At 39.7% G+C, this 144,179-nt stretch overlaps 8 protein-coding genes across 9 annotated transcripts; 4 read left to right on the top strand and 4 right to left on the bottom strand.

The window, feature by feature from the left end:
• Positions 1-24,253: 24,253 nt before the first annotated feature.
• LOC134000812 (perforin-1-like) lies at positions 24,254-26,411 on the bottom strand. The gene is made up of 3 exons (XM_062440301.1): positions 26,359-26,411; positions 25,640-26,169; positions 24,254-25,436 (listed from the first exon to the last, which is right to left on the bottom strand). Exons 2-3 carry the CDS (start codon positions 26,167-26,169, stop codon positions 24,254-24,256), a joined length of 1,713 nt encoding a protein of 570 aa, XP_062296285.1. The 5' UTR covers positions 26,359-26,411.
• A 25,526-nt stretch (positions 26,412-51,937) lies between these two features.
• Positions 51,938-54,056, bottom strand: LOC133997086 (perforin-1-like). Its single transcript, XM_062436644.1, has 2 exons — positions 53,521-54,056; positions 51,938-53,307 (listed from the first exon to the last, which is right to left on the bottom strand). The coding sequence occupies exons 1-2, from the start codon at positions 54,054-54,056 to the stop codon at positions 52,119-52,121; spliced, it is 1,725 nt and encodes a 574-aa protein (XP_062292628.1). The 3' UTR covers positions 51,938-52,118.
• Positions 54,057-61,571: 7,515 nt separating this feature from the next.
• Positions 61,572-63,654, bottom strand: LOC133992532 (perforin-1-like). The gene is made up of 2 exons (XM_062431182.1): positions 63,119-63,654; positions 61,572-62,899 (listed from the first exon to the last, which is right to left on the bottom strand). The coding sequence occupies exons 1-2, from the start codon at positions 63,652-63,654 to the stop codon at positions 61,729-61,731; spliced, it is 1,707 nt and encodes a 568-aa protein (XP_062287166.1). The 3' UTR covers positions 61,572-61,728.
• Positions 63,655-66,926: 3,272 nt separating this feature from the next.
• Positions 66,927-69,083, bottom strand: LOC133996032 (perforin-1-like). Its single transcript, XM_062435568.1, has 2 exons — positions 68,548-69,083; positions 66,927-68,328 (listed from the first exon to the last, which is right to left on the bottom strand). The coding sequence occupies exons 1-2, from the start codon at positions 69,081-69,083 to the stop codon at positions 67,137-67,139; spliced, it is 1,728 nt and encodes a 575-aa protein (XP_062291552.1). The 3' UTR covers positions 66,927-67,136.
• A 6,810-nt stretch (positions 69,084-75,893) lies between these two features.
• LOC134000944 (myeloid-associated differentiation marker homolog) lies at positions 75,894-77,023 on the top strand. The gene has a single exon (XM_062440473.1). It carries the CDS (start codon positions 76,124-76,126, stop codon positions 77,021-77,023), a length of 900 nt encoding a protein of 299 aa, XP_062296457.1. The 5' UTR covers positions 75,894-76,123.
• A 1,152-nt stretch (positions 77,024-78,175) lies between these two features.
• On the top strand, positions 78,176-108,214 carry LOC133989674 (testis-expressed protein 2-like). 2 transcript variants are annotated; one of them, XM_062428160.1, is made up of 13 exons: positions 78,176-78,315; positions 78,890-78,979; positions 93,372-94,920; positions 96,243-96,443; positions 96,739-97,069; positions 97,298-97,533; positions 97,809-97,991; positions 98,708-98,807; positions 103,787-103,913; positions 104,608-104,721; positions 105,132-105,341; positions 105,819-105,939; positions 106,063-108,214. In XM_062428160.1, exons 3-13 carry the CDS (start codon positions 93,397-93,399, stop codon positions 106,210-106,212), a joined length of 3,297 nt encoding a protein of 1,098 aa, XP_062284144.1. In that variant the 5' UTR covers positions 78,176-78,315; positions 78,890-78,979; positions 93,372-93,396; the 3' UTR covers positions 106,213-108,214. The 2 variants fall into 2 exon arrangements, with proteins under 2 accessions (XP_062284144.1, XP_062284145.1); XM_062428161.1 differs by lacking the exons at positions 78,176-78,315; positions 78,890-78,979 and adding an exon at positions 88,402-88,528.
• A 1,521-nt stretch (positions 108,215-109,735) lies between these two features.
• On the top strand, positions 109,736-118,062 carry ccdc40 (coiled-coil domain 40 molecular ruler complex subunit). Its single transcript, XM_062440231.1, has 18 exons — positions 109,736-109,864; positions 110,121-110,226; positions 110,658-110,794; positions 110,899-110,982; positions 111,347-111,566; positions 112,855-113,012; positions 113,108-113,230; positions 113,485-113,606; positions 113,920-114,163; positions 114,282-114,464; positions 114,629-114,874; positions 114,985-115,198; positions 115,307-115,476; positions 115,578-115,669; positions 115,990-116,104; positions 116,903-117,091; positions 117,178-117,336; positions 117,749-118,062. Exons 1-18 carry the CDS (start codon positions 109,736-109,738, stop codon positions 117,998-118,000), a joined length of 2,943 nt encoding a protein of 980 aa, XP_062296215.1. The 3' UTR covers positions 118,001-118,062.
• Positions 118,063-121,686: 3,624 nt separating this feature from the next.
• Positions 121,687-135,226, top strand: card14 (caspase recruitment domain family, member 14). The gene is made up of 20 exons (XM_062432146.1): positions 121,687-122,416; positions 124,102-124,239; positions 124,326-124,651; positions 125,417-125,575; positions 125,693-125,812; positions 126,384-126,509; positions 127,460-127,609; positions 127,706-127,822; positions 128,271-128,371; positions 129,030-129,085; positions 129,313-129,373; positions 130,246-130,453; positions 130,540-130,666; positions 131,446-131,686; positions 131,792-131,855; positions 131,950-132,070; positions 132,185-132,349; positions 133,048-133,163; positions 133,408-133,523; positions 134,537-135,226. The coding sequence occupies exons 1-20, from the start codon at positions 122,203-122,205 to the stop codon at positions 134,742-134,744; spliced, it is 2,934 nt and encodes a 977-aa protein (XP_062288130.1). The 5' UTR covers positions 121,687-122,202; the 3' UTR covers positions 134,745-135,226.
• Positions 135,227-144,179: the final 8,953 nt, after the last annotated feature.

Here is a 144,179-nt window from a genome sequence, read left to right as displayed (position 1 = left end):
TTTATTAGGTAAATTATTCCTGAGAGGGCTGAAGGGACACACCAATCAGAGCTAATCTCGTTTGATTCCAAACATGAACGCTGCTCCCTTTAACCTTAACCACTCAGCTGTGCAATTGTTCACTCAGTAGAGAGAGCAACTCTGTGTGTAATTAGCGGAAGACCCCTTTATGAATGGAATTAGCATCATCTTTGTCCTCTCACCAGGAGTATAGGCCTAATTATCCATCTGCATGTTCCGAGGGAGGCCATACACAAGGCAGAGGAGGACAATTGCATTCTGGCCCTTCTGCTGGGCCTCATTTGCCGAGCTGAAAAAAAGATTTAGAAAAAAGCACAGACTTTTGTCCAGCGAAATGAGGGCAAACTCTCAAGTGCTAATTGAAGTCTGACTGCAGATGGGTCTCGTTAATTTTCCACCACCAGGTCACACTGTAACCCCTGGCAAAGCCCTTTATAACAGTGAATGTGTGTTTGTCTAAATGTGTGTGTATGTGTGTGTGTGTTTTAAGGGGAGAGTTGGGGTGCCCAGAGATTAAAGTAACAATCCAGCGTTGGGTGCCTGCACAGCGCCCAGCCTCGCCTCTGATTAAAAATGCTAATGTGTCTCTTTTATGCTTTGATGTTGGAGGAACAATGGTGGCGGCGTTGGTGGGGGGCACGTTACCGTGAGACGATGTAATCCTTTATTTGTCGCCATGCAATGACACCCAGCTGAGCGCTGTGACAGTCCAAATCAATCATGTCACAGGGAGCCGCCATGAGTCTGCCAGCTAACTATCCCCCCTACTCCTTAACTTCCAAGGCTGCGCAACTCTAATTAGCCTAGCTTCCCTCTCGCAACATGGTTCAGAAGGAGGCTACCAAGAAAGATATGAAGAGAGAAAGTTCTCCAGCAACAGCATGAAGTGCAAGCGCTAAATACACTCTCAGGCACCAAACACATGAAACACGCCAACAAGTAGCCCATCACACTATCACACAATCACATTTTAAGAGAAAATGGAGCTTCAGTGAAAATCTTTTGTTTGGTGGAAATTTTTAGTTGGTGGCTAACATCTAATAAAACACAGGAAATGGGCTTCCCAGTAACTCCAAAATTCTCTTATTTACATGTTGTGTCTTGTTAGGTCTCTATCAGGGATGGAAATAGAGAACCGGTTCCAAATGGTCCATTCCATCGGGATCATATTCCTGCGATACCCACGTGTGTGGTGTTGACAGAACAGAAAACGCATTATATTCTCATATAACATAATTCAGTTAACTTTTGGTTGCTTTATCTACTGATCTACCAGCTATGTTTCAAATATTCCTCAGGTTGCAAGCTCATTGATAAACAGTGGAGATAATAAAACAGTTGCCATGTCACTGAAAACCTGTGCAGACCTACCTTTTTCAACACAAAGAATTGATCAGGAATTGATAAGGGAATTGATAAAGGATAAGATCAATAAACACAAGCAATAATGACATTGATATCAATCAAACCTTATCAATTCCCATCCCTAGACGCTATAGGTCCCCTGGAATGTATAGAGACTGTATATAGACAATAACTGATCAACTCAACTGATACAAATTTAAATGTAGTAAACTTCATTCAAAGTCCCATAATATTAACACTATTTTCCTTAATCACAGAAATAATGTAGCTGAAACATGACACACGTGGTCAGTTTAAAAAAAAATACTGGAAAAACTAAAAGAACTGAAACCAGTATGGAGTCAAAGACACATTTTTAAAGAGACTTCTGCCACACCCATATTTTCTAAAAGATGTAACTGTCACCTGACTGTGTGTTTCCAGATGTTGTTTTCCTCATGAGTGGCAGGAAACAATCCTTATTTTTTTGCAAGTAGCATGTTTGCATTTTTAAATATTACAGAAATGTTCAGTTTTTTTTTTACTTTGACTTCTCAATGTATCTACGTGCATGAGTGCTTTTTTGAACTTACCAGTTTATGTTTCTCACTTATTAAAGATTTTTTTTAAATCACTATACATCCCAATGGAATCTCACTCAAACTCACCCTCAGACTGCACCTTCGAAGACAGTGTACAGTTAGTCCACTGTCAACCCAACTGTGGATAGAGACTGTTTCAATTTTCAGACACTCGCATCCTTCTATTATATTGCTCACTTTCGGAGTTTTGACCAAAATTTTCTGGCATGTTTACCATGTTTACTCTACTTTCATCACGCCACGATCAGGATGTGACAATGCCGTGACTTCGTTTCAAGACATCTCCTCAGCTTGAAACCATCATCGTTGTCACACCCTGGCGATCTGTCGCTCAGCTGCACGCGCACAAAGCTTGAAGATATTCTCTTCAGAGAGCTGCGTGTATGTGTGTGTGTGTGTGTGTGTGTGTGTGTCTGAGAGACAGAAGTGGGGGTGCTGGGATAAGAAGTAGAGGGGCTTTTATCAGCTTCTGAGTTGGAAGTCTTTGAGGGCCTCCTCAGAAGCTCAGCATTTCTTCCATTGTTCTATTTCCATCCCTCGCTTCGCTCCTGTCACATGTAAAATTACAAAAGGCCTCCTATGCCCCCCCGCCCCACCACCCATACCCCTCCTCTTCACTCATATCCCACCCCTTTTCCCCATGTTCCAACATCAGAAAGGCATATAACCCACTTATTCTCAAAATACTTCACAACTTTACAGTGTTCCCGCCGCAAATTGGAGTTCAGGCAAAGAACTGGAAAGCTGAGGTTGTGAACTTTTGGTTAGAAGCATGAAGCAGATCGCCTAATTTAACCCCAGTCATTGCCTCATACACCAGTTCCTGTGTACTGTATTCATACTGTGTCACACACTGTGTACACATGGCAACAGCAACCTTTTCTTGTCTCACTCTTCATCTACAATCTCTCCCTTCCAGTCTGTAAATACGTAAAGATCTGTGCCGCTTTAACATGACAGATACACCTCACACTCACCATCTATCCTAAGGGATGGGTGGAGAGATCTACCTGGTGTCTGAGTGTCATCTTCCGGGAAGACGGCGTGTTTACTGTACACGGTAAAGTGAAATCCTATCACAACCAGGGCTGACTCTGTCTTTCTTTCATACACATACACACACACACACACACACACACACACACACACACACACACAGACATACGCTGACATCTGAGACCTTAAAAAGCCTGCCTGCAGGCCTGCACCCGTTTACAGGTGATGCCAATATTACATCTCAGCTACAAGAGACAGCCCCTTCCCTCACTTTCCTTTCTCTTCTTCTATTCTGTTCTGTTTTTCCCTTAATCTTGTCTCATCTCCACTGACTTTTCCCCCTCTTTTTCACTGTTTCACACTTTCCTTCCTCACTCTGTCCCATTTTTTCTTTCCCTTTTACTCCTGTTGTCAGCTTCCCCTCCCCCCTTTCTCCCCTAAGGTGCATGGTGACTTCAGGTTTCAGTGGTAGACATAGGAAAAGAGGATTGGTTGGCAATTTCCCTCAACATGAACTGCAGTAGGTGTATTGGAAATCCCCCAGTCCTGCTTTTTGTGAGGTGGAGATCACCTTTGATTTTTGAGAAGTATTGCCTGAGAGCATGCGAAACCAAAATATGAGCTGGAGAATGCAAATAGAGTTGCGTCTCTGTCACAGATGTGCGCTCAACATTAACCTTGGTGGTGTAATCGCTTGTGGTGTTAGAGTGCAACACTGCTCCTCCCTCCCTCCCTCCTCCTCTGTGCACCAGCCCAGCTGATCTTCTGTCCGATGTAATCAAATATGACACCAGCTTGTGCAAACAACAACTTAGTCATGTTATCTTTGCCTCCCCTTGTCTCTCTGCTCCTTCCTCCCTGAAGCGGTTACTTTTTTTCATAACGAGAGGTAGCATAAAATAACAAGAGGTGATTTCAAACCCTGAATGCTGCCTGAGAGCTCGTTTGTGCAGCACATCTTCATGATGAAATGACCACATAAGTCAATTGTACTTACTGCACTTGGAGTACTTTATTATTGAAGTTCCTTATTATCATGCTGCTCCAACAAGTCTCTAAACTCTCTCGCTGGTCCAGAATGCAGCTGCACATGTACTGTCACAAACTAGAAAAAGATGTCATATTTCTCCCATTTTAGCTTCTCTGCACCATCTCCCAGTAAAATCCAGAATAGAATTTAAAATCCTTTTCCTCACCTCCAAAGCCCTTAGTGGTCAGGCAGCATCATATCTTAAAGAACTCATAGTACCCTACCCCACTAGAACACTGCACTCCCAGAACGAGGCTTACTTGTGGTTCCTAGAGTCTCCAAAAGTAGAATGGGAGGCAGAGCCTTCAGTTATCAGGCTCCTCTGCTGTGGAACCATCTTCAAGAAGGTATGTGTTGCACTATTAAAAAGACAAGACTCCATCTTCCGTTTAGGCATCTTTATTTTCCCGGTTCTGCATAATTTTTTATAAGAGTTTTTCAAAGGACCGCAGCCGGAGCTCATACAGCAGTATCATACCCGTACAAAAACCAAACTAAAACTGAACAACTATCGCACACCTACGTGCCGACTCATGACGTATTCTGTCGTAAAACTGTGATACAAACTGTCATATTACCCACAATGAGCTAAAGCATAATAAGCACAAAATATCTGGATAATGGATAAACCAAACAAAATAAAAATGCATTTTCTTGTAACTGCTTCACCTGTTATACCTCTGTGAAGTTTATAGTGTCCCAGATATTTCTAGATCGCAACATATGCAGTTTGGAAGTATGCATTCAAGCGGCCAACGCATGAACGTTGCGACCAGCACCAGATTTAAAAACTCTGTCTATTGTACATAGAGATTTGCCTGGTGGTAGTTATAGGGTAAATCAGCATTGTGTGAACACATTTGACAAGGGCTTGAATGTAACAGACATTCATTTATATGTAAAAGTACCACACTGCGCATTTAAAGAGTATAGTCTAGACCTGCTCTATATAAACAGTGCCCAGAGATAACCTCTGTTGTGATTTGGCGCTATATAAATTACGGTATTTTTTGGGCTATAGTGCGCCTTATAATCCGGTGCGCCTTATGTATTAATTCTGGTTGTGCTTACTGACCTCGAACCGATTTTAGTATGACTTTGGTAAGCTACGGAGCCGCACCACTTGATGGATTAGCAGAGCATTACGGCCTCGCGGAGTAATACGTACTGTGCTTCAACATACCTGTAATATTACAGTATGTGTAAAAGGACCCCAAAATTGCACCTGTTAAGAGACATGCTTACGAAGCGGATTTCAAACTTAGGGGTTATCAGGTTATCAGTCACGAATTAGAACATGGGAATAGAGCAGCTGCGAGAGAATTCAACATTAATGAATCAATGGTACGGAATTGGAGGAAGCAAGAAGATGACCTGCGCCAAGTAAAGAAGATCAAAAAGACTTGACTCTTGATGACTTGATGTTTTATGGTGTAACAAAAATGTGGTTACGGTCTGGTTGGGTTTAGGCACAAAAAACACTTTGCCTAAACCTAACCAGACTTGGTTAGGGTTAGATAAAGATTATAGTTTGGGTTATCACTTGAGACATGGTTAAACATGGCAACCATTGTCATCATAGCAACATTAAACACCACGTTACGTTTTGTTTTTTGTTTTAAAAAATCGCCATCATGGCGACATGAAACAACATTAAAAACCATGAAACTAAGGTTTTTTTAAAAACTGTCCCGACTTGTGGATAGAAGTGGAAAGCTGCAGCTCAGTCCAATTTTTACCATCTATCTATCTAGCTATCTAGCCATCTACCTCCACCTAATATGAAAATTTGTCACCATATATTGACGTCATCTGAACTGCGCCACTTCCCCAAGTCATGATTACTACGTCCACTAGATGGCATCAGTCACTCAAACTTAACTATTGTTCGTTTTTGCCGACTGAATCTTCAACCAATACCGTTGTTTTGCTTATGAGGATGGGCTGTGAGAGTTCACGTGTATGTGTTTGTGTTCATGTGTGTGTAAGGTGAATAAAGGTATCATTGTTGTTTGCAGGTGTGTGCTTGTGCCAGGCAGGCTTCAGCAGAGGATCCGGAGAACAATGGCTCTCTGTTGGAGGACACACCTGAGTCAGAGAGGGGAGGTGAGAGGGCCCGATCGCAGGATGATTACACAAGAGCAGACTTCATTAAACCTGAGGGGGGCAATGGAGGGATGGAGAGAGGGAGAGATAAAAAGGTGCAGGAACGTGGAGGGAGGGATGGAAGGAGGAAGAGACAGAGTGGCTAAATACCAGGAGGAGTGGGGGGGGACTGAGGAAAGTGGAAACAGAGGGCGGAGGGTTATAGTCTGAGACAAGTGAGCTGAATGTTGAATGAAAACTAATGTAAGAGTATGAAGACAGAGGAGTAAAGGTTACTGTGTACACAGCAGGTGCAACTTCACATTTTGCCTCCATTTATTGCCCACAAGATGCAAGTAGCCCTATTTTTAAAGCATGATAGGATAGGTCAGTGTGATGACCAAAACTTCAGATATTCAAATGAAGGTGGAAGTCACATTTGCCGAATGGACCACAGCAATTTAGATAATAAATCATGATTATAACCTTCTTAGAAATTCCTGTTCATCAGCTTATTCTGTCTGCTTGTAAAGACAAAAAAATACATTCAAAAATACACTCAAGTAACTAACAAACAATTAGTAAAGGTTCATGGGTGGGATGCTGGTGAGAGATCATGTCATTGTCACTGCACTAGAGACTCATGATGACAACAGCACCACTGTATATAAAGTAAATTTAATCCACTTTGACCAGCTACAGCACTTAAATGCTGCTTACACGTGAATGCTTTGGTACAGTCACAGGGGCAACTGCAGAATGAGTGCTTATGCTTTTACTTTTCATACTTTAACTGCATTTTGCTGATGAGACATCTGTACTTTTACATAAGTGATATTAAATGCAGGACTTTTACTTGTAATTAAGTATTTTGACCATGTAATATGTCTTCCACCAGTGTTTAGTACATGTTGCAGTTAGCAGCCATAGTGCAGCAAAACCAATTTCTCAGTATTTTCTAGCATGAATGAATTTAAAGTGGAAGGAAACCAGAGCACCTGAAGGAAACCCATACAAATACACAAATGTTTTAAATCAGTGACTCTCAAAGTGGGGTCCGGGGACCCCCATGGGGGGTTCCAGAGGGTCCCCAGCAAGAAGGGGAATATTTTATTTCCACTATAATTCATTCCATTATTAATGACAGAATGTGTGATGGTTTTGTCCATGGATTTCATACACTTTCTGTTATAAAACATCTAAAAGAAAAAATCAAATAATGGTCCATGTTCTAATTTGTGTAAGGTTAAAGGTCCTAAACGAAGAACAATTTGAGAATCACTGTTTTAAATTGTTCAGTGGAATAATTATTTACATTTAATATGACATATTAGTAATTTTGGTAGATTAAAAAAAAAAACATTTTTCTTGGCATTGGTGTCAGTCTGTTATACTATAGACTTTTTATTATTTTGACTTGCGATAGCAGGAGAAGCACAGGTGTAATTCATAGCAACCATTCCACTTGGTTTCACTTGGCTCACTGGTGGGGCTTCCTAAAACTTCAGTGGAACTGAGCCATTGTTAAAGTTATTAGTTACACCAGTGCTTTTCATGCTACTACAACTCAAAATGTCTGGTGTGAAACCTGCACAAATATATTTTTTTAAATCTATAAATTTGTGATAGCTTTGGCTAGAGATGAGCTGTATATACATGATAAAATGCATCTTGCATATGGATAAAATGTAAATTGCAAAAGTTTGTCAATTGCATGATTTTTTTTTAACCACTGTCAAAAAAGATTAATCTTTCTTTAAATTGTGCCATTAACTAATCGAGTGTCTATTTAAAACATAGACTTAGAGCGGCTGTGGGTCAGAAGGTATAGAGCGTCCACTAATCGGAAAATCAACAGTTCGATTTCCAGCTCCTCCAATCTACATGTCGATGTGGCAAGATACTTAACCCCAAATTGCTCCTGATGGCTGCGCCAACAGTGAATGAATGTGTGAGTGAATGTTAGTCTGCTCCTGATGAGCAGGTTGGCACCCTGAATTGTAGTTCCTGCCAACAGTGTATGAATGTGTGTGAATGGGTGAATGTGACATGTAGTGTAAAAGTGCTTTGAGTGGTCAAAAAGACTAGAAAAGCTATATATAAGTACAGTCCATTTACTTAATATAATGGGATTAAACCCAAAATCCAACACCAAAGAGTTATGTGTTGCTTATCTAACAGAACAGCCTCTATAATCATGTACCTCTTTGAATCTGTATGTTCAGGATGCCTGTATGACAGCCTCACTTAAATCATACGAAACACACGTATGTAACAGGAGGAATCAAGACCACCACCTCATCGATCGAATGGAAGTTTAAAATACAGACATTGCGGCACCTCATATTCAAATGCTGTATTTATATAAGTTAAATGCAAGACTGAAGGGAACTCCTGTGCAACCGCCTGATTTCCATCCACAAACAGCTGGAGGGATGTAAACATAACGGTACGCTCCGTATGGAGAATGTTGAGCACCAGCTCATAAATGACAGACTTTGGAATAACACCAAGGCCGTTGGGGAGTAACACAGGGATAGAGTGTGATAGCATCACAGGAGACCACTCATATATGTAGCATACACCCGCACTGCGTACACTATAATGAAGCGGAAACTGATCTATGAGGAGACACAAATATCTCCTGCTGTAAGATGTGTAGTTGTATTTGATCATATGGAATCCTAGGAAGTGTTTCATGAGCAGCCAAACCATATTATGGGGTTATTTATGTGAAGTGGTAATGACGCCGAACAAGTTACACTGTAAAAGACGCATCACAAACACATGTTGAACTGAAGTACAGACTGAGAGGTGATAGGTAAGTGTGAGAGAGGTGTTAACCATCTAAAACAAACAAGAAGTGATCAATTGTGCATGTTGATCTCATACTGTAGGAGTCCTGTTCTCATTAATATGTTCTCATACATTAGTCAGGTAACTGCTAATGTGTCTTGTAACATTGTCAGGTACCATGAAGAAATGCGTAAAACAGACAACGATTACAGAAAAAGGGAAGGAATGTCATTCAAAGGCTTTTTGTCATTAATTTATGACAGAATGTTCACAAAAAAGTTGGATAAGAAGGAGGAGAAGTAGTGACAGGATGACAAAAGAAAATAGCATTGGAAGTGATTGAGAGTAATTTCACTCCTCGTGTCCCTCCCTCCCTCTCCACCCTTCAATCATCCCTCCCTCCTGTCTCTCTCTCTGTAAAAGTTCATAAAGTCAAAGCATCCCTACTTTCACACAAGATGAACGCTGTTTCTGTCTCAACTCCTCAAACATGAAACGCAAATGGTATGTAAATGTCGTCTTTGATTCCGTTTAATGTATCCGGGGTACAAGGTGCAAAGAATAAAAGAGTCTTCTCCTCTCTGCCAATAAAGCCTAACGGTACACCTTTACAGGACAGTAGACCCCCTGCTGTGAGGATAATAGGAAGAAATTGTTTTGCTATGAGATGAAGTGATAAAGGGAAAAGTATGATTTTTCAAAGACGTTGCCGCTCCTCTGCAACACGCTCCACGCGTTCCTTCTGGAGTGCATGAGAGAGAAATAGTTGAGCGCTAATTGAGTGATAGCTGATTGTTGAAGTGCTCATCTTTGATGTTTTTTTCCTTTTTTCAGCGCATGTAAATGAAACATCAAGGAAGTGGATGATGTTTTTGTGAGGATTTGGGATGAAGCTGGAGTTTGAAGGAGGATAGTCTGCATGTGGGTGTGTGGGTCTGTGTTTGGTTTATGTGTTACCATGGACGTGTGTGTATTAGTGAACAGCTGCTCCTGAAAGGTTGTGCCACATAAAAAGCCCTGTGTCTTGAACAGGGGGCAGCAGCTGGCTGACCATAGGCACCGCTGTTAAGAGGCTATGAGAAAGAAGCTTAGCTTCCACAAAATTTTTACTGGAAGAATTTAACCTTCAGCAAAATGATGATTTTTGGGGCAGTAACTACGGGCAACCAGGCTAAGCCTTCCCTAAATGTACGGCTTTGTACACCCCACACTGCATCCTGATGAAGTTAAAATAATGAAAACCTGTGTCAGCAGTTCAGCGGTTAAAAAGACAGCAACACAGGCTGTAGCCACAAAAATAGTGACAGTTAAGATGGACTGACCTTTAAGGCGGACTAGCTATTCTTATTTTAGTGAAAATCTCATCCACTGATCCAAGTTTTGCTCTGCAACCAATCAGTCGTGTCTATATGCCCCAAAAAAACATACGTTCAAGTAACAGTGCCTTCTAGTGGTCATATTAATTGTAAACGACTGGAGCAAACAAATAAATAAGATTAATATATTAAAAAAGCAAAAGTCTGTGGATGGAGGCGGTGAGGTGGATGGATGAGTCAACCGAACATTGGACTTCAACACGGGAGACTGCAGTTCATTTCCTGTTTCCTCTAACCTTCAAAAGGTAACCTTAAAGGAACATTCTGCACATTTTTAGGTCAATTTTTTTTTTTAATTCTGGGGCTCTACTTGTGTATCTTTGCATGATTTACAGTTCAAATCTCATTCGGTTAGTTCAGCCTTCCACACAAAGGTTCAACAGGTGCTAATTTGAGGTTAATAATCATCATAAGTGAGTAAAGACAGATTTTAAACAAACATTTTTTAATAAAATTAGATAACAGATGGAAGAAAGAAGATTCACTCAGCTGGAATCGAATAAGGGACATTTTGTTTGTATGGAATGTGTTTTTAACAATAGTCCACCAGGACACCAGTCTTTCAGGGTGCATACCAACGCCTAGTTCATGAGTTTTTTCTCACTAAAGCTGAACCAGATCCATATGAAGCTAGCTGTGGTATACGCTGCCTTCACAATCATACTTCTTGTGCCTTTTGCAACAAGTGTGACAGACCTCAGAAATAAATGTCCACAACTTTCATCAACTTAACTCAACAAACCATTTTAAAGAGGAAATTGCTTCACTATGTTAAAAGCTCATGATAATGATAACTGACTATTTAACATTGAATTGAAATCATGTAATCTAACATCAGCAAGATTATCAATGCCTTGCTTTTGTTTAGGATTTTTATATACAGGTACTGAGAACACGGGCTTGTTAAATATAAAGATAATACAGTATAAACAAATATGTAAGATGATCTAAGAGGTCTGACAGGAGAAAAATGTACATATAAATTCTTCAGCATGAACCACAGACAAGATGCCTCTTACTCTGGATATATTTTTAAGATGAAAAAATACCATGAAGATGTTTTTACCATGAAGACTGTCCATTCATAAACATAAAATATTACTGTAACTGCAATGAGAAAAAATAAATAAAACAATTTAAGTTACTTTGCACTTCTTAACATTATTTTAACAGAGTCTTACATACAAATAAAAGGCCTCGCAAAAACCCCCCACAAGTTTTACTGGTTTACCATCCCTGGTTTAGCACTGCTTGTTTCCACACCAACAAAGACTGCGTGTGACTAGATTGGCAGGCCTGATCCAGCTGGGCTTGACAGCAGAGCACACATGAAAGAAAGGGATGGAGGGATGGAGTGGTGAGAGCAGGGAGAAAAGCGAGGGATGAACAGAAACACACACTGGGATCCTGCTGTTCACAGCAGCAGGTGCAAGGGAGAGGAGGAGGGGGGTGGGGGGGTGATGGAGGAGGAGGAGGGGGGGTGTACGGACGGTTTTGTGGAAAGGAGAAAAAGAGCATGTGAGCGGGGGAGTGAGGAGGGGGCAACATATGGGTAGCATTCAGTGAATCAAACTCAGTGCCTATAAGCCAATGAGGTGGAGTCCCCGCATGGGTTCCAATAAAAGGAATCCCCGTTTGATTTTGCGCTACCATGAGGCTTTTCATTATGATCCACTGAACTTATGCGCTCTGATGACGCCCTGGACTCCGAGAGGCAGCAAAGCCAACACTGACAGCAGCAGGAAGGCTCACACTTAACGGTCTGCTGCCCGCTGTGTGATGGTAAACAGAGGAGATAGCAGCGAGTGGATGTCGATCGCAAAGACAAATCAAGAAATACTTTTTAGCCAGGTGAAGATTGTGAAGTGTTGCCTATTACAACCTTTTCATGCAATTCTCAATGTGTGAATGTGGCCACAGCACTCCTCTTTCCCACCTGCTGTCTCCTTTTTGATGGCACACCCACTTCTGCAATCATGAAATTCAACAATTAAAAAAAAAAAAACCCTTTAAATGCCACCAAATATAAAGAAAGCTGTACATCCTGCAATCAATAGTGTTCATGTGTTTTCAAGACAATTTGATATATTTTTATGAGAATAGGCTGCAGGTAAAGTTACCAAGAGCAACCTTTTTCATTGGTTATTGTGTTTTTTATTATGGTGTAAAATAGGATAACTAACTGACTGAACCAGTGCTAACATCTTCTCCTGCACTCCCCTGAGTTAGCTTGTGCCTTAACAAAGATTTTTCAAAAACCCCAGAGTAGGAGAGATGGAGCGGGGGATATATCAAATTACAGTACATCAGTCTTGAGGAAAAGCATCTTTCTTGAAGACTGGGCGTTGACAGACAGAGAGAGAACAGGCAAGGGAGGATAGCTGCAGATCTCTGCCTTTGATGAGACATAACAATATCCAAATCCCCGACCGCCTCTTATTTAAGTTACTGAGGACTCTAAAAAAGGGAAGTTCTTCCAAAGTCGCTCAGAAGCTTGTGCGCTTTAGGTGAAGGGAGGGAATGGAGGGATCAAGAAGTAGAAGGGTGGGGGAAAGAAGATAATGTTTATGCATTAGATTTTCAAAGCGCTTTTTTCTGCAAGGAAATTCAGATTCAAAGGTGTACTTCTTGCAGGAAGATCTAAAGGATTCTTTCTCCCTCTCCCTGTTATTGCTTGAGTGACAAAGTCTCTGTAGCTTAGCCAGGACTTTGTATGCACATGGTAACTGTGCGTGAGTAGGCCCTACATAGCTACAGTATATCCACCAAGGGGACTGAGTGATGTATAACTGTATATATTATATATTATATTTTCTACGCTCAAACTACATATTTGACATCAAAGAGAACAGTAACGCTAAAGTAACAGCTCGGCTAGCCTATGAAATGTTACTGTTAATGCGAGTCAAGCACTCTGCCGCCCACAAGCAACGCCACTGTGCTCACAATGAAGTCTGAACTGTGTGCCTGCACTTATCACTCCATATTCAAACTCATCGGAGAAATATTAGCTGAGACTTTTTCTAAGTGGAAGTTTGAACTCCAAAACTTCAGAGGCAGAGCACTTTGAAAGAGCTGAAGGAGCGGAGATGAGAACGCGAGGGTGTGTGTGTGTGCACGCTTGCGTTGGATAGTTGCTGAGCACAGCACTCGTACATACGTGTGATTAAAAATTCAAATGAGCGCCTTTAGAATCGATGGAAGGCTTTGAGGCTCCGTAATGAGGCTGATATATGAAGTTTAAACATTCGGAGCCGCTGGAAGTGCCACCGTGGAAAAAGAGACAGAGAAAGGGAGGGAGGCAAAGAGAAAGGGGAAGATTTGTGGCTTTGATGCCGGGATATCACCGTGGGGCATGGCTGGTTGGCTGGCGTTGGCTGGTACTGGGATCCGGAGCGCTTTCAGAATGTTTGCAATGTTCCCCAAGACATCATTTCGAGCAATCCCTCGCCAACAGTCCAGGACAAACTGGGAGGAAGGACGGAGCAAAGCGGAAGAGAATAAGCAGAAGCGGAGAAATCACGGAGAAAGAGAGAGAGAGAGAGAGAAAGAGAAAAGTGAGTGGAACCAAAGAGAGTGGATAAGGAGAGGGGTTAAAAGAAGAGTGATCTCAGAGGTAGAGGAGGAGAGGAGAACAATGAGGGTGACAAAGAAGTGGCTTCTATCAGTTCTGCGTATACACCCTTCAATCAGATACACACATGCACACGCACACACACACACACACACACACACACACACACACACACACACACACACACACACACACACACACACACAATAGGGCAAACAGCAAGACGTTTTTTGGTGTGAGGAATTAGAGGTATTAGTTCACATGCTAGTGTGTGTTTGTGTGCACGTGTGTGTGTGTGTGTGTGTGTTATACTTCTATCTCTGGAAGCAGTGGGAGTCTAGTGCCACTTTGAACTTGCCTACCATTAAAAGCCTGACAGAGTTTTGAAGAGGCCTATTGAAAGGGAACCTGTGCATTTATGATGTAAATGTATTTTTTCCAACCCTTTCTTCTTCTCCCCTCTTTTTTTTTATTTTGACAGCCTTTGAAATTTGTCATATGCACATCCAATTTAACAGGCAGAAAAGACTTCTTTGGCCCCCTTTTTTCTCTTTCGCAACAATCCATTTTCATATCAACTTGAAAGGAATTGGCTGAATATTTTTGCTTGATTTTCTTTAATGTTATCATCACTGTTTCAGTCGCTCAACGTGTTGGAGTTATATTCTTTTAGTCGGGTAATTTTCTGTCAGATTTACTCTCATAACCAATTCTTCAAAGGGGAAAAAACAAGCAATTTCTCAAAAAAGGACAACAGTATCTTCAGTCCGCTTGTATTGCTGTGTCGGTTTTGTCTTAACCTTTCCTTTCATTTGTGGCACATGTCCCCTTTAACTGCTCTAAATTCATTGGTCAAACAGCATTTTCTGGTGTTTCTTTTAACCCACTTGCAGCTCCAGATCAGTGTTTTTATAGGGTCAAGGCAGCAAAGATGGTCTCCATTAAATTGCTATTCACAGGCAAGGTATGTTGAAATGATGACAGCGTGAAGAGGAATGTAAAGTCTTAGATGTGGTAAACCTAAAGCACATGCTGCCCAGCCCAGTATTCTCTAAGCTTTATGTTAACACACATTTACCCACATTTACATACCTACATACCTAACCGGTGCCCAACGCCAACTTTCTCTAACCTTAGTCATACCATTACTGCCATTAACAGATACTGAAGAAAGAATGCATTTTAAAATCACTGACAATGGACAGTAACAGAGTTGTCAAATGTCAGTCTTCTCTAGGGTTGTAGTTATGCTCATATATGAAATAGATTTTTTTTTAAACTGCTACAAACTCTTAAACTGATATTCATTCATATGGCTAATAGTGCTCAGAGACACAGGTCCAGGTCATATTCACTTCACATTGAATGGAATAGTTGAATAAGTCGTGAGAGGGTTGAAATGACTAGAAATGATGATATAATTTGGCTTATATGATTGATGAAGATCAGTGTATCTCCTGACTTGGTTATTGACTTTAAAGATCCTATACAGCAACCAATGTAGTCGATTTATGCCACCTTGTATAATGGTGCTTGTCCACTATACAGTTCTAGCAGTGCTCGACTCGACTTGACTCTACTCGTTTTTTTTTAGCTTATCCATTAGGGATAGTACCTGGTACCTGGTACTTTTTTAGTACCTGCTCTGGCTAGGTTCCAAGCTTCCAGGGAGTCGTCACTGGAAAAGTCATGACACAAGAATCAAAACCCGGCATTTTTAAATACCGGCAACAGCATTACAGCGATTCGTTTCTCTTCTCTTGCTTTGTGTGTGACAAAAGGCACAGATCGAGCAGCGAGTACACCACCGCCTCGATGTCCTCCATTGTATGTGTTTGTGTCACGTATAAAACAAAGTCATGGCAGTTTTGCACAGCCTTGCTATGACGACCCCACCCATGTTGAGGAGGTACTATGAAGTAATTGAAAAGGTTGTTCCTGATACCAAACCGAGTCGAGTCGAGCCGAGCCGAGTAGTGCTAGAACTGTATAGTTGAAAAGTGCCATAAAAGTATCAGCTACTGCAGAATTTCACAGTTCAATCATTGTGTGTTAAAGGTACAATGAGGAACTTTTGACCACAAGAAGCACTATAGAGCAATGTTTTTATGAGCGGGCCCCTGTTATTTTGCATAAGAAATCACATACAATACAAATACCAATACAATTCTGCAATGTGGTTCACATCCTTCTATTTGGATTCATGCTATTCCACTGATTGACATTTGGTGGCCTTAATGCAGCGATGAATGAATCAATGTGGCAACAAAGAAAATTAAGAAGAAGCGAGTTAGAAAATATGTATGTGTGATGGTGTAAATGTAATTGGCTTTGCAAATGTTTCATGAAGAAGGAAATGCACTCAACATGTTTATTGGATTTTAAGGATAGACACAATGGTAATAAAGCCTGGAAGTAACAAGAAAGGGGCTCAAGTCAAATATCCTGCTGACTCAGCATAGTATAAATAGCCAAAATCATGACTTCCTGTCCCTTGACTTTGGATTGAGTAGTAAATGCTACAGCAGATGAAAGACGTAATCAAAGTCATTTTCTACTTCAATTCAACTCGCTCCATCTCATGGACTTTGTGTGTGTGTGTGTGTGTGTGTGTGTGTGTGTGTGTGTGTGTGTGTGTGTGTGTGTGTGTGTGTGTGTGTGTGTGTGTGTGTGTGTGTGTGTGTCTGGGCTGGTACAAAGCTCCCAGCTGGACACAGCAGTGTGGATGAGAGATGATAGTTAAGGCATTAGAGTCGGGGGGAGGTGGGGTTGGCTGGTGGACTTGACGTGGTAGTGTTAAATAGTGTTCTGGAGGGGGTTCAAGACAGCTGGAAGCCGGCCATACTTCACTGGCTTTCCCACCTGTCAGTAACCCCCCCCATACACACATGCACACGCACACACACACACACAAGCAACACACAACTTAAATATGAAGATATATGCGAAGATGTGGACTCACTCACACACAGGCATTGATTAAAAGGTGCAAAGGGCAACTAAGATTCCCATGTTGCTTATTCAAAGCCTTACCATACAATAAATTATTGCAACTTCCACAACTTGTTCTGTCAGAAAATATCTACGTGTACATTCTTTTTCAGAGCTGTCAGCCTGTTTTGATGTAAATAATATATTGTGCAGCAATGCTAGTGGAGGCCAACATTTTCAATTCTGGACAAAAAAGTTTGATTTTATTTTCTTCTGGTACATAAAATATACTTTATCACTGATTCTATACTCAAAATAAAACAAAATCTAGATATATATCACAAACTTTAAAATTCTTATAATTATGCCGTCACTTCTTATTCCTTGTCATTATTCCTACCTACAAAAAGCATCAAGATATCCCCAGACTGCATTTGTACAACCAGAGCTATAGACTGTATACAATAGTATGGTGTGGTGACAAGTACAGCAACACTTTTAGACATGAGATACCTATTAGAGCTGATGTGTCTTACTTCACTGGGGGACCACCTATAGGTTGAGAAAGATACTTTGTGCTGTATCCTTCACTTATTTTCTCTCTCACACACACACACGCTGTGTTGTTGTGCCCATCCGTGGTGGCTGAGTCTTAATAAAGCCTAATCCCTGCCGTGCGTTCTCTCTCTGTTCTACGACTCCTGCTGGTCGTCTGTCTCAAGAGTGCCGTAATTTACTGTCACAGAACTCCTCAAACCGGCCACCACACAGTGCGCTGAGGGGGACTGCATAGGTAACACAGATCACCGTCAAAAAGAAGAGGAAAAAAAAACATTCCTACTCCCACCCCCCCCCCCCCCCCTCCTGGAAAGAAGAATAGTCTTAAAAAATAATGGGGAGGGGAGCTGTTTTTCACAGACTCAAACACAAACAGCAGTTCGCTCAGCTTTGTTTAGGTTCCCTCTTCTTTTTTTTCCAGAGAAGAGAAAAGAAAGGGGGGAAAAATTGCTAGGTGGTTGTCAACGGCTGAAGCTGCAGCTGCACCTGGCATCGTGCGACTGGTCTTTGATCACTTGTCGAGTGAAATTCCGCCACTGGATTAAAGTGAAGGAGGGGGCAACAGAGGGTGGGAGGACTAGAAAGAGTGACAAAGGAGGAAAATAGAGAGAGGACGACTTGTCTGAAACGTAGGCCTGTGTGTTTTGAGGCTTTAATGTTGCATGCACTGCCCTGTTGGCTGTAATTCAAATCAGCATGAATTGTTGAATATGTCTAAAGCAAACCTACTCTATATTACTTACTGCATAACCTTTGTGTTTGGACTTGCATGCAGAGTAATGAATGTCACCTTTGCCAGTCCAGAGACTCAACCATTTAAACACCTGTGGTTATGATTCTGTTATGAAGATAGCTTACACATAGCAAAAGTTTTGTGCTCACCAACAAATTGGATATAGTGTAGGCTACATATTAAGACGAGAGTAAAGGGAAAAAGAAGAAACTGAGACAGGGAGGGGATCAAATCCAGATGAGAACTTTCCCCTTGAAGAGGCCTGAGACTGTACTTCTTCATGAGTGATCCAGTGTTTATTGTGTTCATATTGATAAGGACACATGTTTAATAAGTAGACAACATACACACAACCTCAGCTCACTGTGTAATTAATTATTCATTCATTATTGAATTTTAAGTAATTTATTTCACTTAAAGGGTTATTTTCCCCCAATTAACAACCCTGCCTCCCATATTTTGTCAGTTATCTCATGCTGTGTAGTTGTTTTGGTTTTATTTATCCAGGTTGGGGATCTCTTAACCCTCCTGTTGTCTTCCTGTTGACTGTGTAACTTTTGTCCTCCCAGGTTTGTGTATAAAGCATGAGGTAAATTATCATCCAATTCTGTGCCAACTTCATTTCAACTTATTACTACAGGTTTTACACATATCTTTGGAAATGATGGTCAGTATGCCTCATTTAAATGAGGTTATACCTAATTTTTTAGTTAACGCCTGTCAAAATTCCCGGGTCCAAAATTGCCTTTTAACAACCAGACCTCACTGTACAACAGTTTTCATTGGAAATACTCTCTACTGAAGAAATTGTCCCTGTATAAACATTTGACAGTGTGTTCTGTCGAGTTTATGGGACTTTGAGCACCATCAACAAAATTCCATTCACATCCATTGTTTTGGGAAGGAGAAAAACTTATCATAGAAAAATATCTCAAAAATCTCGGCAAATTAAACAAAAACTGTGCGGCTGGATACCATGTAAGACGAAAATATGTTGTTTTTGTCGCGTCGGTAAACTTTTATTTTGGCCCTTCTCAAGACTCGTCATGGCACAATCACAATGAGGCCAGCTGTGCCGGAAAGGACATCTGTACTCTTAAACCAGTCTGATTGTATCTTTGAATAATAGATATTGTACTGATAGGATTGGTTGACTTCCCTGTGACCTCCTCATAAGAGAGGCTGTGTTGTGTGACAGGTGACGATCACAGACTGTAACCCTACTGTGTGAATGTAAAGCACCAGTTAAGACCCTCTTTCAAACATGCCAGGACATCCAAGCTAAACTGTTAGTGATACCGAGTTAACACCTAGCGTGGGAGCCATGACAGAGCACCATTGCTTTGAATGGTGGGAGCGACCTTGACTGAAGCACTAGGAATTCCCTCCACTTGACAGCTGGCTCTCACGTACGCCCTTGACTTAGCATGTGCTAATGCTGTCAGATATGTTTGGGAAGAGAACTGCTGGTATGCTAATCTGCGCTATGTTTGCCACAAGGCTAAGCTGAGCTGTCCATGCCATGTACAGGGAGGTGTTGACAGTAGTGCTACCAGTTGTTCTATCCTCCACTGGGGTGGTACTGGGAGATGAAAGGGACTAAAGATTTCCCAGGTTGCTGTGGACAGCCACAGCAACTGGGTAAGTTGATGATGGGAGGGGTGGTAGTCATGGCAGCTGCTTCGATGGCGATATCGCAATGGGGGTCCACTCGTATAGGACGTGCTAGCTACAGTAATACAGTCACATACCCACATATACAGTATTTCAAAGTATGAGGGGTTTTGTAAAACACAAGTCCTATTATTGTCTTCACAGCACTTTAATAAAGTTCATTCACACGTCAACTGTCACTAACATGAATACATTAAAGAAAGAAGTGACAGAATGTACCTTCATCAGGAAACCACAGATGATATAAAGGATAAATTCCTGCATTATTAAAGGAATAATGTTCTTGAATATATAGTGAGGCCAGAAAGACTTTAGCCTTTAAAGGTCTTTAAAAGGTTTTTTAAAACCTTTGATATGTATGACTATTTATGTTCACAAACATTTGGTTTTATCAAAATTATTTCACACATTAAGGAGACATGATTAAAAAACACAAACATGTTCCAAATATTAGATTAATTGTTTGTCTGTTATCAAGTACATCAGATACAAATGGTAGTTTTAATGTCGGAGTACCAGTTTTCAAACAACATTCTGACCTTGAATTAAACAAATATAACTTTATGAAAATTTGAGTCAATGTTTGAACTTTTTATTAACCATTAGATCTGAGTAAAAGAGGCCGACACACTGGGACACACCCTACAGTCACACATGAGGGGGGAAATATTCAGATTTGGCGATGAGTCTCTGGTTCCTGATGTGGTGACTTGCACAAAATCAACTTCCATGGATCATAAAAAGGACCAACTCTGAGCTGCAGAGGCAAGTTATTCATTGTGGAGAGAATTTGTTTATTGAGTTTGTTGTTTAGGTTTATAGTTTATTATATTGTTATTCTTGTTGTGTTTTATTATTTTGTTTTTATTTTTATTTTTGCATGTTTGAAATAAAACTATCTAACTTAATTAAACCAAGATCATTCAATTTTCAACAGGACATTTACCCTTAACGTGCACCATATGCCAGCACTGTTTTAGGTCCAAGGAAGAGCAAGGAGGGCTTCTGACTTCAAACCTACTAAATATCTTTTGGGATATTTGAGAAGGGAAACAGAAACAGAAACATGTCTACCATCAATAAAATAGTCAACATCGCTAATAGTATTTAAGTATTGAGAAATCTTTATTTTTATTTACCTTCTTTTAAATTTCAGCAAGACTACAGTAATATTCATCTCATGGTCAATGCTTAAACTTTGAAGTTAATCACCAAATTGCAATTCCTTGCCTGGACCAGCAGATGGCAGCAGCCACAACTCATATAAATAATCTTTTGTCTTGATCCTCTTTCTCTGAACAGGCTCTGAAAATGTTAAACTGTTAAAATTAGGCCCATTTCAGCAGAATTTCGTATTTATCAATGAGCCAAATGTTTCATTTTGATAATGGAAAGTCACACTGGCCTCTTGCATTAATGCAAGTGTATGTGCAAAGAACAGAGAAAAGAAAGTTCATTAAGAAAGTTACAGTGTAAATAGACAGCAAATTTTCACTATAGTGAGTCCTGGACCTAAAACTGTAGAATATTTAAAGCACATAAATAGTCTTGTTAATAGCTGTAGCTCATGCTGTAAACGTTATATTATGGAGATCATGATGACTTTATATAGTTGTAAATATGTAAAGAGACTTACAAAACATTGTTAATAAAAAATTACATAAGAGATTTTGACAAGTCAAAGGTGTCAATAATAAAATAAATGATGGCTGAATTGAAATACATTTAGCTGCTTCAGTTTTGAGGTCCTGGTGTTGTGCATGCTGGCTCACTGTCACATTGTCATGACTTACTGGGACATAAAGCCATCATTAATATTATTAGTAACACCTGTGCTTTTCCTACCATGACAGGTGAAAATGTCTTGCTGTGAAAATACCTATTAGTCCAATTCAGAATATGAAATATTTCTTGTAATGTTAACTATATTATCAGTCAACATATCTATCCTATTATATTGTTTTGATTTTGAAAACACTACATATTTCAGCCTTTAAAGAAGTAGTCAGGTGTTTGTTTCATCTGTGATACTTTATACCTTGGCTTCATTTAATACATTTAACTATCTATTAAGCATCATTGGTCAAATTAATAAATTTGATTGTGCAAACTAGCCAGTGCTATGCCGTACAGTAGTTTCTGTATTCAAGGAATTGTCCTTTTAGGCGCAAACTCTCATATGTGTGTGTTACGGTTATGTTTGTATTTTTGTGTCTGCATGCATGTGTAGTCATGCAAGGGTGTGGTAACCTCTAAAAACCCTCTCCACCTCGCCTTGGCTCCATGGGAACCTGCGCGCAGCTAATCCTCCTTTTGGCTGGAGAGGGCTTCTCCAAACAAATCCTCTAGCTCTAAGACCCACTGCCCCTCAAGTGGGCTCCTGGCTCTCTTTGCCAAGCCTCACCAAAAAACCTCTTTCCTTTCTTCTCTTTTCTCATATGCTTCACATAAAACAGCTACCTACCATGAGGCAAATCCCCTCGTCTCTGTCTCTTTTCTTCTAGGAGCGAGGGAAGGAGAAAGGAATGGGGTGTGGATAAGCCAGGCCAGCAGGAGATTGTCAAGTTGAAGAACTAAGATGACCTGTTTTGGAAGAGGGGGCGAGTCTGAATAATGTGTGGTGGTAAAGGGGTCATTGTTTGATATCAGGCAGGAGGAAAGTGAGGATAAAGGGGTGGATCTCAATGCTTTAATGTGACGCCTTCTGCTTTACTGTATTATGTATCGGGCTACATACAGTATAATATAAAGATTTACTTGTGTATCTTTACTGGCAATCCTGTCTCCTTGAAAATACATTTTTATTGGCTACACTACTAAACTGCAGAAACAGAAAATACATCTTGAAGGAAACATAATGCCACTGCAATAATGTTTTCTGTCAACATTATGATGAAATGTTAATCGATGTATCTGGCAAAATATAAGTAAATAATATATATAAGTAAAATAACGCATTTCATTTATTTTCTGTCAAACTATCAGATCTTACAGAATTATGTCCGCTGGTATTGAATATAGCATTATTACACAAGTTTATGTTTAGGCCCTGGCATTGCTCAGTTATGGTCAGGATAAATATGGGAAAAAAAGTCTTCAATAACTGGAAGCACAAGACACAATGTGTTTATTAAAATTTAACCATAACTATGATCTTTCATTTATCTTAACCAAAGTGCATTTTTTGGGACACAGCATGCAAACCCCAGTCTACCTTTAACGTCAGTGCCATATATGTAAAGTGTAATGTAAAGCTTCATTAACATTCATTATACAAGAAGGATTTAGATCAGATCCTTCAGATTTTACTAGATGACTTAAAGGGGATGCGGCTCGGAACATGATATGGAGCTGCCAGGTAACCTTTTGGGAAATACATCTGTTTATCTATTTGCTTTATTGCCAAAATGTAAATGTGAATATTAATATCATTGCCATGACTGCACAGTAAATATAAAGTTACCACAGACGGCTACAGGGGGGACAGTCTTTTCTACACATTTGATCTAATTTGTTTGAGCTGTAACAGGACAAAAATGTAAAAATGACACATTGCGGTGTGTGCGGATGATCATATAGCCTTTATAGCCTTTGTGCTCTTAATACGCCCTTGTGGCATTACACAGCTTCATACTTTCAACAGTGTTTGTTTTTAAGCCTGTCAACCCAAGGAAAACACAGTGTACGACAGATGCATGCTGATACTGTACACAGTGACAAAGCTTTGATGACTAGTGATGGTCACACACACACACATCCACAAACACTGTGTCTTCTTGTTCAAAATCCACAAGTTACTTGTTCCATGCAGATGATTTAATTAGTATTGTGGATGAAAAGATAGCCTTTCTTATGAAGATATATTGATTTCAATAGCTGGTACTTGTAGGTTTGACATCCTGAAGTCTTGCCTGCCAATATAATCTATTAGAATCTAACACGTTTTATATTTATGTAACTACATTCACAAATTTCTACTTTCTCCACATAAGATGAGATGAGATAAGATGAGTTTGATTGGGTTTTTGCAGAAATGTATTACCATTGTGCAGATAGGAAAAATTGAGAAATGTAGCTAACAAGGGATGGTTGATAACATGTGAAACATACATGTAACAATAAATATACCAATTTTTATATTGATTTACCTTTTGCATCTCCCTTTTCTATTTCTCAATACTCTACCAATCACATTACTTTCTCAAATAAATTAAGAGCGTTACATATACAATTAAAAAGTAAACAGTACCTTTTAAAATACAAAATCCCACAGACACTTGCATTGTCTTTGTTGATGCTTTATTGGCAGGTATAGTAACATACATGTTAAAAAGAAAGAAGCAAACAAACTGCATTATTAAAGTTTTTCAAAAACATATTTGGTATTCAATTTGAGTTATTACAAAGATATGGAATTATTTTTGCACACAAGTCAAAAAAAAAAGAGTAATTTCAAAAGCAAAAATAGATGCAAACAACTACTGCAAAATATTAATCATAAAACCAAATCTTAATATCATTCATTATTCCATGTCACTTCAGCTCAACAGCTGGCCTCAACTTGACTGATTTAGCATGCTGCTTCCCTGTCTCTCCGAGAAGGACCCCATTTCTGGTGTAGAAGACCGTGGCCAGGGTGGAATTCAGAGCAGTAGGTATGTACTCCTGACACTGGTTACCACCAAGACTTGGCGCACACTCTACTTTGTACGAAAAGAAGAGAGTGCCATGATTTAATGCGCAGCTGTCTTTCATCTTCCCCTTACGCAGATGAGATGAGCACCTGCCAAGCAGATCACTGTTCCAGTAAGAATCCGCATCATAAACAGCAAATCTAAGCTTGCTGTTCATGCTGATGTCGTGAAAAACAAACGTCTCTGACCAATGAGGATTATCATCGTTTGGAATAATGGCAGTGCGCTTTACCTGGTCACCACATTTAACCTCCACTGAAGCATCTGTCTGAGTTGTCTGATCACCATACAGTCCTTGTGCATGAAGACTGTAAACTGTTAATGTTGCAAGACCTTTCACAGCAGGACAGCAGTTTGACTTCACATTCTGATTACCGTTGCAAACACAAGCACAAGGATCGCCTTTGTTCGATCTTTTCCCAATTTGACATGACTCTGAGCATTTTTTCAACACCGCATTTTTCTTGATGTACTTCTCCACCTCATTCTTCAGTCCGGCACTGGCTGGATGACCACTTGGCAGTATGGTGTGCAGAGGCTTTATATTGTAGCGGACAATATCAGGTGTTTCTTTCAATGAGTTAACCCAGGTATTATAGACAGAGGGGTCTAACTTCCCTTGAAAGAGGACATCATCTCCAACAAGGTTTCCACCAATTACCTCTGTTGTACGTTCATTAAACATGCCGCTGAAACTTGGGATAGAGAGCTTCTTCTTCTTTGCCTCACAGTGTTGTATCATTGGCTTCTTGCTGTTAGGATGTGCAAATGCAGCCGAGGCTTCGACTGACAAACAATCTTTGACCTCTGTCTCCGACAGTCCATTCATGGTTGCCTGGCAGGTCCTAAGAGCAGTGACTGTCTTTATTTCCCCTCCCAGATACACTTGTGTGATGTAATGTGTGCCGAATCTATTAATTAGATTGCGGTATAATGGCTCTGTTTTACGTGAATGTGGAGGAAGGGAGCTGATGGCTGATTCAAACTCAGAACTCAGGGGAGGTTTTTCTGCCAGTCTGTAGCTGTAAAACACAGAGATCAAATAAATTGTTGTCAGTCACAATGAAATATCATTTAGATGTTACTGTCACTGTTGTTTTGTTTTAGGCACTATTGCTGTCTAAATGGATTGCTGTACTTACCATCTCACTCTTAATTAACTACAGTTTTGGGATGTAGGTTTATACAGAACTGTAAAGTTACCTGAACAAATTCACATACTCACCTGTAGAAGTTACAGTGGACAGAATGGCGCAGGAAGCTATAGTGGTCTTCTTTTGACTTTTCCATGGCAAAGGTTGATTCTTTGGAGTGGGAACCTCCATGGATCGGCTCAAAGACGTTGCTGGGTTTTACCTTAAAATTAAGGTCAGTTTCCCAATCATTGGACACAGCTGAGGTGGAATCATTGACGAGAGTTTCAGCGGAGTCATAATCAATACTGGAGACCATTAAACTGCACTGTGGGAGGCTTCTCCAGTCCTCTACAGCAATGGGGACCTTCTGGTTCTCTTTGTTCTTGTAGATGTTAGGGTAAAGCCTGCAAGCACCGTTGCTAAGCTTCCATGTTTCCATGTCGATGACAGAGGCACCTTTCCGTTCCATTGTGACGATGTCGAAGCCTTCTCCACCCAGATTGTAACCAGGGATGAATTGAGCCTTCTGACACTGTTGTGGTGTACCAATGAAGCTTGATGACAGACACAGAGGACTCCATGCCCACCACAGGAGCAAGAGCTGCCACATCACTGTCATCTGTATGAAAAATACAAAAAGTAGACAGAAAGACATGCACATAAAATCAGCTGAACAAATGCAAACATTTTGAAATTTACAGTTTCAGTACTAATTGACAATTTCTTTCCAACTGCTATGAAGATGATAACATTACTCAACATAAACTGCTGGTAAAAAAGAAGAAGTGTGCTGAAATGTCTTTCTTACCTTAACTGCAGACAGACAGCTTTTCTTCAGTGGCTTTCAAAGGACCTATATTATAGTCTTGCTGTCCTGGAGGTGGAGTCTTTACTGCCGACATTTTAACAAGTTTTATATTAACCAGCTGCAGTCACATTTTTTTTTACTTACTTCCCCACATATTAAGATGAGATATTAAAGGAAAGGTTCTTGCATTAAATGTTTATTATCACTACATGACTAAGACATTTCATTGTGATTGATCTATAGCACTGGTTAAAAACAAAAATAAAAATGAACATACCACAAAAAAGAGACTGCAGCAATGACAGGACAGCCTATATACTACCTATAATACAAAAATATGTAATTTATTGAATCTCCTCTCCCAAGCTCCACAGAAAATATCTTTTAAAATAATTTGTTCTTTCCTAAAACAAAACACATATTTTAAAAACATCCAACATGAAGGAAACTGCAACAACTGAGGTTTTACAAGAGTGAAGTCCAGTAAAACAATGTCCAACAACAGATTTATTCAGTCATGGAGAAACTGCATATTTCTCTTTTACATGGTATTCATCTCGTTTTAAGATGAATACTATGTAGAATAAAAATGTGTTTTTATTGAAATTTGTCAAAAATGAGTCGACATATAAATAACTTAAAGATTTCTGCATATATTTTTGAAGATATTAGAACTAGGATGCATTGCTTGTGACATTTCTCTAATTAATGTAATTTCAAAATGTCATTTATTGTCTCAAGTGTGACTTGAGACGAAGATTTTTTAACAGAAGTATTAATAATGTATTATTAATTAGGATGTGGAGTTTAAAAGAAATGGGCATTTACCTGGCAGAAAGGGTCTAATCAAAGATACTATCAAGTTGTATTATGGTAGGATTCAGCATTAAAAGTCAACCCTGACTTTTACTAAAAGTCAGGACATTTGAACTTCTAATTTAGATTTTTGTAATCTGTTCCCAGATATGATGTACCAAAAGAAAGAGGATCTCAAAATATGCATTCTCTTGGATTGACTTGCTTCTGGCACGGATGCCAGAAATCAAGTCAATCCCACCTTTTTGAAAACTGTGAACAGCATCAGAACATGTTTGAACATCATGTGAACCTCCTCTTTTGAAAAGATTTATCATTGTTTGGCTGAGCTAAAATATTGGGGAAATGAATGCCCCATTTTTAAGGGGGAGCATTAAGGATCAGCGTTTGTCATTCTGCATAACAACGAGAGTGAAAGTGCTCTGGTTTCTTTCCAAACTTCCAAAGGCATGCAGGTTGGTGGAATAGAAGTTGAAATTGTCCAAGTATTAACCCTTTAAATAGATAACCTGTCCAGGTTGTGTACCCCCAAACTCCTGTGACCCTGAAAAGAATAAGCAAATAAAGAAAAGGTATGTATAAATGAATTATGTCTAGAGCTATTGAGAAGCTTCAACTGATGGTCATGTGTGAAACAAAAAAAGTTTGTTTACAAATGAAAAGATACCCAAAAACAAAATGTACAAAAAATTAGGCGATGCATCAAGAGTGAGAGTTCACACCAGCATTTCTCACCTCACCCTTACAAGTTGAACAGGGTGTTCTTCTGCTCACCATTAGATTAAAATGCAGTACCGTGGCTGCCTGTGGCTCTACAAACTTGTTGCACATCTTACCATCTGTTGATAGAAAAAACATCTGTGGGAATTCACACATTGCAGGATGCCAATGGGCAGTAATGGGTGGTGCTAGTCACACGTACAAATTGCAAATAGCTGATGAAGGCAAGTGAGTCCAACTGATGATAATTGCAGCTTGATCTTTTTTAAAAAAAAGTAATTTTAGTTTTGTTTTGTTTTTTGGCGCTTATCAAAAGCAAAAAGAGTCGAAGTGAAAACACATCTCTACAAATGGATCTGAAACTAATTGTATAAGTATTCACCTTATGAATCTGATTTTTTTAAATTAGAGATTGCAATGAGTCTATATGAATATGTCTGTATTACCATTAACTATTATTTTGTTGCTGCAGAGCTGTGGAGAAGCATCCACAAAGCACTGCCAGGCTTCATGGAGGGGCTGGTGCATCTCTGCCAGCTCACAAGCAACAAAGTGTTTAGAATGATGTCCAAAAAGCTCCATTTTGGTCCCATCAGATCACAGAAGCATCTTCCTTGTTTCAGTCTACAGATGTTTGCTCTTTCCCACTCTACCACAAAGCTGCGACTAGTGTTGGCTGTACAGTGTCTTCCATCTCAGCCATGAAACCCTGTAGCTACTTCAAATATGCCATATGTCTCTTGGTGGCCTTAATCACAAGTGTACTCCTCTCACAGACTCAGTTTTGAGGCCTGTTTTGGACAGATTTACAACTTAGCAATACTCTTTTAATTTTCATTATGCCTGCTGCCAACATGATCCAAACGTGGTCCATAGTAGTAGTAGCATAGCATATCTCATCTTTCTTTTTGTTCTTTTTGATAATTTTGCCACCATTTTTTAAATACTCTTTTTTCATGCAGCCAGCCCAAACCAGCAACCTCCTAATTCCTTCATCCATTCAACCATAACAGTTAAATCCTACCTTCAATCCTTCATTTCGAACTCACTGGTGGGCTGTCCAGATCACTCATCATGTGAATGATAATGTGACTTTTGACTTTTGTGTTTTACATTTGTTCTTATTTGGCTGATTTTGTATGGATTTTTTTTTACTGGAATATTAAAAAGTATTTTGTGCATTCAAGAAACATCTAATTACATCCACTGAGATTCAGCTTATAAGAATTAACATGAGAAAAGTCCAAGACAGTAAATACTTATTTGTTATTTAACAACTGATGATACTTGTTTTTAGTTTATAGCACTTATACATACAGTACAAATTGTGAATTCAAATATGTTGTTATGGTTATTAAACTATAAGCCTTGTTTGTGTAGGCTTGTAGAAGCCAATAACGTAATAACGACCGATAACTTAAAAACAGACGATAACTTTATAAATTTGCCCATTTTTTAATGTAATAGGCCAATAACATAATAACTTGCCATTAACGTAATAAATGTCCTGAACCAATAACGTAATAACTTCTGGCCAATTATGTAATAAGTATTACGTTATCGCCTGGTTATTACGTTATTGGCGTAGTAAAAATGCAATAACGTTATAACAGCCAATAACGTAATACATTTGCCTGTTTTTTTAAATGTATAGGCCAATAACATAATAACTTTTCAAAATAATACTTATTATTTAAAACATCTAAATCTTTGGCAACACTGTATTCAAACAGTCATGCTAATAAAGCACTTTGAATTTGACAGACAGACAGCCAGAGAGAGAGAGAGAGAGAGAGAGAGAGAGAGAGAGAGAGAGAGAGAGAGAGAGAGAGAGAGAGAGAGAGACACTGCATTTTCACAGTTATATCCAATAAATTAAACTTCAATAAAGTGATATTAGTATATTATTAAGTTATCAGCTCCAACTTATTAGGTTAATGGTCTTATTACCTTATCGGGTTCAGGACTTTTATTACGTTATTGGAAAGTTATTACGTTATTGGAAAGTTATTACGTTATTGGCTTATTACATTAAAAAATTAGTAAATTTGTTACGTTATTGGTCGTTATTACATTATTGGCTTCTACAAGGCTGCCTTCAGAGGCATATTAAGAATTCAACTAAAGATATTTTGAAAGATGAACCTTTTTAACAAACTTCCAATTTTCTTTTCAGACTGCACATGACAACACACAAAAATGGAATTATGAATTATATAAATGATAGGAGCGCCAGCTTAGAAAATAAACGACTGTAAAGCTTCATGTATCATCGCACCTTGTATGTTATACATCCCACCATCATGCCCTTTTCAGTTAAAAGCGTATTCACACGTTCATTCATATACCCAATCTGCATGTTCTTCCTCTTTATTTGTATGTGTCTGCTGTACAGGATGTTCTCTTCAAGTAAAAATGAAAAGTTACGCAATAAATTGTATAGGCAGCACTGTAATGCCATGTGCAATTCAAATTCAAAATTCAATTCAAAATTACTTTATTTAACCCGAGGGGAAATTAACTAAAGTTACAACCTTAAAATCAACAAAACTGGATTTACACCATATTCAAGTACAAGCAATGAGATGTCCATATACAGTAAGTTATATCAGGTTACTAAGTACGTGAACTAGGCCTATTTATTGGGAGAAAAGTACATACATTGTAAGTGCCCTTCCAGTGAACATGCAATAGTATACCCTATAAGGTGCCCTGATGAGGGAGTAACCTGGCCATTACAGTAGAAATTAATGTATTCGGCGGAACATTAGGAAAATAAAGCTCCCTTGAAAACATTATTATTCAGTTGATGATAGTAGAGTATTACTCATTAGTTTGTACAATCAGACCCTATTTAAACAGTCTGGGCCATTGCAGTTTAAGCTGTAACCTTGATACTATGACAGTTTATGATATAAATCGCATTGCAAGGCTTTTTTGCAAATAAAACTATTACAGGTGCATTACTAATGTATGTAAACTGTATTTTCTAAGTTAGTTTTATGTTTAGACCTATACAAAGCTGTATAACATGCTAAAAAAACAGCCTAGCTTGATATGTACTTAGCTTTTTCTATACTCAATAGAAAAAGAAATCAACCTGGTGGTGTAGTCAAATCATTGAGGAAATCATTAGAGTACTCTTTATTCATAATGTGTTTACAACCTTTCAGCCTGGATTAATTTGTAGCCTAGTTGTTGAGCTAGAGAGTAGCATTGAGTTAGTTTATAATTAAGGAATGACAAGAAAAGAAAAAAAGACAACTCAAAGGGATCTGCAAATTGCAGATAAGTTAGAAGCAAGAGATAAGAAAGATAAAAGTACATTTGCATTAGCCATTAGCAATTAGAGGGATGCCGAGAAGAATTTAAACCCCTGCCTGGGCATATTTAAAAGTTTTAAAAAATGTATCATGTTGTGAAACTTGCGAAAATAGATGGGCCATTGATGACCTGTTAATGCTGTATGTTGTACAGAAAAATGATTGTGTGTTGATCAGAAGTATTTCAGACACTAGTTGCTGTGATGTTTCAGTATTTACAGACCAGACTGATGTTGAAGCGCGATGTGCAGTAGTCTACTTGCACAGCGACAGCTCTGATGAAGAGTTTTTTGGACTCAGTAAGCATAAAGCTACACACTGTATTAAATATGTAAAGTTACTTTGTTCTTTTAAAAGGTTTAATTCAAACTCATAGCCTAAACCAAACCCGGTCAGAGTTAATATACCGGTCCAGTTCAGTTAAGCAAATCATACTGTGTCAGGTGTAATATGTGTGTTTTGATTGTGTTTCAGTTAGAAGTAAATTTAGAAAGTTTTGTGAGTATAAACATATGTGTTTATAAATGAATAGTTACTGGTGCATTCAAATAAACCAGTCTTTAATAGAAAAGCATTCTTCCCAGCTTGACACCCCCCAAAATAGTCTGTGTCTTATACACCGGTGCGACTTATACACCAGTTTTTACGGTAAGTTAAAACAAACTTAGATTGGGGGAAAACACACACAACATAAGCAGAAGGGCTAGTGCCCTTCTAATGCTTTGTTGTGTACTGTAATAATTTCCTTCGCTTATTCTTTTATACTTTTATACTCTGAAAGGATTCTGCATGATGAGTACTTTCCACTGCTAACACCTTGTAATTCAATATGTGTAACTGTGGTGTTACAACTTTTACTTAAACAATTTGAATAGTTATTTCACAGCTACACATATTGCCTTAAAAACACATAATTGCTATGTCTACTATTGATATATTTACTGTAAGTTTCCTTTCATTGTATCTCTGTCCATAACATAACGATAAGTTCATCTTTCTATTCCAATATTGTGAGGCCTCTGAAAAGTTGCCCTTCATATTGTTACCACAGAGGGGCACTATATCTTCATGCAAAGATAACTTGAAATGTCACATATTCTTAACAGCTGTTTGAAATCAGCACTTCCTTGTACCTGAGTGCAGATCGGTGTCAGAAAACATTTGTAATGTTTCTCTGTTTACAAAATCATTGTTAATAATTCATGTTTTTAAAATTGCTTTGGAAAAATAATTTAAGGTCACATTGATCCAAAGAAAGAAAAAGTCCAAAGAAATCATTATGTTGAACTATGGGATGATGAAATATATACAAATCTGTAATACACACATCACAGCCATGATTCTGTAATAGCTGGTTACCATTGTTTATTAGCTATTGTCTGGCTTTGTGGAGTGTGTCTCTCCCATCTGTCAAAACAGACATTGTTGAACTTGAGCTGTGTGTCACAAGGGAATTGATGTATCCACGGTCTATTTAATATTTTTATATAACACAGAGAGCAGGTGTGCCCATACATAGATGCAAAGTGATTGGCTGTTTTTTCAGAGAACCCTTTTGCTTGTGTAAGTACACATACAGGGAACATACTTCTGCACTGTGAAAGCATGCATGCACACAAACATATGCATATGTATCCTCATAGGAAAACTTTATAGAGTGCAAGCACATGCATCCATTCTTTGTATATTGTATGCATAAAAACCAAATGCATCAACACACATGTGCATGGGTGCACATACATTCAGTGTGAATCTTATGTTCTTCAATAAACTATTGCAAAGTGTCTCGAACCCCGGTCTCCCAGACCACAGACTATGCTGAGCACTTATCTGAAGGCAGAGCGGTTCTTGCTGTTTGCAGCCACACAGATAGTCAAAACTTATTTCCTTTCAAGCAAGCAAACACATTTCCAAGTGTTGTCAGATGAAAAGAGACTCTTCACAATATCAGATTCTTCTCCACTGAGAGTAGAGCAGATTCACATCCCTCAGCCAGATCCTCTGAACAGCACTTCACTCAAATGATCTTCAGCCCTCAACAAATCAACAGCTCTTGCCCTATTACAAATGCCCCACAGACAGCTTCACACACCATGTAAATAACTAGTCAGATAACTACCTGTCATCATATTTTTGCTTCAACCAGTGAGGTCAAAGTGGTTGATAAGAGGCAGGCAGGTGATGGTATAGGCTGTTGAGTCAGTACAATATGTAGTGTATATGTAGTTTTTAGGCACCACAGAAAAAAAGGAACAGCATTTCATGAGAATCAAGGGTAGGAGGAAGATAGCAGTGTTTGCAAATGTTTTTTATGAGACTGAAAGTGCACTGCTGAAACCTCAAAAAGGAAGTAAACCTGCTTTGAGAGGTACAGCATGACAAAATCATGTACAAGTACAATTTTGACTTTTGTTTTCATGAAAAGGAAATGAAAATGTATTTACATTAAGGCAAGTATTTTAAAAAATCTAAACCACCACTTTTTATTTTTAATTTAATAAAACTGTGGCAGGATCTTTAGAAAGCATTACTCATCAAATAGCGTGACTTTCTCTTGAACATTAATCACGGTCCATCAGATCCCTAACCCAAAAAAACTTGTCCTTACACATCAATGCAGGACAGACTTTAAATTGATTTTTCATAGCAACAAGAGTCAAGTTTTGATACATGGTTAAAAGCTTGTGATATGCATGATTATAAGAAGGCCTTAGTCATCCTCTGTTCAAGGCAGGAGTCCTCAATCTTGTAGAAACATTAGCTTTTTTGGTGAAAAGAAACACAGCATGAGTCATTGAGGGAAATTACTGCTAATGGATAATGGGTAAACTTATTATATGTTGGAATATGAGATGGTTGAATACAAAGGGCACTTCAATTTTGTTTGAAAGGAGTCCCATCATGGTGATAGGAAAAAGTAGTACGTCAGAAGTGGTTAAAACATTTGTCTTATATCTCTGCATGTATTCAAGACCAGAGCATTGCTTTTGTGTCTGTGCTGCGACTATTCTTCAAAACAAATTTTATCTGTGGGTTACAAATGAATTCTTATCACTGACAGGCTTATAATTGGCAGGGATATGAATGTGGTGTATACTGTATGTAGTGTCAATGAAGAGCATGGTGTGTGACCAGCTTTTCATCAGTAAAACATGTAGACATATCCTGTATTTTACAAATGAGAATTATAATGACTTGTGTTTGTATTCATTTGTATCTCACAGTCAACTGAGATGAACTGTTGCATTTTTCACTCTTGAATGATGATGTGAATGTGTTTGCCTCATTTAACTGTGAACAAGATAAACAAAATACAGACAATGAATCAGTAAAGATAAGTGCACGTGATTATATTTAATAAGAAAAGAGAATCCAATACTGTTACAGTAAAAAAGGAAAAGCTGTATCTCTGTGCTTAGAAGTAGAAGAGGCACGGGGTCACACAGGACTTCACACTTCATCTTCACAAATTCACAAATACTTTATTTATGATCATGATCGTTGCTCTGCCAGCAATTTAGCAGAAACATAATCTTGTTGCGGTCTGTATGACTTTACAAACCTGTTGCACAGCTGACCAGTTGTTGCAAACACATTTCAATAGTGCAGCATAACTGTTGCAATTTGCAGATTGAAAATGAATAGAATTTAATTCAAATAGTGACAAATGACAAATGTGACAAAAGCTAAAAAGAACAAATTGGCATGTTTAGAAACAGAATGGTGTTGCATTATAATATATTAAATTACAAATATTGTAACTGTACTGCATGCTATATCAGTATATAAACTTTGTGTGACAGAAAGGCACAAACACTAGTAATTAGAATAATTAAGGGGCAGGCCTACACCTCAGCCAGAGTTCTAATCGCCTATTTACACCCGGTTAACCACTGTGCTGTTTGTATTTGTTTTCTCTATCTACCCTCCCATCCATCAAGCACCCATGTGTTTGAAAAGATCACACTTTAGGGACCACATCACAAAAGATAGCGTGGCAGTCAGCATTGCACAAGCTATGCATGTACTGTACACTGCACACTGTATATAGTAGAGTAAACCCATCCTGTTTCCTTTCTGAGGTCAGTTACAGTATATTGAGCTCAGTTGACCTTACTCTCAAGGCCATAACATCCCTACTGTTAACCTACTCGTACTCATTTTGCATTTGAAATCATTTGCTACTTTTGTTCCTTATTTAAATCATTGACACACAGTAAAATGATGTTTGCACACCTCAGATATTTCTGTTTAGTATATTTATTTATAGGAGGGAAATGTTAATTTTCATATTACAGTACCTAGTAATTAGTAGGAGGAGCAAACTAGCTACTGCATGTCAGTAACTGACATGATGATATGCCAATGTAAACAGTGCACCTTCATTGTTATAATCATGTATAATCAATATCATCTACAGACATAAAAGTGTCCCCACTGATATTTAAGTTGTTGTTGTCATTCCAACTATAACAAATACAGGGGAAATTAAGCTAGGTTTATTTTAGCACTGGGGTAGAAAAACTGATGAACATTAAAACATCTAAGTGTATTAGTGCATCAAACGTATGCATAGTTACATATGATTTTTATTCTTTTTGGAAAAACCTTCCAAATAAATGTATGTTTGAATGCATCCACATTTTGTTCCTCTGAAGAATTACTGAGGTATCTCAGTTTTTCAAGAAAAGATTGTACAACTTAATTTTTTCTCAAGATAGAGTGGGACTGCCATCTTTCAAACATACCTGTTTTGCGAGTGTTCTTGGGTTTTGGAATAAGTTCTGATTTAGTTCAGTACTGTTCTGCAACCAGGTTTTACTTTAATTCAAGATATCAGTGTACTCATTAATCTAACATGAGACAATACATAGGACAACACAATGTCAGTATTGATATATGTCGCTGATCTGAACAATGACGAAGCTTGATGACCTGTCTGATGGTAGCCTACACAACCACCCACAGTGTTGTCTTGTTGAAGATCAGCAGTACAGAAGTTACTGTCTGTCCATCAAACGAAAAGAAATTTGGCAGCCTTTGAAATTAAATTAAATTAAATATTTTGAGGCTGGGATGCTTTGTTGTTTATCATCTGCTAAATGTCTTTACAATTATGGAGGCCACTGGTTTTAGTATGAAGAGCAAGGTACACAAAAATACTTTATTATTTGTAGTTTTGACTTTTTGTCCCTTTCTCTTTACCCTCACTACTTTATTTAAATAGTTTTTCTCTTCCTTTATTTTGGGTTTCAGTTCCTCTGACTCACATTTCATGACTATACCAGGTTGTCATGTACATTTCCTTTTAGATGCAACACCATGACAATGTGCTCATTAGAGGAAACTAAGTGAGATTTAGCCCCGTTCTCTCATCTCTGAACAGTATTTGTAAAGTATCATAAATCGTTTGAGTAAAATGGAGCTCATTTGAAGTGATACATTGTATTTGAGCAGCAATCACAATTACTCTGTAAAATAGACGATATGTGTACAAATTCCTTCCACCCCTAAACCTCAGCCTACAGCAGGGGAAGCCCCTCCCAGTTGCAGTTGTAGCTGCAGAGTAGTACCAACGAGAATGCATCTAAGGATGATAAGGTACAAACAATATTTATACAATAGTATCTCATTTAATAGGTACGCTCTGACCAGGTCTCGCTTGCAAAAGAGGTTTTAATCTCAATGTGAGTAAGAGTTGCAATGTTACACATAAACCACAAAATCAGAGAATACTTTTTAACATAGAAAATCACATAGACGCCTCTGTTGTCTTTGTCATTGCCTTATTGGCAGAGAATAAGCATAAAATGTAGATTATCAAACTTTTTTTCTCACAAACACATTTAGAGAATTAGATTAATACATACATACACACACAAAAGTCAAAAATGAGAAACATGAAAAAGAATAACAGTGCCAAAGATGCAGATAATGAGTAATATAGCAATCATGAAATCAAATCTTATTATCATTCATCACTTCATGTCACATTAATAGCTGGCCTGAACTTGAGAGATTTAGCATGCTGCTTTCCTGTCTCTCCCAGAAGGACCCCATTTCTAGTGTAGAAGACCTTGGACAGAGAAGTACTCATTGGGGAGGGTATGTACTCTTCACATTGGTCAAGACTTGGTACACCTTGGACAAGGTACCATGATTTAACATGCACATATCTTTCACTCCCCACTACGCAGATCAAATGAGCACCCGCCAAGCCGGTCACTGTTCAGAAAATTGGGTAGGGACAGCCCACCATCACCCTTCTGTCTTTCCAAATATTCCTTCTGTATTCTGGGTACTTTTTTATTCCAAATAAAAGGAGATATGAGCTTATTTAAGTCCTTAAAAAAGGATTTAGGTATAAAGACTGGTATTGCTTGGAACAGAAATAAAAATCTGGGCATGATAGTCATTTTTACTGAGTTGATCCTTCCGGCAAGTGACAAAGGGAGGGTTGACCATCTCTCCATGTCCTGTTTGGCTTTGTTAAACACCGTTTTGAAATTGCTGTCAAACAGATCCCTATACTTGTGAGTGACACACACCCCCAGGTAAGTAAAACTATCCTACAGAGAAAGGGAAGTCCTGGAATGACATCTGGCGTGCTTTGTCATTTATGGGGAATAAAACGCTTTTAGTTATATTTAACTTATATCCTGAAATTTGACCAAATTTGGTGATAAGCTCAAGAGCAATAGGTATAGTAGTGCATGGGTCCGAGAGAAAGAGGATAAGGTCATCTGCATAAAGAGATACTTTATGTGAATGTCCTGACCTTTGTACTCCAACCAAGTTAGTGGTCTTCCTTAACATTATTGCTAGGGGCTCGATGGCCATATTAAATATCAGGGGGCTCAAGGGACACCCTTGTCTTGTCCCTCGGGAGAGAGGGAAATAATCTGACATTATCTTGTTCGTTCTCACAGAGGCTGAGGTGCTGTATAAAAAATTTTAATCCATGAACAGAAAGTAGGGCCAAAGCCAAACCTATCTAGTACGGTGAACAGGTAGTTATATTCAATCCTGTCAAACGCTTTTTGTGCATCTAAGGACAGTATTAGCTCTGGCTCAACATTATTAGGTTGGTATATAATGTTGAATACTCAGCGAAGGTTGCTTATAGTTGTCTGCCTGCGATAAAACCTGTCTGATTTGGGTGAATCAGTTTAGGCATAATTTTCTCAAGTCTACCAGCCAATACCTTGGTTAGAATTTTATAGTCGCAACACAATAGGCTGACAGGGCGATAGGACTCACATAACAGTGGATCTTTATTCTTTTTTAACAATAAAGAGATAGAAGCTTGGGTCATAGTTGGAGGAAGAGTTTTTTTTTAACCAGGACCTCTTTAAATAAAGATAGTAATGGTATTAATTTAAAGCCAAATTTAAAAAAAAATTCTATTGGAAACCCGTCAGGGCCGGGTGCCTTTCCGGGTTTCATTTTTTAAATTGCACTATTAATCTCCATTTGGGTTATACTCCTTTCCAATTTTGATTTGTCCGATTCATCCAAGGAGGGCATTCCCAGTTTACTGAAGAAATTCTCTACTAACTCCCCATCCCCTGCCTCTGAGGTATACAAATTTTCATAAAAAGACTTGAATTCTGTAATAATATTGCCTTCCCCGTCCTTTATCGCAAATATAAAACCAGCCGTTGCTGACTGTTTGAGTTGATGGCTCAACAGTTTACTGGCGTGCTCCCTGTATTCATTTATCCACAGCATTATCATTTGTCAGAGAATCGAATTCTGTCTGAAGTAAAATTCGCTCCCTGTAAAGGTTCTCAGAGGGTGATGTTGAATGTAATTGATCCACCACTTTAATCCTGTCGACCAACTCGGTAACCCTTTTAGATTTATTTTTATTTTCACCAGCAGTGTAGGATATCACTTGTCCCTTTACATACGCTTTCATAGTCTCCCAAAGTGTGCAATAGCTTATCTCGGGGGATTCATTAGTTTCTAGAAATAAGTCTATTTGTGTGTTTATGAAATCAACACATTTTTTATCAGCAAGTAGTCGTGAATTAAGACGCCATATACTTAGGAAGTATGTTTCCTGGAAACCAAAGCTTCAAAAGTACTGGACAATGGTCCGAAATGACTATACTGTCGTATTCTACTTGAGTAATAATAATAATAATAATGCATTTTACTTAAAGGCGCCTTTCAAAGCACTCAAGGACACCTTACAAGGCACATAAAACATGACAACAGTACATCAAACAATATAAATCAGGTAACATTTAGTGCAAAGATAAAGAATAAATATGAATGTGACTATAAAGTGCATCAGTACAATAAATAAACAAGAACGTGATTGCATAGTTAGTGTGAGACAGAGTATGCCACTCTGAATAAGTGCGTTTTCAGGCGGGATTTAAAGGTGGAAACAGAGTCAGAAGTGCCAATGTCTGGTGGGAGAGAGTTCCAAAGGTGGGGGGCAGATCGGCTGAAAGCTCTTGACCCCATGGTAGTTAAGTTGGCAGATGGGGCAAAGAGCTGGTTGGCAGAGGAGGATCGGAGAGTTCGGGAAGGTGTATAGATGGGAATCAGTTCTGAGAGATATGATGGTACCAGGTTGTGAAGGATCTTGTAAGTGAGGAGTAGAATCTTAAAGTCAATGTGGGATTTGATAGGGAGCCAGTGAAGTTGCTGCAGGTCAGGAGTGATGTGTTCAATAGAGGGAGTTCTGGTTATGATAGGAGCAGCTGCGTTCTGTACCAGCTGGAGTTTGTGAAGAGATTTCCGTGGAAGACCAAGGAGGAGAGAGTTACAGTAGTCCAGACGGGATGTGATCAGGGTGTTTACCAGGATAGCGGTGCAGGTTGGTGAAAGTGAGGGACAGAGACGGTTGATGTTCCGTAGATGGAAGTATGCAGTCCAAGTAACGTTATTGATGTGGGCTTCAAAATGTGCTGTCCAGGATAACACCCAGGCTCTTTACCTGAGGGGATGTAGGAACAGTGGAATTGTCGATGGACATGGAGAAAGTGTTGAGTGTTGCTAAGCTTGATCTGGTACCAATGAGGAGGACCTCAGTTTTTTCGCCGTTGAGTTTAAGAAAGTTGAGTGAGAGCCATGATTTAATTTCCAGTAAGCAGTCTGATAGGGCGATGGGTGGCAGAATGGAAGAAGGCTTAGTCGAAAGATAGAGTTGGGTATCATCAGCGTAACAGTGGAATTGAATGTCAAATTTCCTGATAATATGATCAAGAGGCAGAAGATAAATAATGAACAGGAGGGGGCCAAGGACAGAGATCTGGGGAACACCACTAGAGACTGGAGAGGAGCCAGATCTCAGGTTCTTGAATTGAACAAACTGTGTGCGGCCAGAGAGATATGATCTGAACCAAGCCAGAGGGATGTCAGTGATTCCAATGGAGGATAACCTGTCCAGGAGGATGTCATGGGAAACGATGTCAAAAGCTGCGCTCAGGTCGAGGAGAACCAGAATGGAGAGAAGTCCAGAGTCAGATGCCATCAGGAGGTCATTGGTGATTTTCACTAGTGCTGTCTCGGTGCTGTGAAGGGGACGGAAGCCAGACTGAAATTGTTCATAGAGATTATTGTCAGACAGATGGGTGTGGAGCTGGGCTGCAACAGTTCTTTCTAGTATTTTGGAGAGAAATGGCAGGTTTGAGATGGGTCGGAAGTTGTTCAAATCATTCAGATCAGCGCCAGGTTTCTTGAGTGTTGGTGTTATTGCAGCAGTCTTTAGTGATGATGGAACAACACCAGAAGTCAGTGAGAATGTATGATGTCAGTTATTAACACGGACAGGGCAGGTAGGCCGATCTTTACCAGGTGGGTAGGTAGGGGGTCTAACTGGCAGGTAGATTACTTGGATTTATGAATGAGACCAGTTATTTCAGAGACAGTTGGAAGTATGAAGCTGGCGAGGGGAGAGCTGAAGGACGATGTAGGCCAAGAGTGCGGAGAGGATGCAGAGTTATTTGAAGCAGTCAGTGTCTGGTGGATATTTTCAATTTTGGCATTGAAGAAGGTCATGAAGGTATCACACTGTGTAACTGAGTAAGTGAGGTGGTAGAGCGTCAAGTGGTTTCAGAATATTATTGAGAGTTGAAAATAAGGCTCTAGTGTTCCCATCAGCTGTCCTGATTAAGGTTGAGTAGTATGTGGTCTTGGCTGAAGAAAGAGCATCCTTGTATTGAAGTATGTGATTATAATACATTTCTTTGTGAACTGCAAGGCCAGTTTTTGCATAGAGGCGCTCCAATCGACGGCCTTTGGTTTTGAGCTGGTGTAAACCAAGGAGCAGAGTGGGTAAAAGAAACAGACCTATTTTTCAGAGGTGCAAGAGTATTTAGCAGTCCATGAAGTCCATCATTGTAGTGAGATACCAGTTCATCTGCGGTGGATACATTTTCTCTGCTAGGGAAGTCATCAATTCCATTGGAGAGGGCCGACAAGTCAATATTCTTCATATTTCGGAATGTGATAGAGCAATGTATATTAGTCTTGGATAATCTTAGATTGACATTGCAGGATATTAACTTGGTCTGAGATAGGCAGGTCTGAGGCACAACAGTTTTGCCACACAGCATCGCTTGTCTCTTGCATAGAGACTGCCTACTCTTCCAGTAACCCTCTCCTCCTAAACTGCTTCCCATGTGAGCTCCCCACAGGAACAAATATAGAATTCAATACATTTCTTAACTCTTTCAATGTATGTATTGCTGATAATGTAGTTGGTTGACAAAACAAAAGTCGACCCATTCATCTTAACACATATTGTACTTGGTGTAGCACAAAATTATTATTTTTCCACTCAAATTATCAAAATACTTCAAGTAGGAAGTTAAGCAGACCTAAACTTAAACTCAGGCCGTAGCGGACTCCCTCACAGCCCCCGCACCTCGGTGAAGGCTGCCTGCTGTTTACTCACGGTCAAGGTGAAATCCGGCATGACTCGGATGTGATCACCGTCTGCGGTAGTCACTGACTTCAACTCCATGGCTTTCTTCAGAAGCGACTCTTTTTCCGAGAAGTAATGGTATTTCACCACAAACGCCAGGGGTGGGATGTTATCTTGTGTCGGTTTGCTACGGAGGGTGCGGTGTGCCCGGTATATGGTCGGGGGCTTCTCGAGATTCAGAGCTTCTTTGAGCATGTCAGCTACAAACTGAGACGGGTGTTTCCCATGTTCACGGCCTTCCTTCACCCCCGTTATGCGTACATTGCAGCGCCGCGATCTCGCCTCCAAATCCTCGCAGCGGTCTCAGTGTGGCCAGTTCTTTTTTCATACCGCTGACATCTGCTTCCATAGCGGCAAACAAGTCTGAGCGCCCACTGACCTCCACCTCCAGCTCCGACACTCAGCTCTCGGCCGCCTCAACTCGTTTATCGACTTTTTCCAGCGCACATAGTAGTTCAGTCTGAATCCGTCAAATCTGGCTTTGGATTACTGCCAACTGAGCTGTCACCTTTTCCTCTATTTTCGCCATCAGATCTTGTTTTAAAGACTGAATAGCCAGCAGCACTGCCTGCTGGCTATCGTCATTTGCGTAATCTGCTTTGCTAGCGCCAGCATTAGCGTTAGCCTCCGACACCGACTTGTTTCGTTGTCGATTTCTTGCCATTTTCCTCTCTGCAGTTGAAAAATCTTGTCGACTTAGCTGGTTTATAGATGCACGTAGGGTCGTAGATAGTAGTTTAAAACAATTGATTTAAGGAGGAGCCCAACAAAACCACGTCTTTACATGGCGCTGCCCATACCGGAAGTCCATGTTTTGTTAAGTAAAGTCGCTGTCATTGTCAGCTATTACTATCCAAAATATAGAATAAAGCATTGCCCCATTAACTGGAACAATACATTTAGGGTGAAACAATAAACTCGCAGGTGGGCAGTGAGATGCCTTTCCTCGAGCACAGACTGTGCAAGCTGCAACGTAGGCTCGGGTATCAGTCCCCATTGTGGGCCTCCAGAAGTGTCGCTTCAGAAGGTTCAGGGTCCGACTCCTTCCAGGATGGCAAGCAAAACAGGAGGTATGTGCCCACTGAAGGACCTGGGAGGGGGGAATGATGGTATCTGGACTGGAACAGGACTCTTCAGAGACATGCTGACGGGAGAGAGCATCAGATTTGACATTACGAGAACCAGGGCGATATGTGATTGTGAAGTTAAACCTGCTGAAGAATAGGGCCCAACGGGCTTGGCGAGAGTTCAGTCGTTTGGCATTTTGGATGTAAACAAGGTTTTTATGGTCCATCCATACAATGAAGGGTAGCTCAGCTCCCTCCAATCAATGTCGCCACTCCTCTAGAGCTAACTTAACTGCAAGTAGCTCCCTTGTTGCCAACATCAAGCTGTCTGCGGGTTCCAGACGGCGGGAATAGAAGGCACAGGGGTGAAGTCTCAGATCTGAATCAGAGTTTTAAGAAAGCACTGCTCCCACCCCAATGTCAGAGGCATCTACCTCAACGATGTACTGGCAAGAGGGATCAGGCTGGACCAGGACAGGAGCTGCAGTGAAGAGACTCTTCAACTTTGAGAAGGCAGACTCAACCTCCGGTGTCCAGGCGAAGGGAACCTTGGGGGAGGTAAGTCAGGAAAGGGGTGCCGCGACCTTGCTGAAGTCTTTGACGAACTGCCGATAGAAGTTGGCAAAGCCCAGGAACCGCTCGACCTGTTTCCGGGTGGTGGGTTGAGGCCATTCTGCCACAGCTCTGACCTTGCCAGGATCCGCCCTCATCTGCCCGCTCTCAATAATGTAGCCCAGAAAACTCACAGAGCTGGCGTGAAATTCACATTTCTTGGCCTTCACATAGAGTTTGTTTTCCAGAAGCCTCTAGCGAACATGAAAAATGTGTTCAGTCATGTCTTTGAAGATAAGAATATCATCAAGGTACACAAACACAAATCGGTTGAGAAAGTCACGCAGCACATCATTGACTAGGGCTTGAAACACAGCAGGGGCATTGGTCAAGCCAAATGGCATGACTAGGTACTCAAAGTGACCCAATGGAGTGTTAAACGCCGTCTTCCATTCATCTCCCTCTCTTACCCGCACCAAATGATAGGCGTTGCAGAGATCTAACTTTAAAACAGTAGCTTCAAAAGCAGAGTCGATTAAAGGCAGGGGATACTTGTTCTTCACCGTAATAGTGTTTAAACCTCGAAAATCAATGCAGGGCCTTCTTCGAAGCAAAGAAGAACCCAGCACCGAGAGGAGAGGATGATGGCCGAATTATACATGCAGCCAAGGAGTCCCTGATATATTTCTCCATGGCTTCACGTTCAGGGTGAGACAGGTTGTAGAGTCCGATCTTGGGCAGAGGGGCCCCTGGAAGGAGATCAATGGCACATATCTGCGATGAGGAGGTAAAGAGAGCCAATTCCTTACTAAACACCTGTCCCAGATCATGATATTCAGAGGGAATGGAGGTCAGGTCAGGAAGTTCAGGTCTAGGATGATGAACAACACCCTCTGTAGGAGAGAAAGCAGATTGCAGGCAAGAAGCATGGCAATATGAACTCCACTCAGTTATCCTACCTGCCTTCCAGTCAATGTGGGGATTGTGTTTCTTAGGCCAAGAATGACCTAAAACCGGTGGAGTCTTGGGAGCAGAAATAATGTTAAACTGAATCCATTCACGGTGATTACCAGACAGAACCAAAGTGACTGCAGCAGTTTGATGTGTGATGTGTTATCCTCAGCACCAGAATCAATTAATGACAGAAGGGGTAAAGAGAGCTGATTAAAGCAAAGTCTAGCTTGAATCTGAAGTCTAGATGGGGCTGCAGGAACAGTCTGACTCACCAGTATCCCCACCTTTACTGATGAGTCCTTTCTTTTGGCCGCACAGGACAGGTAGCAAACAAATGGGCACGACCTAACTGCATAGGTTCCTCCTCAGAAGTTCCTGTAGGCTGAGAACTCTGAATGGCAGGCTTTGTGGATGGTGGATTCCTTAAGCTCTCGAAGGCCGGGATACGGGGCACTGGAGGCAATGGGTTTCGGCTGACTCTCTCGGTGGCGTTCACCCAGACGATTGTCTAGTCTGATAGCAAGGGAAACAAGAGAAGACAGGTTAGGGGGATCATCTCGGGAGGCCAATTCATCCTTTACTTGCTCACTTAACCCTTTACTAAACACTCCTCGTAGGGCCTCATCATTCCAGCCCGAATCTGCAGCGAGAATCCAGAACTCCACATAATCAGCCACACTTCTAGTGCCTTGGCGGAGATTAAGCAGGCGGTTAGAGGCATTTCCTAAGTGGTCAGGGTGATCGAAGACAGCTTTAAACCGGGACACAAAAACGTCATAGGTCAGAGTGCTTACAGGTTGACTAGAATTGATTGCCTAAGCCCATGCCAGCGCTCTGCCCCTAAGCAACCCCAAAATGTAATGTACCTTAGATTGATCTGAGGGGAAGGTTGATGGTCGCTGTTGGAAAACCATGGAGCACTGAAGAAGGAATCCCCGACAAATATTCAAATCTCCAGCAAAAGGTTGTGGGTCCGTAATGTAGGAATCTCTCTGGGCAGGTGGGTATGCAGGAGCGGGTGGAGGAGAAGATGGCATGGCCGCCTGGGACACTGAAGAGGTAAGTAAAGATGTTAATGCAGAAATTTGATTGGTTAGCTGAGCAATTTGTGTTACCATAGCCTGGTTATCATCTGAGAGGGAACATAAGAGTTGCTCATGTTGACCAAGAAGTATTCCTTGATTCAAGAGAACTTTCGGTATGTTGCCTGCATCCAGGTCTGAGTCTGCTTGGTCCATATTTGGCCAGATCGTACTGTTAGGGTTTTGCTCTTAGAACCAAATTAGCAGAACACAGCCACGGATAAGCCAACTCGTTGCAAACAGAGTTTGAGAGTTTGGGTTTGGCCGTAGATTCAGATTTATGCTGGAATGGATGTTGGAGGATGGGACCAGGAACCTTGAACAGCATTCGATGGCTGGCTGGCTGGGCGTAGCTGGGCTGGGCGACGGGGCAGGTAAGGTGGATCTGAAGCAGAGGCAAACAGAGGTCTTCCAAAACAACAGTAATACTAAGGCAAGTATATTTAGGTTCAGCCAAGCTGTGTACCACATGGGTAAACGGACAATCTGGCGATGAATGGGGTGAAGAATCGGCCTTAAATACTGCAGCAGCTTGTTAAGATGATGAGGTGATTGAGGCCAGGTGCGGAGAAAAACAGGCAAGGGAGGAACCAGGGAGGCCACACCCAGACACACACACACAGAGAGACAAAACACAAAGGGGAGGGGAGAGACAATGCAGATTCCCTAACACCCGGACCAGGGTATGGTCTTATGAGTGTGTGATGTTGCTGCAGACAACAGAGAGGAAGAAAGTGACCTGCAGCTGAGAATTGGCAGATATTATTTGTGTGTCTGAGCATTGATTGTCAGATTTCTATTAATTATAGTTTTACACTTCGGGAAATGTGCTCATTTACTTTCTGGGGGAGAGTTAGAAGAGAAGATCAATACCATACTATATTTTTGTCTGTTATACATAAGGCTACAGCCAGCATCTGGTCAGCTTAACTTATCACATAGACTAGAAACAGCTAGCTCTATCCAAAGCAAAGTTGTAGCTGTGTGTAAGCTACTGTATATTCAGGTATATGTAGATATTAAAAAGCTGAATCTGACTGACAAGAGCTGTGACACTGTTTAAATACTTTTTTTCAAGTAAAGATGTAGACTGCCAACCTATTGTAAAACCCTGCTAATACCCTGCCCAGGGGTGAAAATACCTACAGTATCTATATATTTTAGATGTACCTACCTAAATACTCTATATTATTGGAAAGACATCCCTGCTGTCATTCCAATAATATACAACTAAAAGCTAATAAACACACAACTACAAACAAGAAATGCACACTCAAAAGCACATTAAACATTATCAACAAGAAACAGATGTCTGACAACAATGACACTGATGACTATGTTTGATAATGACACTACACCAGCTCAGTTTTTCTTCTTCTTAAATGTGCAAAGATATGCAAGTTAAAAGAAGTAGGAGCTTTTTGAATTAATTGTCAGTATGAATGTGTTTGTCTGCAAATGTTAGCCCTGAGTCCAGGTGTGTACACCCCCTGCATGCTGGGTTAGGGTTCAGTCTCCTTCTGGCCTACAGTAGGATACTAGACATATGGTGAATTGTGCTTATGCCTAATTATAAGCTACAGTATAACACAGAGTTGTACTGCATCTGCAAAATTATAATTGATGGGGGGAAAGACAGTAAAGCTGTGAAATAAGAGCGGGAGTTCACACCAATACTCGACACCTCGCCCTCACAAGTTCATCAAGCGCTGTTCTGTTTACAGTTATTATGTGAGGCTGCCGTCGTCCATTTTCTCTACAAATTTGTTGCAGCCAATGTTAATATTGTCAAAGTACGTGATGGCGATCATGGCTATCACACATGCCAATCTAAACTTGGAAACTGGTTCCTCATCGAAGGGCCGCAAGATACAACCTAGATATACATAGCTAGAAATGAATTAAGTGGCTGTGATACAAATACTTAGAAAAGTAATCACCCCACTTGGAGTCTTATTTCACAAGATGGAATTACAAATAATGTAACTGAAGTTTTTGACACTGATCCATAACAAACTCACTTTCAGAGATTACAAATCTAATCATATAAATGAAATATAAATGTATGCCGAATAATTGATTATATCATACCCTCCTCAAGTCAAAATTAAGTAATGAACCTTTACAAGTAAGAGAACCTTGAGTCTGTATCAGTTTTGAACATGCTCCCCATTTTACTCTGTAAAACCTCTCAGGCTTTGTCACACACTGGTACCATGGGTGAACAGCAAGTTTGTGGTCCCAAAAATATTGGATTGGTTTCCTATCTCGAATTTGACTTGGCTACTTCAGGACAATAATGACGATAAGGCATTCTTGTAGGGCTCAGTGTCTTGCTGTAAAATAAATCTTCTTATACTCACGTTCCAGTTGTCATGCAGACTGCAGAGGGTTTTTAAAAAAAGATATGTATTCTTTGTTTTGCTGTGCTCATTTGACCTGCTAACTACACAGGGAATGTTGGGCCTGCTGCAAGCAAACAATCCCCTCAGCATGTTGCCACCACCAGGCATCATAGTGAGGATGGTGTGTTTCTTTGTGTATTAAACCAAACACAAACCACACTAATACAGTAGTTTAGTATGATGACTCAAAAGCTTGATTTTGATGTCATCAGACCATAGAATTTTTGTCCATGTTTTTCCGTCTTTCATATATGTGCTTGCAAACATTGGACCAGACATCATGATTTTTTCTCAATGGCCAGTTTGCTGAGACGAAGAAATACAACTCACTACTTGATTCAGTTGTATGTATACTGCTCAAATCTCTCCTCCCTTCTCCAGGTACCATCTGAAGCTCCAAGTAGATTTGTGCAGCCTATACTGAGCCTTCTCTCCTTCTCTGGCTCCTACTCATCAGGTACATATAGCCAGCCCAATCCAAAGCTTTCTAACCAATTTTGAACAATTTAATGCTTCTTTCACATCACCAGAACTATTGTTGGGCAATATCAACACAAGGATAAAACATGTTTTATTATATGCAAATTTGCAGCAGATTTTATGTGTGAATTGTATGCTATATATACTGCATATAGTGCATTCAAAGATTTGGAGTGAAAGATGTAATATCTATAGCATGTGCACTACTTTTTCTATCATAAAAGTCACTGCAATGCAATGCTTTCCTTTGCTAGGTGCGTAGATTGCAGTTATGTAACACATCTGTTAGTGATGGCTTTATCTTTGAATTACACATACACAACATGCATTTCAAGACACATAAAGGTAGAATATTTATGTCTTAATCTATATGGTCCCTATTTGTCCTGAAGATGGAGCCACTGACTTGAAAATAAATTTAACTCATCAACATTTGCAGACCTGACTAACAATTCAAACTTGAAATGGACAACTTCAATGCAAATTGGTTTATAAAGTACTAAACTGCGGCTCTCAAACTACTGACATGAAATTTTGATGTGAAACTACTAATATACACAGAAGGACTGAAGAAGGACTTATAGTATTGAATCTTGATTATCTATATAGTCTATCAGATTCTAAAAAGTTCTGTGCAGTCATGCAAGAGCATACTTTGCACTTCCTTCACACCATGGCACTGGAAAAACCCAATGGCCCAACGGGGGAAACCTATTAACAGGAAAGAGAAATTAAAGAACACAACTGAGAAATTAGCGAGTGATAAAACCCCCTTGAAATCCATAAAACTCCCTTGAGATCCAGGTGCAGATAGTTTAACCCTGAAAGTTCTGGAAAATCTGCTGAGAGACATTCACTGGTGTGTAAAATAAATCAGATCTCAACGAAACAGCGGGGCAATGTTCAAAGATCTATTACTCCTATCAGCTGTTACAAATCATAATGTTTGTTTTCTTCTAACATCAGTCCTAGCAAACATGTTTGATACATTTTGGAAAAATACACTTATTCACTTACTTGCAACAACTTAGATTGATGTCCATTAAAATGAAACAACAGCCAGGAGACACTTTGGAGACAAAAAGTGGAAGTAGTGCTAATCAGCTAGCATGATTCTGTTCAAAGAAATAGCAGTATGACAGAAACCACCATGTTTCACGGTTGGTTTGATGCACTGCGGTATCATTCTCTCTCCTATTTGTTTCCTTACGTACACCATTCTGTATAAACCTCAAACTTGTAATCATCTGTAAATAGCACTTTTTTCCAGTCATCCACTGCAAAATGGTGATATTTCCTTGTCCAGCCAAAGCGTTTGGCCTTGTTTCCCCTCCTTAGAAGTCGTTCAGACTGCTACTCGTCTTTTGAGACTTCACAATACACTCTTCATTTGACAGCACCTTTGCATGATTGGAGTTTTGTGTTTTTCATTTAGCAAATTCTGTATCTGTGTAGTTTCTTTTCTACCTCTCAGGGAACTATGCTTGATGTGTTGATCTTCTGATGGCGTGGTCACTTAGTGTCTGCCTGATCGTGCTTTGAATACAACTGATCCAGTTTCTGCAGGTCTAGTCTAGACATGATCATGATCATGCAGCGCTGCTCTGCCAGCAATTTAGCAGAAACATAATCTTGTTGCGGCCTGTATGACTTTACAAACCTGTTGCACAGCTGACCAGTTGTTGCAAACACATTTCAATAGTGCAGCATAACTGTTGCAATTTGCAGATTGAAAATGAATAGAATTTAATTCAAATAGTGACAAATGACAAAAGCTAAAAAGAACAAATTGGCATGTTTAGAAACAGAATGGTGTTGCATTATAATATATTAAATTACAAATATTGTAACTGTACTGCATGCTATATCAGTATATAAACTTTGTGTGACAGAAAGGCACAAACACTAGCAATTAGAATAATTAAGGGGCAAGGCCTACACCTCAGCCAGAGTTCTAATCGCCTATTTACACCCGGTTAACCACTGTGCTGTTTGTATTTGTTTTCTCTATCTACCCTCCCATCCCTCAAGCCCCCATGTGTTTGAAAAGATCACACTTTAGGGACCACATCACAAAAGATAACGTGGCAGTCAGCATTGCACAAGCTATGCATGTACTGTACACTGTACACTGTATATAGTAGAGTAAACCCATCCTGAGGTCAGTTACAGTATATTGAGCTCAGTTGACCTTACTATCAAGGCCATAACATCCCTACTGTTAACCTACTCGTACTCATTTTGCATTTGAAATCATTTGCTACTTTTGTTCCTTATTTAAATCATTGACACACAGTAAAATGATGTTTGCACACCTCGAATCTTTCTGTTTAGTATATTTATTTATAGGAGGGAAATGTTAATTTTCATATTACAGTACCTAGTAATTAGTAGGAGGAGCAAACTGCAGTTTGTGCGGAAAATCAGCAGTACAGAAGTTACTGTCTGTCCATCAAACAATGAAAAGAAATTTGGCAGCCTTTAAAATTAAATTAAATAAAATATTTTGAGGCTGGGATGCTTTGTTGTTTATCATCTGCTAAATGTCTTTACAATTATGGAGGCCACTGGTTTTAGCATGAAGAGTAAGGTACACAAAAATACTTTATTATTTCTAGTTTTGACTTTTTGTCCCTTTCTCTTTACCCTAACTACTTTATTTAAATTGTTTTTCTCTTCCTTTATTTTGGGTTTCAGTTCCTCTGACTCTCATTTCATGACTACGCCTGGTTGTCATGTACATTTCCTTTTAGATGCAACACCATGACAATGTGCTCATTTGAAGTGATACATTGTATTTGAGCAGCAATCACAATTACTCTGTAAAATAGACGATATGTGTACAAATTCCTTCCACCCCTAAACCTCAGCCTACAGCAGGGGAAGCCCCTCCCAGTTGCAGTTGTAGCTGCAGAGTAGTACCGACAAGAATGTATCTAAGGATGATAAGGTACAAAAAATATTTATACAATAGTATCTCATTTAATAGGTACGCTCTGACCAGGTCTCGCTTGCAAAAGAGGTTTTAATCTAAATGTGACTTCCTAGTTAAATAATGGTCTATCCTGAAATATTTGGACAGTCTTTATAAGATACATCTATATATGAACAATTATAAGTACGAGTTGCAATGTTACACATAAACCACAAGATCAGAGAATACTTTTTAACATACAAAATCACATAGACGCCTCTGTTGTCTTTGTCATTGCTTTATTGGCAGAGTAGAAGCATAAAAAGTAGATTATCAAACTTTGTTCTCACATTTAGAGAAATAGATTAATACATACCATGTGCCATTATTATTGCACACAAAAGTCAAAAATGAGAAACATGAAAAAGAGTAACAGTGCCAAAGATGCAGATAATGAGTAATATAGCAATCATGAAATCAAATCTTAATATCATTCATCACTTCATGTCACATTAACAGCTGGCCTCAACTTGAGAGCTTTAGCATGCTGCTTTCCTGTCTCTCCCAGAAGGACCCCATTTCTGGTGTAGAAGACCTTGGACAGAGAAGCACTCATTGGGGAGGATATGTACTCTTCACATTGGTTACCGCCAAGACTTGGTGCGCACTGTACTTTGTATGAAAAGTAGAAGGTACCATGATTTAACATGCACATATCCTTAACCTCCCCACTACGCAGATCAAATAAGCACCCGCCAAGCCGGTCACTATTCCAGTAACTGTCCTCATCATAAACACTGAATGTAAGCTTGTTTTTCATGTTGATGGCAATGGGTCCAAACTCAAATTTCTCTGACCACTTAGGATTATCATTGTTTGATAAAATGGCAGTGCGCTTTGTCTGGTCACCATATTTAACCTCCACTGAGCCATCGGTCTGAGTCCACTTATCACCATACAGTCCCTTTGCATAAAGCCTGAAAACTGTTAATGTTGCAAGACCTTTCGCAATAGGACAGCAGTTTGACTTGACATTCTGATTATTGTTGCAAACACAAGCACAACGATCCCTTTTGCTAGATCTGTGCCCAATTTGACATGACTCTGAGCATTTTTTCAACAGTGCATTGTTCTTGATGTACTTCTCCACCTCTTGCTTCAGTCCGTTTCTGGCTGGATGACCACTTGGCAGTATGGTGTGCAGAGCCTTTAAGTTGTACTGGACAATATCAGGTATTTCTTTCAGTGAGTTAAGCCAGGCATTATAGACAGAGGGGTCTGACTGCCCTTCAAAGAGGATATCAGCTCCATTAATGTTTCCACCAATGACCTCTGTGGTACGCTCATTAAATGAGCTGCTGAATTTTTGTTTGGAGTCTAACTTATTTTTCTCTTTCTGACAGAATTTTTCCGTGCTCTTCATGCTGGCCTTTTCTCCAAAACTAGCTGAGGCCTCGGCTGTCAAACAATCCTTGACCTCTGTCTCCGACAGTCCATTCATGGTTACCTTGCAGGACCTAAAAGCAGTGACTGCCTTTATTTCCCCTCCCAGAGACACTTGTGTGATGTAATGTGTACCGTATGTATCAATTAGATTGCGATATGGCCCTGTTTTTTGTGAATATGAAGGAAGGGAGCTGACGGCTGATTCAAACTCATGACTCAGGGGAGGTTTTGTAGCCAGTCTGTAGCTGTAAAACACAGAGATCAAATAAATACGTTACAATCAATAATAATGTCATATCATTCAAATGTTACTGGTCACGTTGTTTTGTTTTAATTAAAGTCGCTGTCTTTGTCAACTGTAACTATCCAAAATATAAAATAAAGCATTGCCCCATTAACTGAAAAAATACATTTAGGGTAAATGTCAATAAGACAGAAATATCTGTTCACATACTCACCGGTAGAAGTTACAGTGGACAGAATGGCGCACAAAGTTATAGCGGTCTTCTTTTGACTTGTCCATGGCAAACTTTGATTCTCTGGAGTGGGTACCTCCTACTGAGCTCCCATACGTGGTAGAAGGGTCTACGGGCATTTCAAGGTCAATTTTCCAATCATTGGTCACAGCTGAGGTGGAATCACTCACAAGACTTTCAGCGGAGTCATAAGCTATACCGGAGACCTTTAAACTGCACTTTGGGAGGCTTCTCCAGTCCACTACAGCAACGGGGACCTTCTGGTTCTCTTTGTTCTTGTAGATGTTAGGGTATAGCCTGCAAGTGCCGTTGCCAAGTTTCCATGTTTCAGTGTCGATGACATAGGCACCTTTCCGTTCCATGGTGACGATGTCGAAGCCTTCCCCACCCAGATTGTAACCAGGGACAAAGTGAGCTTGCTGACACTGTTGTGGTGTACCAATGAAGCTTACACTGGATGACAGACACAGAGGACTCCATGCCCACCACAGGAGCAAGAGCTGCCACATCACTTTCATCTGTAAAAAGGGGTTAAACAAAAAAAGAAGATACAATTGAAATTCAATTTCAATTTGATTGTACAATTTCAAATAGAAATACGATGGCATTAAACTAATGATGACGGTATTGGAAGCAGGAACGAGGAAGAAGAAGGGGTCTTACCTTACTGTGACTGTTGACAGCAAGCTCTGTCCACTAGCTTTAAATATCTGACTTATATAAGAATTTTGATCTTATGGAGGTGGAGTTGTAATTGCCTGTTACTCTCACACATCTTATATTTAACCGACTATATTTAACCAATTGTTTTACAGCTGCAGTAACAATGTGTGACTTTTTTTTACTTCCCTCACACTTGATGAAGATGAGACGTGTAGAATGCAAATGCCATTTAACGGCTGTAATTATGACCTAGAGCAGTGGTATCATCCAAATGTAAATGTAACATAAATGTTGACGATGTGCCTATGTCATCTGTTTCCCATTTTCAACCACAAGTCCAGACTGTTTTTTAAAGCCCATGACTATGATTGTTCCCCTAACCCAGAGGTTCCCTAAGTGGGGGGCGCAGAGCCATTGCAGGGGGGGGCGTGGTACGGCTACAGGGCTAAATGGATGAGGCATGCTTGGACACTGCTATCATAACATGGACAAGTTTTTGACTGGGCTACCACATAAACGTAAATTGAATACTGTTACACAGTTTTAAAAAAAACCTTTTACTCTGAAAATAATTACACTGTTAAGGTGGTTTGTTATTTTATTATTTATTTTATATTCCAAAAGAGGTTGTAGTTTATTGCAGATTACTTTTATTTGTTTAAAAAAAGTTGCAGTTTGTATTAATTACAATGTGTGAAATAAACTGCAATGGAGTTTGAAAACAAAATATTTGTTTGTGTACATGGGGGGGGAGGGCGCGAACATTTTTTCATCAACCAAAGGGGGGCCCAGCAGAGAAAGTTTGGGAACCACTGCCCTAACCTAAACCTATGGTCATTGTAGCCATGATGATGAAGTCACCTATAGGGAAATAGTAACTTTAATTCACACAATGTTTCTCTGACCTTCACAAATTTTCCATTTTTTTCCCCAACCCATGTTCCATGGCGGATTCTGATAGGAGCGATATATATCATGTCAGGGCAGCACAGGGCACATGCACCAAAAGAAGAAATGAAAGAATAAAAACTATTGCGCATTTGCATGTCATGTCAATGGTGTAATGTCACCTCAGTTTACCTTGTTGTAGTGGGCGCCCTAGCTCAAGTTCGTGAAGCAGCTGAGAAGATCTCACAGTCACAAGTAGGAGATGAGGAGAGGTGGACCTCAGATCTCTTCACTCAAAGTCCGAGGCAGAAGGAGCTGGGGAATCTAGAACACCTAATTTTGTACAGTAGCCTGCTGATGCAAAAAGTAAAATCAATCACACTAAAAATAAATAAACCACAAATAAGTGTGTTTTATTTGTAAATTTTTGTGATATAGTAATTATGCAATTTACTTTTATTTCTGTGTTTTTTTTTTTGATTATTAATATGTTATAAATCATGATTTTATTTATTTATATAGTACTAGAATTGTTTCTAGTCTTCGTACTTCATTTTTGGTATTTGTGATTGTGGTTTTTGGTTTTTTTGTATTGTTCTTCCTTTTCAAAACTTGAAGCCTACAATACCCACAATGCAACTGCACTGCCAGCAGTTAAGTTGGAGGTTAGGGTACATGATGCAAGTAGCAGCTAATGTACCTTTGAGCCACCAGCCTCGAGCAGAGATAAGGACGAGCTACAGAGGTCTGGCAACCTCACTTCGAACTTACGTCCTAACACCCGCAGCTTTTTTCATCTTCTAACTTGTAGTTTTCAGCCCCAACTGACACTGACTCAAGTGACATCATCTGAGGCAATTTATCAGATTTCTGGCAGGTCCCTAAGTCACGAGAGGCATAATAATACATAACATAATAATAATAATAACTTTATTTGTATAGCACCTTGTATAGCACCTTCTAGAATGCGCTTCAACTAGTAGCAGCAAAGTCTGGTAGCTCTGTAATTTTGCTGAATTTTTTATTTATTTTTATCATATTATTTGTCATATTTTTGTCAACAACTGGATACTTCTGATGGATACTTCTGTGGAGAGAAGAGTTTATTCAAGAGACGCCACCCTATTCCAGCTGAGTTGAAGAGGTGTTTTCGTGGTTGTCGTGCTGGTGCAAAAGTAAAGGCTTGGAAATGGAGATATAAGCCCTTTTTGCCATCAGTCATCATGGGAAATGTCAACTCACTGCCCAACAAGAGTGATGAACTGGAGATATTGGTGAAGACTCAGAAAGTATACCGTGAGTGTAGTCTCATGTGTTTTACGGAAACGTGGTTGAATCAAAACATCTCAGACTCCAATGTGGATCTACCTGGCTTCACTCTCATACGATCGGACAGAGATGCTAAAGCTAGTGGCAAGAAAAAAGGTGGGGGCATGGCTTTATTTGTGAACCAGAGATGGTGCAGTCCTGCACATGTTACTGTCAAGGAGAAGATGTGCTGTCCAGATATTGAATTATTGGCAGTTAGTATGAGACCATAGTATGTACCAAGAGAATTCAGTCATATCATAACAATACTTGTGTACATCCCACCCAAAGCAACTGCTGAAGTTCCATGTGAAGTTCTACATGACCTCATTGTTAAGATACAGACTAAACATCCTGAGGCTCTTTTGATAATATCAGGAGACTTCAATCATGTTCCCTCTCCTCCCACCTGACTGGATTTACACAGTTTATTAATTGTCCCACCAGAGAAAATAAAACCCTTGATCTGCTGTATGCCAATGTCAAAGAAGCTTACAGAGCCACTGCCTTACCACCACTTGGCAGGTCAGATCACAACTTAGTTCTTCTGGAGACTTGTTACAAACTCTGTGTGGAGGCAGCCTGCAACTAAACTCACAGTCAGGAAATGGACACCAGAGGCTACTGAGGCTCTAAAGGACTGCTTTGAATGTACAGACTGGAATGTGTTGCTGGAAACAGAGGAGAACAGTATGGACATTGACAGACAGGTTGACTGCTTTACTGATTACATCAACTTCTGTAGAGACACAGTCATGCCTACAAGTACTGTACGCTGTTTCCACAATAACAAACCTTGGATTACTAGTGATTTAAAGGCAACCCTCAATGAGAAGAAGGCAGCTTTTAGAGATGATGACAAAGCACGGCTCAAACAAGTACAATATAAGTTGAAGAAGAGACTAAAGATGGCAAAGGTGGAATACAAGAAGAAATTGGAGAGGAATCTACAGCACAGCAACCATCTCTGGTTACAACAACAAGAAAAGACAGCCAGTGGCGGGTGATGTAGAAAGAGCTGATGAACTCAACCAGTTATTCAACAGATTTAATACAGCGGCCTCACCCAATTCCAATGCTGCTTCTCCACCTCCTCCTTTTCAACATATGTACATCTCCAATGCAGCATCCATCCCCTCTCTTACACCTAAGCCTCCATCCTTGTCTGTCACAGAGATGGGATGAGGTTGGAACTGGGAAGACTTTGCTCTGGGAAGACTGCTGGCCCAGATGGTGTGTGTCCAAGGCTGCTCAAAGACTGTGCTGCCCAATTGTGTCAACCTCTCCACAAGATCTTCAACCTCAGTCTACAGTTGGGGCGAGTGCCGGCACTGTGGAAAATTTCCTGTGTTGTGCCGGTACCAAAAAATAAAATGTCCAGCTGAACTTAATGACTACAGACCAGTAGCCCTCACTTCTCACATCATGAAGACCTTGGAGCGGCTGATTCTACGCCTACTGAGAGTTGAGGTCAAAGACAAACTCGACCCCCTGCAGTTTGCATACAAACAACACATTGGAGTGAACGATGCTCTCCTACATGCTTCACCGTGCCCTTGTTCATCTGGAGGAAACTGGTGCTTATGTGAGAATCATGTTCTTTGATTTTTCAAGCGCATTCAACACCATCCAACCCAACATACTCAAAAACAAGCTCACAGAGATAGTAGTGGATCCTTCCTTTATCTCCTGGATCACAGATTACCTGACAGGAAGGCCACAGTATGTCAGGTTGGGGAACTGTGTTTCTGGACATTAATGAGCAGCAAAGGGGCTCCACAAGGGACTGTTCTGGCTCCATTCCTGTTCACACTGTACACAGCGGACTTCAAATACAACTCTGAGTCCTGCCACATCCAGAAATACTCGGACGACTCTGCTATTGTGGCGTGTATCAGGAATGGACAGGAATCTGAATAAAGGGATCTGATAAAAGCCTTCAGTGACTGGAGTCACAAGAACTATCTCCTACTGAACACCTCAAAGACTAAGGAAATGATCATAGATTTCCGCAGGTTCAAGCCCCCTCTTCAGCCAGTGAATACTTGTGGGGTGGACATTGAGGTGGTGCCAGGTTATAAGTATCTAGGTGTATACCTGGATAATAAGTTGGACTGGTCCCTAAACACAGACGCTCTCTAGAAAAAGGGGCAGAGCTCAGATCTTTTGACATCTGTAGTAAGATGCTGCAGATGTCTTATCAGTCTGTGGTGGCAAGTGTGTTGTTTTATGCTGCAGTCTGCTGGGGAGGCAGCATCAGACACAAAGATGCATGGCGGCTGGACAAACTAGTCAAAAGAGCTGGCTCTGTGATTGGAGCCAGGTTGGACACACTGGAGGAGGTGGTGGAGAGATGCACTGTGAAGATGTTCGAGGCCATCTTGAATTACCCGGATCATCCGCTACACGACAACTTTATGGACCAAAAAAACAGCAGTGGACGGCTCCTCTCTCTCCGTTGCAGGACCGAGAGATTTAAAAGATCCATCAGGCTGTCTAATTCTTCAATAATTTACAGTAGGGCTAACAGACTAATTGAATTTCCCCTCGGGGATAAATAAAGTAATTTTGAATTTGAATTTAAATTTGAAATGCAAGAAATGCAGCTCAAAGTGCTTGACGACAATAACATTCACATGAAAAGGACACTTGAATCACTGTGACATGATTTTGACAGCAAAAAAAAAAAAAAAAAAGACTAACCAGCTGTTGGAAACCTCCAGATCACTATTTTCCTTAATTAAACTGAGGTAATCTTCATCTAACTTATTTGGTGACCTCTACAGATGGCTGTGCCAGTGTCATTACAATAGCATTAATGTTACACAACAGTGTTTGCACTGCAATTGTTTTAAGAATAAAACATGAGTTAATTTTACTGAAAAGAAAGTTGGAAAAGTGGTTGATGAGTTTCTAACCTGACATGTCATCCATAATAAGGAAGAATATGGAGTTATAGCCAACCAGTCTGATGTGTGTAGAGGTGTGTGTGGTTAAAATGGAGCAGCCTGGTGTCATCAGTTGATTTAATGAAGGTAAGCACAGTGAACAACTGTGCGCAATGGCACAGCACTTTGGTGCAGCAACTCAGAGTTTGTAGATTTATCAACATATCAGTTCTGCTGTCATCAGATGCTGCCGGGATTTAATGAACTGAAGGAGAAACTTTTCATACAATTTAAAAAGCTGTGTATAACCGACACTGTAATTATCATCCAGATTCATCAATAGATTAATTGAGATGAATAGATCAATAGAAATGCTTTAATAACAGAAGTACAGATGCTTTTATTTTTGAGGTGTCATTCTGAGGCCCATTTTTCACAAAAACACCAACAAATCGCTTTCTGCTGCATATTTTCAGCATTAGTTCACTGTGCATACAGCGCTGCCCACCACAAAACCACACAGACGTGTGCTCCTCATCTGCAATCCCGAGGAGGAAGAAGGTCATCAGTTTAAGATCTTATTCATTCATTTGTTGCACTTTTGGTCTCGTTTGTGATTTACTGGCCACCAAGCTGGACCACATGGGCCTCAACACACACCTGAGCAGCTGGTTCCTGGACTTCCTCACTGGCCGACCACAGACTGTGCGCATGGGGAGACAGGTCTCCTCTAGCATCACCCTGAACATCGGTGCACCACAGGGCTGTGTGTTGAGCCCCTTCCTCTTTTCCCTCTACACCCTTGACTGCAAACCCACCCACGTGGCCAACATCATCTTGAAGTTTGCAGACGACACCATCGTGGAAGGCAGGATCACGTCTAATGACGAGGCCGCCTACAGGACAGAGGTAGAGAACCTGGTGAGCTGGAGCCGCGAAAACTGCCTCCCACAACAGCTGCTGGTGAGCTTCTACAGGTCAGCCATTGAGTCAATCCTCACGTACTGCATCACAGTATGGTACTCTGGTTGCACCGCAGAGAACAGGAAAGCTCTCCAGCGCATCATCAAGACTGCAGAGAGGATCATCGGGACTCAGCTCCCCAGACTAGAGGACATCTTCCATACCCGCTGCATCCGGAAGGCTAAGAGCATTACCAGAGACAGCACACACCCTGGACAGGTCCACCCTGGACCTGCTTCTTTGCCCCCTGCCCTCAGGAAGGCGCTACAGAACACTGAGCGCCCGCACAACAAGACTAAAAAACACCTTCTACCACAGAGCTGTTACACTTCTGAACTCCACCCCCCTCCCACACTGATGCCCCCCTTTCTCTCATCAACACACACTTACACACACACATTGCACTACTGGCCCCTTTAAGGCTTGGACTTATTTGCACAAGTTTTAAATTATTGTTGATTGTATATATTGTTAATTGCTTTCTTTGCACACGTTTTAATTATTGTTGATTGTTTTCTTTTTTATATTTTTATATTTATTATATGGGCAGCTGGAGGACTGCTCCAACAAAATTTCATTGTCCTGCACAATGACAATAAAGACTATTCTATTCTATTCTAAATAATTTTGTGCAGGCATAGTGACAGTAACAGGTGAACTCAGCATGGTTTAAATTGTTAAATGTATTGAAACCATATCAATTTAATTGCAAAAATATGTGTTAAATATTGTTCACAAACTGTTTTAATAATATTAAAACATCTCATACAGTTGGCCCACCCGGAGTAGCAGTTTCCATAGTGCTGTGTAATAATAATAATAATAATAATAATGAATAAAAATAATAACAATAAATAAAAGTGAAATACTGTGAAATGTTAGTGCATTGGTGCATAAACAGTATGCATAGTCAACATTCCTTTCTTTGGGAGACCACTGGGACCTCTCAGTTTTTCAAGAAAAGGTTGTACAACTTACTTTTTATTCAAGATAGAGTGGGTTAGGGTTAGGGTTTGCATACCTGTGTTGCTAGTGTTCCTGGGTTTTTGGAGTAGGTTCCATTTTAGTTCAGTAATGTTCTGCAACCAAGTTTTACTATAATTAAAGATATCAATCTAGCATGAGAAAATACATAGGGCAACATAATGTCAGTATGCTTGATATATGTTGCTATTCCTAACAATGACAAAGTTTCATGACCTGTCTATTGGTAGCTTATACACACATACCCACACAATATTGGGACTTTACTTTTTAACATACAAAATCAGACAGACACCTCTATTGTCTTTGTCATTGCTTTATTGGCAGAGAAGAAGCATAAAAAGTAGATTATCAAAACATTTTCTCACAAACCCATTTAGAGAAATAGACTAATACATACCATGTGACATTATTATTGCACACAAAAGTAAAATATGAGAAACATGAGAAAGAGTAACAGTGCCAAAGATGCAGATAATTATGAGTAATATAGTAATCATGAATCATGAGATTTAGCATGCTGCTTTCCTGTCTCTCCCAGAAGGACCCCATTTCTGGTGTAGAAGACCTTGGACAGAGAAGCACTCATTGGGGAGGATATGTACTCTTGACATTGGTCACCACCAAGACTTGGTGCGCACTCTGCTATGTACGAAAAGAAGAAGGTACCATGTTTAAACATGCAGCTGTCTGTCACATTCCCCCTACGCAGATCAAATGAACATTTACCAAGCCGGTCACTGTTCCAGTAAGTATCCTCATCATAAACACTGAATGTAAGCTTGTTTTTCATGTTGATGACAATGGATCCAAATGCAAATTTCTCTGACCACTTAGGATTATCATTGTTTGATATAATGGCAGTGCGCTTTATCTGGTCTACATATTTAACCTCCACTGAACCATCGGTCCGAGTCCACCTATCACCATACAGCCCTTTTGCATAAAGCTTGAAAACTGTTAATGTTGCAAGACCTTTCCCAGCAGGACAGCAGTTTGACTTGACATTCTGATTATTGTTACAAACACAAGCACAAGGATCCCTTTTGCTAGATCTGTGCCCAATTTGACATGACTCTGAGCATTTTTTCAACACCGCATTTTTCTTGATGTACTTCTCCACCTCTTGCTTCAGTCCGGCACTGGCTGGATGACCACTTGGCAGTATGGTGTGCAGAGCCTTTAAGTTGTACTTGACAACATCAGGTGTTTCTTTCAGTGAGTCAAGCCAGGCATTATAGACAGAGGGGTCTGACTGCCCTTCAAAGAGGATATCAGCTCCATTAATGTTTCCACCAATGACCTCTGTGGTACGCTCATTAAATGAGCTGCTAAAACTTTCATCAGAGCCTAACTTCTTTTTCTTTTGCTGACAGTGTTCGTACATGGCCTTAATGCTGGCAGTTTGTGCAAAAGTAGCTGAAGCCTCAACTGACAAACAATCCTTGACCTCTGTCTCTGACAGTCCATTCATAGTTGCCTTACAGGTCCTGACAGAAGTGACTGACTTTATTTCCCCTCCCAGAGACACTTGTGTGATGTAATGGGTACCGTATGTATCAATTAGATTGCGATATAATGCCTCTGCTTTACGTGAATATGAAGGAAGGGAGCTGACGGCTGATTCAAACTCATGACTCAGGGGAGGTTCTGTAGCCAGTCTGTAGCTGTAAAACACAGAAATCAAACAAGTACGTAACAGTCAATAATAATGTCATATCATTCAAATGTTACTGTTCATGTTGTTTTGTTTTATGTAAAGTTGCTGTCTTTATCAACTATAACTGTCCAAAATATAAAATAAAGTATTGCAGCAGCTCTGTGAGAGAAAAAAATTAATTCAGAGTTAATGTCAAGAAGACAGAAATATCTGTTCACATACTCACCGGTAGAAGTTACAGTGGACAGAATGGCGCAGGAAGCTACAGTGGTCTTCTTTTGACTTTTTCATGGCAAAGGTTGATTCTTTGGAGTGGGAACCTCCAAAGCCAACCCCAACCGTGACAGAAGGGTCTACTGGGATTTCAAGGCCAATTTTCCAATCATTGGACACAGCTGAGGTGGAATCATTCACAAGGGTTTCAACGGAGTCATAAGCTATACTGGTGACCTTTAAACTGCATTGTGGGAGGCTTCTCCAGTCCACTACAGCAACGGGGACCTTCTGGTTCTCTTTGTTCTTGTAGCTGTTAGGGTATAGCCTGCAAGTGCCGTTGCCAAGTTTCCATGTTTCAGTGTCGATGACATAGGCGCCTTTCCGTTCCATGGTGACAATGTCGAAGCCTTCCCCACCCAGATTGTAACCAGGGACAAAGTGAGCCTGCTTACACTGTTGTGGTGTACCAATGAAGCTTACACTGGATGACAGACACAGAGGACTCCATGCCCACCACAGGAGCAAGAGCTGCCACATCACTGTCATCTGTAAAAAGGGGTTAAACAATAAGAGAAGATACAATTGAAATTCAGTTAAATAATCTACATTTTGAATGTACAATTTCAAATAGAAATATGATGGCATTAAACTAATGATGACGGTATTGGAAACAGAGGAAGAAGAAGGGGTCTTACCTTACTGTGAGTGTTGACAGCAAGCTCTGTCCACTAACTTAAAATATCTGACTTATATACAGCATTGATCTTATGGAGGTGGAGTCTTTATTGTCTGTTATTCTCACACATTTTATATTTAACCACCTATATTTAACCAATTGTTTTACAGCTGTAGCTGCAGCTTGCTTTCCTCACACCTGATTAAGATAAGAGATGTGAAGATGACAAATGCCATTTAATTATGACCTAGAGCAGTGGCACAGTACAGATATCATATATAAATGTTGACGATTTGCCTCATGTGTTTCCCATTTTCAACCCTGATTGTTTTTAAAATGCCATGACTATGATCGTCCCCTAATCCAAACCCTATGGTTATTGTATCCATGATGATAAAGTTGTCTATAGGTAAATAGTAACTTTAATTCACACCACATTTCTCTAACCTTAACAAAGTGTTTATTTTTACCCAACCCATGGTCTCTCCCTGAACTTTACCAAATCGTTTTTTGTGACTAACCAAGACCTTAACCATAGATTTGTCACATCATAAAACATCATTGGGTTTTTTCCAGTAGTGATTTGTAACAGTTTTAGACAAATGATGTTGTCCTGCTGATCACTGTTGAAAGGATATAAGGATTGGGACTGCCAATAGGTCTGACCATAATATTGGAAACCACGCTCTGAAGTTTTCTAATGTCACTCTGTAGTGTATAGTCTAACGATATGTTCGTCGTTTTATTTGGAGGACTTGTTGTGATTATAGTGTGGACATGGACTGTTAAGATGTTTAGCTCAAATAGCTCCATAGCTGTAGATAATTATAGATAATGCTGCAACCAATTTTACAAAATCAATCAGAATTTATGTACACACGCTTTTATTTGTCTTTTTTTATTATAAAGAATTAGGTGGAATTTGTAAATCTTTTAATACTTAATTATAAAAGTAGGTAATTGTTATATAAATGCATAATCTGAGTCTTGAACCAAAACATCAAATCAAAATGTCTTGTGTCTAAACCAGGTGGACAGTTTTTTTTTAAAGGATCAAAATATATGCAGCAGAACCACAGATATGTTATTCCATGTATTGTTCTTTTTTATCAAAACCTGAAGCCTACAGTACCCATAATGCAAATGGAATACCAGCAGTTCAGTTGGAGATTAGGGTACATGATCTACTGAATGACTGTAAATTTGATTTCTTTTGCTTGACTGAGCCTAATGACTTTTCACACCTTAATCAAACTATTCCTCCTGGGTTTGTCTACACAGCACAACCCTGTACCTCTGGCAGAGGGGGTGGCATGGCGATACTATACAGTGAAAAGTGGAAAGTGTCCTCCGTTATGGTGCCTGTGTACCCTTCATTTGAGTCCACTGCTCTGAAAATCAGATGCTGCCGGGATTTAATGAACTGAAAGAGAAACTTTTCACACAGTGTAAACACCGGTGAATATAACCGACACTGTGAGAATCATCCACATTCATGATTAGGTCAATACAGATGCTTTAACAACAGATGTACAGATGCTTTTTTTGTTGATAAAAGGAAAGCCATAGAGCCTCCAGAAAAGGGCATCTTTTTTTTTTTTACAAAAAAAACCAACAAACTCAGCATCAGTTCACTGTGCATACAGCACTGCCCACCACAAAACCACACAGACGTCATGGTGCTCCTCACCTGCAATCCCGTGGAGGAAGAAGGCCACCAGTTTCATTTGTTGAACTTTTGGTTTCGTTTGTGATTGAAAAGGTTTATCTTTTAATTACAGCTTTGATTCTATTTAAAATCGTTTTGTGAAGGCATAGAGTAACAAGTGAATTCAGCATGGTTTAAGTTGTTGAATGTATGAACGTGATCAATGTAATCGCCAGAATATGTGTTAAATATGGTTGAAAAATTGTTTCAATCGTATTATTACCTCTCATACAGTTGGACCATCGAGAGCGGCATTGTGCAAGGTGCTGTGTAGTAACAGTGAAGTGGTAAATAATAATAATAGTAAATAATAGTGACATTTAAGTGTATTGGTGAATCAACAGTATGCAGAGTTACATTTTTCTAAAGTGTTTTTTTGTTTGTTCAAAAACTGTTTTAATCATATAATAACCTCTTATACAGTTGTCAGGACTGTCTGGAGCAGCACTGTCCAAGGTCCTGTGTGTAAAAAGCAGAGTGTATGCACATAAACATCTTTACAACGTGCCCTTAAAATAACTGTGAAATACTGTGAAATCTAAGTATAGTGGTACATCAAAAGTATTCAGAGTTACATGTTTTAAAAAAAAATAAGATCTTACTTCTTACTTCTTCTTGGAAAATCATTCTGAATCATGTGAATGTATGTTTGAATGCATCCACATCTCTTCCTCTGGGGGAATACCTGGGATATTTCAGGTTTTCAAGAAAAGGCTGCACAATTTATTTTTTACTCAAGATAGAGTTGGACTGCCATCTTTCAAACATACCTGTTTGGCTAGTGTTCTTGGGTTTTGGAATAGGTTCTGTTTTAGTTCTGTAATGTTCAGACACTGGTTTTAATAAAATTCAAGATATCAGTGTACTCAATATTCTAACATGAGAAAATGCATAAGACAACACAGTGTCTTTATTGACATATGTTGCTAATCGAAAACAATGACCAAGCCTGATGATGTGTCTAATGCTAGCCTACACACACACAGTGTTGTCGTGTTAAAGACAACTTTATTCTTTCTAGTTTGGACTGGACGTTTTCTTTTTACCCTCCCTACTTTAGTTAAATGTGTTTCTATTTCCTTATTTTTGTCAGGGCCCGGTAGTTTTGGAATATCGTATTGGTAGGTTTAGTTTGTGGGTCTTGTCTACTTCCTGTTTTATTTTGTTGTGTGTTTTCCCTTGTCTTGTGTAGCTTCTTTCCCTCCTGTTGAATGCTATATCTAGGGATAATAAGGTACAAAAAATACTTATACAATAGTATCTCATTTAATAGGTACGCTCTGAGCACACGTCTTCAAATGTTTGGACAAATTATATATGCTATATCAATACATGTACAATTATAAGTATGAATTACAATGATACATGTAAACCACAAAATCAGACAATACTTTTTAACATACAAAATCACACACACGTTTCTGTTGTCTTTGTCATTGCTTTATTGGCAGAGAAGAAGCATAATTGGCTATAAAAACTTTGTTCTCACAAACACATTTAGAGAATTAAACTAATACATACCATGTGCCATTATTATTGCACACACAAGTCAAACATGAGAAACAGAGAGAGTAACAGGGCCAAAGATGCAGATAATGAGTAATATAGCAATCATGAAATCAAATCTTAATATCATTCATCACTTCATGTCACATTAACAGCTGGCCTCAACCTGAGAGGTTTAGCATGCTGCTTTCCTGTCTCTCCCAGAAGGACCCCATTTCTGGTGTAGAAAACCTTGGACAGAGAAGCACTCATTGGGGAGGGTATGTACTCTTGACATTGGTCACCACCAAGACTTGGTGCGCACTCTGCTATGTACGAAAAGAAGAAGGTACCATGATTTAACATGCAGCTGTCTGTCACCTTCCCCCTACGCAGATCAAATGAGCACTCGCCAAGCGGATCACTGTTCCAGTAAGTATCCTCATCATAAACACTGAATATAAGCTTGTTTCTCATGTTGATCACAATGGGTCCAAATTCAAATTTCTCTGACCATTTAGGATTATCATTTTCTGCTATGATAGCAGTGCGCTTTATCTGGTCACCATATTTAACCTCCACTGAACCATCTGTCCGAGTCCACTCATCACCATACAGCCCTTTTGCATAAAGCTTGGAAACTGTTAATGTTGCAAGACCTTTCCCAGCAGGACAGCAGTTTGACTTGACATTCTGATTATTGTTACAAACACAAGCACAAGGATCCCTTTTGCTAGATCTGTGCCCAATTTGACATGACTCTGAGCATTTTTTCAACACTGCATTTTTCTTGATGTACTTCTCCACCTCTTGCTTCAGTCCGGCACTGGCTGGATGACCACTTGGCAGTATGGTGTGCAGAGGCTTTATGTTGTACTGGACAATATCAGGTGTTTCTTTCAGTGAGTTAAGCCAGGCATTATAGACAGAGGGGTCTGACTGCCCTTGAAAGAGAACATCAGCTCCATTAATGTTTCCACCAATGACCTCTGTGGTACGCTCATTAAATGAGCTGCTAAAACTTTCATCAGAGCCTAACTTCTTTTTCTTTTGCTGACAGTGTTCGTACATGGCCTTAATGCTGGCAGTTTGTGCAAAAGTAGCTGAAGCCTCAACTGACAAACAATCCTTGACCTCTGTTGCTGACAGTCCATTCATGGTTGCCTTACAGGTCCTGACAGAAGTGATTGACTTTATTTCCCCTCCCAGAGACACTTGTGTGATGTAATGTGTACCATATGTATCAATTAGATTGCGATATGATGGCTCTGCTTTACGTGAATATGAAGGAAGGGAGCTGACGGCTGATTCAAACTCATGACTCAGGGGAGGTTCTGTAGCCAGTCTGTAGCTGTAAAACACAGAAATCAAACAAGTACGTAACAGTCAATAATAATGTCATATCATTCAAATGTTACTGTTCATGTTGTTTTGTTTTAAGTAAAGTTGCTGTCTTTATCAACTATAACTGTCCAAAATATAAAATAAAGTATTGCAGCAGCTCTGTGAACTGAAAAAATAAATTCAGCGTTAATGTAGAGAAGACAGAAATATCTGTTCACATACTCACCGGTAGAAGTTACAGTGGACAGAATGGCGCACGAAACTATAGTGGTCTTCTTTTGACTTTTTCATGGCAAAGGTTGATTCTTTGGAGTGGGAACCTCCAAAGCCAACCCCAACCGTGACAGAAGGGTCTACTGGGATTTCAAGGCCAATTTTCCAATCATTGGACACAGCTGAGGTGGAATCATTCACAAGGGTTTCAACGGAGTCATAAGCTATACTGGTGACGATTAAACTGCATTGTGGGAGGCTTCTCCAGTCCACTACAGCAACGGGGAGCTTCTGGTTCTCTTTGTTCTTGTAGCTGTTAGGGTATAGCCTGCAAGTGCCGTTGCCAAGTTTCCATGTTTCAGTGTCGATGACATAGGCACCTTTCCGTTCCATGGTGACGATGTCGAAGCCTTCCCCACCCAGATTGTAACCAGGGACAAAGTGAGCCTGCTGACACTGTTGTGGTGTACCAATGAAGCTTACACTGGATGACAGACACAGAGGACTCCATGCCCACCACAGGAGCAAGAGCTGCCACATCACTGTCATCTGTAAAAAGGGGTTAAACAACAAGAGAAGATACAATTGAAATTCAATTTCAATTTGAATGTACAATTTCAAATAGAAATATGATGGCATTAAACTAATGATGACGGTATTGGAAGCAGAGGAAGAAGAAGGGGTCTTACCTTACTGTGACTGTTGACAGCAAGCTCTGTCCACTAGCTTTACATATCTGACTTATATACAGCTTTAAACTTATGGAGGTGGAGTCTTCATTGCCTTTTAGTCATTTTATCTTTAACCATCTATATTTAACCAGTTGTTTTAAACCTTCAGTAAACTATGTGATTACTCCCCTCACACCTGATTAAGATTAGAGATAAGAAGATGATGATGCAGTAATTATGACCTGGAGCACTGGCACAGTTCAGATGAAATATATAAATGTTCCAGTGACTATGATTGTCCCCTAACCTAAACCCTATAGATTTTTTATCCATGATGATGAAGTCGCCTATAGGGAAATAGTAACTTTAATTCACACAATGTTTCTCTGACCTTAACAAAGGTCAGAGAAACTCCCTGAATCTCTCCCTGAATTTTACAACATGTTTTTTGTGACTAAATCAGACCTTAACCATAGCATTGTCACATCATAAAACATCATTATTTTTTCAACAGTGATTTGTAACATTTTGGACAATTTATCTTGTTCTGCTGATTACTGCTGATGGGGGATATGGATAAAAACTTCTAATAGGATTGCTGATAATATTGAAAACCACGCTTTTCTAATGTCACTTTGGAGTGCATCGTCAAAAGTACTTGATTATTGATCATTTGCCAGTTTTAGCTGCAACCGATTTTACTAAAGCAATCAGAATTTGTTTGAACACCTTGCTCTTTTTTTTTATTACAAAGAGTCAGGTGATGGATGTAGTGAGATGTGTTTCCTTTTCCCTTTCTCATCATTTCCTGTTTCTCCACTTCTCCCCCTGTGTATGGTCGATGTGTGTGGCTGAGAACACCGGTATGAGCTCGCTGGTTAAGGCTGACAATTAAAAGGGCAGAAGAGTCAGCAGACGGTGCCAGTGGGCCAATTGGCAGCTCCGTGAATCATAGTGTTTTTTGGTAGCATTTACCCCATCCAGGGGTAGGATGATCAGAATGGCCGGAGCCTCAGTCCGAGCCATCATCCTAACACCCACAGTCTACACATCAATTCACCCTCTCAACCCTCCCCTCATCCTCCCTCTCTCAAGCATATCCAGTGTCTCCTTCCTTCTGTAAGAACCATCAAGGGCTTCAATAAGTTTGGGTCACAAAAAGAGACACACCCCCAACAGCTTCCTTCTTTCTGAGTTCTTACTTGTCTAGTCCGTTTGGCCAGCTATATCCGATGGCCTCTTCACTGCTATAACTAAATGCAGTCTTCTGTTTTTAAAAACTTGAATTGCTGTGACATGATTTTGCCAGCAAAATTTTAAAAAGTTTTTTAAAAAGACTCACAATTGTCCTTGATTACACACAGGTGATCTCCATTCATCTTCTTTGTTGACATCTGCAGATGGCTGTACCACTGGCTATGTACTTATGTCAATCTAATAATATAGTTTTATACTTTTTCAAAATTAATCTAATGAAGTTCTAGAATAAATATAAGGTGCTTGGATAATCTTATAGGTAAATACCAGATGACTGAATAAATGTGACAATTCATGATGGTACTTAAAGCAGTTAATGCCTCCCTAAGCCCAGTCAAAAATGTGTTTCACTTACTTTTTCTTCATGTGGATGACCAAAACTATGCAGAATGATGTATGTCCAGATATAGTTTTCACTGAGCTTTTTCTGTGCTTGCTTCAAATCTAAGGTATGTACACCTGATTTTTGACATCATTACTCATTTGGAAGCCAATCCTGGTTGAATATACAACTTACACGTACGTGATGTGGAAACACAAATGTGCATCCAGCTGTTCATTTTTGTAATGAATGATATTTATGTAGTATTAGATTCTGGATTTTTCAATGAGGTCAAATTAAGAGATCTTTCAACATGCAGCAGAAGTAGTGGCAATAAATTAAGAACAGTGACATATGTCTCTGGAGGTGCATGCAGACTTCCTGTTCCACAGCTGTGCTCGCTGTTAGTGCTGCGAGTTTGCAGATGCGTCCCATCTTAAAATGATGTCTAAATGTACAAAGTAAATGCTTTGTATAATAAACCCATACACACATGTGGTCAAGTGAATAGAGCGCATGCCACGTATGTAGGGGACCCCGGTTCAAATCCTGGCCGGAGGGCCTTTGCTTCATGTCATCCCCCCTCTCTCTCCCATTATTTCCTGTCAACTGTCAAATAAAGGTGTCTGTGCCTGAAAAAAATCTTTACAAGTTTAGCTTTCTAACAACAAACTGTATACTTTCTATTTTTGTTAATACACAGGCAATCTTTTTCTTTCTTACACTATCGTTGTTTTTGGTGCAGGTTGATTGGATTACTGAACTATGCACGCACTGTATGACCTAAAGCATTAACAGCATTAAGACCTTGACTTCTTAACCCCTACATCCATCAGTCAACATTAAAGCATCAGTCACAAACTGTGACATGTGACATGGGTTTCACAAGTACATCAGCTGTTGAAGCATCCAGGTTCAAGTATTGATTACATACGTGATTGAATATGTCTGCAAGCATTTATTTTCACTGTATATACGATAGTTTTTAGATCAATATGTTGAAATGTACAAAATCCTAATTATATCCATTGTGATTGATTGCAAAACAGTAAAATATGTAAAACTCTAAGTAAGGTACATTCTGTGCACTGTTAATGCCTGGTGGTTGAGCAAATGTCACACTGTAAATATGTGGTAAATATCATATGTGTGAGTTGCTGTCAGAACAGTGATAGTCATCTCAAGAAACAAACTTCCTGTTTCGTAATGAAGCTGTGCAAGTTTGCAAATGCATCCTACCGTGAAACAATACAAAACAGTCTCTAAATGTCTATGGTGACTGATTTGTGAAACTATAAGTTTGTTTTGCAGAGCCCTTTACAGGCTTTGCAGAGTTTTTTACATGGTAATTTGCTGCATGTTGTATTAATCTTAGTTGTGGCGTTCCAGCAAATGTAGAAGTCAACAAGATTGCAGACAAGATACTTCTACTGTAAAAATATACATATAGACATAGTGCTCCACAGCAACCCTGCCTGTCCAGTTCCCACACCACAAAAACCCCAAATTCACACATTTGTTTTGCACATCTGACACAATTCACAGTTGCTCATGTGGTTTATCACATTTACTTGCATGAGGAAGCTTGATTGTGCAGTAGATTATTATTATTTTTTTAAGTTGAGCGCAACATCACTTTAAAATAATATAGTATAATTGTAATTAACATTTTAAGATTTATTTGTGTAGGTAACCTTTAGTGATCAATAATTCCATTCCAATTTTTACAGACAAACTAGTTAAGGCCACCTCATCTTTCCTTTCAGGCTCCTTATAGAACACATGGCAAATAATCTCTGCAGTTTAATACAGTATAGCTTATACAAGAGCTGTTTTCGAAAATAAATGACTGCAAGGCTTCTTGTGTCAATCTCGGCCTTTCTGTTATTATTCACTGATACACATTTGTCATGTGCTTTCATTTCATTGCTGTCAATGTGCTATGATCATATGGAACTTTTTGAGGATCTATTATACCTGTTAAAGAAACAAAACATGATATAGGTGTAAATCTATATAAGAGCTGACTGAACTATAAAGATATACATGTAAATATATGTCACATCGTTTTATGCTCCAGTGAGTTGAAATAACATAAGCAGCTCTACCATGTGTAAATGTGCCATATATTTATTGTTCTAGAGAATTTGCAGTAGAGAGAGTGCCCATGAGATCAAGATGTGCAAGGAGTATTATCAATACACCCTTCTGTGAACAGGAACTGCTGGTGTCCTTCTACCGAGCCTCCATTGAGAGCATTCTTACATACTGCATCTGAGTATGGTACACCAGCTGCACAGTGGCTCAGAGGAAAGCGCTCCAGAGGGTCATCAACAAGATCAAGCCCAAAAGATCGCCGGCTGCCCTCTCCCCACACTGGAAGACCTACACAGTTCCCGCTGCATCAAAAAAGCACAGAACATTCTAAAGGACTCTTCTCTCCCTGGACACTCTCTGTTTGAACTGTAGCCATCAGGCAGAGAATTCAGATCAGTTAAAACAAGGACAAACAGATTCAAATACAGTTTTTATCCTACAGCTATTACTACACTCAACACTGCTAATTAATACAACTGACTGAAATAGGGCTGTGCAATGACAGGATGTAACCGTATGTGGGTATACTTGGGCTGTTTTTATGTATAGTATTTATTGATCATCTTTTCTTTCTTTTTGATTTATTTCTATTTTTATTTTTTTATTTATGAATGATGCACTTTAAAATTCCGTTGTACTTGTGACAATGACAATAAAGATCTATTCTATTCTATTCCGATGCATGCCACCACCACGATTCTGAGAAAACTGTCTTCCGTGAATGCCAGATAGGGCTAAGAATACTCTATGCCCATAAATGGTCATACTCAATGCATCTAAAGTGATTTAATTTGCATATTGGTTCGTTATTCTACAAACAAGGAAACACAGTTACCCATCTGTGTGTTTAGGGAGTCATATTCTCTGACCTTGTTTGCCATATTAATGCTGCACCACTGTTATCACAGTGGCTCATGCTTTGCCTTCACCGTCTCAAGGAGAGAGACAGTATGTCTCTCTACCAAGATGATAGTGCTGCCTTTACTGTGACCTCAAGGCTTGACCATAAATAATTCCCTAACACTCTAACATTTATATTTGTTGAACAGCAAATGAAAATTGTCAGGTTATTTATTACCTATTGTAAATGATTGTCACAACACACAGTATGAAATTAGTTTTTTGGGGTTATTTTTTATGAATTCTCCCATTAAAATTACCATCATTATCACAATTGGATAAAAATCCTCTATATTTGTCAGCTCAGACAAGACTTTTCTAACAGACTCAATTCTTACAATCATTACAAAACAAGCTGATAGTAATGATGATAGTACACATATTATGCAAACTTGTATACTAGGGGTGTGCTATTCATTGCCATAATTAACATTTTTGTCTGCAGTGGATGGTGATTACATTGTACTATGGAAAGAAAAGCGGTACATTTGAGTCAACTTGACATTTTAGTACAGACAGCATTTCCCTCTTCTTCAAAATCTCTGCTCATAACAGAATATGTTATAAGTCCACCCTCTGCTGCTGCTCTTCCAGCACTACAGGCGGCCCTCATCTCTGTGTTCCTATGTTCTAGGTCTTCTGAAAACTTGCAGTTCATATTGTTACCACAGAGGGTCACTACTTTCATGCAGAAACGCAGTAACTACAAATGTCAGTTATTCATAACAGTTGTTTTCATGAGCAGGGCTTACTTTCATTTCAATAGCTCTCAAAGCCTTCTGTGCTTCTCTATGCAACAATCACTAAAACATTGACTATTCAGTGCCGCTGAAATTATTTTTCAAAAGAATATTCAAAAAATTAATGGACAGAGTTGCTGCATTGTCGTAAAGAAAAAAATCAATAACTTTAAAGTGTTGTTGAAAGACTAAAATAAAATCAAACTCATATTTAAATATTATAGGACTGAAGTCAGCTGTTGACTAAACATCGGAGCCTTCACCATAAACTGATGAGGTTACGTCTTTACTTTATTAAGCTGTTGACAAATGAAGTCAAACCTCTAATACACACATCACAGCCATGGTTCTGTAATAGCTGGTTACCATTGTTTATTAGCTATCTTCTGTCTTTGTGGAGCATGTCTTCTCCCATCTGTCAAAACAGACATTTTTTAACTTGAGCTGTGTGACACAAGGGAATTGATGTATCCATCGTCTATTTATAACACAGAGAGCAGGTGTGTCCATGCATAGATGCAAAGTAATTGGCTGGGATTTTCAGAGAACCCTTTTTGCTTGTGTAAATACACATACAGGGAACATACTTACATCTGCACTGTGAAAGCATGCATGCACACAAACATACACATCTGTATCATCATAGGAAAACTTTATTGAGTGTAGGTGAATGCATGCACTTTTTGCATACAAGAGAAAAACATTAGCACATATGTGCATGAACACACATACATTCAGACAATGAAAGATTTACAGCTTGCTGCTTGCACCCACACAGATACTCAAATCTTATTTCCATCAAGCAACTCAAACACATTTCCAAGTGTTGTCAGTTGATAAAAGACTCTTCACAATATCAGATTCTTCTCCACTGAGAGTAGAGCAGATTCATTGCATTCAAATGATCTACAGCCCTCAACAAATCAACAGATCTTGCCCTATTACAAATGCCCCACAGACAGCTTCATACACCATGTAAATAACTATTCAGAGAACTACCTGTCATCATATTTTAGTTTTGCCTCGACCGGTGAGGTCAAAGTAGTTGATAAGAGGCAGGCAGGTGATGGTAAAGGCTGTTGAGTCAGTACAATATGTAGTTTATTTTTCTGGTATCTCAGAAAAAAAGGAACAGCATTTCATCAGAATCAAGGGTGGGAGGCAGATAGCGTTGTTTGCATATGTTTTTTATTGTGGTCATTTTCACCTACCTCCAGTGCGACTGAAAGTGCACTGCTGCAACCTCAAAAAGGAAGTAGGCGAGGCCTCTTCTTTTTTTTGACAGCTACGCTGTGTGAAGTACTATCCAAGAGGTGCAATTTTGAAGTGTTACCCTTTATGTAAAAAGGATGAAGTGCCGGTGAACAGAACAGAGAGTAAGCATGTGTTTTATTTTCATGGTTCAAGTGATTTAGTGTTTTTGAGATTTGTTTGAGGTGACTTTTTTCGATGGACTCTATTGGACTAGCACGATATTGGATGGATATTTTTGGAACACTACTTGTTGGTTGACAAAGCTTTTGAACCACAACCTTTTTAAAAATAAATCTAGAGTAACTGAGACTCTTGGATACTACATCACTGAGATTAAACTTTGTGACAATGCCTGTGATTGTACTAGAGGCCAGAGACTTTGCCAGTCCTCTTTTTTTTGTGCGGACATGGGAAGTCTTATCCAGTTGTATTACCTTCAGTCTGGTGGCTTCGCTGGAGAAATCGGAGTTAAGCAGTGACTCAGATCAAGTCAAACATTTTGACACATTCCAGGTCTTCTGCATGTTTACCTGGTGCTTCTTCTTCACCCTCAGCCTCCTTATCCACATTCTCTCCGTCATCCAGTTCCACAGCCTCATCCCAATATCCTGGAAGAACTTGACAGTGACAGTGGCAGTCTTAGGTGCACTGATGTGTCTCAGTGCCTCTGTGGTTTTCCCTTGGATCATCATGGACCACCAAACTGTTTGGCCGCGCGCTGTGGCGGCTGCCGTGGCCTCCTTTGTCACCTTCCTTGCTTATGCCTCAGAGTCCTACGTCCTGCGCACTCAAGCCCATGAGCAAAGAGGCTACATGGGCAGCATGCCTGGTCTGCTCAAGATACTCCAATTGTGGGGTGGCTGTCAGATGATACTGCTGATTGTGGACACAGTTCGCAATCCAAGTGTAATAGATTGGCAGCTGTGGGTGTCCGGCGTGTCATATGGTATTTGTTTATTCATGTCTCTAGTCATACTAGTGGTAATATTAGGGGACTTTGCAGGGCGATGTCTTCTACCTTTTGACAGATTTTTAGCTGGCTTCAGTCTGATTGGAGTGCTGCTGTACATGGTGGCCACAGTGATTTGTTTTACCAAAATACTGCAGTTTGGAAACCTTCCACAAAATGTCAAAAGAAGTGCAGAGCCGGTTATCATGGAAACAGTGGTTGCCACTATTACACTGTTAGCCTATACAGTGGACCTTGCCTTCTCCATTAAACTGCTGTGCGACAGGAATCACACATGAACTAGCACATAATGGTAAATGTACTGAATGTGAAGTTCATCATGTACAGTCCTGAATTGATAAGGAGAAATTTGTGACTTTGGCAAGTATGTAAAAGTCAAACTGAATGGATGCTTTTAATTAATGCTGTGTAATCAAACTCTGTCTCTACAATGCTAACGTACACGTTCACATATTAAACCTAATACAAAAAAAGTATTAAACGGGTCATTATGATTGCACTGCATTTTTCAATTGAATTCTACAGATCAGATTGGTTGTATTGACGCGAGAAAGTAGTGTGACATTTATGGTGCGGTTCCCTATGACATACATACTATACAACCACTATGTTACGTGGTTATGTGACCTGTGCACTGACTCATAAGCATACCTCATTCTTTATGGACATAATAATTGTACTGAAGAGATAGCTATACAAAGAAGTTACCACTCATAAATCTAAGACTACAGACTGTAGACTAAATATTCTCATCATATCATTGAAAGATTATTAATATTCCAAGTCTAATGTCTTTTTTCAGATCATACACTTCTCAAATGTTGAGCTCATACTCTCATCAGCCTGACGTGGTTTACATTTACCTTTTAATTACACTAGATGGCAACACTCTCATTAGCATGTACCCCTATTTAAATCACAGGACTGGACTTTAAATGTAAAATATATGGTTGAGCTGTTTACTATAGCAGAAATGTATTTGGTTTCAAGAAACCTTTATTGCAGCAGTGTTTAATTAGATAAATCACACCAGGCATCATTTACTTTTTATTAACTGCCTGTTGTGTAGGGCAAACTATTCATTTAACTATTCGTTTAACGATGGCTCTTACTTAATTTGAGGTTAATATTACGTGGTAATAAAACAAAATGATTTAGTGTCGTTCTTGTTTCCTACATTGTTAAGACTGTGCAACATTGCAACAACGTATTTACATTGCACACTGTTTACTCTCACATCTGCCTCATCTGCTCTAAGCCCTCTAAGCGGCTCTATCGAAAAATCGATCGTCGAGCTCTGACCACGCATTGAGCCCATAGACTGTATGCGTGAGCCTAACATCGTGCTGCTCGAGCTCGATTACTCTGGCCCGGACTGACTCCAGCAATGTTCCTTTAAGGAGCTGAGTCCAGTCAGTTGTCAACAGGCTGAGCGACCAAACAACTTGGTACGTGGAGCTATTAACACAATCGCTATCGTACGTTACCGTGTTTGGAAAAAAGACTCTTTTTTTTCGGACGTACAGTTCTATTCCGCGCATCCAGACAAAAATGAAGTTCCCCGGACATGGTGAGCTATGTTTATCTTTTTTACACGTCTCTTTTTGAAACAGTCTGAGTTTGATGAGATAACCTCGACCGACACGGACAAACAAACAAATTCAAGTTGTAACAAGCTACTTTACTTTTTCAAAAGTGTCTTTAACGTTAGCTTATAGTTTGATATCATGTAAAATGTGAGCTAATTAAACCAACAAAAGCCTGTGAGTCAGTGTTGTTAGCTTACTATCCTACCTGCATCACAAGACAGGCTGGTTTCACTAGACGATGTTAGGTTTGCTATTAAAGCTTGACAAGCCTTTATTTAGACCAAGTTAGCATAATTATTAGCCGGTAATGTATCACTCTTTCCAACAAGACATATATATATATGTTAATATATATGAACCTAGCTACTTCTAGGAAAGCTTTTTATTGATTACCATATGGTTCAGTTGGAGTACACGCACTATACACAAAGGCTATTAGTTTCACATTAATCTAAACACTTAGCTGTTTACCAAGTGAAGTGTTTGTGTATTTCCAGTTGTATTTCCTACTGATTTTTGCCTTTTTTCTGTTGCTGGTCTTGTTTATTCTAAAAGCTCCCTGAGCACCACGGACATGTGAAACTTGACTCTGCAGTAGTGCAGATGCAAGCCCCAGGCTGGATTGAATGGCACTGAGGATACAAGGTAAGCACTTTGCCAGTAAATTCGAACTCATTATTGATCCGTTTCCTGAGCTACAAATGACCTATGCGAGGGCAAAGTCTGCTTAGAGAGAGAGAGAGAGTGAGAGAGAGAGAGAAAAGGGAGAAGAAGGAGGACTAACATAGACCAGAAGAGTGAAGATCATAGTAGGAATACATACATTCAGGGTTTCAAAGAAAACTTAAGGTCATTATCAAGACAATATCCATCATATTACATACATGAAGGAAGACAGAAACAAGGGAGATCACACTATATGGTTTGTTTTATGATATGGGAACAGGTTTGCCATCTTGACAGTACCCTGCAGTGATGCATAAGACAATTGGAAATATAATAGGCTCATAAGCATTCAGCAAACCTGGCTTCTAGATGACTGATCTAACGTCACGAAAGCGACAGACTAAAAGGCCCCAGAGCAAGAGGAGAGACTTGTTTAGTATTCAAACAGTTTACAAATGGGGGCCTACATCCACACTTCAGGGCCTATAAGTTAATGCCCTGAAGTGTGTATGATTAAAGTCAATAGGAGAAAGGTGTTTTACAGGTTTCTTTGCACACAGTCACCTAAAGGTATATTTAAAATGTTAATCGACTTGCTATGCAGGCTTTTTATGCATAATGACCACCACCGACTGAACCGGTTTAATGCTGACGGTGGTTTCTTGCTCTTTTTTCTACATGTAGCTGTTGTTCTTCTATATAAGACTTGGTGTGCTGGTTGGAGTTCAGTGTCTTGTCTAACGGAAGTTCAACATTTATAACAAGGGACAAGCCTACAACAGAGTGCTTATCTTAGGCCTATTGTTTTGGACCGATTAAGAGGCTTGCTATCTTGTAGCCTAAGTCGTGTAATGTTGATTTATTGATCACAAATTATGCTGTTATGTTATGGTCCCCTGCTACTGTTCAGCTACTGGACAATGTTTCCTGGTGCTGTTGGATATCTAAAATTCCTTTTGTCTCTCCCCTTTGTCCTTATCATAATTCATCACATGATGATTTAAGGACTCAGGTATGTTGTCACACTATTAAGGTCCTGATCCTGAAACTAACTACTTTAATTATTGACTAATCTGCAGATTATTTTCTAAATTAATCGACTAATGGTTTTGTCATCAGAAAACAGTGGAAAGGGTTGCACCTGTTCCCAGAGCTCAAGGAGAAATATGTTTGATTTCCTATAACGGAAGGAAAGTAAAGGGCTCCAAATCCTCACATTTGAGAAGGTGCAACTGAAGATTGTCTGACATTTTCCGGGTTCCAGCTTAAAAAATGCCATAAAACAATGAATCAGTTATCCAAATATTTGCAAATTAGTTTTCTCTCAATCAACTTATCAGCTAATTGGCTTTTCTACTTTTTTCTTACTCAGGGTGGTTAGAGCCAAGAAGCTGTGAGTATCAAGGAGAACTGATACTTGATTGGATGGCACAGCATTCTTTCATTATTTAGTGTGTGATTTGTGCATAGATTTCATATTTCAATTTCCATATTGTATCAATATTAAGATCAAGATTTGGGTCAGACTCTAATTGGCTCCAGTATTCAGAACAAGAAATATGTTGATGAGGAGTTGATAGAGAATAACTAAAACAGCCCAGAATATCCCACCCGAAAGCTAGTGTATAGCTTTTTATTGTGGTTTTTGTTCAATGGGTAGGACAAAAAAGCTACAGGCTTGGTTAGTAAGATAAATTCATTGTTATTTGATGGTCATATATTATAAATCAACTGGACATGTTGATAATAAAAAGATAAAATAACACCAGTGTTATCAATCCGGTTTAACTCACTGCCACAGATAAGACAACAGCACAGGTACGCTGTATGTGCTTAGCTGCTATGTTAGAAAAAGGTGAGTGAGAGAGGAAGGTGTCAGTTTGTTAGAAAAAGCAAAAGCACAAACAGGAAACTAACACCTGTGAGAGACAGAACAGGGAGAGGGGTGGGGGAGTGGGGGTTTAGGGTTTGAAGCAGCAGGTGCAGTGAAGGGAGATGTCACACTTTGGTGTCTCTCGGCAGCACAGCCGGCAGTACATCCAAATGATTTTGAGAGGATCATTTTTTCATTTCCTGCCTGTTTGAGCGAGTGTTTTAAAAATAAGCATGAGCTCGGCCCGAGTTGAACATTCAACCGTTCAGACTCTTGATCGGGTGTCACACACCTTTCGCATTGGTTGAAGCGCAGAAGCCTTCACTGACGATAGGATTCAGTGTCTTGTTATTTCCTTTGGAAGACAAACAGCTCTGTCTGATCCCTTTTTTTATTTTTTGCAATGCGGTAAAACAGGTAGTGGCAGCACCTTTTATCTGCTGTTTTTCTGTGTCATATTCATCCTTCACCCTGAGATGAGGAACATGTGCTGCTTATCGTACTCTGCATAGAAATTGGCCCACACCCCTGTTGACTGTACACCTGTTCATCGCCTTGACTCACTTCATTGCCTTCCAAGTTCTCACCAGGTCTAACCTATTTTTACCACTGAAATCTTCTTGTTGTGGACAAAGCTGGCGAAAGAAATATGTTGTGTAGTGTAATATATTTTTCTTTCAAGTGAAATTGTTAAAATGATTGCTACCTTTATAGTTTCCTGGAGAACAGATGTGTAAACAACTTGATAAGTGGACTACTTATGTTCGGACCTTTTTAAAGGAACCAATCTCGTCTGTTATAATGGCCCATTACAATACAGTACATATTCGAGTTTCATTTATTTTTACAATCGTGTCTACTGGTTTTTAGATATTGTACATTGTTTGTTTTTTTTGTCTCTGATCCACTCTTACAAGATAAGTTTTTAACTTTTAGGCAAAGGTAGTACATCTGTCCCTCTGTCATATACTAATTATTTGGCTTTTGGTTTCTTAAACACGTCCAATTTCAGGCTCTGGACTTGAGGCTCATTTGGATATAAAAATGAATGTAAATCTCGTCTTCTAACAGCGTGGCTTTGTAATCCATTGAATAAGGGCTGCTTAGTGCCTTGCTTCAGGGTTTCTCACTCACAATTTTTTTTAGTCTACATCCATACAGAGCTTTGATAAAGAAATACATTTATTTTGTGTTTGCTTCATTTTTTGCTGAAGCGATAAAATAGCTTAAACTTTGACCCAGCTTGACAGAGTCGGCTGTCTTTACAACAATGCAAAGATATTTGGCCCAGTCTATTGTCACATGAGTACGCGCTTGACGAGGCAACTCAGTCTTTGTCAGAACGATCTCCAGGGCTTTGTTAAACATGTGATCTTTCCACATTGAGGTTTATCTTCGTGCATTACCATTGAACTCTTCATAGATCTCTAGATAATTGTGATATGTGTCAGTCAGGTACTGGTTATGCAACCTACACAAATCCATGATTTGTTGTTTTTTAAAGCTATGTTGAAATTCATTTTTATCAGTTTGTCCATAATAAGGATGCTCGATCTATCATTCATTGTTAGACTTTTTGTTTTGCAGCTAAGCATTGCTTCCTCTGAGCTTCCTCTTCATTCATGCAAGTGCCAGAAAAACACCACGGTTGTTACAGACAGGTGCTGCTCCCTCACCTCCACTTTCCCCCGCCCCTGAAATAATGACCATTACTAAGACATCAGGAGAATGTGTCAGCCTGCCAGCCAGGAGGGATTACAAGCCTGTTTCAGGTGCTCTCTCCACTGTGTGCTGACAGCACCATTCATCTCCCCTACCACCCTCATAATAATCACTTGTTACCAGAGGAAAGAGACAGAGGCAAGGTGGTTAGATGTGTAAATATAGCCTGTCTATTAATATTACCTAAGAGTTTCTCACTTCAAACCAAGGCATTATTCACAAAGCTACACTATGTTCACAGGCAGTTTTTTTCTTTTTCTTTTTGTGCGAGCATTTTTTATTTTTTTTTATGTCTGAACATCAGTGAAATTTGCCGTTTTAATTTGAGCCCTGAGGAATAGTGCAGCTGTCTCTTACAAGATTAAAGCCACTCCTTTTGAATTTCCAGCAGTCATTCACCACGATCCACAGATTAGTCTGGAACACAATACATAACACAGACCGTTTCAGTCTCCCATGAGCTGCCTCTCACACTCCATAACAATGTAGTCTTTTGTCATTACAGTTTGGCTGAGAAATGCTTTTCCCAATTCCTTTCACTTTGCCCAACGCCGATAACAATAAATGTACGATTAGCATTCCAGACTCTTTAGTTACGTTTCAGTTTGACTTATTGTTGGCTAGGAGTGCACAATTATTCTTAAATGAGATGAAAGGAACAAGTTATTTTAGAAGATATTTTTCATTTTAGTTTAATTGCAGTAGTTATTCTCAATGAAATCTCTTAATATTTCAAAATCAATGCATTTACTAATGATTAAATGTTCAGCCAGACAACCCATTACTGGTAGATTTTGTTTGATCTTTTATTCCCTTGTGAAGAAGCTTCTCAACAGCGTTTGATGTCTCACATGTGCCCCAGAAGCCTGCTGCGGTAGAACTGTATAGAGTGGAACGAACATTTAATTACTCCAGACAGACAAGGCAGCCAGTCAGAGGTGTGGTAAATGTCATCAGAAAAGAAGGAGAAAAAAAAAAATCAACAGCTCTAATTCTCCAGAGAGAAGAACTTCTTCAGGTTAATTCTGATGTGATGCAAACTCATAATTGTCAGTTTCTCATTCTGTATTTGTGGAAATTAATGAATGTAGTTTGTTGACATTTGGCATGTACGGGGAGCTATTTGGGGAAACAGAAGAGTCTTTGTTGAACAAAAGCAGGAAGTTGGTCCAGTCCTCTCCTGGGTTCAACCAGATGTGGCGGACTGGGCAGATGGCTGCCCCAAAGGCCTGGACTAACACTGCACCTTTCCCATGTTGTCATGTTGACTAAACGAATTTAACTGGAGTACTTTTTTTTTTTTTTACACACTTCTGAATTGTGTTTACTCCCTATCAGATGAGTGTAACTGCTGAGTGTTTACCCTAGTTTTCTCAGAAGTCTAAACCATAACTAAACCGTGCACTTTTAACTAGGCCAAGGCCTTATGAACACAGTCTTGGTTTGTCTTTATAGCCTATCTGCAAAAACAGGATTACATGGATGACCTCTTGAGCTCAATAAAAAAAAAAGTGTATCGTAATTCTTTTTTTGTTTTGTGTACCCATCGTATTGCTTTTAATAGGAAGGTCCGGACATGTGACCACCCCTTGCCAGGTTTATATTACAGTTGCAGTTACTAAGTGCAGTTTACTAAGAGAACATACACATTTTAGAAAAGATGTTTCCTGTTGAATCTGGTCTTAACTGTAACTGGAGCATAGAGGTACTTCTGTGCTTGATCCATGTCACAGTTTTGTCACTGCTGTAGCCAAGGAGTTCATTCAAAAGTAATGAGGGCTTGTTGACAAGGTTAAGCAGTTAAGTGAGGGTTGCATTATTTAACATGAACAACGCCTCGGTCAGTGAACTTACATGGTATGAAATAGGCTGAACCTTACAGAGTATCACTTGTGTTCAGAGACACATGGCTTCTTCATGTAGCTTTTGAGTAATAGCAGTTATGTTACTTGTAGTTTAAGGGCAGGGTCACTGCAGTATGAAAGTCTGCTCTTTGCTTGTCGTTCTCTCTTTTTCTTTATACAGGATTCACTTTTACTTCCTAGTCCCGGTGGACGCTCTGTCACATGCTATCCACGAGCCAGTGTGTTGTCATTGCTGTGATGCTCGACAGTTGAGCCATTGCTGCCAATAACTGAGCAATCCAACTATCCTAGTTCTGGCCATTTGAAAACAAGTGTCTGACAATCTGACATAATGGCCTGCTTATCAGATTGGTTGACTGCCAGAGAAACGAGGAAGAAACATATAAAACCATTGCATTGCTTTTAAAACCCACAGTGAAGTGTTTCCCCATATTTGTTTTTATTTTGTGTTGATCAGTATGGAATCTAACTCATCTTGTTGCTGAACTATTGATGTTGAAACATTGCTCGAATGTCAGTGGAAAGATTCAAGTCTCAGTTGGAACATCAAACTCTTCTGGGTGGACTTTGAGCATCATAAAAACATCCCATAAAAGGTGCAGACTTTGTAATCAGTCATTTACATTTTATATAATGACAACAACCATGAAGTAGCCCTTGTCTAGTAATATTATCTGTGGAGGTATACAGAGAAATATTTTATTATACAAATATACGTCATGTCCTGTTATCAGACGTGTATTTCCTACATCATTTTCCCATTACATCATGGATCACTGGCACACTATACACATTGACCTCATGAAATGCTAAGAAACTGCAGAGACCTAGAATTTACAGTGTAGCTAAACAGGTGTTGGAGTAGTATTAAGAGGTTCGGGTGGACAAGCTTTTCTAATACAAATTCTGGGATGGCTGCACATTACGTTTGTTGTTTAAACACCACGAACAATATTTGAATTTTCATCATTTTAACTATAGGTACAGAGTCTACATGAAAATGATTGACAACTTTAATTATAGTCACACATTTTTTGAAACAAGACCAAAAAAAACAAACTGGAAAGCATTATGTCTACAGTTGTCAATAGTAAGCATATATCTCCATCAACAGCTGTTACTTTCAAACAGAATTGTCCACTAAGGTCCAAACATATGGGCAGTGGCCTAGAGACTTTACTGTTGGTCATTGACATTGTTTGTTTCCTTTGTCCATTGTTCCTGCATGAGACAGTGAATTTTCTCTGGCATATCACTGTCATCGGAAAGAAACCTTATATTTCTAAAAAAAAAAAAAAAAAAGTCTTCTCAGGGATTTAAGAAAGGCTGAGTGTCTTTTTATGGTTGTAATATTTTAGGAATTATAGGCAGCACATCGGTTTATTAATTTTAATGACCCCCCCGAGTGTCAGAAGACGAGTTCACACATTTCCAACCGTTAAACATCCAGAGCAGTGAGGTTTTAACAGCAGTGATAATGAGTGCGGCTCAAGCAAAATGGGACACCGGTAGTTAGTTTATCTGTGGCTGTGAAGAATGAAAGTGTTACGCTGACCTTCCAGAAATAACAATCATATTTTGTCAATACACTATGTTGGTTATCTTTTTTTCAGTGTCAAAGTGTGCTCTAGTTGGCAGAGGAAGGCTGGCAGTCAGTTCATACTGAGCTCACTGCCAGTCATCAGTCCACACCCGTCTCACCAGTTTATCTGCATTCTTGAGAACAGTTTCGGTTCTGTTTGGCCGGCTGTTGTTCATTTGTCTCTAGAACCTGTAATCTGAAAGGACTTAGAAATGTATTTACCAGTTTATCACCCTTAGTCTCTCAATCACTCACTCTCATACACCTTGAGTCTCAGCTAATTCATTCAGCAACATTGAATTCAATCATACTGCTCTGATTACTTGTCTACACTGTATGCTGTAACAGAGAAAGGGAGTATGATAAACATGTCACATACCAGACTTGCATCCACATAACTGAACAGATCATTTCCATCTGTTTTATATTTAGCACCCAGTTTAAGTACATAATTGGCCTTCACAGTGTTCAGATGATTTCTCAAACAGGCACAAACAGCAATTCTGTAATAATATATATATTCAGTCATGTTAAGCTCTAATTTCTCCCACCTTAAAAATTACTTTTGAATAACAACCTCAAGCATTAGGGCATATACTCTTTGGTCAGCTATTAGATATCTGTGAATTATCATTGCCTATGGGGACATTAACTGTTAAGTAGCATTAATGTGATCAATGGGCTGTGAGGCACTTTGCAAGTCATTAGTTAAATTGTCAATGTCGGCACAGGGAAAGCCATTAATACTGCAAATAGACAGCAGGATTCAAAGTGAGACTTTCTCTAATCCCTTACTAGGCAACCTGGATAAGGTTTATTGGTCTGGGATTTCATGATTCCTTCCACAGTGGGATGTGTGAGGCCTGTTTGCAAGATCTTTTTCTCTTGTAGTGTTGTAGTTTAATCTCCATTTCCTTGCAAGCTTCATCTGAATGCCACTGGTATCTTCTGAAACAGTGGTGTATGACATTTGAGATGCTCTTAGGGGGGACTGGCATGTGGTATTATATTGGCAGAAAGCAACAGGCAGGATGACTTGCAAAATACTCTCACAGTGTGGTTACTGAGCTGCAAACGCCGGAAAAACTGTTAGGCAGTTCTATTGATATCTCAGGCCCGCATGTATTTAGGAGATAGGGACACTGATGTGAGGATGTTGACTTATTAATTCATGTGTATACTTGTTAATGTAAACCTTTACACAATGAAACCAGGAATCAAACAATGATTCACATTTTTTGCTTGTTTCCTAGATGGCATCTCCTTTCCCATGGACACATAGCAGCAATTTAACAAAAGTTAACATTTCTTTTTAGTCGGATTCGGGCTAACCCTTAAATAAACTTCTAAAAGTTGTAGACTGATATATTTCTTAGTGGCCCAAGGCAAATTGTGTAGTTGGTCATTAGGAGTGGATTTAGTTGAACAGTATTAAGAAAAAGGGGCCAATTATTTGTTTTGAGAGCACCATATGAGGAAGCATGTCACAAAACAGCTTCTTTCTAACACTATTATTGGCACTGTGGCCTTGGCCAACCGCTCTAAAGGTCCAGAATTAACCTGTCTGGAAATCCAGTCAGTATTTCTATTGCGAGACACAAAACAAATGCAGAAGGTCAGGGTATTCTTCAAACAAACTAGTTTGTACAATGTGCCATTCCATCACATCTAAAGGCAAAGGGGATTATTGCTTCTCCAAATGTCCATGGTCTAAAGTCAGAGCAAAAAGCCTTCCATCATAAGGTGTGACGCAATACTCATCTAAATGGGGTTGGTGGTGCAACCTTTAAGGCAGTGACATGAGTGGTTGTGTGAGAGAGTTTAACCCCTGCATACTGTTTCTCCTCCACAAACATTTCCAGTTGCAATGTGAAGTGAATGGGCTTGTCAGATGTTCATTCTCGAAACGTTTCCGAAATTCCGAAATCAGAGAGGTATGAGGGGAAGGGCTTTTAGACGCTGATGCTGATCAACATTCAAGCACTTTGTTTGAAGCATACTAATACTTTAAAGGCCTACAATCCATCAGAGGCCTCATTACTTTGTGACTTCTGTTCAGAGGGGTCTCATCTGACGATAATTGCTCTACATAGGTTGCCACCAGTTCTTATTCCAGGTCTATCATGATATAGCCCCTCCTTTGACTCTGTTCTTAATGTGGCTTATTGTTGCTTAGGATTCTCCTGAAAAAATACAAAGGAGAGTTGGTCTCGAGAATAAACGTGTCTGGAAATCCAGGAGCCAGCTTTTCCTATTGTGAGACACAAAACAATTGCAGAGAGGCTAACTTTGCTTCTCTGAGAAGCTCGCCAGACGCCACTTTTTCCTAATGTGTTGCAGAGGAAGAGGTGAATTATCTGAATGACACATGGCCTGGTATGTGGGAGGGTTGCTTTCCTCCCTGACCGTCACATCCTTGGTTCCAGACTGGCTGACGAAGTGTGATTTGGAGCTTTTAATGAGGTCATGAAATAGGTGGTCACTCGGTGAGAGACTTAGTCATGCTCCTTGGAGAACTGTGATTATTTAAGGAACCGAAAATGGCTTTATAATGACCGCTTATATTAATTCCAAGTAAATGTTAGATGTAGAAAGAAGGATTTTCTCTTCTCTCTCTTTATATATATATATATATATATATATACACGTCCAGTGTTATAACATCAGTAATTGATAGTTATATTATTACATTTGTCTTAGTCAATGTTGTAAATTCCTATTTCTTCATTTGGTGGAACCACTTTTCCTCAACTGACCACATTCAGCTACTTCTGCTTCAGTTAGTGACTTCATACATTTCGTCTTATGACATTGTGTAAAATCCTTAGAGAATGCTTGTGAACTTGAGCTCATTAGTCATTGGGCGAAATAAAGGAGCAAGAGGCCAGCCAGTCAAGACAAAACGACAGTTGCGCCACTCACTAATAAGACAACGTGTCTGTGGCTGCATTGATCCATGTCTACTGTGGCACAGTCCAAAGACCTCCTCTACATAGGCTTTCTCCCAGAACAAATGGGAGAACAATAATACATTTTCCTCAAACTATTCTTGAAATAAAAAGAATGTTTGGTGCCTTATTCAGCCTTTCGGTGTAATTGCGCTACACTACATTAAAGGATGCTTTTACTTCTATCAAAACAGAATAGCAGACAGGGCCAGGTTTAATGACACATGATGATTAAGTTCCCTGTGCTTTGAATGTTTATTTTGGACCACACATTAGTAAGATTATCCAAATTACAGGACGAAAGGAGAAATTTCGGAGAAATTATAGCACGTATTGCTCATTACCACATATCTTAAAACCGTCTCTTTTGTAGGGTTTACGCAAGTCCTTTTCTGGTCCTTTATAAAAAGAACACTGTGAAGTGACAGTCAACACTGCAAGACAGTCTTTGACAAATAAGTAATAGGCTTCTGTGAACATTTTGAGATGTGTTTTGTTGACTGGACAGATGTCAAGGGTCTTGTTCTGGGAAAGCAATACCAAGAGAACAAAAGGTCAGTCGGACGAGGTCAGCCTGATCTTGAAGCATCTCATTAGCTGCAACATCAATCGGGAAACCAAGTCGGACTATTGGTTCAGGGCTTGAACTGGGCTTGATAAGAAAGATGATCTATACTCTACATTCTACTGTTTAAGTTTTGATGCTACATTCGTCTAAATCAAATTTTTTCCTCTTCATTACTAATGCAAATTGTAGCTGTGTATTTATCTCTGCTTGATTTGTTGCTTTGTGTTTGGGGTTTTCTTGGCTCACATAGGGCCTCTGGGGGGTAACTAGGCATGATCAGAGTACAGTAAAGGCAATAACTCTGTGTTACCTTATGTTACAGAAATCAGTTCATTTTACTGTTATGTCTGACCATTTGATAAACAAAAATGTCTATCATTTTTGAGTAAATGAAAATCCACATAACAAAACTGGTTATTTTATTACAATATTGGAAAAGGGGGGCGGAGTGAGTTTGAGAGAGAGGCGTGTGGGTTTAGGCTAGGGGGGCGAGAGGGAGGACATGATCCAAAAAGTATGCTGCAATGGTCATTCAGCATTTTTGAGATATTCCCCAGGAATAAAACAGTGTTTATTTTAAGAGTAATTGCAGGAAGTCCTTTTTTCCATTAGTACTAGCTTCACAGCAGAGCATTCAGGCCCAGTCAAAACAATGCAGCTTAGCTGACTGCGTTTATCTAGCACCAGCCACATGTGTTAAATAAAGAGGCTGTGGATGAGAGGGGAGTTGACTGCTGGAAGTCAAAGACATCATATTTAAGTCTGCATTCTACTTGTTCAACAGTTGTCTGATAAATTACTATTAAACATTTTCGGAAGAGATTTGAAGATTTTAATTGCTATTTTTATTCCCAATTCTTATCATTTTGACGTAGGTGGTTTTCCGTGCTGACTAAAATCTCTTCAGGGGTTGCTAAAAAATCTTCTATGAAGGAAAAACGTCTGTCTATTAGTATCAAAATTTGTACGGTATAATACCAGAATTTGTTACAGCATGGATTAAAGAAGGGTGGCTAAACTGTTTTATATATTACCTGACAAATTAAACCCTAAAATACAGACTTGGTCAAGTGAAGGTCCTCAATGGTTTGAAATGTATGCATTTGAGCTCTTCACACTCACCTTTTAACCTGTGTGTGTATTCACAAATTGCACTGAGAGTGTTTATAGAAGATCCTGTCATCTTTTTTTTTTCTATCGATGTGAAAATTGAACCTTGATGTAATGCCTTATTGTGTTTTCCTCCTGAAAATTGCTTTGAAATACCACACACACTTGATTCATACATGCATGCAAGATTAAATTGTACTGAATCTGTTTTAGGCTACTCCACATTTTTGTTTATAAGACATTACTGTGTCAAAACAAATATGATATCACATGAAACTATCACCTCACCAGAAAGTCTTCAGTACATTGGAGCATTACATTGACTTGCGAAAAAGCATGTAGAGCTACTCAGTTCACTTCTCATTACCAGTGTGTGTGCTGCTTGATACAAGACAAGTGAGCTGTGAACATGCCCCTAATGAGTGCCAAACATGAAGGTTAATAAGGCAGGGTTGCTTCTGTAATTAGCTTCATCAGCGTCAATGGCAAGATCTCATTCTGCACTGTGTCCTTCTCCAAGTATGGTCATTGGCTCAGGGAAAGGCTCTGGGGACACAGGACATTAAGGGACTGCATTGTCAATGTGTACTTTCACACAATTGGATGGACAGCCAAATGCATAAAAAATGCAGTCTTGCTCTGTGTATTTGTTCCGTTTCCATGGTGTTTTATTAGGAAAAATCAGCCCACAGACCACACATAAACACACACACTATTTCCCCATTTAATTCCTCATACGCTGTGAGCAAATACTGTTAGAATTTTCAGTAGTCTTGTGTGTTAAAATAAATGTCCAACCGGCTGTCCATTAGAATGGCTTCATTGTGTTGGTGCTGACAGAGGGCTGCCTAGCAAGAGACAGACAGAGGTGGCTGGCAAACTGCCTGGGTGGGTAACAAGCTCACTCGTGACCCATGTGACAATGAGTGGCCAAGTTGAGCCTGTATATGAGTGAGCCAGCATGACCTCATGCCACCTCTGTTGTACAGACAAGGCACAAGGATGCCATTGCCAAATGTCAACAAGGCATTACCATAATTCTATTGTCAACACCAGAGGATGTCACATAGATGCAAAAAGAGGCAACAGCTGGATTAGCAGACATGTCCATGGCATAGTTTTCCCACAGTGAAGGAAAAAATATGATGTTTCAAACATTCATTCATAGCTACAAATGTCATGCATCTAAATTCGAGTTTGAAGGCTAGGTCAGAACTCTTTGCTGAGAGGAGATTTGTTTCTAAATGACTAGCTATTTAGTGATAATGGGAAGCCATGGTGTGATGTTTTTAAATTGTTTGGTTGCTAGCTAAGCAGACACAACTAAATGCTTTAAAGCTTGTAGAATAAGCTCAAAGGGTAATTGCCTAGTTAATTTGGTTAATTTGGTCTTGACCTTTGGTGTCTGACAGTTTTTTAAAGCTACTGTTTATTTGCGCTGTGAAAATTCAACATTTATTAACTGACAGTCTGCTGTTTTTTTTATTAACTATACCCTTCATATAGTTGGATCATTTTCTTTGTGCTATAGAAATTCACCTGAAATTAGAGACAGTTGATCACCCAGAATACCTCAGGCCTCTCGTTGTGGCAGCCAACAGTCTGCATCATATATGCAGTGTTATTCCACCCTCAGTTCATTATTTGGACTTAGGCTGGTGTCTGTCTCTGGACATGTGCCCTCAAAGCCTGTGTTGTAATACAGTATTGTTAAGTCATAATCACCTGTTGAGACTGTGGGAGAATTGTGAATATTGTTCAGTGCTTGTTGGCTAAGGTTTGAAAACGCCAGGAGCCAAGTCTATTTTTACGTGGTCTAAAAGTTCACAGCAACAAGCTAGAACTGGCAGGATTCTCAGTACAAATGCAAAGCCTCGTCCAAAAGTCATCGTCAAGTACGTCATTTGTTTCTAAAAAGACATCTGCAGCATTCATTTGCCTTGTGAGACTTGATTATTCTTTTAGCCACGCTATCTGTGTTTTGGATCGCTGTTTGGTTTTTGCTCAAAATTTGAGCACAGTTGTCGCTGGTTATTTGCGAGAGCATCGGCAGGTGGTGAGTGGGATCCGGGATTCTAATCACTAGGTGTATGTGTGGTGATTTGACATGGCTGATTGCTGGTGAACAGAAGTGTGACGCAACCAATCTGGTTGAGAGACATCACACTGCATCTGCTAGCACCCACATTTATGTCTGGAAACAGAAAACATAATTGACATAATGTTACAATAGTAAGCAAATACAGCTAGGTCATTTCTAGATGTCTAGATAGATGGTTGGCGATTCAGTACTGTATTGAACAGCAAAAGTCTTTTGAGAATATACCATCTCCTATTTGTACTTTTAGATTTGTCATCTTTTTCTCACCAAATGGAAATGCTAAATTCTTCTAAACAATTGTCTAAAATTGTGTAACATTTGTTTGAGAGGGGGTGTCACAAGCAGTTTAACAAAAAGATATGTCAGAGTAACTTTGACTGACTTGATACTAAAAAAAAAAAGCATATCTAAGGTCAAGCTTTCTAGAGCTTCCAGCATCATCTCACGCTCCTAAACTGTAACCAAAACTTTAGAATTCTGGCAAGTTGCCTGCCCTATTTTTTGCTTTTAATCATCATAAAGTTTCAGGGTTATAGAGTGGTACAGTCGATGTTGTTTCCAGATACACTAAATTCACCGTCTTCGCTTTTCCCTCTTTGCAGACTGCGACTCAGTGGGGGTACTGCAATGACCAGCCGGCACCCTAGCCATGCAGACAGCGCTCATTCCACAGACAAACAGCCACCTGCCGCATCTCCCAAGCTCCATGTCCAGCGATCTCTGTCAAAGGAGACCATCACCATCCACTTCTCAGCTCTCGGGAAGGAGGAAGAGGAGGAGGAAGAAGGGCTGCACATGGCATCTGCATCTCCTACCTCAGCCACTCAGGATGACTCGAATATTGTGACAGGCTTAGAGGCAAGTGAGGAGATGTTTGAAGGGGCGCAGTTGTTCTCTGCGGCTGAGGCTGCTGTCATTCCAGAATCCACCAGACTGTCTCCTGTTTCTAGACGTGACGCCAAAGCTTCTCCCACGCAAACGCCGTCATCCCGCGTTGCCGAGCAGAAAGGCTCGAGTTCTAATTCCTTTCCCACTAAATCATTGAGCTTTCCCTCCAGTGACAAACCCTTCTACAACTTGGTGAAGTCTCTCTCCTCTGACATTGAGTCCCGTGATTCTTCTGTTACTGCTCCAACAATAAGGCATAGGCAACTGATGAAGTCTTTGGTCAAATCCTTATCTTCAGATACATCCCAGGAGTCATCCTCCTCCTCCTCCTCCTCCTCCTCCACGTCCTACCGTCTTCCAGAACCCCGCCTTAACTTGCAACTCTTCAAGCAATTCACACAGTCCCGGATGTCAGCTGCCGCCACGTCATCGGCTGGTGATTCAAAAACTGCTCCTTCCTCTCCATTAACCTCACCAGATGCCCGCAGCTTCTTTAAAGTCTCAGAAGTGGAAGCACGAATTGAAGACACTAAGCGCCGTCTCTCTGAGGTCATGTACGAACCACTACAACTTCTGAGTAAGATAATGGATGAAAAGGGCAGCAGCAGCATTTACCGACCCAAAAACCTATCTTCCAGTGCCTCAGAACTCTCCGAGGTTACGTCTATCAATGGTCACATGGAGAGCAACAACAATTACTGCATCAAAGAGGAAGAAAGAGCTGAGTTGGAGGCCGAGAGACTCAACGGTGGGGCCTCTGGTCCGGCTGAAGCACTTTCTCCCCTCTCTATTGACACTAAGAGCCCCAACAAATCGTCTTTACTTTCCATGTCCGCTCTTGCAAAACAGGAGGATGATGAGTTTTGCATCCTGTACAATGAGGACTTTGAGACTTGCACTGACACCGAAGGTGATGACGGTGACAGAACTGATGATACTGGAACTGGTAGTCAAACTAGAGTACCACTAAGTGGTAGTACAGAACCATACAGTGAAGCTGAAACGGAAAGTATTGAGCCGGCACCAAGTGTTCCACACTATACCCTGATCATCCTCACTGTACTGGTATATGGGTATTTTGTATTACCTTTTCCCAGCTACATTGGAGGGATGCTGCTTGGGATTGGGCTGGGATTCTTTTTAGCCATTGGTGTTGTATGGCTGACTGGACCAAAACCTTCAGGCAGTTTTAGACATTCCAGACAACATGGGAAGCTGTGGAATCTGACAAAGTTGGACATTAAAGAACCGGAAATATTTAAGGTCAGTGAATCTTTTTTTGTTTTTTCTTTGATTCAAAGTGCTCAAATCCCACTGGTCAGTCTGTCATGCTGCAGACAGCGTGACAGACTGGCCAGTAACAACGACTGCTCAGAACATTTTGTAAGCACAAACATTTTATAAGAGTATTACATGATGGATTACATAATGATGTTTTTAATAAAAACTGAAGTGTATTAAAAGTTAAGCCTAGTCTGCTAACTCTGATTTGTGTTGTTATTAGAAGTGTTTAAACCCTGTCGCAACCTTTAGGCCACAGTAGACACTGACACTGACACTCCTGTCTTTGTGGATATTATACAACCTATTACAGGGCAATTTGAAAAATATAAAAACAAAAACATTTAGGTAAAAAATGTTCAGGGGTTTTTAAGGTATTGCATACTATTCGATACATACATCTGTCCAGAGATACCCTTCAGGGAAGAGTTATTTTTTACTGAGTGTGCTCGGGGTCACGTTGCCTCAGGGCTGCAGTGTGTCATGGAAAAAAAGTTCATGTCCAATACAGACTGCAGGGCTTTATACAACATTATCCATTTTGTCAGAGACAATGTAATTCTATTATGTAATTGATAGAATTACATAATAGTAAACTTATTTATCCATCAACCCTTCCATTATCCATAACGTTACTCACTTATCCTGTGCAGGGTTATGAGGACAAATATTTCTATTAAAACAACAAACCACAAAAGTGTTGAGTTCTGTTTTAAATTTTGAGAAAATCATGAAAAACTACATGACATGAACTTATATAATAAAAAGACGTAAGATTTTACTTCATCATGGCACTGTGTAGGGCTGTGTCTGTGGGATGCTGTGTACAAAGGCAAACGTGCAATTTAGGAGGAACCTTTCCGTGACAGATTTCATATTAAAGTGACAAAGCAGCAAATAGGCTCGACGTGGATCTGGGGCTTAATATAGCCAGAGGAACTTCAAAGTCCAACGCAGAAAACAAATGACAAACAAACTAGTTACAAGACACTCTCTTATCAGTGTGAAGTTCACAGAAAGAGACAGGTAACCTTTTTCTAACAGTGCAGAAACATGTTACATAGGTGACATCACACTATGAGCAGATATTTACAGTGTCCTCATTTTCCACAAAAAAGTGTTGGATGTTGTTTTCTCTGTGTTTGCTGTTGCTCAAAAGCATTTTTCTCTTCAAATGCTTAGATTTGCAATTTATTTTGTTCATGACAAAACATACACATTTATTTTTTCTCATATAACTGCTTTGCAAGTCTTTCCTTGAAATGTAATCTACATTATATAAACCGGTTATGTCTTCTCTCCAGGGCTGGATGAATGAGATATCAAACTACGACCCAGAGACATACCACGCCACACTGACACAGTCTGTGTTCGTCCGGCTGGAGGGCTCCACCATTCGCCTCTCTAAACCCAACCACAACGTCGCCCGCCGTGCCACACACAATGAACCAAAACCTGACGTCAACTACATCAGTCAGAAGATCTATGATCTCACCAACAGCAAAGTATGTGATTACATTACTCTTCTCCTGATAGGATTATATAGATCCTTAAAGCTCTGGAAATGTTAAGGAAATTTGATCTTAATCTTTCCGTAACTTGGTTTTGTGGTTAATTTTAACTATAATTACTCATTAAGATGATAACTCTGTATTGAATAACACTTATAGTAAATTTAGTCCACTTCAACATTTTATCATCGATAATGACAAATACTACAGCATGAAAATTGTCCTTTTTTTATAGGCTTGACGAAGGCATGGAATCCAAGCTAAACTTTCTCTTTAAATCTTTCCCTAGGTATATCTAGTGCCTCACAGCCTGGCCAGGAAGCGTATATGGAACAAAAAATACCCCATCTGCATTGAACTCGCCAAACAGGATGACTTCATGTCAAAGGCCCAGGGTGATAGGTGGGAGCCCAGTGAGAGCTGGACCACAAGGGATAAAGGAGAGGGGACAGGAGGAGCGCAGGAGCGAGGATGGTCTTCCTCCTCCAGCAGAGACCTGACCCTCTATCTGTTCGGAAGGACTGGGAGGGAGAAGGAGGAGTGGTTCCAGAAGTTTCTTTCAGCTTCCAGGCTCAAGGCAGATTTGAAGAAAGTGTCCAGTGTTGCGGGGAGTAAGAGCGGTGAGCATAACAATGTTTTAATCAACAAGACCACTGTCAGTTGCTCCTCTGCAATTGACAGTTTTAGAGTGCATAAACCCTTTTTTTATTTGTCCTTTTGTGTGTTTTTTTTAAGCCTAAAATGGTCTAAATCCACAAACTCCTCCTAACTAAAGTTTTGCTATTTTAGGAACATCGAGTACAGCATCTAATTTCTCACCTTTCTCTGAAATTCACTGTGGCCTGCAGCTCTGAGTTCTCACAGTCGCAGCAGCAGCCGCAGCAGTCTGGACGAGGCGCTGGGATCTCAGCCCAGGTCGAAGGACTCCTCAATCTCCTCAACATCGGGCAGTGCCAAAGCTAAGCCACTGCTGGACTACAGTGTCTACATGGCCTCTTTACTGCCAAAACAGGTGGCGACCAGCCCTACAGCTGCCAGCCCTGTTCTCCAGAGTCCACAGAGCAGCCCTGGAGCTGATAAGAAGGTAAAACACACTCCTCCTCCATTAACATTATTCAACACACTTTTTTTTCTCTCTAGTTTCCTTTTATTAGACCACATACTGGTCATCTCATTTGCAGTGCCAGCCCATTATGTAATTCCAAACAAGAACAAGCAGCTAATAATGTGGATTATCCTTGTAAAGATGTAGTCAGAGGGGTAGAATAAGATTGTATTGTTGTGGGTTAAATAAGAGACACAAGATTAATTTTCTTTCTATTCTTTTTTTCCTTTCTATTCTGCCTGCGTTGTCATTAGCTTCTGAGCACCACCTCAGCTCAGACGCAGCCCAGGGAGGCAGAGGAGGAGGAGGAAGAGGAGGAGGATCATGTTGCCTGGGTGAATGCGGCTCTCGGCCGGGTCTTCTGGGACTTCCTGAGCGAGCCCTACTGGGCTGAACTGGTTTCCAAGAAGATTCAAATGAAGCTCAGCAAGATACGGGTAAGTGGAAGAAGGAAGGCCCACAGCAAAACTCTCCTTTTTGAAACAGTGGTTGAAACTGAAACACGCAAACAAGAGGACGAGTTAAAGTAGAGAGTAGAGAAGAAATAACAAGAAATTAGTCATGACCACCTTCTTGCAGAAAACCACATGTGGGCACACACACACAAGCTTTCCAAATGTCAGTGTGTGTCTTTGTGCAGTTCTTCGCAGGCCCCAGCGGCTCCACACAGGGCTCAAGGACAGAGGGACACAAACTTCTTATCCTTCACTTCTATCCCTTTATCCCACTTCTTCTTTCTGATCCTGTCCCCCAGGCAAACTTGTTTTTCTTCATTATAACAATGTTTTGTTGTGCATGACTGCAGGTAATATTGTAGTCTTAGTACAATGGTGGAAAAACATTGAGCACAGTTAAGCCCACAATCGACCAACAAAAATGTTGATTATAAGGTTTGGTGCAATCCAGAGCGTCTCATTCGTGGGTGTGTGTGTGTGTGTGTGTGTGTGTGTGTGTGTGTGTGTGTGTGCGTGAGTGAGTGTGCCTGTATATACAGCATCCAAAATCTGATATTCACTCTTACAAAACAATATTAATGTATCACAGATGATATACTCTCATGCAATATTTTCATATTTGGTTATATCATATATCTAAAAATGAATTATTCATATACACTATGCTCATCGCTGTTGTATCCTTTGGTCTTTTCCAGTTGCCTTACTTCATGAACGAGCTAACCCTAACAGAACTGGACATGGGTGTGGTCACTCCCAGGATCCTTGGTGCATCCAAACCTTCCATTGACTATCGAGGCAAGAGAGAAAGCGCACACACACACACACACACACACACACACACACACACACACACACACACACACACACACACACACACGCACACACACACACACACACACGGAATGCTGAACCAGTGGTAAATTGAGCTCTGTGCATGATTTCTTTGAAAGTCTCCATTTACCGCACAGTATTTGCTTTGCCACAGAGCGACATTGTAGTCTATTATGTTTAAAAGCACAACACCCCCACACTGATCAGCTGCCGGTCAGTTGGCTATGTCTACATTAGAGATAACTTATAAACAGGTGGTAATGCAAGGTAGTTACCAAGGAATCAGGATGCATTTTGTTAGCTTAAGTAGCATGTATACTGTCAAATACACACACACACACACACACATACTGCAAAAAGAACCAGCTAGAAGACATTTTCCCACATTGGATATGAACGAAATGCTCGAAAACACAAGATTTAATATATAAATAAATAAATAAATATTATAAATAAATAATGAAAATTGGCCACTCAAAAGACATTTGCATGCAGCACCCTCATGCAGCTTGTACCAAAGATCTATTCCAGCAACAAGATCCTAATAACATAAACATGTACAAGTTAAATATAGTGCTGCAGTAACATATTAATTTCATAACAATAAACTACAGTCACACTGTCAATATTTGTATTCAACATAACACAAATGAAGATTAGCGTTTGTTATACCCCTTGCACATTCTTGAATATAAAGCCAAACACACACACAGGAGCTCACGGTATATGTGGAGTAAACAAGACAAAGCTCCTTACAAGTTAGAATCATGCCCACATTTCACAATTCCCATCACTCTGTACACAAATTGTGTAAGTGCCACGTTCAGAGGTGTAAACAAGGTGGGAGAAGAAGAAAAAAAAGAGTTGAATTCATTTGAGCTAGTTTGACAGAGTGCTAATGAGTAGCAATGAATGAACATACAGTAGATGATGTTCCTGTGATGGTGTCCTTTCAGTATGTATTAAAATCAAATGTGGCTAAAATTCATAGCAACAAATTGGAGCATTGTTGAAATCTTTCCAAAATCTAGATAATTTAATTTTTAAAACTTTGGAGTACCAGAAGAAGTCTAAAATGTCAAATGGGGTGAAGACTTTTTTAATGCACTGAATGGAAACAAGTTTGTGTGGACAGAAGTGACATTTTGTCTCATGACTGGTCTTTCATCACTCCCATTCTTTCTCAAGCCTTCTTGCTGTGAGTAGCGAGGTCACAACACTGACGCTGTGTCCGTGGGCGACTTTGACTTGTTTTCCATCTGCTGTAACTCTGCACACAAACTGACTTAGATGCTTACAGTGCTAAAAACATCAATATGACAAGGGTCGCATCATCTGATTCCTGATTCAATGCGTGTGATAAGAAATGTATTGTATGTCATGTGCTTATGAATCAGCCAAAAAAAAAAAAGGAAATGCAAAAATCACTGATTCAAAATACAAAAAAATAAAAAAGGTGACAAAAACAAAGATCATTTGCTTTTTTAGCCCCAATAAGCATGCATTAGTATAATTGTAATTACAGCCAATAACAACAGTAATTGTTCCACTCAGAAAGCACAGGCAAAATGATGTCAACTGTGCATCACACTGTGTGATAATATGCACTTACACCTACTCAGCTTGTTAAAATAGTGCTATACTTGAGGTTAGAGAGACATGGCTGTTACTTGTGGGTTCTCTTTTGGTCTACAGCTGCTGCCACAAACCTTTTTTACCAAGAGTAACACTTCTTAGATTGTTGTTAAAGTTATGAATGTATAAACACGCTTATGTGCCGAGAAAGAGCACATGCACTCAATTTGTGTCAATGCATATCTTTAACCACAGGTCTTGCACGCTGCAGATCCTGGAAAAACGCTTAATAAGTGGCCGTTCTGTTTACAGGAGCGTAATGGAATTTGATTGGTTAAGTGAACTCTTAGCTGAGCGCAATACAATGCGTCTCTAAGCATTTTAGCAGGTCTTATCTGTAGAGGCTTAGCTTTGTGAGGTCTTAGCTGTGTAAGGGGACCATAGGTTTGCCTGCTGGTGTTGCACAACTACAGTGGCTGAAGGAGCAGTAAAGTTTTCAGCCAACTGTGTTGTAGTTTTGATCAGAAGGAGCTTTGTACGCCATTTGTCAGAGGAGTCCATCTATGATCATCCAGACGCACGTCAGCAGTGAGCCTTCCATCTCTTTTGTACTGCGCTGCTTTTTCTCATTCTCCCTCACATTCTGCTAGCTTTTTTTTCCTCCAAAGACACGTCTCTTCATCTGTTTCATATTTCTACTGTCTCCAACTCTCTTCCCAGTTCTCTCTTCCCCTTACATTCCCTTTCATACCATCTTCCTCTTTGTGTCCGTTCTCGCTCTTTTAGTCTCGGTATCTCTCTTCCTCCCTCCTGTGCTATGAGTCACTGGCTCATTTTTATCACTGCAGCACTCACATAACCTTATAATGAGAGCAGGAATTGATTCCATCTCCCACTGAGATGGCAACGGCATTTCTTGGAACAGCTCCTGACTAAACACACCTCAATAGCCACTCGGAACACAATCAGGGTGCACAGGCCACCGTTATGTTGATGTTGTTGATGGTTCATCAGCTTTAATTTTGCTCTCATTTAGAAACCTCAATATGTTGCCAAATGTTATGATTTTTTTCACAACAGATTGCAAGTGTACTGCTCCAGATCACTCAGTGTCAATGTAAAACAGCAAAGTGCCTCATTTAAGCCTGTCACAGTGCAATATCGTAATTATCAACATCATCTAGCTATAATGGACTAATCGTATGATACATGGATTTGACCATTTTTTACCTCAATATTGCCACACTTCACATTAGCAGCTAAGAGGCTATTCATGTCACATTGGCTAAGCAAGTAGTGTCCTCCATTCCTCACTGTGCACAACCTGAGTGGAGACTGCAGAAGTGAGCGGCTCTGCTTATATGGAATTAAAGGTAAATAACTCTCGTTAACTATTGTATTAACTATTGACAATATACCATCCAATAAAAGTAGTTATCGTGACAGGCCTAGACTCATTTTTTAGACACATTTCATGTAATTAAAAGGAAGTAGGAAGCGGGAAAGAGTCGGTTTAGTTTTTTGGAATTTCCACTGGTGTTACTGTGGCTGTATCCTCTATCTCAAGTTCTGCCTCACCTTGCCTTGCCCCGCCCTTTCCTAAAATAGGCATGCTGAGTGCAATGGATCGATGACCCTCTCCAACTGTGTATGTCTGCATGTCTCCACAAGCAAATGTCCGTGTGTGTTTGTACGTTGTGCTCGTGCACCCTTCATGTTTATTGTTGTAGTTATGAGATTCTGACAAGCAGTCACCCTGCATGTGTGAATGCATTTCGCTGCAGCGTGTGTGTATCTGCGTGCGCACGATACACACACCTGACTCCTCACCATGCGGCTTCACCCCAATTAAGCAAGAACTGCCCTGATCCAGCAGCTTGTACCGAGGCTCCTCTCTCCTTTCCCCATACCAACAAACCTCAGTGCCCTGCATAAACCCTGACCCAGCGAGACACAGCCTTATTATCCAACACGCCTCCCAGGACCGGTGGGTGAAGCAAGGCCCACTGGGCTCAGCAGACCCAGCATGTTCACTCTTTCTCTCTGTCTGATTGCCTAACTTCCTATTTTTACTTTGTGCTTTCTCAAACCCATACTGACTTTCTAACCTTCTTGGCTCAAAGTTTTTTTCACTGCTTTCGTTTCGCCCCCACTTTCTCTTTCTCACTAACTTGCACTCACTCTCTGATTGTTTTTCTCTCCGGCACACCAGACTCATTGCATTATCACGTCATTTAGCACAGCCAGCTGGTGTTCAGGCCTCAACAGAGCAGCGAGGAGAGGGCACACAGCTTTAATGCTGTTTGTCCCCATATTGTCTGCTTTCTCACAATATATCTTTTGAACCAATCTAAACTACTTCTCTTTTACTTTTATGTCCCAGGGTCATTTATGCTGCTGCCAGTAAAGTTATTTAAATACAGCTCTAGGGTGGATGTGCACCAAATGTCCCATTACGCACTTACACACTGTGTGGACTTGTGCTTTGCACATAAGCACACTTAGTTGCCACAAATGTGTTTTGGTTTAGATTCTCCTAATGGCCTTTTTCCTTTCACTCTCTTTATCAATTTGTCTTGCATCATTTGTTGAACTCTGCTGCCCTCCAAGGGCTTACAAAGAAACTGCACCCACGTTTATGGTTAAATGTGCCTCTTTGTACACAAGAGCATGTGATTCTGTGTTGTAAAGCACACAAACAAAGAAAAGCCAGGCTTTGGATGGAGGCTTTTGAGGAGTTTATATAATCTATATTACAGCAGGTTTGGTAGAGCAGGGGTTAAAGGAATAGAGAAAGAGTGCCCTGTTTATGCAGCCGGCCCCCTGCTGATATCAAATGGGGGTCTAGCGGGGGAAGATTGCATGCTCTCCAACTGTTTCTCTTCTGCGTTCAAAGGACCTAGCGATCTCGCCCTCTTTCTTTTCTCTGCCTTAATCGAGTCTTTTACTGTGACTTAAGATGAGGGATCAAGAAAATAAAGTCAGCTGGGGTCCGTGCTTCTGTGATGCTAGGGGGGGAAGGAGAGATGCCACAGAAAGGGCAGCAAAGTGAGGGAAGAATCTGAGAAGCAGAGGGGAAAAAAAGAAAGACGGTGTGGTTTAAAAGGCATGAAGAAGTACTGCAGACAGAAGTGCTCTCTGTGTCAAGGAGATTTACCTAAAACACCCCTCAACCAAGTATCAACTGTAAATAAGGTTGATTGATAGTATGAATTGTAAAATGAGTCATTAGGGAATCGTCAAACGATACCTTTGCGAACACCACTTCATGCATATTAAGCTCACATCCCCAAATGGTACACCTCTCAGTTTCACTTCTTTCATTATCTCTCAGATCTACATTCTAATAACCGCTTTGTGACCCGCAGGTCTGTGGTTTGACCTGGAGCTCTCCTACAGCGGCTCCTTCCTGATGACCCTGGAGACCAAGATGAACCTCATTCGCCTGGGAAAGGAGGGAGAAAACCTCCGCTTAGGGGAGGTTGGCAAAGATGGGTAAGACAGCCGAACTCTTGTCACCACCAACACAGACATTTTTAGAAAAAAAGCCCCGAGATGTTTCTTGGTTTGATTTGCCTTTTTACTCTCTACTTGACACTAAGAAAGTATACTTGCCTCTGTCAGGAGTCTGTCTGGCACCTCACCTGTCTTACTCAGAGATTTATATCTTCTATGTCTTTTATATCTTTTCCTTTCTTTTCCCTGCTATTCCATTCTCTGCCCTCTGGATTCTACTTTTATGCGGCTGTTAATCGGATGCATTTCTGTATCTGGTAAGTAAGTGCTGCTTGGCTTTTCATCTTTTAATCTCCAACTTTGTATGTCTCCATTTTTGAGGTTGTCACATTTCATAATACCACTTAGTGCCTTCTTCTTAATATACTAATTTCGTAGTGTGTTAGTGCTTTCATCTTTCAGTAATATGTCGATCTCAGGGTAAGTATACCTTTCAGAGATGGATTGTTAGCTGGTACATGAGAAGTGAGTCAGTGTTTGCCTCAGACCTCATACGGAAACCAGACCCAGTTTCACATCAAATTACAACTGAAAGGACAAAACAGTGTGGAAGATGTAGCAGCAGCAACTTAGTAAATGCTCCTAGAGCTTTATTGTGTGTGTGTGTGTGTGTGTGTGCGTGTGTGTTCGTGTTCCCACTAATCAATTTTTCTGTTTGTTCATGTGTTTGTAGATACAGGCCACGGACTTACTGCCTGGCTGACAGTGATGAGGAGTCATCCAGTGCAGGCTCGTCAGATGAGGAAGACTCCTCAGAGCTCACAAATGAGTCGCTGGGAGCCGAGGGGTGAGGATGAAAACATAGTATCAGATTTAAATTTAGATTATTGAGGTAGATTTGCTTTGTATTTGAGATAAATGTTTCCTTAGTAATCACATAAGAAAAAGACAAAAGAGGAAAAGAAATGCTTGAAAAGTTCTGCCTTGTTGTAACCATGGAAACAGTCATTCTGGTAGGGAAGGCCTTGCAGTAAAAATCAAGTACTGAATGAGAATTATTGAAACTAAGACCGATGACATTTGCACACACACACGGTTCATCATTAAATCAGTTCACCCTTTTGACCAGCACAACATAACTCATTTATTTTCCAAAGTGGAATTAAACATTATTATATTATCATAACATTAGATGTCATTAGGTACATCTAAACTAATATGTGACTTTAACCCTCACCATGTTTTTAATAAATACAGTTACGTTGGAGGCCACAAATCGAGCAAGATCATGCGCTTCGTAGACAAGATCGCCAAGTCCAAATACTTCCAGAAAGCAACAGAGACGGAGTTTATCAAGAAGAAGATGGAGGAGGTGTCCAACACACCGCTCCTGCTCACAGTGGAGGTGCAGGAACTCCAAGGAACACTGGCTGTCAATATCCCCCCTCCACCCACCGACAGGATATGGTACGTGACGGAAGTGTTGTTTTTCCTGCTCCATAATCAGTGGAATGCTGTGCAAAGTGAATTCCCATGTCTGTCATAGTAACAAGTAATTACATTTTCAGAGAAAGCGCCTTTCCCCCAGAAGGACAAACACAGCCAAGTCTGTTGCAAACAAAGGTCTTCAAGATGACTTAATTAACCCACTTCCTCTCATGTCAACAGTGACTTTATTACGAGATGCATACTTTGATTTCTACATGGTGGATAATTCACATGGAACATACATAATAAGGTCATCAGTGCTCAGAACAGTTTTACAGTACAATATAGTAACATGCTTAATTGAAGAAGTGAAAAGTAGTATTTTATATATTTTTCTTGGTGCAGTGCATCGGTGCCCTCTGCTGGTGGCAACCATAATCTGTGTTGGTACCATTTGTTCATTTGTCAGCTGTGTGTGAGTAAATATTTCAATGTGTTGACTGCTTTCTTTTACAGGTATGGCTTTAGGAAGCCGCCACACCTGGAACTGAAGGCTCGACCTAAACTGGGAGAAAGAGAAGTCACTTTGATTCATGTTACAGACTGGATAGAGAAAAAACTGGACCAGGAGTTTCAGGTATTGATTGACTTTCTGCTATTTAGAGACATAGAAGGAATTCCACAGGTTGGAAGCACTCAGATTCCAAGATATTATATGTTTTAAAAACTGTCCCTATCACTCTATCTCTCCTCTGTTTAGAAAATCTTTGTAATGCCAAACATGGATGATATTTGGCTGACTATCATGCATTCTGCCATGGACCCTCGCACATCAGGTGGACCTTTAGTGGGGCCCACAGCAGATCCAGAGCTTTCCCATCCGGAGAGGGACAGCCCCAGCCAGCCATGAAGAATGTTTACAGTATTTCCTAGAGCTTATGAAGTCTCAAAATGGGAACTGGAGCCAAAGTGGATAGGTCAGACGCTACTGTAAAAACAAAACACATTCCCATACAGAGTGGCTTTCTCACTTCCCACAGTAGCGACAATACACATTTTTAAAGCAACAAGGTCGAGTTAGCCAAGGAAACACTAAAGATAAACTGTTGGGCGCTGCTCTGTTCAATAGTATTTATTGTGTCTTTGAAGGATTTATATAATAGTAAGAAGCTACTGAATAGGGACTGATATGTGAAGAGTTATATTTGGCTCAGGAGCGGGGGTGGTTTCAGTTAATAAGGGGAATTTCTGGGAATAGAGAAGTACACAATGTCCCATGAACACATTAATATGGAAGCATTCACCAGATACCTTACAGCCTGCAGATGACTAGTTTCTACTGGGGCCGGAGAGTGAGATGGAGCACAGTAGCCCCCTTTTTTTAGTTTAGACATCCAGCAAGTGGAGAGTTTAAGTATGATAGTATGTTGAAATTAGAGGTGTTTCATAGTTAAATGGTTAGTGTGTGAAGGAGAGTTGTTAAGAATTAATAAAGATGTAGGCAGGTTAAAAAGTGTATTTGAAAAAGCTCAGATACTTGATGTTCTGTTTATTTATCAGATAAAACTCTAAACCTTGAAGTGGCTTTATGTCAGCTTTTTTTTTTTTTTAATCAGGTGTTAACTAACAGTATTCATTCATGCTGTGACCATACCCTGAACCCTTCATTTGCCAACACCCCACTTTTTATGCCAATGATGCCCTTATCCATGTCTTGTATGGACATAATGCTCAAGTGCAAAACATACTGCATAATTAAGGAAAAAGTGTCATTCACTATGTAAATTCCATACTAAAGACAAGTAAATGAACACAGTAAGTGCAATGATAGAAATACTATGTAGGCTTATGTATGATCTTGTAAAGATATTATATAAAAGCGTATGTCTGAGAAGTACAAGGCCTCTAACTCTGTCTGTTGAATGTATGTATGGATCATTTTGGTTCCTAATGTTGTATGAAAATAGTTTTTAACCCAGTCATATTTTGATTGGGGTATGCAAACTGTTGCACAAGTACAAGTGAAAGTTTCCTTTTTTGTTTTCTTGTGGTAAACACTATCTCATCTTGCATATCTTTTTTTTTTCTCGAATGTCAATCATTATGTTTATAGAATACCATGTGGTGTATTTATCTATACATCATTAATACTTAACGGTGTTGATGGTGATGATGATAGTGTTTGAAGTGGATTTAAATGACCAACTTTACTATGTGACAGTGCTTTAAAAAAAAAAAAAAAAAAAAAAAAAGACTCTATCGGCCATACTGTATGTAGACAGGAGCTTCATTGTAGTTTGACACTCAGATGAAGTTAAGGTACGTACTACATAGCAGAACATCTGTTGCCAAGAATGTATAGCCTTACATACAGGTTCACTTTCTGAGAGTACCTTTTTAACCATGATATATTTCTAATGTTAACCAAAGTCCTTTGATTGGGCCCACAGTGCCAGATGTCTCTCTGCTCAAAGGTACACATCCTGAATCAATAAAGCATTATGAGGTAATATTTACAAATGCGCTACAATACCTGCATTAACATTGTTTACAGTAATTAATACTTTGTTTTCTCTTTTCTTTTTTTTTTGCTTTATAAGGATACTAAAGCACTGTAACATTAAATGGATTTGTTCTATATGATTGTTTTTCTCTTTTGGTTTTGTTTTGTTAAGTATTTGTTTTTGATTGACTTCATGAGGTTGGTTGTGGTTGTATTTTTTTGTCTACTTCTTTGGTTAAACAGAATGAAGATTTTTGAGGATATATGAAGATCACGTCATGATTTGCATCTGTGAATTATTAATGACTTTTTAAAAATGTACATGTTATTTTAAGGCCAAATTCAGTGATTGTGTATCTGCCTTATTTATAGAGCAAAATAAATATGTCAATTAAAGCCTTTTTGTTTTTGCAAATGTTTATTTCTGCTGTGGAATTTGAAAAATGTTGTATGCTGAATTTCAGATGTAGGTCTTGTTATCTTTCTATTTATTTACTTTTTTCAGATTTTCTTTTTTTTCCAGATTAAGATTTGACACAATGGACAGTATATCAAACTTTTAAAATACATTGTTAAAGATTAAAACCACTGGTTTCCAACCTTTTAGGCATTTGACATTTTACAAAAAACGTGTGTAATCAGGGTCACATTTCAGATGTCTGAGTCGTTGTCTTCTATGAGTATTTGGTGGAGCTGTCTATAATTGCTGTACCAAATGTGATTTTTCCCTCTAAACTTCTCACATGGTTTTATTTGAATAAATGTTCAAATGATCCAATATTTTACCAAAAATCAAAGATTAGAGAAAAAGTCCAAAAACTGAAAACAGATTTGTGTATTAGTTTGTTGTTATTGGGTTTTTTTCTTTCTTCTCTCATTAATCATCTACCCGACCTCTCAGATTAATCTACTGACCTTGTGGAGGTGCCCAACCCCTAGGTTTGGAACCACTTGACTAAACTAGCTCCACTTCCAGCAGCTACAGCAGTATTATGCTGCTTACACACAGATGCTTCACTATTAATAATCTAATGATGTCATATATAATAATATATCAGTCAGAGACCAAACCACTACATTTACTAAAATACTTTAATTATATCAAGCTGCTTATACATATATACGTTTACTTTTTCATGTAGTTTTACTTGCATGTAGTAGCCTATTTTTACATTGATGAATTGACACTTGGCTTCAGTAAATGATTTGAAATCTCCTCCCCCATAGGTTATATCTTAATTTGCAGAGTAACTACTACAGCTGTATACAGTGGGTTGTACAGGCCTTGAATGTGCTTTAAATAAGTTGGTACATTAGTCAAGGTGAGACTTTAGAGAAGGCATTTGTACCGGGAATGATTACATACCTTACAGCTTGTAGATGAAAAGCCATACACACATTTCGGCTGGATTGATGAGCACTACTCCCCCTCCTCCGTCGGATGTTTGCGGTTGCCTAGCAACGTTAGTGCGGTGGTCTATCTGTGACAGTGCAACACAGGTGAGAAACTAATTATTGCTTTAAGTGGTTTCAACAAATTGAATTAAGTTATTTACCTATACGCTTTTTATTTGTTCAGAAGCTAAGGACAGCGGTATTTAAACTGTGGGTTCATGTTTTCTTCAGCCAGCCTCATTTAACCGCTACGCTAACTAGCAAGCTAACCCTGGTCCAGAGGAGGTTAACAGGTTACAACAAAGCTAGCGTTAGGTAACGTTTACCTAGCTAATGTTGGGTGCTCTTGTTAAGTCTTGACAGGCTTTGAAAGTGTTGTTATTTCTGTACCAACTATATACTGAAAGTTAGTTTACTGCAAAGGTCGAGCTAAAAATGTCCTAATAAACGAACATTAAACTATCTATTTGAGACAAATAAATGAGTTAGAGAAGAGTTACATTGCTAACGTAATTATGCGTTCATTACAGTCTCAATGCAGAGCCCTGGAGGAGAGGGACGAGGGGAAGAAACCCTCAGTCCAGAAGGGAGAGACAGCGAGCAGCAGGATGGAGAAGACAAAGCAGCAGAGGACTGTGGAGTCAATGTGCCACCTGCTACAGAGGTGAGGGAAAAGGCTGAGTCATGCTACTTTTTTTGCTTATGTGTTTCATATCTTTACTTTTTACTCTGGTAATGGGGAAATTTGCTTCGTCTTTTTTCCAGGTGTTACCAAGGAGTTCAAGCCTATTATAGTGTTGCATACCTTGTTAGTCCTATCAGATAACAATTACTAGCTGTTGTAAAAGTTACGCAGTTACGTGTTGTCAAAATCCTAACCATTCAAGGACCTTTATACATGCTTTCTGTGTGTATTACAGGGTGGCTCACAGGATCAGTCAGGACCAGAGCCTGATGACCCGGTTCCTCAGTATCACCCTGAACTCACCAGTGCTGATGAAGACCCCACTGCAGATAGACATTTAGGTCAGTCACACACTCGTTGCTGGAGATTTACAGTTCAGTACAAAACAATCAGGAATGACAGTAGAACATAGCTAATTTTGGCCAGCTTGCTTAGGTTCCCTTAATTTAGAGGTCCTTTACCAGTCTAGTTGAGTATGAATATGGGAAACATTACCATCCACAATATATATCAGGCTGTAAGATTACAGCACCTTCATAGACTTTAATGTCCCTAAGGGTATTTGCATTGAGATTGTAACATGGCAACAAAAGCTTGCCAGCATATAGAGAAACAACCCATATACAGATCGTACGCATTAAGAAGACACAGCAAAAGACAAAAAAAATCAACTTTTAAGTATAAGCTCTTTATAATTCAGCAGTATTTATAATTTTTGAAATTTGAAGTTGTCAATTGGTCAAAGAATTTTTTCTATTTTTATGTGTTTCAGAGCAAGAAAATCTTGCCCAGGTTTTGTTCACACCCCCTCTATCAAACCTTAACACACCAGAGCCCATGGAGGATCAGGAGCAGCTGATGGAGGATGAAGATGATGAGGAGGAGTTTATCGTTCTTGATGCTGATCATGTGTGTCTTTCAGTACTACAATCAGTGGTTATTAAATAAACAGATTTCATTTGTTGACTGCTCTTAAAGGAGAATAACCAATGCTATGTTTAATCTGTCGACAGCCTCTGGTTAGAAGACAACAAGCTGCTCTGACCAGCCAGCTCAGCAAGCAACTGGAGAGGCTCAACCTGGGAATAAGAGAAAAGGTAAGCTACTTTTTCCTCTGTGCTTTAGTAGTATTCATGTACTCAGATATACATATAAAGAAGCAAACAACATGTAGTTCACATACAGATACATGTAAAAAAAAAAAAAAAAAAAATCCTGACGTTACATCTATGGGGTCTTAGTTTGTCCAGAGGATGGTGCTGTTGACATGTATAGAAAGTACATATCAACTTGTTATTCGGCTCTTGTTTCCTCAATGCAGGATTAACATTTTAAGGCACAGCATAAAAATAATACAATAATAACGGATCAAATCACCAAACCAAAATAATGTGTGGAAGACAGACTGTTTTTAATGAGTTATTTTCTGATTCCTCTCTGCTCTCTCTCCCATTGCCCCAGCTGGTGAAAGAGAAGACAGACACCAGCATCATACAGGATATATGTTTAGAGATGTTTGGGGTTCAGGAGCAGCTGGTCAAACTACAGACCAGGCTAGACGACCGTAATCAGAACAAGGCCCAGGCTGAAGCCAGACACCAACAGGCACAGGATCAGCTGGAGGCAATGAAGAGCGAGTATTCCAGTAATACCAACCAGGAGAGTAAAGCCAGAACCTATGGTGAGACTTGAGATTTGGTGGTCTGATCCAGGATTCACTTTAATTCTAGGTGTAACTGTACTGCACCAGTTTCAAACTCTGACTAACAAATCAAACATATCATGATAACACCATGTTTGTAAATATTTGCAAAATCTGGGTTGAGTTAGGACTGGCCTGCAATTACTTAAAACTGTAAAGTATAGTATTATTATATAAATATTACTCGTACTTATATGCTGTTTAAAATAGATAGATAGATAGATAGATAGATAGATAGATACATAGATAGATAGATAGATAGATAGATATACTTTATTGATCCCAAGCTGGGAAATTACAGTGTAGCAGCAGCATTACACGGACACATAGTGGCGATATATATACTACGATATACCGTCTTCTTCCTCCTGAAGTCAATTTCCATCTCTCTGGTCTTGTTGACGTTCAACCTCAGGTGATTCTGTTCAGACCACTCTACAAAGTTGTCTATCAGTGTCCTGTACTCCCCCTCCTCTCCATCTCTTATACACCCGACAGCAGCTGAGTCATCAGAGAACTTCTGCAGGTGACATGACTCAGAGTTGTACTTAAAGTCAGTGGTGTATAAGGTGAAGAAGAAGGGAGAAAGCACAGTCCCCTGTGGAGCTCCTGTGTCGCTGGCCACCACATCAGACAGGACACTGCCCAGACGGACAAACTGTGGCTTGTCTGTCAAGTAGTCAGTAATCCAGGAGATGATAAAAGAGGAAATGATAAAAACCCCAAATGTGTCACCTGTCCCACAGCTGAATTTTTCAGCAACACTCACTTGTTTCTAAGAAGAGTGGCTCAGAGGTGTGAACCACACAGGAACAGGAAATACTTTATTAGGGTTATCACAAGGCGCAGCATTCACAGGACAGTAATTCCTCTCCATTTGGTGCAACATCAGTTCATCTGTTTATTATGGTAACTCAGTGTTTGGAAAGGTGACACAGAAAATGCCCAAGATTATCTTTGTTGAAGCCATGTGAGTTACACAAATAAATAATTTGTTGCAATATATATATTTCTGTTTAAACTGCAACATATACCTTGATTAAATTGAGACTGACATTGAAATTGGTTTTGATTTCAGGTTGAAAAGTTAATTGACACTGATAAGAGACTTAATTCTTGTTATTGCAACTAAGGCTTTGTATTAAAAACAGCCTATAGCTCACTCTGTTGGATATACAATACAGTACTGTGCAGTTCAGCATCAGTCCATATGTCTAAACTACACATTAAAGGCACTCTGTTAATGTTGACTCCTGTGTGTCCATAGTGTCCCAGCTACAGGTGGAGATAGACAACCTGGCGCTGCACCTCATCTTCACACAGGGAGTCAGTGAAGAGCTGCACTCTAACGTCAAATCCATGAAAAATGCCACACGCAAAGCTGGAGCTGAGAAAACACAGGCTGAAGAACAGAAACTCAAACAGGTGAACAGGCCCAAGTCAAATACTTAAAAAAATATCTATTCTATTAGACATTAACACTGATTCATTTACTGGCTGAAATGCTCTTGTGCCACCAGGATATGTATGTGGATCGTTTAACGAAGGATATGGAGAGACTGACACAGCAGATAGCCATTTATGAGGCCCAGACCAGTGCCCAAGCAGAGGAGACACAGGCAGCCAAAGAGGCCTTCTCTGAGGTAAATGCAGTATATCATAAGACACTAAATACCTGTAAGTTTAAAGTATTAATTAGTGCTGCTAATCAAGTCATATTAAATGACAGGAAGATGTAAGATGTGTGTACAGTTAGTTAATCACATCATTAATGCTGAAAATAGCTTCCTGATAATGCCGTTATTGATGGGTGCAGCTTTAAAACAAAAAAATCTAATTAGGCCAGTCAACAATCAAACAGAAGTCTTTTTAAAATTGTGTTTGTGTCTGTGTGCAGGCCGAGATGGAAATGGAGTCTCTGCTCATGGCGCGTAAACAGCTGCTGCAGCAGTGGAACAGCAGTCTGGTGGGGATGAGGAGACGAGACGAGGCCTTCAGCGCCATGCAGGAGGCCGTACGGTGAGAATGGGGGCAGGGGATGAATGAATATGAATATTACCTGTTACTGATCCGTGTTAAATATGTTGATGCCTTCCAGACATGCACGTAACAAACAGTGAATAGCATGTTGTAGATTCTATGTGGTGATAGATTCTTGATTTATTCTGCTTTTCAGGCAAAAAAGTGAAATGGGAAATGAAAAATAAAATTACAATCACAGCGACAAAATATCATTCAGGCCACAACTTATTTAAAACATGCAGATGTGTCTAGAAAAAACACAAAATTAAACCATGATTCGTTCCTTTCATCTGTCCTTTTTTTTACACAGCATGGTCGAGCATCAGGTGATTCTACTGGACAGAGAGATGGAAGGCTACAAGAAATTCATCACCGAGGAGCAGGAGCAAAACGAGACGCTGACGATGCAGCTGAACTGGTCCCAGATGGATGTTGCCACCTCCAAAAAGTTCATCAGTCAGAAGCAGACCCAGCAAGAAGCTCTGCAGGCCCACTACAGCACCTGCCTCCGCACTCTGCGGGAGACAGAGCGCACCCTCGCCAGGCTCACGAAGGTAGATGGATGGCTTACTTAGTGGGCAGTCTGAACCTATATTTCTACCCTCTCTTTCCCTCTGTAACTACTCCAAATTCTTATTTTTGCCTCTCTTTTCCTTTCCCTCATCACTCTAGGAAACCACTACCCACCAGACTGAAGCGAACGATCAAAGGAGGCAGATAGAGAAAGAAAGTGCTGTGCGTCTGGCTTTAGAGGACAAGATAATGACTCACATACAGCAGAAACTCACCCATAACATGGCTGCCAAGTACTCTCAACGGCTCACCGACAAGATAGTCACACTCAAGAAGGACAAGGTAAAAATGCACCCGTGATGTTTTGAGCTCTTACTTCTTTGCCTCTATGATATAACATTATAAACTGGAAATGGAGTCATTACAAAGCATTTACAGCAACGTGTATGGAAGATGCAGACACATTATAGTGTCTTCTTCTTGCTCATCATCCCTTCCCCCCCTAGATCTCTCAGCTGTGGCAGCTGGAGAGCGAGATAGTGGCTGTGCGCCTGGAGAGCAGCATGATAAGTCAGCATCTGGACAGCCTGGCCTTCACTCAGGAAGCGGTAGACGATGAGATCTCAAAGTACAACAAGTTGCTCTCGTCCAACCAGGCTAAGATGTCTTCCTTTCTTATACTCATTGGACAAAAGCAGACCACCATCACCAACTTCACCAAAAGGATCTATCAAATCGTGGCCAGCACTGGGGTGAGAAATGGGGCACCTATAACCCCTGGTGGACTGTTGCTTATCTTGATAGATGATCAAAATAACAAAATCTTCTTCTTATATTGTCATTTGTGTGTCTGCATTTCCAGCATGAAGATCTCAGTCCCCTGCAAATCCAGGCAGACGCATTAACGGATCAGCTTGAGGAGCTTGCAGCGGATATAAAGAGTAAACAGCAGCTCTGGATGAAACGGCAGGGGATACTGGTAGGAATGACCCAGGAGATACAGGCCAACAGAAAGGACATGTTCAAACTGCAGACAGAGTACACCAGCATGCAGCAGAAGAAAATTCGTCTGGAGAGTATGTAATATATTTATAAAGAAGCAACTGGCGATGTAACAAGATCTTCTCTCATAACTTTCATAATAAAATTACTCATACATTCTACACACAACCTCATCCAACCAGGTCAGATTGAAGTACAGCACCGTGAGGAGTCGGAGCTGGAGAAGAACACAAAGATAATTAAAGAAGACCTGGTGAAGCTCAACACCCTGCTGAGCAAGAACGGACAGCTGAGCCAGGCCCTGGAGCAGGACAACGCACTGACGGAAACAGACTTCCTTCACAGACTGAAGGCACAACCTTGCATTTTTTACATTAATAATGCATTCATAATTTTGTTCTTGCCTGCAGTGTTGATGGAGAATGATCTTAAGCTGTAATGTGATGTGTTTAGGAGGCAGAGCGGGAGTCCATAGAGATGCAGATGAAACAGGAGAAGACCCAGGAAGAAAAAGAGAGACTCCTCAACAGTTTGGTGGAGGCTGAGTCAGTGATACATTCATTTTGTCCAGATTTAATATGAGTTCATATTTGTATGTCTGTATGCTAATCCAATTTAAAAAATCCCCGATGAGATATTTATCAAAACTAATATGTGTGTTAATACATTATTTTTCAATGATTCATACATAACTACTGGTATGAAATCACTCAATTACCGACAGCTCGTATCAGTATGTTTTTTTAAATCTTTTTCTTTACATGAACAGCTCATACCTATTGGGGCCTTTTTTTCTTCTTTTATACATTTTTTTTAAACATGAGTCCTATGTTGTGTGTGTGTGTTTTCTGTGAATGGCCAACAGGCGGCAGATCATGCTATGGGAGAAGAAGACACAGCTTGTAAAAGAGACCCGGTCAGCTGTGGACTCTGGTGTGGGAGACATGCAGATGATGAAGACTGAGATACACCGTATGGAGGTAAACACAGTCTTGCTCCAGCAGATGGACATAAACAGAATGAGATATACATTTTGTCACAAGATGATTGTATGGAGAGATGAAGCTGTTATACTTTTGTGTGTAGATGTACCAATATACATAGACCCAGAACAATACTTTCTTAATACAGAACTCATTTGCATTGTATTTTGCACTAAATCTCATCATGATCTGTTTTTCAAAGTTATTCATGTCAAGCAATACATTTTACTGACTGTAACATAAAATACATGTTCGGTATAGAATGTCGGGTACAGCAGTTTTAATGTGCTACATGTTTAGAGCTCTGTTGGTCTTGTTCAAACACTTTTTCTGGGACTTCCTCATCTACTTTACAACAGATGGTGCAATGATCAGTCGATTAATAGATTAGTCACCAACTTTTAAATGAACTGCTGTTACTATTTTGATAATTGATTAATCGCCTGGAGTTCAAATTCTGAATTGCTGCTTCTCAAATGTGAATATTTACTTTTAATCTTCTATAACTTGAATTTTAGAATTTGGACTGTTGTTTGGGACAAAACAAGATATTTGAGGACATCATGTTGCGCTTTGTGAAACAGTGATTGTCATTGTTTGATATTTTATAGACCAAACTAATTGATAAATCAAAAAAAAAGATTAATCAATAATGAAAATAATTGTTAGTTGCAGCCCTAATATAAGAGGATTATAGGTAAAATAGCCTGGAGATACTTTGCATGCTATTCTTTAGGAATCGTGCTCTTGTGTAAGTGTTTGTGAACTGTAGTCAGTATGTGTATATTTGTGCAGGTGAGACTCAGCCAGCTGATGAAGCAGCAGGAGCGGCTGCTGAGGGAGAGTGAAGACACAGTGGCGAGGAGGGAGACCATTGTGTTTCGCAAGGAGGCCATGGCTCACAGCTCTAACAAACAGACCACAAAGGCCGAGCTGATCCGCATCACCCAGGGCCTGCAGCGCAAGATCCAGGAAACACACAAGGTAGAAAATGTTCCAGTTTCCATGTCTGCATATGTGCGTGTGGGAGGTTTGCGCAATGATCTCATATATAGTATTTATGTCTTCAGCATGCTATAGAGTGTGAGCGAGTGATAAGAGACCTACAGAAGAGCCAGGTGAGTCTGAGTGACAGGCTTGCACAGCAGAAGCAGCAGCTGATAGAACTGGGAGGTAAAAACTGCCTCCTTGACCCTGACTTCGTAAATCTTCAAGACACCAAAGACAGGGTAAGGAGCCCATACACTGTACTGCATTACATATACTATAAATCTCTTTGACAATACTGTGTGCCTCGGAAATAGACTGTAAATTTCTTTGACAATGTAAAAATAGCTGATATAGTTTCAGTCAAGTCTCCACTCAGAACTGAAATATGCACCCTATTGTCCTCTGCCTATAAGCTTTTCATAATTCTAGTGAAGGTGTGATGAGTGTGTTTTTTTCTGGATTATGTTAACATGTATGACAGCAGCATCACAGTTTCCACTAATGGAAACCACTCCCACCAGACAAAAATAGAGAGGTGACTACTTGCGGTTTGTTCCATTTTCTGTGGTCTGCGGTGAACATTTTCTAGCAAGTGAAAGTATAAAACACATAAACACCCCACATTATCTGTATCTCCCTCTGCCTGTCTAGAACCTTTCACACCTGGTGGCACTGCAGAGCAAGACCAAGAAGCTGCAGGGGGTGTGTGAGGGTAGCTACCAAGCCTCATCTACCAGCGAGTCCGTGGGAGCCGCTCTGCAGAACCAGACGGAGCGTGTGCACGCCGTCGACACTATTTTGCATCGCACGTGTGAGGAGTTCCCTCAGCACCAGGGGGCGTTCCGCAAGCTGTTGCTAGCGCTGGCAGTACGCACACAGGCCCTGGAGCAGGAGACGTCCTGAGATTGAGGGGAAGATTTAGACATGGCAGTGAGTACAGGACACGTGCAGAGGGAGGGAAAGTGATTAAAAATGTGGTGAAGATAAGAGGGAAAGAATAGATAAGTAAGGTCATTTATTTTGATGTATGCATTCTGGTGTGCTTTTAAAGGAAATAATTATTGTAAAACAACACAATGAAATAAAGAGTGTATTAAAAAAGAATACAAAATTATTAAATTGTTCACAGTATTTGGCTTATCCATCCACTTTCCTGATTGATTTATCATCTTGTGGAAGCATTTAGTAACATAAATAAAAGGTTGTCAAAGTGGCCATTCTCCAAACCATTAATCAAGCACTGACAAGAACATTTTTAATTCCCTGTTGGATAACCTAAATCATGTACTGAACTCACCTTTCATTTGGCCAGTTATTGAAAAAAGGGCAGACAGCAGCTCATTGAGCTCTTTAAATCCTGTGCCGGGTCAATATGATCATATTTCATAGATGCTTAATCTCTGTAGTCACATCCTCATATAGTCATATATAAACTCATAGTGAGTTTAAAACCACGTCAAAGCGCTTAGCGATTATGCAAACAGTCCGATTATTCCTGTTGACGTCTGGTGAAACAGCAGCTTTTTCTAATACAGTATACTGTTGCCATATAAACATATAAAGTCTAAATTTTAATTTTTTTTTTTTTTTTTAACCCTAAATAAGAAGAAAGTAATTATTTTTTTCATTGGTTCCCTGTATATATTTATGTAAAGTGGAATTGGGATGTAACCTACAATATGTCATCTTGTTTGGCAACAGTATACTGTAACTGGAAAGCCCAGGATGTCCTTTCTCTTCACAATACAGCAGGGATTGATAGACTAAGAGAAAAAAGAGATGCATGTGAACAAAATGTCCAGTACAAAGGACACAAGTCAATGGGCTGGGTCTCAGGAGGATAATACAAACATACAGTGTACCTTTAATTATGGTTAAAAGGGTAACATTTTCTGCATCCCAGTTCCTGACTACATAAGAATTCTAAGAATAATTTGTGAGTTCATATTCACGATGTGACAGAATTACTAATATACTAATGATATACACCAATGTCAATGCAATACACAAAGGAAAAGAAGGAGCTTGTGACAGCCGCCAAACACAGAAAAACATGATGGTGGTACTACAACTCTAGGAAGACTTTTCAAGTGTTGAATCTTTTGAGAAAAAAAATGTTTTATTTACAATGTTTGGTCCAAAACAAATAGATGTATTAACTGAAATGTGAAGTGCATGGGACTATGAGGCTAAGTAAAGTACTGCTCATTTAAAGATAACATTTATGGTTTTCTCAGTGACAAAGCCCTCCCGTTTGAAATAACTTGTTAGAGTTGATCCGATCAAATTTTTTCCAGTTGTCTGTCTTTTTGTGAGCAGTAACTGACGATGGCTGTCTGTAGCACACAAAAATCTGCTTTTATTTCATGACTGTGACTAATTTATAGAAAATACACACCAAAAGTACTTCACTCCCTCAACTTGTGCAGTACCTGGTCCACCTGGTGGCTTTACGGACCCAAGCACGTGCAAGTTATCCTCGGACGCAGCACATCCGCTCGTGGCGGTGATGTCACGTGCGGCCCTTGCGACGTATGCGTGCAATGCTGTGGAACTGGCTCCTCAGATAGCATGCTCAGCGTGAGCACCTTCTTGTACTGTGTCTGTTAGGACTTTCCCCAGTACCCGGAGGAACCCTATAGAGTGTCACTAGCACTGAAGGCATTCACACGCAAGCTCTGGAGCATGGATGAACACACAGCTAATATAATGAACTCAGTCTCCTCTTACTCACATAATCTAAATCTAAACTTTGACAGACACTTTACGCCAGAGTAAAACAGCAGCATCAAAATTAGCTTCGACTGTGCCCGCAAGACGTCCAAGTTAACAGGAGCTTAAGAAGTGATCCCTTATAAACAAGATCATATCTTACCATAGATAACAGGCACTTCCTTGTACTTAGTTAAAGATAGAGAAGATAAAAACCTTATTTGAATAATCTTAAAATGTACACGTTTAAAAATAGCAAAGATTTGGTGCTGTGCCATCTGTCAACTTCTCTGTGTCATATTTTTGGAGAACTTTTACTTTTTTAGTACGTTAGTGCCAGTCATTTATATGCTTCTCACCTTCAGACCAAATCTAGCAAGGAGTACGCTTCAGTTGACATGTGTGCTTAGTCTTACCTACATATGTGACACTAAGCAAATGACAATGGGAACACACCCCACTTTACACAGAAAAACCTTTGTTTGGGATATAAATTGAAACTGCTTGTTAAACTTTAGGTTTTAGCGTTAAATTGTCTTTTGTTGCTACAAAGAATGTCTCTGCTGATCTTCAAAACATGTTTGTGGTTACAGTGTTATCACTCAGTCACAGAGTTGACTGTGTGAAATTCCTGAGCTGCCATCAATCACACTCTAAGGTAAAAGTCAGCCATTATCTAGTATTTATGAAACATGTAACTTATTAAGTATGTGTATCACATTCCCCTATGAAGTTCCTGATTTTGCAGTGTGTAAGCTTATAGTATGATTATGATGTAAGTACTACTTGTTCTGCAGCCAAATGTCACATTTTTTTTTGTTTTTGCATTACCAGTTCATTTTTTTATCACTGTTCTGTTTGCCTTGTCTACTATCACACATTTCCAATGGGGAAATCCCTGGTAGTGTGGAGTTTTCCTGTTTGTATGAAATCATATGACTGAGATAACAAAGATTTGCACTGTTGGCAGATGCTGGTCATATTACAGTAGCACTGAGTTTTATAGATGTATTGTGGGAGGGGGGTGGCGTGAGGTTCATATTTTGTTACTCCTCTTTGTTGTAAATATAAATGTATTATGATTATGTGTTTTAGTGCTGAGTGCTTAAGTCATGCTGTTTGTGAATTTGAAAGACTGCTTACAATTTTGCAGCATCACCACCACTTCAGAAATCTCAATTCTTAGTTGTTAACTGTGTGATGCGTCATTTCAATGAATCAGTGCCAAATAATTTTCTGAGTAATAGTTTTTATTGTTGCAATTTACTAGTACTTGCACCTTAATGCATCAGTAATTATAGCAATTTCCTGCGATCTTTATCATTCACTGAAAATACAGAGGTAATTCTGCGTATGTGAAACAGTTTGCATCCCTTTTAACACATGCCCAACATTAATGTTTGCATGTTCATAGTCAAACATGTATATTTTTACAGATAAACACTAGCCCTTATGACTTCCCATTTCCATATTTCCTTTTGTTGGTGAGTTGAATCCGGACATCCTGCAGAGTCTATGCCAGTCATTTACAGTAGGTTGCCCTGATAACGTTTATTTGTTAGCATAAACCCTTTACGGTACAGTAGACAGTATGTTCACACACACATTGGTAGGTTAGCTAGCAGGATGAGAAACTCTTCGACCTTACACTCACAGCCCACACCAGCTAACCCCCCCCCCCCCCCCCCCCCCCCCCCCCCCCCCCCCCCCCCCCCCAACCTCATTTCCTTCTTTAAAGGAGGACTTTGCACTTGAAAGCTCGGTGTTTGCTTTTGTCAGCGGTGTGGTATGTGTGTTTGCTTTATTGTGATTAGGAATTATTAAGGTGGACTCGCATGTCATCTAATGTTACAGCGTTAGAGAGCCTTTGTATATTTACAGCATAGGCTGCCGTCGGACTCTGGTCAACAAACATCTCATAAAGAATAGTGAGGCAGAGGTTTGTGATGTGATCTGGAGAGCAAACAAACGTGTGAATGGAAAAGACGCATGTGTGGCTCACTTGACTAATGTTTTTTTGTCTGTGCGTGTGTGTGTGTGTAATATCAGATTTTGTGTGTTGTGAGAGACTGTGTTTCAGCACCAGCCTCTGTTTATACCAACACTCAGAGCTCTTTATTGTGCTGCATCGCAGAGGTCTTGTCTGACAGGTTTTCCTACACACCCACTCATAAACACATGCATGCTTCTACACAAACGTGGGTGTGGCTTGGACTTTTTTATAATACTTTTCTAGTCAGACTGCTGTTTTGTTCCAGGAATGAGCCGGTGACGAGTGTCTTTGCTGCTAAGGGTGTGTGTTTGCTCAGCTCACCCCAGCTGTGTCCATCATCCGTCCCAGCAGCAGCAGTAGGCTTTTTCACACACACACACACACACACAACACACTCAGGATGGCGGGGGAGTGTGTTGCAGAGGGTCCGGACCTGAAGGAGATGGGCGAGGAGGAACTATGGGACTTGATTAATGACAACCGCCATCGGATCTGCCTGGGGGTGCGACCATGCACCTTGATCCCGTACCTGAGGCAGGCCAGGGTGCTCACCGAGATGGATGAGGACGAGATCCTCTCCTGCCACAACCTCACCAACCGCAGCATGAGAACCAGTGAGAATCTTGACTTGATATTTTAGTTAAAAGCCTATCCATGGTCTCATAGAGTATTGTAGTCAGCCTCAGTTTGTAGATGACATGTCAGTTATACTTTGTTGTTCTTTACTGCACCTGGTTTGTTTACATTAACTGTAGAGTGCATTAACAAGAGAAAATGAATTGTGGCCGACATGTCAAACAATGAGCAAAAAGCACCGGCTTCAAACTGCTCTGACTGCTCTGTCTCAGCGTTTTTTCTACTGGCAGCCCGAGCTGATGTCAGCTTGTGACGGATTTCTTTATATCGTCATCTGCTCCACACACAGTGCACACTTTCACTGCTCCGCATTTGATCACATTATGGCATTTTTCAATGTTTTGGCAGTAGTCACTCCTAGCCATGATTTGAGACAAGCTGGCACTCTTTGAGTTTTTTCCCATTACAAAGCAGGGCAAAGTAAAATAAGTTGTTTACCTGTTGGAGGTGCGCAGCTCTTCATCAAACATCATCATCACTGTAGCTACTTGTACTATTCCTCCTTGCTTTAAATATCTTCATTCGTCAACTAATTTATAGCTGTTTTTCTGCTAATAAAAATTCTGCTAAAGTAAGGAAGAAATGTAATTTCCTGTAAATTCCTGACAATAAAAGTCTCCTATTATTTAGTTTTTTAAAAGCTTTTAATTTGAAGCTGTGTGTAAAACAGGAAATGTTGGGTTTGCACCCTACTTTCCTATCATTTTGTGTCTAATGAGGACAACAGTATTATAAATTGGTCCAGTATTGAGTGAGAGCGCTGCAGCTGGCAAACAGGGTGCAATGTCATCGAACAGGGCCATATGACTTTGAAACATTTTTAGATAACACTAAGCTACGCCTCCTGTCCTCCAACACAACAAACTCCTCCCGGCACTTCTCTCTCCAACTGTATCATGGCTAAATATTTAGCTGATTCCGACAACAACTCAACTCTCTTGAGATTTCAGAACTAAACTTTTCTTGAACGAGACTTGGTCAGGCACAATAGCAAGCAGACTGGATAAAGGGAAAGGTAAAAAAAAAAAAAAAAAAAAGTTTTATTTCTCTTTATGTTCTTTTCCATAATTTTGTTAAACACTTATGATAAATCTTAGCCTGTCAGTGGCAAAAAACATGCACTTTTACATTGACAGGCTGCTATTGCCTTTTCGGATTACATTGTAGCCCATTTTCCGGTTGCCAGCTGAAATTCCCCCTGTTCAGCACTGGACCAGTTTCAAAAACTGTTGTACCCATTAGTCACTTAAACACAAAATTATGTTTAAATCCAAAAATAACAAAGGTTCCTGTTAACACAACTCTAATATGGCTGCCCTCTGGCATGATTCTGAAAAGTTGAGATCTGAGACTGAGACTGAAGAGACAGAGGCTGAACTGAAGGGCTGCATAAATGGCTGTTATAATATATATGAGTTTATTAACTGTGAACCATGCAAAGCTACCCTAGTGGGGTCCAAATATAACAATATAGAGGTGAGAATTAACATAATAGGTCCAATTTGCATTGTTATTGTTGAAATAATAATGCAGTGCTTTTGTTTCTGAATCAAGCTGTATCCATGTAAAAGAATGTGACCTTTTATCTTTATATGAAATCTGTTTTGTCAAAGGTTAGGGTTGGAGTTATAGATAGTATTAAATTACCTTCTATTGTTTAAAGGTTACATGCTGGATCTGCTGAGGACCCAGGGGAGAAATGGTGCTGTGGCTTTGCTGGAAAGCCTGATGATCCACTACCCGACTCTGTACACGCAGGTCACTGGACGCAAGCCCAGCACTGAGCCTTCTAAATTCAGCGGTCTGTGGCCTAAAGTCTTCCTGCATTTTAATGGAAAATGTGTGTTTTACTTGCTTTATGTCTGACTTGCATCATTCTCCTTGCAGGCCTGATAAAGTATTCAGAGTTGACGGAGTATCTGGTCAGAGCAGTAACCGGGATGCAGAAAGAGCTCCAGGAGGCACGTTGCGAGGCTGGCAGAATGAAAGCACGCTGCACCACCCTGGAGTCAGAAATCAGGCAGTTAATGGAGCAGGAGGAGAAGTCCAGATGTCTTCACTCTGAAAATGAACACATACGACGACACTTGTGTTCTCTGCAACGTGAAGTCACCAAGCTGAAGGATGAGAAGTGTGACTTGTATATGCGCTACACAGCGGCCATTGAGGAGAAATCAGCTGTGAACATGCGCCTCCATGACCTCAACCTGCAGGTCAGTGATTCTCACTTTCTAACCTTAAGAAACTCTGAAATCCAGTTTCTCCTCTCTCTCTGAAACACAAAGCGGTGATCTCAGTGGAAACTCCTAACAGGGTCAATGTTAAACAACTGAAATCTGAGCATTGTAGCTCGATGCAAATGGACACCTTCTGTGAAAAGAGCTGTATAACTTCTATTGTGACTCTAGAGGTGCTTTGCCTTCACACCATTGATTTGTATTATGGGAATGTATGATCCAGCATTTTTAGGATTTCTTGGCATCTTCAACATCAGTTGTGGCCTTCTTTTGATCAATCACTCAGACATATTTAAACCTTTTCAAAGTTCTACTAAAATCACATGGCTCTGTATGCAATGGCATGTAATTAAAGCACAGAAACAATGTAATTTTCTTATACACATACAGGTGACATAGTAGCAAATATTTGTAATAATTAACAATTTGAGTCCCATTAATAATATTTGTATCTAACTGAATTATATTGTATCAACTAAAACTAAAGTCACATTATTCTACATTTATCAAGCAAAAATGTAAAACTTTCAACAGTTCTGGATTCAACAAACAAACATGAGGATTCACTGTTTTTTTATAATTGTAGGTTGAATTGATTTGAGGATTGTTAGTGAGAAAATAAAACAAGCCATGGATGGCACCTTGGGCAAACGAATGGAAATGTTTTTATCTAAAAATCTTTTTTTTTAAACCACAGATTAATCGCTCCATCAGTATTATTTTGTCTTTATGTGCTAGCAGGTGTACCAGCTGCAAACTGAGCTGCAGAAAGCCTCGACGGAGAACGAGTACCAGAAGCGCCAGTCGATCAGGTGTGCCTCAACTCCTGCCACACCGCAACTGCAAGACGAAGTCAGAAGTCTGCGCTGCCAGCTGGCAAAGGCAGAAAAGCTGAACCCAGTGAGAATAATTTATAACTTAATCATTCTATTTTATTAGCAGATGTGGTTTGCAGTGAAAGAGTCAATAGAGTGTCTTCATATATCTTATCTGCTGTCACTGTTGTGTCCTTCTCAGGCTTGTCAGGACATTCTGGCCCAGGACCTGGCTGAGGCCATAGGTAGCCAGGTGGAGCTTGCGGAACAGCTCAGGTGTTACAGAGGGGAAAATGAGCAGCTGGTCAGAGAGAAACAAGAGGTGTGTGTGTGTGTGTGTGTGTGTGTGAGTGTGTGTGTGTGTGTGTGTGTGTGTGTGTGTGTGTGTGTGTGTGTGTGTGTGTGTGTGTGTGTGTGTGTGTGTGTGTGTGTGTGTGTGTGTGTGTGTGTGTGTGTGTGTGTTTTTGTTTGTGTGTGTTTGTTTATGTCCCAAAAACATCAGGACATCAGGAAATGCCATGCAAATTCAGCTTTTTGGAGCTCATCATATAAATGTGTAGCTGTGGGCTGCTACGCGTTACCATGGCGAGCTCAGGTGCTTGACCACAGGAAAATGTCCAGTTTTAGCAGTTTTGCTAAGCAGTGTCGCATTACGTGGAAACACCAAATAATATCATAGTTGACTTTGAATCAAGTCACTTTGAATTAGAATTTAAAGAGTTACATTTGAGTTTTTGTTTGTTTTTTAATGGCAATACCACATAGCACCATTCTTTATTTCAAAAAACAGTTTAGCATGAAAATGGACTTACTCATCAGATTCTATGTGTGTCTGCAATGCATACCCCAAATCCCTGATGCCTCATTGGTGTAACGTGTGTATTTGTGTTCAGCTCCTGGATCAGAAGGAGTGCCTGAGCCTTCAGGTGAAGCAGCTGACCCTGGACTGTAATCTGCACCAGCAGAAGAGCACCTTGATCCAGATCCAGATGAGGGAGGTCCAGACAGAGAGAGACCTAGTAAGTCACTTATATCAGTGCCACCACTCAAAAGCTCCCTTTTAAATTCCTTTTGAACAAATTTAAAGAATCCGTTTTTTTATCTTCCATCACATCATGTTCTTTGTTTTCCTTGTTGATAAGGTGTGTAGTTATTTATTTCTCTGAAGGGACACTACCCTTTTTTTTCTCTACATTCCACCTGCAGTAACTGATTCATTTCGTGCTGTTCTTCTCTTTCATTCTCCTCCATTCTCTCCTCTCTAACATAACGGGGCATTGTTCATAATATTCATTGTTCACACCTGAAGAACTTTCAAGTGGTCGCATAGCTGCCAGCTGCTCCACTACAGTTATGCAAGACTTCCACAACACAAGACTGAATTTACTTGACAGCTCCTGGGTGTAATTACCAGCTCATGCTTGCTGTGTAATATGCGACACATATGTCCATAAGATAAAGCGTAGTAGGAAATTTCACAGTGTTACATAATTCAACTTCCTGAATTCCAGCGATATCTGAGTTGCATTGTGTCCTACCTTAATTATCATGGTGGATTAAGGAACTAAGATGTTTGTTGTAGCTTAAGATATACATGTAGCATGCAAGAGGTTCTCTATTATGCACTTGTGAGACTCAAACATTGTTTCCTCTGCAAGATTCTATCATGTATTATTCCTGAGTTGATTTGTTCACAAAAGGTGCCAACCACAGATGCCTCTTGATAACATCATGCAATTATTCTTCAGTCAGGAAATCCCTGTATGAGACACGTGTATCCTGGTTTAAGTTACAGGTGGTGTTTGAAAAGTTTAATAATTGTGGTTGTCGTGACATTGTGGTTTCTAAATGGAGCGTAAACGTGGTTCTACTGTATCTATCTACATGAACGAACAAGGTGAAAGAACAAGGTGTGTCTGTGCACGGTTTATTCTGTGTAAAATAAATGTGAGCGCTAATGTGCTTCTAGGCGTACCTGTCCAGGGACGAAGCTCAGGCCATGATTGCTCGCATCCTGGCTGAGAAGGACACCCTGAGGTCACAGCTGGTGGAGATCCAGGAGAGGGTCTTCAACCTGCAAGGCAAACACAGCCCCAGAGAAGAACGACAGAGCTCTGATGTAATTTCTCACACAAACAAATATGAGCACAGAGACGTACATGATGAATAATGATGAATAATGATGTTAATGTTGCGCATTATGTTTGTGTCAAAGGAGAGGGAGGACGGCTGGGAGAGCCGGAGGTCCAGCTGTGAAGAATCCTCATTCCCAAATAGACGTAGACTGTGCCGCATGGATGCAATCAATCCCATGACATCTTGCAATTCTGAGGTGTGTGTGCTCACAAAACAGAGAAACTGTCCAGTTCTGGAAGTCTGTTTTGATTCTTAGCCCTGTTCACTTTAATCAGATATTATTGATCAATATCCTTTATTTTTTTGGTTTAGTTTTATATTTCAGCTTATGTTTTTGTCAAGGCAAACATTAATGCACTGAAAAGTTTGGGAGATTTTCCCAAATGAGGAAAGGGGTTTGTTAAAAAATATGTTTTTGTTCAATGGCTTAAATTATATTACGATATTATTATATTATATATGGTATTGAAAACAATCATATTGGTGGTGGTAAAATGTCAAATAATAACCCATCCCTCTATATCTGCATTTATCAGATTTCTTTCCAATTGATCATATTGTAAGATTTTTACCCCTTTTTGAAATATATAGACATTAAAAGGTTTTTGCTGCATAGTTCTGATTTTATATTTGTTTGTGTATAGTATGAAGATACAGCAGCAAATAGTATCCGATCCCGGAACGCAGAGCCCCCCAGTCCAGAGTCTATCCGCAGAAGGGAGAAAGTTCTGTATGCAGACAGCAGGTGTGTGTGTGTGTGTGTGTGTGTGTGTGTGTGTGTGTGTGTGTGTGTGTGTGTGTGTGTGTGTGTGTGTGTGTGTGTGTGTGTGTGTGTGTGTGTGTGTGTGTGTGTGTGTGTGTGTGTGTGTGTGTGTGTGTTTGTTTGTGTGTGTGTGTGTGTGTTCATTTCATCATTTTATTTGAAAGTACAACATATGTTCCGTCGCTCTTAACAAACTTTAACAGACAAGGTGTTGTCTGCTGCATTCCTTTCTGTTGTAATGTGACAGGGTCCTGTTTCTGGTGGATTATCGATTTACAGAGATAAGAGGGGCTAAATTAGGATCAGACGATTCCAAAAAAAGACACAAATAAGTGCGGCCAAGAGTAAATCATTCAACATATACTGCAACAACCTCACATCCCCTTAGTTTCTGCATTTGCTACACAAGGGAACCTGTCAAAAGAGTCATCATAATGCTGCGGTTAGTCATTGCTGACCACCAAACCAGTCTAACTCGATAGTTGTCTCAAATGAAAAGCATATTCTTCTTTATTTAAATTAACGCAGTATAAAGTGTGTACCTCAGGATTAATACTGTGTGTGCTCCTGGTTGTTTGTGCAAGACAGAGACAGAGAAATCTGACACAGGTGCTCATGTGGCTGTTTTTTTCTCTTGTAGCCTGGAAACAGCAGAGACTGATTCCATACTGGAAGACTTTGTGTTCCTCCCCAGCGGTATGCATAGAAAACATATGATCTCTCTTTGTTTAAGCGAGTGTGTATTTGTGTGTGTGTTGTTGTGGAGGTAGAGGGGGTTTATGTTGTTTAGCAGGACCTTCATCGGCTATTGTTCAGTGTTGGCCCCCTTGCCACGGCTGTAAAGTGACACATTAACCCTGGCACATTATTTCCAGGGAAACAACCTTGATGCCAAATCATTAAACAGCCTCTCTTTTGTTTAGTGGGAAGTGAAGACAAACAGACACCAAGGCTTTCCTCTTCTAAATGCACCAGCGCTGACAGGTGAGGTGATCCAACATTGTTATAAATAGACAGTTTCATGTTACTTAACATTTTTCAGTAGAGCAGATGGGAGTCTACCTTAATGTGTTTGACACACTGTATACTGAAAGCTGTGCATAGTCTTGAGGTAAATCATAAATTCAGTCGAGTTAATAATGGCACTGGAGATTAATAATTAATAATCTACACTACTGAATGACACAACTTCCAGTAAGAGCTCATAAAGTGCAGACTGGAAGTAGGGCAGTGAGAGCTTTGTCATTGTTTTTACTCTTTTCTCCAGCATGTATTCATAACCCATAGACTATAAATAAAATACAGACAAGGCAGACCAGTTTTGGGACAACAGTGGAATTTTTTGTCACCTGTCCCCATACAACTGGGTCCTAGACTGCAGACGGTGACTGCAAAAGATTTACAACCGAATAATAAATACAATGACTTTATTGAATCAAGTAACTTTAAGGTGTACAAGGGTGGGTTTTGTTGCTTATGAATTCAACTTTTAAAAAAATAAAATAATGTTTTTTATTTTTTGAAAAGTTGCATATATTTAAATTGCCCTATACATTTCAGTCCCCTAAAATACAAATTAAATAATTAATAAAAGAGTTACAGTGTTTATGTGAAACAAACACAAATTAAAGCTGGACATTTGTGTCTAAACTATTAAACATTTCAAATCCAATGTACTGAAGTACAGAAAAAGTGTGTCACTGTTCTACCATTAACAAAGCACAGTATTTAATGGGTTTCAGCTACGTCATGAAGTAAAATGTTTCTTTGCCATGAAAGTAAACTGTAATCTCTGCGATGATTTAATTGTTTAATTAAGCATTTTATTTGTTCTTTATCTTCTCTCGCCTGTCTAGAACTTCGGCCCCGCCCTTCCTAATGCGTTCTCGCCCAAAAGCCATTCGGGTCAACGGCCGCGTCCTCACCATCTCCTTCCAGGGGGAGGCGCTCCTCAGCCAGCTAACAGTGCTGGGAGGCAATAAGACCGGAGTGTTTGTGCACCAGGTGACAGAGGGGAGTGCTGCCAACACTGTTGGCATCAGCCCTGGGGCACAAATAGTGGAGGTAAGTGGAAGTGTGTTTGGGAGCACAGTACTTGTATTCATCGTGCTAGCTGTGAAGGTGTTTCTCATCATACTGTTGCTCTGCAGGTGAAGTACCAGCAGAACAAGAAGGCTCTGAGGATGGTGCTGGAGGATTCCACTTTAGAGGAAGCTGTATGGGCTCTCAGCCAGATCACAGGACTCTGCCACCTCTCCCTCCGGCCCAAGCAAGATGGTACGTCCCACAGCATGTTTCTGACACGTTTTTAATGAGACATCTTCAACAAAACAAGATGGTTTATGAATCATTTCTACAGCGTTTAAATGTAGACCTTACATCTCATTCTGAAACATATCTTTGTTCTTAAAGCCAAAATGGCCTGAATAATCATACGGTAAATAAGTTATATAAGTTTATATTTTCCATTATAAAAACTAAAATGATTTACAGCGTGATTCCAGTTCAGTGGCACTGGGACAATCTGTGCTCATGCTGTTATCATTGCATTATGACATGACATAATAATAACAACAAAAAACATTTTGCATTTTTAATTTTCAGATACTCAACTATTTACTTTTTACATACACAACGTCATATTATAGCAGATCACAGTGATTTTAAAAGTTCTAACTATACTAGTTACTATCAATTAGGCTGAGAAAAACTTTAGTTAAATAACTTCACAAGTAAATAAATCAAATTTGCATTCATGTCATGGCTGCCGTTTACATACTCTACAGACAAATTAAAGACCACAGCAGGGTTTAATAAACAATCCAATATTAATGGCTCCTCTGCTGTCCATTAAATCCTCTTATCTAATTGTTTCTGTCTGTGTACACATAATTCTGTTGGGTGTGATGGGTGGAGGACCGTGTATGTTTTTTATAGATATTGGCCCAGTGAAGACTAGGAGTCTAATTCTGAACAGATTGCATCATGTAAATCATTTATCAGATACAAATATTTAGTGGCTTTAGCTTAAGTGTTTTTCTCTGCTTGTTGTTCAGACTATAAGCTGCTGCTGCAGCTGCTGCAGAACAATGACACATCATCAGGAGACTCCTTCTACGTGCGCGTCAACATGACCCTCCCTGCTGGCCCTAGCGGAACCCTGACTGTTTCCTGCAATGACATCCTGCATGTGACCAACACACGACCTGCGGGAATTGAGGACTCATGGCACGCCAGCCAAGTGCACCCCTGTCAGCTTCTGGACCTCCAGAGTGGAACCGTACCCAACTATTACAGGTAGATACACTGATGAAGAATTTAGATGTGTGAGACATGAAAGCACCACTCCCAGTATTTGAAAACTGGAGGTTTGATTCAGGTCATGATTTTCTGATGTCACAGGGCACAGGGACTTCTGATTCGAGCAATTGAAGAAATGAGTTTTCAAATAAAGAAATCCAAAAAGGTAAGAATAATTTATTTACTACCACCCAATGACCCCCCCATCCACATTTCCACGGTGTTAAATCACATCTTGGAATATTCCTCTCCCTCACCAGGCTGGCCGTGTGGTGGCTCAGAATCAACAGAAAGCAGTGAGGATTGTCAGCACGGGGCGCCTTGGCAGGAACCGGCTGTGGGTCAGCGTGGAGGATGAACAGACCAAGAGCCCTGATTCAGGTACCAGAACATGTATCAGTACAGTCACACAAGTACAAAAATACTCTGCTCTATTTCTTCTTGAATCTGCTGCAAATTTGTACAATACAACAGTGTGTATTCTTTCCCGTGCAGGTGACGCATCAGCACCCAGAAGCTGTGTAACCCTCATGCCCTACTCTCTGGTCACCCCCCACTACCCACCCGTCTGTAGGCCCGTGCTGCTACTGCCCACCGTTCTGGGACGCATGTTGGATAAGAAGCTGGGAGGCTGGCAGGGCTTTCAGCTCTGTGAGCCTGGTAAGAGAAATGTTGTTGTTATATGCTGACATGAAACTCTGCGCACTCATATTTCATATCTTTCTCCACCTGAGCATATACCATTGAATTCAAAATGTTCAATATTGAGCAGGGACACACTTTCCTGAGCCGGCAGATAAGGCTGTTTGTCTTGATGGATCACAAGTTTTATTGGTGAAATAGCTTATGTATGTCTCCCTCTATTTCTGATGTCACGCTGTAATAGAAGTATGTTTTGCTGCCTTAGTAAACAACCAATCTCATATTGTACACTGTTAAATATTTTATGGGTTTGTCTGTTGCTGAAAGTCAGGAAGGAAATAAACTTTGAGAATAAATAGTAATAAAAATGATTGAGGCTATAAAGACAGTAAATGCTAGCCAGTGGTCCCTGCGGTGATAAGGTAAAATGAATTTTTAATGATATTTGTAGGAAAATCTGATTGCATAAGACTCGGATATTTACAAGAATAAAAACACAGGATGTACATAAGAAAGTCAAATAAAGTTTAAGATAATACGCCAATTTAAAAATGCATAAATAAATCAGAGATTATACAACGACTGGAGATAAAATGACTTCTTTTCATTTAGAGCTTGAAAGAAAATGATGTCCATGACCTCATATACTATGTAATCTCTTCTTCCCATTCCTGTCTGTTTGTATTTACACTCCTTTTTTCCCTCCCGTGCTACAGAGGCTCTGAGCTCCAGTGATCACGCCGCCCGACTGCAGAGGTCCGAGATTCTGGAGGAGTGTGATCAGGGAAGAAACTGCTACACCCTGCAGAGCGTCGAGAAAATTGTGGCGAAGGTCAGAGCTTTTAAACACCTAATCAGAGTTTGTGATGGCTAGTGACTCGAGAGCTGCGACTTAGGAACTAGTGGTGTGAAAGAGGGTGGGAAGGACTTACAGTAAATGGTTAATTAGTTCTATTAGGTTGCCTGCACTTAAAAATATTTTCTCTTTCTCTATATTTCCTCTTTGTACTTCTTTCGTGTTTATTTAAAAATCTCTGTTTACTCATATTTCATCTTTTTGCCTTCTCATCTTGTAGGGAATTCATTGTGTTCTGCCGCTGGGACTTGACTGCGTGCGTCGTCTGCACAGGGCAGACATCTTCCCTATCATCATCTTTATCAGACAGTCTGCCCGCAGTGCTCGTAAGCTGAGGTAAACTCCCTCCTTTTTCATACAAATGCTGACAGAGCTCATGTGGTTGCTCAAGACTCTGATATCACATTCAGATAACCTCTGTAAAGTACAAGAATGTGTACTTATCTGTCAGTGAACTGCTCATCTCACTGATATCTGATCCCATATGTCATTGCTGTAGAAAGAGATTCATTTTCACATTAAGTTTCTACTCATATTACTGACACGCAGTCACACACGCATTACTGTGAAATGGAAGAGTACAAATCAAACATTGAAAACAACACGTGATTACATGTTATACAGGTATACAATAATTCTCATGATTTCTTGTGTCACTCGTCTGTATTTACGATTTCAGGCAGTAATGAAGGTTTGCTCTGCATATTGTATCTTATTAAACATTTGATGTGTTTGTCTTTTGCTCCAATCCTGGAAAGAAATAAACTGAGTAAATACTAGTATTGATGGAGGCTTTTAAAACTTAAATGTTGTTCGCTTCCTTGTTGCATCCTCTTAATAATTAACATGAAATGCTCAACTTTAAAGAAGTAATCATGATGTTGCCATGTTTGGTGTATTTCAGTAGTTCCCTGCAATCTTGAATGATATGACCAAAAAACAGGCTTACATTATTAATGAACAGCCTCTGTTTATCAGTTGAATAAGTAAAAGCACAAGAAAAGCAATGTTCAGTTTTTTCCACTGAGTAAAAACAAAACAGCAGTTACAGGATGTCCTCTTGTGGCTGTGATGATTTATGTTCAACCTGCACCTAGAAGGAAGTCTGTTTTCTGTGATTTAAGACCTAATGTTCAGTGTTTTAGAGAACTGAATAATCTCGTATAGTCAAACTCAATTTTAGTTGTGCAATAGAGAAATATATTGTTATGATACTGCTTTCTATATTAGAACTATGAACAAAAACTGAAACCAGCACCACCAAAACCGGCAAACAAAAACTGGATCAAAAGTTTTTGATCCATATATAATGTTGTCACTCCTTTCTTTCTTTCTCTCAACACTTCCAGGTCAAAGCTGCAGCGCCACGGCCAGTCAGAGGAGCAGCTGCTGGCGTGTTCAAGGAGCGAGGAGCCCCTGCTGGACAAGCTGCCGTGTCTGTATCACAGCGTGGCTTCAGACTCTTGGTGTGACCAGACCTCCTTGCTGACCAGCCTGCGGACCATCATCTGGGAAGAGCAGAAGAAGATCGTCTGGGTGGAGCCTGACCTGTGGTGAACGGCAAAATAGAAAAGAAAAAAATCTTAGAAAATGCAGAAGATAAAAAATAAGAAGAAGAATTTTTATTTTAAAAAGGGATTTTTGGTCAACATGATAAAACAATGTAATATATTGATAATAGTATAAACAAACTTTACAATTATTTTTGTAAACACATGTATGTATCTATGATACTCTTGAGTGACTAGGTGAATGAAGGAATCTCATAATGTGTTATTTTCTTTTTTAACAGTGTATTCATTCTTTACTTCACCCAGAAACATTTTTGGCGTTGTGTGTTGCCTCCCTTTTGGAGGCATTTGTTTAAAACAAATACAGGTGTAAGGTCAAATGTATACTTGACATGAGGACATTTACTATGAGTATGTACTGTATCTCTACAATATGTTGTAGATCAATTGCTCCCACTGTGAGGGATTTCCTTTTATTGCTGTGGATGTGCCATAACCATTTCATGTACTTAATTAGAATACAGAATGTTTCCATCAGATTTTTTTTTATCCAGTTTGCATCAAATGTGATTATTATTAAAGAAAACAATAAAACAAAACAAAAAAAACAAAAAATATATATATATGTATATAATTGTGTTCCAGTGTTAGCACTGTGGGCCTAAATTCGACAAAAGAACTGGTCAAACTAGACTAAAAGGACAAAAATGATTTCCAAAATCTTTTTCTAAATAATAATTAGAAATGTACTGGTCAGTCAACATCAGTGACCATTTCTGTTCTTCCACAACAAATTTATCGATTTTTTAGACTAAACTATTCTGACATGAGTGATTGCAATATTTAAAGGTCTATGACATAAAAGTTTGAGGCTGATAATATTCAAATAACATTGCAGTTTGTCGAATTTTCAAAAACTACTAAATGTGAATTAAATTGAAAGCAGCTGAAAGATAGAAAGGTTCAGGTGGAAAGATTAAAAGTTTTATTCTTCAGAACAAATAAAGCCTTTATGTGTTTCACTCTCCGGTGTTCGAAGATTAATAGCTGTCTTTCTGTATTTTCAAAGTGTCTCAGGTGGAATCAGTTCAGGCTTTAATAAAGAGAGGCAACATTTCATACAAAAAGTGTGTGAAAACAGTGAAAAAAGGTAGAGAAAATCATTACTCTAACTTTCAGCTCCGATCAATTTTACTTTAAAGAAAATGGGAGGAATGTATATGTGTAAATTTAAAGAATAACATGTTATCGTCATTATTTTTTAAATGATGATGTCCATCTAAAAGTTCTGATAGTAATCTGAAGATTCACAGCACAAATTACACTAGATGACACAATGTCGTCCATTGAAAACCAGATGATACCAAAACAGAGAAGGAAAGGTAACACTCATTCGTGAAATAATCTTTTAAATATTTTTGTACTGTATGACTGTAAATGATATTTGTGTATAAATGTTATCTTCTTGGTTATGTGAAGCTTATGGACCAGTTGCATGTGAGGAGGGCAAGAACGTGCTGTTTCCTGGAAAGACTGTAGCCTCTAAGATCTGCGTGCCTGCCACATCTTCATTTGAAGCCCCCAGACCGTCCACATATGGATACCCTGAACAAAGGGCCTTTTACATGCAGCCGGAAAACTGGGAAACAGTGCAGGAGGGGCCCAACCCTCCCTCTCCAAACCAATGGGAGAAGAAAATTCTGATTGCAACCTCTGAGACCACTGCCAACAGTAGGTACAGTACTCCACTCCACAAGCAGAGCCCCCGCTGTCCCCTCTATACTTTCAAAAATAGACAGAGGGGACAGAGTGATGCAGATCTCCCAGAGGTGCAACAGACTGTTCTATCGGAGCCAGCAGAAGCCCTCAACGAAACAGTGACCTAAAACCCAAATGATTACCTGGACATATGCATCATCTTTGAATAAAATCTGTAAATTTGAAAAGGTGAGTTTATGGGTTTGTTTTAGGATGATAATAATAAGCCCTGTGGTTTTAATATGAGACAAAAAAATAATGTTCAATGTTTGTACCAAAACGAGATTTAAAAAATATGTCTGGTCTGATGTAGAAAACAAACATACTCCAAAACACACACAGTAACTTCAGTTGTTTTCTTACCATAAAGTATGTTGCCAGCATACTGGTGAGTAAACTAAACTTAAAAGAACAACGCCTGCTCTTCCACAATCTTAAATTATGACATTTTCTATCTTTTAATCGATTCTTTGACTAAAGCAGTTCAACGTTCAATCTTTTATCTTTATATTTGACATTAACAATTATATTCCCATGTTCTAAAAACGCCCCAGGTGCAATTAATTAAGGCTTTAATTGAGAGGCAGCGGCGCGTGCGCGATTTTGGCGGTATTTTTGAGCTGCGTCACCACAAGAGGGAGCAAAATGGACGCTCCTTTCAAGAAGAGACGTCGCAGTATGGCGCCTCCTGTATGTCCGCGTTTGGTTTATTTAATGTCAATATTATTAACTTAGTCCAAACACTGCGACACCGGAGGGGTTTAACCTGGCTGCAAGCTGCACGGAGAGACAGACAGACAGAGAGACAGGTAACAATTCTCCTGCTAGCTTAATTGGACTGTGTTTGTTCTGTAAACTGGCCTAAAGTATTTCAAGTTCATTTGTGGAAGGGATTAAAGAGTTTACTGTAGCCAAACCGAGCGTCCGTTTTTCCGGTCTTATAATTTCAGTTTAGCCTACAGCTTTGCAGATAATTGACAATTTGTCCTCAGGCCTCAACTCACACCTCTTAAACCTGTACGTGTGAGTACTTTACTGCGGGTTCACACTGAGTTACAATTGAACACAGAGGAGCAGAACATTGCAATGAAGCTACAATGTCCAAGTTTATTTAATTCAAATGATATCGTGTTAAAATTCTATTTGTAGTTTAATGTAATAATACCGTCATATTTATTGAATAGAATAACAATTTTGTTATTTTATCCACACACATACTACAGATAATTTCTAGCCTATTTCTATTGTAGCAGTTGAAGTTCACAGTACATTTTGAAAGCTGGCTCTATACCCATAAATTATATGTAAACAACTTTACAATTAGGAATACTTGGATTATATAGGATTGGTCCATTATAAATGGTGTGTCAATTGTAATGATTTAATTAAATGTTGGTAAATAATTTCCCACTGCTTTACAGATCACACATATATTAAAATATTTTTTTAGGCTGCCATGTTATGAGTCATATACAGTCACTGACCACTTCATAAGGTAAGTAAAGGTAAGTAAGTAGGTAAATTCTGCATTTATGATGTTTATACATTTTCAGTTTTTGTTAACATTGTCAAGAAGCCGATGATTCTACTTTATGTTTATTATTGAGGTCATAGTGGGCGATTGAGGTGTACTATGGTGCACTATATTGAATGGTGTTCTTAATATTTTGTCCTCTCCATTAACATACATGAGGGGGGCAAAATATTAGGAACACCAGTCAATATAATTCACCTCAGTACGCCACCACTACTTAGTAAAACCCCAGTAATAAACATGAAGTAGAATTATCACCTTAACAGAAACTGAAAAAAGTAGAATTTATGGAAGAGCTTTTGTATTGGATTGAATTAGATTGCACAGGGGTGCCTAATGAAGTGGCAGGTGACTGTATCCAAATAATAAGTACTAATTGCCAAGAAGTCATTACTTACATTTAAACACTTTGTAAGTGTGTCTTTGTGTAAGGTGTTACCATGTGGAGGAAATAATCAGTCACTGGGTCTTTAAAAAAAAAAAAAAAAAAACAGTTGCAGTTTACAGTTAGTGATTGGGAATCATTTTTGATAGCTCAAAGCGGTGCTATGACCTCCAGCTGCCTCAGGGGGGAGGCAGAGAGAAATGAATGTCAGTAAAGAGGGAGTGGTTGAGAGGAGGAAAACATGGTTCCTGCTGAGAGAAGGAAGAGCAGGGGGAAGATGAGAGGGGACAATTTGATTTCTGACTACAAGCCCAAAGCACCACTGTCTTTCATCAGACTATCATGCTGTTTCTGTGGCTGTTTCCCAGCTCTTGATTTTACTGCCTGTGTGTGCCGGGCAGCAGAAAACAAGGGTAATCAATGCTCCCTACACCCCCTACCATCACACCCGCCTCTTTTATCTGGTGCTGATTATTGACTGGATCTGAAGGATTTTTTTAAGACTTCCACTGAATCAATTTCCTCTCCTGGAAGACGTTTTTGGCTCCATCAGGGTCCAAAACCCCAAACCCTCCCTCCTGTTGCTGGGAAACCACTCCAGTGATTTGTGTGTTGTCAGAGTGCATTATAGACAGTGACACAGTAAGAGAGAGAGAGAGAAAGAAACCTTGGCTGGCTGGAGGAAGGGGTAAGAAAGAGAGAGAGAGGAGTGGAGGGGTTCAAAAAGAAAAATGATTATATGCATCTACTCTGGCTCCCTCTTTGTATACTGTCTCTTTTTTCAAACACACACACACACGCACATTGCATACTGCACTGTAGGGCTAGATTAACATGCTTTGATTCCCCTGTCTCTCTCCCTTGCTCCCTCGCTCCCTCACTCGCTCTCCACTGGCATTTTAACTGGGTTGAGTTTCAGCTTTTGGGATTAAAGGAATAAGGAATGTGTTTGGCAGCAAAACTGTTGGGAAGAATATTTGATGTTTAATTGATAGAGGTTGGATGTCAGAGCAGAAGACTTGTTATTTACAATTGAGTGTGTGTGCGTGTGCTCGTATGCATGCATATCTGTCTGTCGTCTATGTCCATATCTGTGAGATTTACGGTCAGGAGCCGTGTCTTTGTGCACTATAAGTGTGAACGCTTTCATCTTACTATCAGAAACGCATATCACTGCCAAATTCCTCCCTCCTTGATGTGAGAGTTAAACTGTCACATTAATTAAAAACAATATGGCCATCTTGAGCTCTACTCAGTACATTTTTAATACCTCAGTAACAAATTGAAATTGAAGATTTTAGAATTGTTACACGACAGCTGTAACTTGAGGTGCAGGATATGAATATGAAGATGTTATGTGTGCAGTAGCATGAAAATGGCTTATGTCACTGTAGCCCAACATTTATCATTTGCAACAAAGATGTAAGCCATTTCAAAATAATTGGTTCATTATATTATTCTTTCCTGTTGCCGTTGGTAGTCAATAAACACCTTCTGCTTGCACCAACTCACACACATGGTGCACCCACACAGGTGTTTTCACTTATTTAGCCTGATCAGAGCTCCTGTCAGGACAAGTATGCATTTATAGACTATGCTTTAGATACTTATCCCCATCTGTGTCCAAAATAACTCTATTTTTACCATAATACTCTACATTGTATGTCCATTTTATTTGAGTGTTGGGTTTCCTCAAATCACAATCACAAAAATGAATAACAAAAATATGTATCCATTGCATTTACACCACTGTCTACTGACAATCCCACAATGCAATGTCTTACAGATATATGAAAATAACAGTATTGCAACACTACACCTGTCAGTGATGAAGGATTAATAAATCCCCTGAGGAAGTACTGAATAAGGGAGTGATTTCAGACACACCTCCTGACAGAAGCAGGTTTCAGATTATGGTAATAATGTTGATTTATTTGATTTGATAAACATTAAAGCCATATTGACAAATTATTTGATTTATTAATGGGTTTTTTTTATTATTGCTGTGGCACACCTAAAAACACTTAATAGCACTTAATAAAGATTTATGGCAATGGGTGCCTATTTACCCTCCAACACACTCAGAGCAACATTAGTCTTCAATGGGAGTCATTTGGAGTGTTTCTGGAAACTTGGCAAATGTAAGTCCAATATTCAGTCTCTTTTTTAGCTCTGTGTCAAACTCATAAGGGAAATATGTGTCTCTGCCTTCAAACAGTTAGTCACTTACTTTGCCTGTCTGCTGTTGGCAGGAATTGTACAGTAGTTTTATCAGAGCTGTTTCATTACAAACAGCTGCCCACTGTATATAGAAGTGTTGTTGATGAGTGAGGAGTCGTGGGCTGGAAACCAAAACAATAGGCTAAAACAGGTTGAAAACTAAGTAGATCTGAGGGGAACAGTAAAATTGGATGTAGTTATGTAACTGTGAGTGACATCTTTCACATTACACAGAGTCATTTGATTTATTGGTAATGTGAAAATTATTAATTAACTCATTAATCAATTAGTGGAGATGTAAAGGGTTTGCTTAGAAGTAATTTCACACAGCACCAGATAAAACTGGTCAAAAAAGCCACCCTGCACTGATATGTATTGATAGTTATGGTAATTTATATTAAATGAACCATTTCTAATTTAGTGCCAACCAGCAAAAATGTTGTTGAACTCATTCTTTAATTTTGTTGTTCTTGGGGATGGAATTTAAAACTAACGTAGAAGTCACTTCTCTCCTCGCAGAGTGGTGACCCTCAGATGACCTGGCATGGTGTGAAAGACGTCACATAGGAGTGGCTGAAAACCCATGTGTGAGTCTCTCCAGGCAACACATACATACACATGCACACACACACACTCTTCTCAGTCAACAGTTTGTCAGTGCACAATAGGAGTATCAACGCCCAATCCAGTGTCTATCATCAGTTGCTTTTATTTGAGCTCTAAAGACATGCACGTAGCCTTGTGGCACAGACCAGATAAAATGAAAGGTGTGTATCCTAGTGTTTGATCTCAAAGGTATGTATCAAATGTGACATTACAGTGTAAAATAATACACACTACAGTGTGATTGCAATGCATTTGAAGCAGTGATGAGAAGGAAGCAGGATTGACATCAATGCTTATTCTATGTCATTCTGCTGTTAGTTGTAATCATTGCATCAAAAGTGGATACTGAACTACAATCAAAAAATAGTTTGACGAGTTTTAGGAAACCTAAGTAGCCGCAAATCAGATGTCAGTAGTCCTGTTGAACAAAGCATTTACAATAAAACATTAAATATGCACACAGGTTACGGTATCAGATTAAAGAAAGATTAAAATCTAACAGAAAACTACAAACCTGGAAATTCCTAGAGGGATGGGAATCATTTAAAAACAAAAGTAAGTATGACCCTCAAGGACAGAACATATACAAGATATAAGGTAAAAGCACAAATATCAAGGGACATTCACTGAAGATCCAGCATGCATGCATCAACATTTATGCAAGAGTGAGTGAACAAATATTATGTTTAAAATCCAGATACAATGCACATTTAAAAACACAAAAAACAGAACCAACCATTGCACTTCATTATTACCTTGTGTTTGTTTCTGGGAGCAACTGTAATTAAGAATAGCTAAATTGCTAATGTGTTACTGGTTATTCTGTCACTTTTTTGTTGCTCATGTAAAATAGATTGTAATCACCAATAGCCTGATTTTTGTATAATGTATGTAAATGTAGTCTGTTAAAGAGATTTAATATACTGTATTGGAATGTGTGCACTATTTAAAATCATCCAACATGTATAATCATCTACTACAAACAGTAGATTATGTTTTTGATGCATAAGCTGAAAGAACTGATGTCTTTTTGTCACTGGTATAGAAACTGATAAGTGCTCATGTTCAAGCAACTGTAGGCATGATATCTCATCAGACAGTCAGGAATATTTATTATAGGATATAAAAACTAGAATCTGTAACTTCTAGCATGCCACCATGAAGTGACAGGTTGACAGCAAAATGGTTGGTTTTGAGTTGTGTTGGACTCACTGTTTATTAAAATCAGTCCACTGCAAGCTTGCAAAGTGTCACACTACTGGGCTTTTGTTTTATATCAGTATGTAAAAATAGACACATGTTGTATTTAAAATGTAGCTTCTAGTGAGCTGTCTTCTTTGAATGGATTTTATTGGAATCGTCACCGTGAACGTGCCACAACAAGCCTGGCTTAGTAATACCAGCAAGTAGTCAACAAGCACTGCTTTGTTTGTTATATAATACTCCCTGTTTGTATAATACACAGATTATTTACAAACTAAGAAACAATTAGTATTCCATCTTTAAAATACCAGAAACACAAATCTCATTGAATAAAATGTATGTGTAAGGAAAATAAGAGAGAAGGAGAACAGGCAGTCACAGGATGTTTGGCATCTCTTCCTCAACACCACAGATCATTACACTACAAAACTTGTTTGCACACATTCTTGTACAGACGCATATGATCCAAATCTTTCTAAAAATAGCAGATGTATGTGTGTCTGTGTGCGCATATGCGTCTGTGAGTGATACTATCAAACAGTGAGCAAAAATATATTTAGAGGAAATACTGGAAACATTAGGGTTCATGTAATGTGCATTTTACAATAGAAGCAATACCACAGTTGTCACCGAACCAAGTTGACTTACTGTATCATGCATGTTCACACATACAGATGTACACACACATACCTCTCTCTCCCTCTTTACCCTCCTCTCACCCACCCCCCTCCACCAGCCGTTCTTCTCTCCCCCTCCATTCTCTGGCTGACAGTGAGGGTTGAGGCAGGCTGGAAGGCTGTGAGTGGAGCCATTGTGCCCAGAGGTCAGCGAGAGTCAGAGATACACAATGCCAGGGTCAGAGTCACTGCGGTGATGGCCCGACCACTTGGCAGCACCATCCTACTCAGTCAGAGAAGAGAGGGAGGTTTCAGGGAGAGAGAGGGGGAGAAAGAAGGGGGGGATACAGAGAGCAAAGGAAAGGAGTTAAAGGCGAGAACTTTAGACGTTTTATATTGTTGAAAAGAGCTCTCACTTTCAGGTTAAGATTTTTCTTTTACTTTGCTTTTTCATATAGGGTTAAAGTTGTTTAGTGGTTGCTGTCACAAAGAATAGAATGAAATACAAAGAACATACAAGGAAACACTGAAAGAGCCAATTTTAAGTTCTTGAGGTGAATCCTCTCATCAGTCTTGCACACTTATGACTTTCAATAAATGTTCTGTCATGTCTGAATAAAGTCAGAAGAAACACTCATGTAAAAGACAAATGTCTGAATGAAAAAAGGCATCACTTTTACAGACAGGTGAAGCCAGCAATGAAACATACTCCATGTCTGAAAAGACATGAATAATTGATTGTAACTCTTTTTAACATTGGAGCAGTAAGAAAGGAGCAAGAAGAAGAATAAAGGGTTGATAAAAAAATGTTTGTACTTTGGGAAGAGAGAGACAGTGAGGAAGACACACATAAAGCTGGCTAATAAAGACAGTCACAGTCAAATACTCCTAGAGTTTGGTCATGTAAAATAGCAGTGTGCTTTGCTTGGAAAATATTTCCAATTCTCATCGAGTGCCTATCATAAGACAATAATATTTAGTTTATTTGTGTGCCTTTTAGGTAATTTATTAGAAGAAAACTGCTTGTCTCAGTGCCGTTTAGCAAAACAGCAATACACAGCGCAGATACAGAAGGGTGAATTGTTAGTGTAACTTGTTTTTATAGTCAAGTGGGACCATGTTGAACTTCTTGTTTAGAACATTAGCACAAATATGTAT

This window comes from Scomber scombrus, chromosome 2 (assembly GCF_963691925.1).
Source record: "Scomber scombrus chromosome 2, fScoSco1.1, whole genome shotgun sequence".
NCBI classification, from domain to species: domain Eukaryota; kingdom Metazoa; phylum Chordata; class Actinopteri; order Scombriformes; family Scombridae; genus Scomber; species Scomber scombrus.
The sequence above is the reverse complement of the archived record's forward strand: the minus strand, read 5'-3'. Positions and strand labels throughout refer to the sequence as shown.

Bases quoted from the DNA above. Each gene is read 5' to 3' on its own strand.
- ccdc40 (XM_062440231.1), top strand. From the start codon at position 109,736: ATGCAGAGCCCTGGAGGAGAGGGACGAGGGGAAGAAACCCTCAGTCCA. The intron at 114,875-114,984 runs GTGAGAAATGGG...CTGCATTTCCAG, and splicing joins AAATCGTGGCCAGCACTGGG to CATGAAGATCTCAGTCCCCT. The intron at 115,199-115,306 runs GTATGTAATATA...TCATCCAACCAG, and splicing joins GAAGAAAATTCGTCTGGAGA to GTCAGATTGAAGTACAGCAC.
- LOC133996032 (XM_062435568.1), bottom strand. From the start codon at position 69,083: ATGACAGTGATGTGGCAGCTCTTGCTCCTGTGGTGGGCATGGAGTCCT. The intron at 68,329-68,547 runs GTGAGTATGTGA...TGTGTTTTACAG, and splicing joins GTCCACTGTAACTTCTACCG to CTACAGACTGGCTACAGAAC.
- LOC134000944 (XM_062440473.1), top strand. From the start codon at position 76,124: ATGCCTGTGATTGTACTAGAGGCCAGAGACTTTGCCAGTCCTCTTTTT.
- LOC133992532 (XM_062431182.1), bottom strand. From the start codon at position 63,654: ATGACAGTGATGTGGCAGCTCTTGCTCCTGTGGTGGGCATGGAGTCCT. The intron at 62,900-63,118 runs GTGAGTATGTGA...TGTGTTTTACAG, and splicing joins GTCCACTGTAACTTCTACCG to CTACAGACTGGCTACAGAAC.
- card14 (XM_062432146.1), top strand. From the start codon at position 122,203: ATGGCGGGGGAGTGTGTTGCAGAGGGTCCGGACCTGAAGGAGATGGGC. The intron at 124,652-125,416 runs GTCAGTGATTCT...ATGTGCTAGCAG, and splicing joins TCCATGACCTCAACCTGCAG to GTGTACCAGCTGCAAACTGA. The intron at 127,610-127,705 runs GTAATTTCTCAC...TTTGTGTCAAAG, and splicing joins AAGAACGACAGAGCTCTGAT to GAGAGGGAGGACGGCTGGGA.
- LOC134000812 (XM_062440301.1), bottom strand. From the start codon at position 26,169: ATGACAGTGATGTGGCAGCTCTTGCTCCTGTGGTGGGCATGGAGTCCT. The intron at 25,437-25,639 runs GTGAGTATGTGA...TGTGTTTTACAG, and splicing joins GTCCACTGTAACTTCTACAG to CTACAGACTGGCAGAAAAAC.
- LOC133989674 (XM_062428160.1), top strand. From the start codon at position 93,397: ATGACCAGCCGGCACCCTAGCCATGCAGACAGCGCTCATTCCACAGAC. The intron at 97,534-97,808 runs GTAAAACACACT...CGTTGTCATTAG, and splicing joins GCCCTGGAGCTGATAAGAAG to CTTCTGAGCACCACCTCAGC. The intron at 97,992-98,707 runs GTAAGTGGAAGA...GGTCTTTTCCAG, and splicing joins TGAAGCTCAGCAAGATACGG to TTGCCTTACTTCATGAACGA.
- LOC133997086 (XM_062436644.1), bottom strand. From the start codon at position 54,056: ATGAAAGTGATGTGGCAGCTCTTGCTCCTGTGGTGGGCATGGAGTCCT. The intron at 53,308-53,520 runs GTGAGTATGTGA...TGTGTTTTACAG, and splicing joins GTCCACTGTAACTTCTACCG to CTACAGACTGGCTACAAAAC.